The 144,179-nt window shown below is 41.9% G+C and overlaps 2 protein-coding genes across 4 annotated transcripts in view; both read left to right on the top strand.

The window, feature by feature from the left end:
- Window positions 1-31,471: 31,471 nt before the first annotated feature.
- On the top strand, window positions 31,472-98,412 carry LOC126088596 (pro-resilin-like). Of its 3 annotated transcripts, XM_049906801.1 has the most exons (4): window positions 31,472-31,504; window positions 40,166-40,428; window positions 66,050-66,296; window positions 97,919-98,412. In XM_049906801.1, the coding sequence occupies exons 1-4, from the start codon at window positions 31,499-31,501 to the stop codon at window positions 98,204-98,206; spliced, it is 804 nt and encodes a 267-aa protein (XP_049762758.1). In that variant the 5' UTR covers window positions 31,472-31,498; the 3' UTR covers window positions 98,207-98,412. The 3 variants fall into 3 exon arrangements, with proteins under 3 accessions (XP_049762758.1, XP_049762759.1, XP_049762757.1); XM_049906802.1 differs by lacking the exons at window positions 31,472-31,504; window positions 40,166-40,428; window positions 97,919-98,412 and adding exons at window positions 61,131-61,155; window positions 67,599-68,097 and having other exon boundaries at window positions 65,787-66,296; XM_049906800.1 differs by lacking the exons at window positions 31,472-31,504; window positions 40,166-40,428; window positions 66,050-66,296 and adding exons at window positions 91,511-91,549; window positions 96,217-96,726.
- A 42,915-nt stretch (window positions 98,413-141,327) lies between these two features.
- Window positions 141,328-144,179, top strand: part of LOC126088594 (pro-resilin-like) — a 6,259-nt gene continuing 3,407 nt past the window's right edge. Inside the window, exon 1 of the mRNA XM_049906797.1 lies at window positions 141,328-141,411. Within this exon, the coding sequence (XP_049762754.1) occupies window positions 141,406-141,411 (6 nt within the window). The 5' untranslated portion in view covers window positions 141,328-141,405. The remainder of the gene's footprint in view (window positions 141,412-144,179) is intronic.

Here is a 144,179-nt window from a genome sequence, read left to right on the forward strand (position 1 = left end):
CAAGGAATCCAAAGGATTCACCAGCAGTTTTCCTGACCTGTCGAAAATACTTGTCATTTCCTTCTTACCTCCCTTTCGAAAACTGCTAATTACACTCCAGAATGGTTTTCCAGCAGCTTGACCCAAAGTCTCCAACCTGTTTCCAAAGTCTTCCCTAGATTTCTTCTTGGATGCTGCAATTATCTGTTTGCCTTTGTTTCTTTCTTCAACATAACTTTCTTTGTGTACCTGAGTTCTAGTATGTAGCCTATTTTGATACGCCTTCTTTTTCCTTTTACAGGCTGCCGTGACTGTATCATTCCACCAAGCTGTTTGCTTCATCCTACCTTTACACACTACTGTTCCAAGACATTCTTTAGCCACTTCTAGTACTGTGTCCCTGTACCTTGTCCATTCCTTTTCCAATGACTGTAATTGACTACATTCAACTAACTGGTACCTTTCTGAGATCACTGTTATGTACTTGTGCATGATTTCCTTATCCTGAAGTTTCTCCACTCTTATCCTCCTACATATGGACCTGACCTCCTGCGCTTTCGGCCTCACAATCCCAATTTCACTGCAGATTAAATAATGATCAGCGTCATCAAAGAATCCCCTAAATACACGTGTGTCCCTCACAGCCTTCCAGAATTCCTGATCTGTTATTATATAGTCAATGACATATCTGGTTCCCCTGCCATCCCAAGTATACTGGTGAATGTTCTTATGTTTAAAAAAGGAGTTTGTGATTACTAAGCCCATACTGTCACAGAAATCCAAGAGTTGTTTCCCATTCCTGTTGGCCTCCATATCCTCTCCAAATTTACCCATAACCTTTTCATACCCTTCTGTTCGATTTCCAATCCTGGCATTAAAATCACCCATGAGCAGAACACTGTCCTTGTCCTTTACTCTAACAACTACATCAATGAGTGCCTCATAAAAACTATCCATCTTATTTTGATCTGTCCCTTCACAATGCGAATATACTGACACAATCCTAATTTTCTAGCTAGACACTGTCAAATCTATCCACATCAGTCGTTCGTTTACATACTTTATTGCAACTACGCTGGGTTCCATTTCTTTCCTGATGTAAAGCCCTACACCCCATTGTGCTATTCCTGCTTTGACTCCTGACAGGTAGACCTTGTATTCTCCCACTTCCTCTTCTTTCTCACCCCTTACCCGAATGTCACTAACAGCTAAAACATCCAGCCCCATCTTACTTGCAGCCTCTGCCAGCTCTGCCTTCTTCCCAGAGTAGCCCCCATTGATATTAATAGCTCCCCATCTCATTACCATTTGTTTGCCAAGTCGTATCTTAGGAGTCCCTGGTTTGTCAGTTAGAGGTGGGACTCCGTCACCTCCAAAGGTCCGAGGCATTTTGCTCTGATTGTTGCCAGCATCATATTTAAAGTACCAGGGAAGCAGGTTGCTAGCCTTACTTGCCCCGAGTCCCATTGGGTTTTACCCCTAACGGCTGAGGGACTAATTGGTGGATTCGGTAGTCTTTGCTGTATGAGCACAAAGGTGACCACGACTCAGAATACGTCCGAGATGCCCAGCCTTATTCCAAAGTAACTGGTATCCCGGCTGTCAGGACCACTTACTTGGCCACTCATACGTTGCCCGTGGTTCATGAACTAGGACATGACTACAGGAACCCATACCATGAACCATCATATTTGATTTAATGAAATAACCTTCAGCTTTGGCTACCAAAATGGCTGAGTCAGAGCCTACATTTTGTGCCTTTTTCGTGTCTGGGGTACACCCTCCTCCATTTACTTTAACAAGCCAGTAATCGCTCCTGCCGTTCTAAAAGATCATTACCCGCGTTAAAAGATCAGCGATATGATCTGGTCCATCAGGAAGCTTCTGTGCCCCCAACATGCTATCTATTAACGGATTCTTATTTAATCGTTGTCATTTTGTTTGACAGAGGTGCTTGCGACAACTTCCTAGTTTAGCACATGAGGAACAAAGAGCATCCTTCCTCCACGATTCTATTTGTTGTTTTTGCTTATAGCGTCGTATCCAAAGACACGGCAGTTTCGTCTATAGCATGTTTCGTGAGCCGTCCTGATAGACGTTGCTCGGGCAGGTAAACTCATCGTCGCCTTGGGACAGTTACAAACATGAAAGCGGCCACCGTTATCATACCACTTCCTGGAGCAGTCCACGTAACAGAACGCAATCTCCTCTCTTGCAAAAATGTTGAAACATCGAAAACGCAAAATATTACCGTTTCTAATACGCTGTAGGAAACCCGTCGGGGTTCAAAACAACTTTCAGTCGTCTCCGAATGGATAAATACATATTATGCATGACTTTGAGGGGAATTTTATGCCATTCCCCCTGCAAAACAGTGACAATTTCAGATAACGATGATGTATGTGGATAGCCATCACACACCCTTCTCTCCGGAATAGACAATAAAGACTTTGTTGTTTGGAGATCTGGTGATTGTGGTGGCCAGGGTAGATAAGACAATTTATCCTCGAGTTCACAAAACCAGTCCTGGACGATGCTGACAGCGTGAACAGGGACTATGTCACCATGGGACACAGTATCACCATTGGGAACAAACATTGTACCATGGCAAGTATTTGATCAGCCACAATAGTCGCATAATCCTTAGCAGTAATGCGTTCTTGCAGAATTACCATAGGGCCCATAGAGGACCACGATATGGCTGCCTAAGTCGTAACCGAACCCGCAAATAGTTTCACTCTTGAGACGTAAACTTGATCAGGAGTGGAGAACAATGTGGAATAAGATTCATCCGACGAGATGACACTCTACCATTGCAACACAGTCCAGGTTTTATGGCTTCGTCACCACGTTTTTCTGTTACTGGAATTTGCATCACTGATGTGTGGTCTCGTGATTCCAGCTCGACCTGCAGTTCCCTGCTTGTGGAGCTCCCTTCGTGTTGGTTTGGTGCTGACCGGGCTCGCTTTACGAAGCTGCAAATCGTCCTTCACAGAGCCGAGTAAAGATACAATCTTCGTGGGGGGCCGGAAGATCACCTTAACACATTGTTTCTCAAGAATACGGCCTATCTTCAAGGAAAGAGCATCCACATAAGGCAAAAACGCACTAGATCTGAAGGAATTACTGTCTTCTTCCCCATCACGTACCTACATTCTGTGCGTTTGCTTTTTCCCCGAAGATAGGCCGTATTCTTGAGAAACACTGTGTTAAGGTGATCTTGCGACCCCTCTCCCCCCCCCCCCCCCCCCGCCATGAAGATTGCAGCTTTATTCGGCTCTGTGAAGGACGATTTACAGCTTGGTAGAGCGGGTGTGTCTATTAGATTCCTTGCGGAAATTGTGAGAAGTCGTACATAGGTCAAACAACACGCACCATTCATGAGAGATGTGTGGAGCATCAAAGATACACACCCTTATCACAGCCAGACAAGTCAGCTGTGGCCGAACATCGTATTGATACAGGGCATTCCATCAATTACAGTGATGTGAAGATTTTAACATCCACCTCTTCCTTTTGGGAACCTGTCTTCAAGGAAGCTATAGAGATTAGATGAGCTAATAATTTAATAAATAGCACTCCGTCGTCAGGACACAAGTGGCCCATCAGGACCATCCGACCGCCGTGCCATCCTCAGTTGAGGATGCGGATGGGAGGAGCATGTGGTCAGCACACCGCTCTCCAATTTAATAAATAGAGATAATGGTTTTAATTTGGAGAAAGCATGGAATCCGGCTGTTGGGGTAATTAAACTCCAGAGAAGTCGTCATGGTGTCACCGCCGCCGATCATACATCGATAAGCAAATCGAATGTATTATAAAAGAAATAAAATTATTGCTTGGCTGAAGGCCACACAACTTCAAATTACAAACGGCCGAAGGCCTGAATTAGAAGTCAGAAGAAAAATTCCAAATAGCGTACATTTCAACAAATACTTTGCTTTTAAAACAAGTTTGTTTTAAGAAAAACTTACTGTAACACGGCTGAAGACCTTATTATAAGAGAAGTGAAATTATTGCTCGGCTGAAGGCCACATACTACTTCAAATGACAAACGGCTGAAGGTTAAAATTAGAAAATTACAAATATCCTTAAAACTAAAATCAGAATATAAGGAATCAAGAGAAGCGGTTTTTAGCAAGTGTTCCAAGGGTCGGCCTGGGAAGGTAACTCAAACATAAGGTAAGGTGAGACAGCCGGCCGAAGTGGCCGTGCGGTTAAAGGCGCTGCAGTCTGGAACCGCAAGACCGCTACGGTCGCAGGTTCGAATCCTGCCTCGGGCATGGATGTTTGTGATGTCCTTAGGTTAGTTAGGTTTAACTAGTTCTAAGTTCTAGGGGACTAATGACCTCAGCAGTTGAGTCCCATAGCGCTCAGAGCCATTTGAACCATTAAGGTGAGACAGGCAGCCAAGAGTTGTACTCACGTAACAGGATGGCAATTCAAACTAGGGGCAGCTTAGCGCCGACCGACCGACTAACCATTCCGCCTAACGTCCGATCACCGGTACAACGATGGCACATGTTTAGGCGAATTCGAAGAGACAGACAGCATTACGTTTTCAGAAAACACCCATGGCCGAAGGAAACACTAGAACCAAGGTAGACCTCCCGAAAAATATGCACCGTACAATACAGAAGGCTGTAGAACTAAACGCCGTGTGGGACAGCTTCAACACGACGAGGAAAGGTACACTGCTCGAAAAGTACGCTAACCTCCAGGGCAGGTAACTGGGGCGTTAGCGGCCACAAGGCAGAAAATACCGCTGGTCGCTGGTTGCACTTCAGTAATAAGAATAATTCTAAATTGAATGACGAATAACAAATAGAGAAAGACGGATGCAATATTTCACCGCCTCGAAACACTTCACTCGTTCCTGCCAGGCTCAGCGGCCCTGGGAGCAACAACCCGCCGACCAAAGGCGAGATCTCAGAATAGTCGAGGTTGCATTAGCAGTTAACTCTTCACTCAGCTTAAACGCCCAGGGTTCAGTGTACAATGAAGTCGTCGCTCTCGCAGCCACCCCTCCTCGGTCCGGCAGTGGCAGCACGCCGCCAGCGACCCCGGCTTGCCCTCGCACTGCACGGACCTGCTCGCTGCTGCGCCCCAACCGAACTGATGTCTGTTCGCAACTCCTCACCAAATCCAGTACGCAGACAGCATTAAAATAACTGCTTATTTAAAACCACAAGATACACACGGACCTGGGAAAACAATTCCACCAACAACTCACAATACTAAAACCAGTCACTGTGAAACAGCACGGACGAATTATAAGTCGGCACAAACACAGAGAAGCCAGAAGCGGTCGCAAGACCAAATGCACGTCGTCCGCTGCGACGACCGTCCGAACGACCAACCGACGGTCGTCCCCACTCAAGTCAGGCACGGGGAAGATCCCAGTATATACCGTCGACTGACAAGTTATTGCCATGAGGGCACTTCGACGGGCGGACACACACACACACACACACACACACACACACACACACACACACACAAGTGAAAGTTGCACTACTCGAATATCGCGGTCCATTCAACTAAAACTCGCTGAATGCGGTCCTTGACGTGGTCGTGCACTCTCGCGACCACATCCTTCTGCCAGACAGTGCATGTGTGTCGCCAGCGGTCGGGCGGGTACTGGTTGCCCGTACCTCACTGCTGCTCCGTCCAAACTCACCGAGCCCGACATACGACGACCCGGAAATACTAGAGGCCGGTCCAAAGATCGTACCACAATACGCGCTGTCGATAAGCGCTGCTGCTGCCGCTCACGGATAGACAAGGGGAGCAAACGTAGTGGCGCCAGTGAACACACTAAGAAAACGAGACGCCACTATCGCCATTACAAGGTGGCATGCTATGAACGGCATCAACGCGAGCCGCACGCGGCTCACCCCGGTACGTCACACCTGGCACATCAAATCTACGGGCGACTGAGGAAAAGTGATCGAGGGAGAAGCCACAGACGGCCTTGGATGATTTATAGGAAAATGCTGTTTGCTGATTACAATCGAATTAACAGCTTGTGCCACTTGGAGTAGATATTTTAAAGGCAGTAGATCTTCATTTCATGTTGAAAGACAAAGGGTTTAGTCATTACATTCTGAAATGAGTTGGCCTGATTGAAAGGACGAGTTATGAGTAATAAGTATGAAGTGGCAGCTGGGACGAGTGGACAGGAGTACCGTAATGAGGAGGCAGCTAGATTTAACTAGGAGGAGGAGCTATTATTACAGCTGCAGCATTTTGTAGAAATTCAGTAGGTGGATCAGAGACGTAACAGGAGTGATTTCCCAAGATTGTGAATGACGAGTGGTGATGCAGACAGCTCCAGCCAACTGTGTGAACAAAGCGATACACCATACAATACCAAGAGGATAAACATTAGCTTAAAAAATAGCTTAGAGGAATCCGAGCACATGTAAATGGTCTCACAGAGACAACGGAAATTAACTACACCACAATATCATGACGAAATATCAGTTATGTACCCATAAGCATAGAACCACAAACAATCGTTGAAATTTTCGTGAACCTACATACATACACAGTTACATTTTTGTCACAGTGGCGGACATTCAACATTCAGTACGGCTTGCAGTGTTTCTCACTAAATAATTCAGGATTCATTGAGCTACACAGGATTTAATTATGTCCATTCTGGTAAAACACTGTTAATAGTTATCACTCTTGAATGGAGGATGAGAAGGGGTCATGTTATTCATTACCAAAAGATATTCTTAATCAACTTCCATTAATAATTACTTATATAGTTTGACTGTGCCCACAAGCAATATGATTCCACAATACTTTAATTAAGCCAGATCTTGACGTATAGTGTTATACTTCACAGCCCTTCGCTCAGCACTAAAGAGTTCCACACAAGCCACTGATGGACATTGAGATACTTTACTGAAAACCACAGAAGACGGACAACATGTATGGTTCAATAGAAGTGTTTGCTTCGCTCTGGCTGTCACCTGACAGAACACGTGACACACTTGAGCGGGTGTTTAAAGAAGACCATCCTTTTATGAACGAACAGGATTGTTGTTAAGATGCAGCGTTATGAACAGCTCAAGAACACAGAGAAATGATGGAAGATGTCATAACGAGATATGGCGTGAGAGCAGCCTCTGGAGTTGCACCTGTTACACGCTAGCCATTGCCAATGGAATTTGTGAAGGAAAATCCTGAAGACTGGCATGGATAGCTACGCAGCATCCATCGTTCATTGGATGACACTGCAGACTGAACTGACCGATCACAAAGACTATGTGATGGGTTAATCAGATCCCTGAATGACAGAATTGGATGGATTGGAAGGGGTGAGGATGGATGGAGAGGGGGAAAGGGGCGGGGGAATGAACGGAACTGGGCAGCCTTGAGATCAGTCTGGGGCTCTTTAGGATGATGTCAATAGGAGGATACTAAAATTTGTTGGATATCGCCGGAAGATCATTGAGAGTTCCTATTCGAACACTGCGGACGTTCTAGTTCACGCTTTGGGACTCTTATCCAGAGATGATTCGAAGATCATTCTTAGACCTTTGAGAGTTCTTTCTGAAGTGACTCTAGAATCACACAGAATATCCTTTCACGAGATTATAGCGTGCCATGCTAAGTGATTCACATGCTGTTTCACATTAAGCATTATGAATTTGCCTTTTCGATGCATGTCAGCCTAATTTCTACTCCGCCTTCAGTCTTCGAGACTGATCCCTGTATTAACTCCGATGTCTGTTGTCACGTTGTCACGTCCTCGTTTTCCACTCTGTGCTAGATGGCCTTTTATGGTGTCCGATGCTTGAATCTTTTCACGTCTGTGTTCACCTGGTTTGCCCTCAAATGTAACGCTGATAGAGTATATGCAGTACAATTACTGCAGACAGCAGATGTCGTGAGCTTTTTGGGAGACAGTGTGTGTCCGTGCCTGGCGAGGACGGTAGACCTGCGTCTGCCGCTGGCTGGCTTTTTACCTGGAGAATGATCAAGCAAGACGTGTGGCACGAGGAATGGGTTAAGCAGCCCTCAGGGTTTCTTCCAAAGCCATAGCGCCTCAAGATGAGAACTGCCAGTTGTCAACTGATAACTACGTGAAGCCACGGGAGATTCAGTGAGAGATCGACACGTCGCACTGCTATCACACGACGCCCATCTTTGCATGTAACGCCGATTTCATCAAGTGTTGAGATAAAGTGGTTAGTCTCCCTGCACATGGCGAATTACCAAGTCAATTTAGACCTAATTATTTTGGTATTGATGAGTTTTACATAACTGCAGAAAAATTAAACTTTTGCCTGATATATCAGTTTTCTGTTCGCTACATTTTGGCGTCCAGTATGGCCAAGTCATTATTAATAAAAATTCACTACAGTATAATACACAGGGTGTACATAAAGTCCGGGAACGCTTTCAGTTATTTATTGCACAAGAATCAAACATTGTACAGATATAATACATATGTCATTTTGAAGAGAAACCATGAAAGTTTTTTTTTTTTCATGAAGACCGCCACAGCGTCGTTTGGTAATTTGCCGATAGTCAGCGCCAGTCGCGAACATGGCGAGTTCAGGGGCGGAGCGAGCTTTCTGTGTGTTGGAGTTCGACTAAAACAAGTGTGCTACAGCTCTTCAACGGATGTTTCGAACCGAGTACAGTAAGAAGCCACCAACAAGGAAGGCCATTTGCCACCGGCACAACAAATTCGTTACAACGGGTTGCCTGTGCCCGGCAAAGAGAAGCGGACGTCCCAGTGTGAGTGAAGTTGTAAGTAGGCTGTTTAGGTTCTTATATTGGTAACGCCGCCGCCACGTAGCGCTCTCTGTATGAAAATCACTGGCTGTGCTGTGTGCAGTCTGTGGCTAGTTTGCATTGTTGTCTGCCATTGTAGTGTTGGGCAGCTGGACGTGAACAGCGCGTAGCGTTGCGCAGTTGGAGGTGAGCCGCCAGCAGTGGTGGATGTGGGGAGAGAAATGGCGGGGTTTTGAAATTTGTAAGACTGGATGTCATGAACTGCTATATATATTATGACTTTAGAACACTAGTGAAGTAAATATATTGTTTGTTCTCTATCAAAATCTTTCATTTGCTAACTATGCTTATTAGTAGTTAGTGCCTTCAGTAGTTTGAATCTTTTATTTAGCTGGCAGTAGTGGCGCTCGCTGTATTGCAGTAGTTCGAGTAACGAAGATTTTTGGTGAGGTAAGTGATTTTTGAAAGGTACAGGTTAATGTTAATCAGGGCCATTCCTTTGTAGGGATTTCTGAAAGTCAGATTGCGTTGCGCTAAAAAATATTGTGTGTCAGTTTAAGCACAGCTGTGTATAATTGTTGAAAGGGGACGTTTCATAAAGTGAATGTGGAGCGCGTATGAGAGACATTCATAAGGAGTGTAAGGAAATCGGTGCGTCGTGCATCCCTTGAAATCTAAATGGCTCCAATGACAGCGTGGGAAGTCCTGTGGTTCCATTCAAATTGGAGCTAGTGCAGAAGCTCAATGACGACGACAAAGTCAAGCGATTTGAGTTTTTTTCGCAATTGCAACAGTTGAATGAGGATGAGGGTGGCATTGTTGATCGCTTAATTTTTAGCGACGAAGTCACTTTTCTCACTAATGGGAAAGTGAACAGGCATAGTTGTCGAATCTGGGGTACAGCCCATTCACACGAATGCATTGAATTTGAGCGTGATTGCCCAAAGGTAAATGTTTTTTGTGCCTTGTCACGTCGAAAACTGTATGGGCCAGACGCCGAGAGCATTGTCACTGGATATTCCTACTTGGACATGTTGCAGCAGTGGCTGATGCCTCGAATGCAATCGGACTCTCCGTTCATCTTTCAGCAAGATGGGCCTCCACCCCATTTACACCGTGAAATTCGTGGGTTGCTGAAGACGGACCTGCCGCATCAATGGATCGGCCTTGCTACAGAAGAGGACTGCTGCTTCATGAAATGGCCTCCCCAATCACCAGAGCTCATGCCGTGTGACTTTTTTCCGTGGGGACACATTAAAGATCTGGTGTGTGTACTGCCTCTACCACGTGATGTAGCAGAGCTCCGGGAGAGAATACGGGAAGCGACTGTCACAGTCGACGATGCCATGCTGGGACACGTCGATTACTGTATTGACGTCTGCCGGGTCACTCATGGTTCGCATATCGAATGTTAGTAAAAAAAAAGAAAAAAGCGTTCAGAGTTTCCGTTCAAAATGCAATGCGTATGACATCTGTACAATATTTAGTTCTTGCACAATAAATAATTGAAAGTTTTACCAGATTTTATGTACACCCTGTACATACACTAACAGTGAACAGCATGTGGTAATACTACACACCCTGTACCTTCCTTACCATCCAAATGTTAGATCTAGGAAAAGCTGACTTTTTATAAAATAGAAATCAATTAAAGTAACTGTAATTTAAGACTGCCGAGTGCATTACTAAGAAGCGCCACTGGAAAGAGAGGGGAGAGCTGTATGAAATTGAGATCTCATATTTAATTGTATGATGTTTTGTATTAAAAACAGGGTTTTCGAGTTTAACATCTTACACATGGTCTATGTTTACAGTTTTCCGTCATCCACTAAAATATTGTCAAAAATTTCTCATTATGTTTGATCTCCAAGCGATCAGCGTGATAATATGTATCTGTACAAGAAGATTATAATCACAATTGTAATACCTGAATGATGGACATTAAAAGGATTGGAACTCTCTTTGAAGTTAAAAGCGGCGGCACCAACAATTAAATATCCACTGGCTAATGCACATTACGATAAACAGTTTCTGGTGGCTTACAAGATGGAATCTGCGTCGGGCACGTGTAGCATTCGGACTTGGTTTCTTGGTAGCGATGCAGCTGCGCGTTCTCGGGATTTCGCAAAATTCGTGGGTAGTCCTTGCGGTGCTTGGACTTTTACTGGCTCTAATGCATGTTTGAGTTTTTCTCATTTATTGGCATTTCAAGCTACGCGTCGACATCAGAATATTTTATAGGAATTTGTCGAGTTTTGTGGGCTCGTTTACTGCTGTTTGTTTAATTAGTCATTCAGCCAACAGATGCCAAACACTTCTGACCGGTATCACTCCTATGCCACCTTTATAAAGTTACTGGTAACATTTTCGGATGCAGGGATCTTGTTATATATATGAAATGGCTCTGTGCACTATGGGACTTAACTTCTGACGTCATCAGTCCCCTAGAACTTAGAACTAGTTAAACCTAACTAACCTAAGGACATCACACACATCCATGCCCGAGGCAGGATTCGAACCTGCTGCCGTAGCGGTCTCGCGGTTCCAGACTGCAGCCGGCTGTTACCTATATGAAATAGGTGAGAAAAGAGACTAGGTCGGGATGGAACTTCATTAAAAAGACCGTTTGCGGCCTATATTTAGGTCATTATCAGACAGCACAATCAGCTGAATATGACGATGCCCACGACAGCCAGTTGACCTCATTCGCTAAAATTGCTCCCAGATTCAGCGACTGACGTCAACTGGCTGCTGTATGCATCGTCATCTTCAGCTGATGTTGCTGTCTGAAGATGGCGTAAGTATATGCCGCAACCCGTCATTTTAATAAAGTACCGTCATGGTCTAGACTCTTTTTTCGTTGATTTTACATCTTAGTCTTAGAGAGAATGATTCTCAATCGAATCTCACACCATGTCTCCCAAACACTGATTAGGGAACAATAGGGTTTTCCTGCAGGGAGGTCATGTTATGGATAGATCTTGAATCTGACATATATGTAGAAGATGGATATGAGCGCGGGCAGATCACCGGTGTTGCCATTGTTGATTTTACTGCCGCATACGAAACCGTCAATCACAGGAAATTATTAACAATGATCTACGCCATGACAAAAGACTTCCATTTCACACGTTTTATGAAATGTCCGCTTCCAAACAAACGCTTCTTCGCTACCCTACAAAACAAAAGTAGCCGTTGGGGGATACAGAGGAATGATAACCCCCAAGGAAGTGTATTAGCCCCGTTGTTTATAATATCTATACTAATAACCAGCCAATTAGAAATACAAGAAGATTTGCAGTTTGTTTACCGGCATGGTATTTTTTCAGTGATGTATTAACGTTCTCGTCAGCGAGTATGGAGGCGACGTGGAGAGAGGCACTGAGGTGTTACACCTTGTGTCATGGTGTGGGGAGCCATCGGCTATGACTTCAAGTCAAGGCTGATAATGATTGAGGGAACTGTGACGTCACGGGTGATCTGCGTGCGCGTGTTTTACCTATTATGTGAAAATGTCATGGCGTCATTTTTCAATAGGCCAATGCCCATCGACACGTGGTACGTGTCTCTATGAAATTTCTGCTTGGTGTTAGCGTTCTCTGTCGCCAGCAAGATGCACATGTATGTCCCCTATAGAACACGTGAGGAACTAGTTAAGGGGCCAACTCCGTCCCAGTGTCAGTATGCAGGATATCAAGGACCAGCTACAACAGTTGTGGGCCATATTGCTTCATGGGCGGATACGATGGCTGCATGACACCCTTCCCAATATAATCCATGCACATATTCAGGACAGTGGTGGTGCAACTCCGTAGTGATAGGTGCGCCCATACTGATAAATTTTTTATAAATTAGACACGAATCTGTAATCACTAAAATAACATAGCACATCTTCTCCACCCGCGAAACTTCATCACGTTTCTCCTCCCTTCTGGATGCTTTATTTTTATTGTCAGATGGTTTATTATCAAGGTCGAGCATGAGCAGGGAGATGACGGTAGTAGATTGAGAACTTCTAGCGTGATCCTACTTCGAGGCTTCTGTTTCGTGGGTACACTGTTCCAGGAACCAAAATTGGTTAGTATGTGAGTTATGTGTTATGATGTAACGAGACTACATCGGTTTTTTCCTCTAATCTACATCTACATCTACATGAACATCCATACTTCACAAGCCACCTGACGGTTTGTGGCGGAGGGTACCTTGAGTACCTGTATCGGTTCTCCTTTCTATTCCAGTCTCGTATTGTTCGTGGAAAGGATTGTCGGTATGCCCCTGTGTGGGCTCTATCTCTCTGATTTTATCCTCATGGTCTCTTCACGAGATATACATAGGAGGGAGCCATATACTGCTTGACTCCTCGGTGAAGGTACGTTCTCGAAACTTCAACAAAAGCCCATACCGAGCTACTGAACTTCTCTCCTGCAGAGTCTTCCACTGGAGTTTCTCTATCATCTCCGTAACGCTTTCGCGATTACTAAATGATCCTGTAACGAAGCGCGCTGCTCTCCGTTGGATCTTCTCTATCTCCTATATCAACCACACCTGATACGGATCCCACACTGGTGAGCAATATTCATGCAGTAGGCGAACAAGCGTACTGTAACCTACTTCCTTTGTTTTCGGACTGCATTTCCTTAGGATTCTTCCAATAAATCTCAGTCTGGCATCTGCTTTACGGACGATCAACTTTATATGATCATTCCATTTTAAATCACTCCTAATGCTTACTCCCAGATAATTTATGGTATTAACTGCTTCCAGTTGCTGACCTGCTATATTGTAGCTAAATGATAAGGGATCTTTCTTTCTATGTATTCGCAGCACATTAGACTTGTCTACATTGATATTCAATTGCCATTCGCTGCACCATGCGTCAATTCGCTGCAGGTCCTCCTGCATTTCAGTACAATTTTCCATTGTTACAACCTCTCGATATACCACAGCATCATCCGCAAAAAGCCCCAGTGAACTTCCGATGTCATCCACAAGGTCATTTATGTATATTGTGAATAGCAACGGTCCTACGTCACTCCCCTGCGGCACACGTGAAATCACTCTTACTACGGAAGACTTCTCTCCATTGAGAATGGCATGCTGCGTTTTTCGGTGTGACATATCAGAATCGTCCTTGATTTGTTTCTCAATAATGCAAATATACATCAGCCGTCGCAGGATTTAATCCGAGAATAATGAAATAGGTTCATGGTGTGGGTTCCTGTAGTCATGTCCTAGTTCATGAATCACGGGCAACGTATGAGTGGCCAAGTAAGTGGTCCCGACAGTCGGGACACCAGTTACTTTGGAATAAGGCTGGGCATCTCGGACGTATTCTGAGTCGTGGTCACCTTTGTGCTCATACGGCAAAGACTACCAAATCCACCGGTTAGTCCCTCAGCCGTTAGGGGTAAAACCCAGTGGGACTCGGGGCAAGTAAGGCTAGCAACCTGCTTCCCTGGTACTTTAAATATGATGCTGGCAACCATCAGAGCAAAATGCCTCGGACCTTTGGAGGTGACGGAGTCCCACCTCTAACTGACAAACCAGGGACTCCTAAGATACGACTTGGCAAACAAATGGTAATGAGATGGGGGGCTATTAATATCAATGGGGGCTACTCTGGGAAGAAGGTAGAGGTGGCAGAGGCTGCAAGTAAGATGGGGCTGGACGTTTTAGCTGTTAGTGACATTCGGGTAAGGGGTGAGAAAGAAGAGGAAGTGGGAGAATACAAGGTCTACCTGTCAAGAGTCAAAGCAGGAATAGCACAATGGGGTGTAGGGCTTTACATCAGGAAAGAAATGGAACCCAGCGTAGTTGCAATAAGGTATGTAAACGAACGACTGATGTGGATAGATTTGACAGTGTCTAGCAAGAAAATTAGGATTGTATCAGTATATTCGCATTGTGAAGGGACAGATCAAGATAAGATGGATAGTTTTTATGAGGCACTCAGTGATGTAGTTGTTAGAGTAAAGGACAAGAACAGTGTTCTTCTCATGGGTGATTTTAACGCCAGGATTGGAAATCGAACAGAAGGGTATGAAAAGGTTATGGGTAAATTTGGAGAGGATATGGAGGCCAACAAGAACGGGAAACAACTCTTGGCTTTCTGTGCCAGTATGGGATTAGTAATCACAAACTCCTTTTTTAAACATAAGAACATTCACCGGTATACCTGGGAAGGCAGGGGAACCAGATCTGTCATTGACTATATAATAACAGATCAGGAATTTACGAAGGCTGTGAGGGACACAAGTGTATTCAGGGGATTCTTTGGTGACACTGATCATTATTTAATCTGCAGTGAAATTGGGATTGTGAGGCCGAGAGTGCAGGAGGTCAGGTCCATATGTAGGAGGATAAGAGTGGAGAAACTTCAGGATAAGGAAATCAGGCACAAGTACATAACAGCGATCTCAGAAAGGTACCAGTTAGTTGAATGTAGTCAATTACAGTCATTGGAAAAGGAATGGACAAGGTACAGGGACACAGTACTAGAAGTGGCTAAAGAATGTCTTGGAACAGTAGTGTGTAAAAGTAGGATGAAGCAAACAGCTTGGTGGAATGATACAGTCAAGGCAGTCTGTAAAAGGAAAAAGAAGGCGTATCAAAAATGGCTACATACCAGAACCCAGGTAGACAGAGAAAGTTATGTTGAAGAAAGAAACAAAGCCAAACCGATAATTGCAGCATCCAAGAAGAAATCATGGGAAGACTTCGGAAACAGGTTGGAGACTATGGGTCAAGCTGCTGGAAAACCATTCTGGAGTGTAATTAGCAGTCTTCGAAAGGGAGGTAAGAAGGAAATGACAAGTATTTTGGACAGGTCAGGAAAACTGCTGGTGAATCCTGTGGATGCCTTGGGGAGATGGAGGGAATATTTTGAAGAGTTGCTCAATGTAGGAGAAAATGCGATCAGTAATGTTTCAGATTTCGAGGTAGAATGGGATAGGAATGATGATGGTAATAGGATCACATTTGAGGAAGTGGAGAAAATGGTCAATAGATTGCAGTGCAATAAAGCGGCTGGGGTGGATGAAATTAAGTCGGAACTCATCAAATACAGTGGAATGTCAGGTCTTAAATGGCTACACAGGATAATTGAAATGGCCTGGGAGTCGGGACAGGTTCCATCAGACTGGACAAAAGCAGTAATCACACCAATCTTTAAACATGGAAACAGAAAAGATTGTAACAACTACAGAGGTATCTCTTTAATCAGCGTTGTGGGTAAAATCTTCTCAGGTATTGTTGAAAGGAAAGTGCGAGTATTAGTTGAGGACCAATTGGATGAAAATCAGTGTGGGTTTAGGCCTCTTAGAGGTTGTCAGGACCAGATCTTTAGCTTACGGCAAATAATGGAGAAGTGTTATGAGTGGAACAGGGAATTGTATCTATGCTTTATAGATCTAGAAAAGGCATATGACCGGGTTCCTAGGAGGAAGTTATTGTCTGTTCTACAAGATTATGGAATAGGAGGCAAACTTTTGCAAGCAATTAAAGGTCTTTACATGGATAGTCAGGCAGCAGTTAGAGTTGACGGTGAGTCGAGTTCATGGTTCAGAGTAGTTTCAGGGGTAAGACAAGCCTGCAACCTGTCTGCACTGTTGTTCATATTATTTATGGATCATATGTTGAAAACAATAGACTGGCTGGGTGACATTAAGATATGTGAACACAAAATAAGCAGTCTTGCATATGCGGATGACTTAGTTGTGATGGCAGATTCGATTGAAAGTTTGCAAAGTAATATTTCAGAGCTAGATCAGAAATGTAAGGACTATGGTATGAAGATTAGCATCTCCAAAACGAAAGTAATGTCAGTGGGAAAGAAATATAAACGGATTGAGTGCCAAATAGGAGGAACAAAGTTAGAACAGGTGGACGGTTTCAAGTACTTAGGATGCATATTCTCACAGGATGGCAACATAGTGAAAGAACTGGAAGCGAGGTGTAGCAAAGCTGATGCAGTGAGCGCTCAGCTACGATCTACTCTCTTCTGCAAGAAGGAAGTCAGTACCAAGACTAAGTTATCTGTGCACCGTTCAATCTTTCGACCAACTTTGTTGTATGGGAGCGAAAGCTGGGTGGACTCAGGTTACCTTATCAACAAGGTTGAGGTCACGGATATGAAAGTAGCTAGGATGATTGCAGGTACTAGTAGATGGGAACAATGGCAGGAGGGTGTCCACAATGAGGAAATCAAAGAAAAACTGGGAATGAACTCTATAGATGTAGCAGTCAGGGCGAACAGGCTTAGATGGTGGGGTCATGTTACACGCATGGGAGAAGCAAGGTTACCCAAGAGGCTCATGGATTCAGCAGTATAGGGTAGGAGGAGTCGGGGCAGACAGAGGAGAAGGTACCTGGATTCGGTTAAGAATGATTTTGAAGTAATAGGTTTAACATCAGAAGAGGCACCAATGTTGGCACTGAATAGGGGATCATGGAGGAACTGTATAAGGGGGGCTATGCTCCAGACTGAACGCTGAAAGGCATAATCAGTCTTAAATGATGATGATGATGATGATGATGATGATGAAACTGAGGAAACATACTTGACCTTTTCGAATATCGTCTGATGTCCGATACAGATACAACGTTCGACAAATGGAGATTTATTGTGTTCAACTAAGCGTTGTGTGACGTTGGGGTTCATCGCACTATACAACAGTTCTGATCAACGTGCGACACTCCACACAGTCATGGTATCCTGTACAGACTTCGTTTTATAGAGTCAAGCTTGTCAGTACCTTGTATGCTTATCATTCATGTAAGTCAGAGGAACATGCATTTCTTGTTCCTGTTTAACATTCTTCCGATTCTTGAGAAATCACCGCCAATTCTAGCACGCATATCTGAGACCTGGTGGTCAAAGAAAGCCAGGATTCGGTTACGATTGTGGATGGGGCTGTAATCAGTTACTATTGGTTGCCCTTTACAGTTACACACATTTATTTTTAAGACAGTAATTCCAGACTCAACAATAAATTTAAAAAATGCCATACATAATTAATGAAGGAATAAACAACTGTGTAAATAATAGGGTTTTCAGTGCGTTAGAATTTAGCAATCGCCATAAAATACAGATACAGATAATGTTTAAAAAAACAAGCCACTGGGATGACGGCTGAATGCCTTACACACAAAGACGGCAATAAATTAAGAATTGTTTAAAATTCGCTGCAACTTACAAATTACAGGTATTGAAATATTAAAGGCAAGTCATTACGAACACAGCAGACGGCATCAGACGCCAGGAATGGCAGTAAATAATGTTTTTTAAAGCAATTGACCACAATCACGGCTGAAGGCCTTACACGCAAGGAACGGCAACAATATACAAAATTTTGAAACCTACTGTAAAACAGCATATGCAATAGCAAAAATTAATTAAGAAAACGAGTAACTGATGCAGACGGTGCTCCAGGAATCGACCTCTGAGAAGGTTCGGCAACAAACACTTTCACGAGCGATGAGATAGGCAACCAAGAGTTGCATTCACTTCACAAGATGGTAACTCAGACTAGTGGCAGTCTAACTAATGACTAATGATAATCTTTCTGAGGCTACCTGACGTCCGATAAACCAAATGCAACGATGGAACAATACGCCAAAGCCGGAATCGGTGGTCTACACTACGTCCCCAGAATACTGTGTTTAGAGCGCCCGGAACGAGAAAGCAACCACTACCAGATTTCCGTCCGATTCCACAAACCCGAAAATATGAACAAACAAGTCACAATACAGAACACCAGACAAACTAACAGTAACTAAAAACCCACTCGATTTGCGTGCGAGGCAAAACCGAAATGTAACCGCCCAGAATCAGCAACCACACGTCATTGTGGAAACAATCGCAAAGCGAGCCAAAACCAAGTACCAAAAGAGTGACATAAAATTCGTTAGACTCACAAACGCACACTGAACTTACTGGCACAACTCTGACGACGATTGACAGAATGAAAGAAATCTCTTCACTGCTTTATTAATTCATAGTTGAGTAGCCACACTGTCTAATCACTGAGCCAAGTGATCTTAACACAGTAGGGTCTTCAAGTACTAAGCGGCACACAGATCTACCAAACTGTACACGACAGCGCGATGATAATCTGTCACAACATCACATACAAACCACGGGGCCCACACGGGTGACTGACTCCACTCTACTTGGATTGAAATGGAGTCATCTTGCTGGATCCGGTTAACGACGAGGTTATGCACCCTCGTGACCACAGCACTTCCATCTTGCAGTCCATGCATACTGCCAGCAGCCGGCCGCGGTCGCCGTGCGGTTCTAGGCGCTTCAGTCCGGAACCGCGAGACTGCTACGGTCGCAGGTTCGAATCCTGCCTCGGGCATGGATGTGTGTGATGTCCTTAGGTTAGTTAGGTTTAAGTAGTTCTAAGTTCTAGGGGACTGATGACCTCAGATGTTAAGTCCCATAGTGCTCAGAGCCATTTGAACCATACTGCCAGCAGTCCCAGCGTGTTTTCGCACTGCGCGGACCTGGCTCCTCCTGAGTCCCCAACCGAACTGCAACACTCACACGACACGGAAAAACAACGACGTCGCCCCAAAGATAGGGCAACAGTTACTACATATCAATAACCGCCGCTGCTGCCACTAGCGGACAAGCATCGCTTGCGAAAGGAGTGGCGCCAATCAAGACGAGAAGAAGACAAACAACAGCAACCATGCCAACTAAAGTGTACGGTCTGGCCACCAACAGAGGGCGGAAACATACAAACATCACCAACGCGAGCTGCAGCACCTCTTAAGAACGTAACATCATATGCTTTGTTTGATTTAAGACGTTTTTTTAGAGACGACTGTGGGATGGATTTGTCTCTGTGAACAGCCTTTCTGTTCCAATACGATCAGAAGTTTGTGAAGCCTACTCAGCAGATGCTCAGAATCGGAAACGATGCGAGTACTCCGATACAAAATATGCTATGTAAATAGATAGACTAAAACGTTATGAGCGCAACGTTGAACGCAGACTTGTGGTATTTAGGACACGTGAGGCGGTACAGAAAGCGTACGTAGCTGAGAAATACGGGTAATTATTTTATCGACGACATGGACCGCAAATGGGGAAATCCACTGACAGAAAGAACTTTCAGAAAGAGCACTTTTGCTACATTTCGGCGACAATAAGGCGGCCAGGCTGGTCAGTTGCTCGCTTGCTACTGTGATGAGCGTCCACGCAAAGTGGTTGAAGAGCGGTCAGACCACGAGTAGGTGACACCGTGTTCAGCGTCCACGCCTCATCACAAAACTTTGAGGTCGAAGTCCTGCCCACTATATAATGCCGGAAAGGCAGCTACGTGTGGCTGGTGAACCACGCAGTACAACGCTGGTGGTGGCTCAAGTGTTTCGAGGCGCACCGTTCCCTGCATACTGTTGAACATGGGGTTCCGCAACTGTCAACCCGTATGTGTTCCCACGTTTAGAAACCGACATCATCAATTACAATTCCAGTTGAGTTGGCAAGGAGTGACTGACTCACGTTCATCGTTGCATCATGCCGAAGGTCATGGCCGGATACGCTTTCATCTAGGCAAACAACTGCTAACAGAGCGCAACAGACGAATGTAGATTGGCACAATATTATCCTATCAGGGCCTCATTGGGACTTTTGATAGTACCTGAAGGCCCGTGATATCTCTGGACAGCTTGAAGATTATTGCGGACCACCTACATTCCTTCATGCTTGATACCTTCCCCAGCAGCATCAGCCAGCATGATAAGTGCTCATGTCACAAGGCCAGAAATGTGCTATTTTGTGTTAGCAGAAGAGCCAACACCGTGTTACGAGTGGAGGCCGAAATGCACACGTTTTAGATCACGCAGGATGGCGTGAGGAGGGAAGAACCATACTGACGTGAGGTCTGCAACATGACAAGGGATGAGAATTCAGAAAGCGGAATTAGTTTCATACTTAACTTTAATCCATTAATGATGAACGTCGCTCTTGACGGTACATGATTCACAATATTATCTGTTCAGAATACATTCTTTGCCGGCCGCAGTGGCCGTGCGGTTCTAGGCGCTATAGTCTGGAACCGAGCGACCGCTGCGGTCGCAGGTTCGAAATCTGCCTCGGGCATGGATGTGTGTCATGTCCTTAGGTTAGTTAGGTTTAAGTAGTTCTAAGTTCTAAGCGACTGTTGACCTCAGAAGTTAAGTCGCATAGTGCTCAGAGCCATTTGAACCAATACATTCTTGAAGTAATTATAATAACTGAATATGGCGCCTTGCTAGGTCGTAGCAAATGACGTAGCTGAAGGCTATGCTAAACTCTCGTGTATGTAGATAGTGAACCATCGCTAGCAAAGTCAGCTGTACAAGTGGGGCGAGTGCTAGGGAGTCTCTCTAGACTAGACCTGCCGTGTGGCGGCGCTCGGTCTGCAATCACTGATAGTGGCGACACTCGGGTCCCACGTATACTAACGGACCGCGGCCGATTTAAAGGCTACCACCTAGCAAGTGTGGTGTCTGGCGGTGACACCACATGCTACACTGGTTTGTTGAGATGCTATACGGCGACAGTTTCGCACCTACAAGCCACCGATCTGTAGTTTACTGGAATTGTGGAACTTGTCTGTAGATGTCTGGTGACACACATCTCCGGAAACCTATAAAAGACCTGATAAATCCTTGCAACACGGAATCGCTGCTCGACTGCGTTTCAAAGAAGGTGGTTATAATATTTTGGTCCTTCACTGATCCATCGTAACGGTATAGCGATAACATATTGGCTACTCGATCGGGGAGAGCATAAGGGCGGTACCCGTAGTTTGCTAGTGTTGTGTCTATTTTTCTTTGTACTAAAATCTTCACGCTGTGAATATTTAGTTAGAGCAAATTCAATTACAGGCATGCCATCAAAAATAGGAGCGTTTTTAGGCTCCTACCAACCTTTTTCCATGTTATTTCATTGCCTCTCCAGTTAAGGCGAATATGGGACGGAAGTGATACATTGCCGCTCTTCACCCCAGAGCATTAATAAGAAATACAAACACATACGAACCATGCCGGTTGTTAGTTTCTTGTGGACGTTTCGCTGGATGGTTTGTAGGAGCTCTTTCCGCGTTCATTTACTTTCGCAGGTTAGTCGGAGGTATTTTTGTGCGTTAGTTAATCGGATAAGACAGTTGTGAAGCTGTATTGCTTTGCCTTTAAAGTTATCGTCTTAAAACCACTGTGGAGAGGCATCTTCAGGTTCCATTGTTACGAAGTATCTCCGTTTACAAGAATTCCGCGCAGTGCTCTTCGAAGGTTGTCGGGAACAAGTCTGAGGTGAACAATATCTTTACTTCAAGATAATTTTCTCTCGACGAAAATTTCCTTAAGTATCCTCTGGAAGCTCAAAATCGGGAGGTAAGATGGCGATATCCATGTTTACGCTCAGATCTCGGAGAGCCGTTCGGCCTGGTGTGATTATGACTGATTTACTACAGTGCTATTACATCACTATGGAACTTCGATTTCGACATTTCTGCTTTGCTAATAACATCTGGGATGGAAGCAGTCCCCGTCAGGGGTTCCAAGCTCAGCTTCTCATCCAGCATCGAGACCGCTGCCTTGTCACTAAACTCTTCCGGGAGTTAAAAACGGTGCTATGGTGCATTATGATCCGGTGTAACTTGGTATTCATGACGAATTGTTGCTAAATGTTTGACTCATGCAGCTAGCATGAAAGTAGCTCTACCCAACCAATTTCTACATCTGCATCAACGTTTATATCCACACACGTCTACTGGAAACCACTGTGAAAGGTATATTACAAGTACAGTGTGTGCCACTTCCTCTAGCTAACGATTGACCCTATTGCATACCCCCACAATCTGTCACACACAAGTATTTTTATGAGTTAAACAGACAGTTTTGCATTTATAAACGTTTAAAGCAAGATGACAATACTGAAATCAGTTTGAAAACTTTTCAATATGTGACTCGGTATTCGTGCAGCTTTTTTCATATATTACTTCATTACAGAGAGCTGCATAATTTGCTAAAGACGTGAGGGTACTGTCGATATTGTCTGGGAGACAAATAACATCCAAACAAAAAAAAAAAAAGAGACCCAACACACTTCACCTGGGTACATCTGAAGTTGTCTGTACATTATTCCTGGGTTCTCCATCCAGAACATATGCGTACTCCCTACCAAGGTATCGTCAATTTAGCCTCAAATTTCATTCGATACAAAATATAATCGTTCTTTCGTTAAAATTGTCGGTGTGGTACTGAGTCATGTGCGTTTCATTCCGAATCTCTCTAGCCTACTGCCAAATGATTTTTTATACCTGTTACACAATAACACCTGATACTAAAATGTAGACTTTCACGGCCGGAAATATCATGTCCATTATAATTATCCGGGCTGTTATGCCGTGTCGGTTAATGAATTCTGTGTCGATTCCCACCGTTTCGTCTCCGACTGCGGGAGACATCTTCAAGGGGGTCCGTAGCTCAATGGAAGGTCCAACACACCCACTGGCCCGCTACTGACTGCCGCTAAATTCCGTGTCCGCACGCTCCCACGCCGCGGCGTGACGTCACGTGTTTTGAAAACGTCAGTGCAATTGGCCGCTGTCCGTCGCCGTCGATCGCCGTTGCCATCACCCGGTAGTGGGCGGGTGGTACACATCTTCTTTAACACCGGCATCCATATGCCGTTTAATTTCACACCCCCCTCCTTACGGTTGAAATTATTTGGGTGTTTAGCGATTTCGATTGCCTCCCTGTAGAGCCTTTCGTAATATCCGCTTGTGGCCGCTAGTACTCGCGTCTCCTCGAAACGAATATTGTGGTTCCCTGGCTGGAAAGCATGCTCGGCAACAGCTGATCGTTCCGTTTCTCCTCTTCTGCAATTCCCCTTATGCTCTTCCAAACGTTTAGAAACAGTTCCCTTAGTAGTACCCACATAAACCTCACCACAGCTGCATGGGATCCTATACACTCCAGCTTTTTCCAGTGGTTTGCGAGCGTCCTTGGCAGGCTTAAGGTATTGCTGTATCTTCCTGGTGGGCTTGTAAATTACGGTAATATTCCGCTTCGTCAAGATCCTCCCTATTCTTTCCGTTACATTTTTAACAAACGGCAGGAAAACCTTAGATTTTGCAGTAGCCTGTACGTCAGCATGATTTCTGCGTGCCTGTCTCAACGCACGTTTTATTTCGGCGGACGAATATCCGTTCTTCATTAGTGCATTGTGGAGATGTTCCACCTCAGCGTCGAGCAACTCAGGTTCACAAATATTAGCGGACAGAGCTAGAAATATGGCAATGGGTAGACTGGCAATGGGTAGGAAAGCGTTTCTGAAGAAGAGAAATTCGTTAATATCGAATATAGATTTAAGTGTCAGGAAGTGGTTTCTGAAAGTATTTGTATGGAGTGTAGCCATGTATAGAAGTGAAACATGGACGATAAATAGTTTAGACAAGAAGAGAATAGAAGCTTTCGAAATGTGGTGCTACAGAAGAATGCTGAAGATTAGATGGGTAGAGCATATAACTAATGAGGAGGTATTGAATAGGATTGGGGAGAAGAGAAGTTTGTGGCACATATTGACTAGAAGAAGGGATCGGTTGGTAGGACATGTTCTGAGGCATCAAGGGATCATCAATTTGGTATTGGAGGGCAGCGTGGAGGGTAAAAATGTAGAGGGAGACCAAGAGATGTATACACTGAACAGATACAGAAGGATGTAGGTTGCAGTACGTACTGGGAGATGAAGAATCTTGCACAGGATAGAGTAGCATGGAGAGCTGCATCAAACCAGTCACAGGACTGAAGACCGCAACAACAACAACAACAATAACACCTGTTTCGTTTAGAGACTATTTGTGTGTACGAATTCATACACATTGGTGAGGAGACGTTGTCTACAGAGTGGCGTGGCAGCTGTCAAGTCGGGCAGAAGCAGACATGTTTAGGAACAAGTAGCATAGAAAACAGAAGATTTACGTAATTTGTATTTCTCCAAATGCACGAAGACCCATTAGACACTATCCAACAAGAAATAAGAGTCCAGTTATCGATATCAACAAGGAAGAATTTCGGCTTCCTAAGGACGAACGAAGGCGTTGTAGGGCAGTAGTTCCAAGAGAAAGTCGGCTGAGCTGCTCCCACCGGCCGTCCTACGTCGCGGCGGCAGAGGGCGCTCAAGGTACGGAGTACCTGATGATGTGGCTCAGCAGACATACACCAATGGGTCAGCCAGATCACAAGCGACCACTATCGGCCTCAGACGGAAACTTGATATGCTGTGGGGTAGTATCGATAGATGAGGCCACACTATCCCATGAGAAATGTTATATTAGAGATATATCTACCCAGTGCTTAGCTAACTACTCTTGTAATCTGGAATCACAGTTCCTCTATGTGCTTATGCCCGAAGCTAAATATTTGAAGTTCTTCCTGAAATACGACACAACTGCCTCAGTTAAAGGTTTACTAAACAATTAGGTCCACCAGTTTTAAACATGGATTATGCAAGAAACCATAAAAAAATTAAAATATGTAAATTTTACAGCCAACCAGTTGCTTAAGTTCAATGTAAAAACTTTATCCTGGAGGACACCACTAAGGATATCGTCCTTAGAACGAAGTCACGCATATCTCTTTTCTGCAGTGATAGTTCCTCGCCCCCCCCCCCCTCCCGGTCCCCATGCGCCATATGGGCAGGGGGTGGTCTGCAAGCAGATACAATTTTCCGCTCTTCAGACATGTTGTTGTGGTGGTCTTCAGTCCTGAGACTGGTTTGATGCAGCTCTCCATGCTACTCTATCCTGTGCAAGCTTCTTCATCTCCCAGTATCTACTGCAACCTACATCCTTCTGAATCTGCTTAGTGTATTCGTCTCTTGGTCTCCCTCTACGATTTTTACCCTCCACACTGCCCTCAAATGCTAAATTTGTGATCCCTTGATGCATCAAAACATGTCCTACCAACTGATCCCTTCTTCTAGTCAAGTTGTGCCACAAACTTCTCTTCTCCCCAATCCTATTCAATACCTCCTCATTAGTTACGTGATCTACCCACCTTATCTTCAGCATTCTTCTGTAGCACCACATTTCGAAAGCTTCTATTCTCTTCTTGTCCAAACTAGTTATCGTCCATGTTTCACTTCCATACATGGCTACACTCCATACAAATACTTTCAGAAACGACTTCCTGACACTTAAATCTATACTCGATGTTAACAAATTCCTCTTCTTGAGAAACGCTTTCCTTGCCATTGCCAGTCTACATTTTACATCCTCTCTACTTCGACCATCATCGGTTATTTTACTCCCTAAATAGCAAAACTCCTTTACTACTTTAAGTGTCTCATTTCCTAATCTAATTCCCTCAGCATCACCCGACTTAATTTGACTACATTCCATTATCCTCGTTTTGCTTTTGTTGATGTTCATCTTATATCCTCATTTCAAGACACTGTCCATTCCGTTCAACTGCTCTTCCAAGTCCTTTGCTGTCTCTGACAGAATTACAATGTCATCGGCGAACCTCAAAGTTTTTACTTCTTCTCCATGAATTTTAATACCTACTCCGAATTTTTCTTTTGTTTCCTTTACTGCTTGCTCAATATACAGATTGAATAACATCGGGGAGAGGCTACAACCCTGTCTTACTCCTTTCCCAACCACTGCTTCCCTTTCATGCCCCTCGACTCTTATAACTGCCATCTGGTTTCTGTACAAACTGTAAATAGCCTTTCGCTCCCTGTATTTTACCTCTGTCACCTTCAGAATTTGAAAGAGAGTATTCCAGTTAACATTGTCAAAAGCTTTCTCTAAGTCTACAAATGCTAGAAACGTAGGTTTGCCTTTTCTTAATCTTTCTTCTAAGATAAGTCGTAAGGTCAGTATTGCCTCACGTGTTCCAACATTTCTACGGAATCCAAACTGATCTTCCCCGAGGTCGGCTTCTACCAGTTTTTCCATTCGTCTGTAAAGAATTCGCGTTAGTATTTTGCAGCTGTGACTTATTAAACTGATAGTTCGGTAATTTTCACATCTGTCAACACCTGCTTTCTTTGGGATTGGAATTATTATATTCTTTTTGAAGTCTGAGGGTATTTCGCCTGTCTCATACATCGTGCTCACCAGATGGTAGAGTTTTGTCATGACTGGCTCTCCCGAGGCCATCAGTAGTTCAGACATATGAGAGAAAATTTAAAAAAAATGATATAAAATTGAACATGGCGTTTAACAAAAAGTGAATGAGTTTTACTATGAAAAGGCAGATTGTTAGTTGCATAAGTTAAAACATAAAAGGTTGCGTCAGTGTTTCATTAAAATATAGACTATGATGAACGGAAAATGAGTGTTGCACACAGAGAGATAAAAACAGATATTTGCTAAAGTAAAATGGAGTGGTCTATGTCTAACTTATTAAAAGAGAAACATGGATCAGCGAAGAGATGAGAAAGGAAATAGACTGCCAGGGACCAGGGTATTAGTGGAATAATGTAGCATTTAAAGGTGGTGAGTAGTAGAGGGTTTGTAGGTGGATGTTTGGTTAAGGGATAGGGGAGGAATGGGGAGAGATGTGAGTCTTGAGGAGACCACCAAACGTCTCATTCGCTGTCCTTGCATATTTCGCCGATTGCTCTTTCCTTCTTGCAAGGTTGAACAGTCTTCTTAACAGCCTCCATTGCAATTTCAGCCTATTGCTTCATCGAGGTATGTTACCGTTCGTGCACTTCTTGGTGATTTGACAGTTATTTAAATACAAGATCACAATGGCTGACGTCATTTTGTCTGAAGTTTCTCCGAGATCTACTCGATTCCTAACCGTAGTTTTGTATTGAGATAGGCATGAGTTGAGGTCTTTCCTATATGAGTCCCAGTCTGTTTTCCAAGGATTCCTACAGGTCATGGTCTGTATAATACCTATTTCAACCTCAGCCATGAAGTACATGTGGTTAGATAAGAATGGCTCCAACGCCACATACCATTTTTTGACAAAGGTACCCATTACAATGGACATTCGTCGGATATACTGCAACGTACCTCAGCTGCAGAGGCAGTGGGAGGAGCAAGCGGCACCTGAGGTGTACCATCCGACGCTCCATATTCTCCGCCACTGCTAAAACGCCGATGCAGCATCCTGCGGAGTGCTAACAGTGGCCAGAAGCCTCTTCAGATTTCACGAATTGCCGTTAGCTACTCAATCCATCATAGCACTAATAACTTGCGAAATAAATGTAAAAGCACGCACTGAAAGCTACACCAAGGCTGTTGATACCTTACTGAGCTGTGGAGTTAACTTTTCAAAACAAATGACAACCGTGCTACATGCTGCGCAAAATTACTAAAACACGAAATTAATCTCTTAAGTAGAAAAACACGTGCGGAATTTAAGAATTAAAATACGGAAAAAACACAGATCTCTGCGGAGGATCTCTTCGTGATTTATCAGTCCACTCAATCTTTTGTAACGTCTGTAACTCCACATCGCGTGCACTTCGACACTCTTGTTTTCACCGTTCCCACAGTCCATGAACTACTTCGATACTGTCCTTTGCTTCATATGCATACTTTAAGAAAAATTTTCAACAAATTAAGGTACATGTTCGATACTAATAAACTAGCACCGACTTTTAATCGCACTGCTGAATCTTTCTTGTATTTCTATGAGTGTTTCTTCGGTGTACAGACTGGGGGGAGAGAGCGCATCCTTGTCTGGGAACGTTTCAAACGGGAGCGCTTTGTTCTTGGTCTGCCATTCTGTTTCCTTCTCCGTTCTTGTGCGTGTTACCCGTCTTTCCCTACAGATTCAAATTACGTATCTCAGAATTTAGAACATCTTGCAGTCGTATACTTTATCGACCGCTTTTTCAAGATCAAATAATGCAATGAAAGTGTATTCTCAAATCTTATTTCCATTATCAAGCCTAAGATGAGAAGCACCTCCCCCGGACATTTATCTTTCCCCAAAGCCAAACTGACCGTAAGAGTTTTTAAATTGTCTTTCCCATTCTTCCGTATATTGTTGATTCCGGAAACTCTCATGCATTAGGTTTTAAGAGGATTGCGTGTTAACACCGTCAAGTCTTTATACACTCCTGGAAATGGAAAAAAGAACACATTGACACCGGTGTGTCAGACCCACCATACTTGCTCCGGACACTGCGAGAGGGCTGTACAAGCAATGATCACACGCACGGCACAGCGGACACACCAGGAACCGCGGTGTTGGCCGTCGAATGGCGCTAGCTGCGCAGCATTTGTGCTCCGCCGCCGTCAGTGTCAGCCAGTTTGCCGTGGCATACGGAGCTCCATCGCAGTCTTTAACACTGGTAGCATGCCGCGACAGCGTGGACGTGAACCGTATGTGCAGTTGACGGACTTTGAGCGAGGGCGTATAGTGGGCATGCGGGAGGCCGGGTGGACGTACCGCCGAATTTCTCAACACGTGGGGCGTGAGGTCTCCACAGTACATCGATGTTGTCGCCAGTGGTCGGCGGAAGGTGCACGTGCCCGTCGACCTGGGACCGGACCGCAGCGACGCACGGATGCACGCCAAGACCGCAGGATCCTACGCAGTGCCGTAGGGGACCGCACCGCCACTTCCCAGCAAATTAGGGACACTGTTGCTCCTGGGGTATCGGCGAGGACCATTCGCAACCGTCTCCATGAAGCTGGGCTACTGTCCCGCACACCGTTAGGCCGTCTTCCGCTCACGCCCCAACATCGTGCAGCCCGCCTCCAGTGGTGTCGCGACAGGCGTGAATGGAGGGACGAATGGAGACGTGTCGTCTTCAGCGATGAGATTCGCTTCTGCCTTGGTGCCAATGATGGTCGTATGCGTGTTTGGCGCCGTGCAGGTGAGCGCCACAATCAGGACTGCATACGACCGAGGCACACAGGGCCAACACCCGGCATCATGGTGTGGGGAGCGATCTCCTACACTGGCCGTACACCACTGGTGATCGTCGAGGGGACACTGAATAGTGCACGGTACATCCAAACCGTCATCGAACCCATCGTTCTACCATTCCTAGACCGGCAAGGGAACTTGCTGTTCCAACAGGACAATGCACGTCCGCATGTATCCCGTGCCACCCAACGTGCTCTAGAAGGTGTAAGTCAACTACCCTGGCCAGCAAGATCTCCGAATCTGTCCCCCATTGAGCATGTTTGGGACTGGATGAAGCGTCGTCTCACGCGGTCTGCACGTCCAGCACGAACGCTGGTCCAACTGAGGCGCCAGGTGGAAATGGCATGGCAAGCCGTTCCACAGGACTACATCCAGCATCTCTACGATCGTCTCCATGGGAGAATAGCAGCCTGCATTGCTGCGAAAGGTGGATATACACTGAACTAGTGCCGACATTGTGCATGCTCTGTTGCCTGTGTCTATGTGCCTGTGGTTCTGTCAGTGTGATCATGTGATGTATCTGACCCCAGGAATGTGTCAATAAAGTTTCCTCTTCCTGGGACAATGAATTCACGGTGTTCTTATTTCAATTTCCAGGAGTGTAGATGTGTTTTCCAGAAAATTTGACAGTATGTCGCAAATCTCAGTCTTTACACGCCGATTGAATAGTCGTTTACTTGCACTTACCCTAACAATTTTGATAATTCAGCATGTTCATTTCCATGGGAATTATTGTGCGCCACGACCGTTATATAAAAAAAAATGTTCAAATGTGTGTGAATTCTTATGGGACTTAACTGCTAAGGTCATCAGTTCCTAAGCTTACACACTACTTAACCTAAATTATCCAAAGGACAAACACACACACCCATGCCCGAGGGAGGACTCGAACCTCCGCCGGAACCAGCCGCAGAACCATGACTGCAGCGCCCTAAACCACTCGGCTAATCCCGCGTGGCGACCGTGATGTAATCCAGGACAGAATGAATGTCTGTATCGGTCTTAATGACATCTGCCCTTTTTATTGCATTGCAGAGTGCAGTGATGATAGTTACTCTTTAAATTAAATTCTAGGTCTGCAAAAAAGAGAGATGATGTTGCGACGCTGCCGATCTTTCTGTCCTAGATTTTAATAATTTCGACGGAATGTTATCTCCCTTTATGCCTTATTTTCAAAAGTTCGTCAAACTCTGACTGTAATCTTGGAACTCTGACTGTAATGTTGGATCCCTTTTTCATCCGCACCGACGCCCATTATTTCTTCCATAGAGTCCATACAGCTCATTCCCCTTACACTCTCTTCTCTGCGTTTAACAGAGGAATTCCTTTGCCACTCATTCATCTCCGAAACTTTTAATCACATCTTTGTCCGCTCACTCACTTGTACGTCACCCAGCGCGATGCGTCCTCTACATTTTCCTATCACAAGGAGAGTTCTGTGCATTTGCAGAGAACTCTTGTGCAAATGTGGCCGATGATGGCTCTTAATGGTCTTCCTTTTTACGTCATGTAGACAAGGTCTTCGGAAAATTGCTGCATAAAACGTCAAATTAGACCTAATGGACATTCGAAACACTATAGGGAGGAAGAGAGAAGAGGAAATCACGAGTTTTCCAGTCAGAAGCAATATGCTGCCGTAGGTAGCTTTTGGAATGAGACAGACCCATAGGGGCGCTTCAGATTAGCTAACAAGGTCGGGCAGGGTGCTGACGTAACGGCGGAGACTCCGACACTCCTCTCAAACTGGAGCAGCTGGTCCCAGCCCCTGGAGAAGGCCGGCGCGTCCGTGGAGCTTGCGTATAAATACCGGACGGCGAACTGGAGGGCTCACTCGCAGTGCAGCGTCTGTCTCCTACGCAACATGAAGGTAAGACAGCCGCGCAGAGTCAGTTGCACATATACTGATCGTTATGTGCTTCTCCCACTGTCAGGACCTGAGGAGGATTCGTAGGGCAAATGACCGAAATTTTAATACAGATCACACACAGTTTACGTTTTCAAATTTTGAAGGCTACATACAGAACTACGTCTTAACCGGTAGGCTAAACATGCTAGGGAATTTCATATTCTTCTGAATCCTGTGTAATTTATAGTCCAATATAAATAGAAGGGGAAATAATTCACTTATTATGTTGCTAAGACACTTAGAAATAAATATAAGCGGCGATCAAAAAGTTTCCGTGCGGGAACCGAGTAGTCCAGAATCTGTATGCCAATCACGCAATATCGCCGTCAGATCTGAGCCAATCATCCCACCAACTTAACAGGTCGAAGATACCCGTTAGGTAAAATACCGTGTCCTGCTGCGTGAGGAAGTCTGTAACTGCTTGACGCACGTCCTCAGCCGACGGGAGTCATCGCCCCTCCAAAGCCTTTTTTTTAGGGACAGAAGGTTTGATAATCACGTCGGGAGAGATCAGGGCTATACATTGGGTGCTGGAGTTCTTGTTGAGGTAACTACTGCTTTACGATGTTTTCGCTATGGAAACGTGCGTTATTTGGTAACAACCTCTCCATAGTTCACATCTTCCCATTTACCACACGCACGTCGGAAACATGCAAAAGGCACCCTAACCCGTTGCCTACTTGTTGTTGCTTTTATACCCGGATCGGGCACGCACTACGTTGCATATACGCTACAGCAATGCGCTCAAACTGATAAGAGGGTGGTCAGAAACAGTTTAAAAGGCTTGTAAAGGCGTTCCAGGTGACGTTGTGCAGAGACACAATACTTCAGAAAAAAAATTCGACACGTTGCGCAGTTTACGAATTACTTAGCACAGAAGTTAGCACATCAGACTGCTGCGCGTGCGAATTTAAGTACTTGCACTTGCTAAAATACGACAATGCACAGACTTCAGTGCGTCTGAGGGTTACCACTTGTTCAGATGCTCATTACCAGTCAGAAACTGCCTTTCTCGGCAGCGATAAATTTAACCTAGGTGAGGAACAGCTACGTTTGTTCGGTTTGAGGAAATCGAACAAAGAACACTATTGCTGACACTGTCTCGGCTATCTACTTGAATTTGCGTGGGTGACGACTTGATTGGCTACCTTCGATGCTAAATAAATCGGAAACTACGGAACGAATTGAAATTTTTTCTGAGCTATTAGTTCTCCGCATTACCGTTACAAGCTTTTAACACTGATTTTGCCACCGTATTTAACGTGAATCGTGGGAAAAATGTAACAGATAAAAGCAGTATTTATATTAGTTCACGATACTAACAAAGACAAAATACAGCCTGGTAGATTTAAACTGAGCTCACCGACGGCAATAGAGGTAAGAGAAGATCGGGATATGGAGATGAAGTGAAATAAGGAAGAGAAGGACGAAAGAATGTGCCGTGACTCACTGAGAACTCAAAAGAGGAAGAACTCGAACAGGCAGGAGATGGATTTGCTTTACAGTTTGATATACAGTAAGTGACAGTAACTGCTATTTTTTAGGTATAAGTTAGGAGCCTGACGGAAGGAAGTGCTTCAGCAATTTCTTAAATGGAATGGGGCACTGAATTTGACATGCAGGGCACGACAGTAACAACAGAGATGACTTTGCGAAGTTTTTCTTTTGTGGGCAGGCAGAACTACGATGTGTAATAAGTGATAAATTCTTTTGTGATTATAGTGCGATATTTGTTTAGCTTTTCTGGCAGCAACCTTGCTAACTGCGCATGTGTAGGGCTGATATGGACAAACAGAGGGATTTTGTAGATTTTATCGATAGAAGTTTTGATGGTTTACGACATGTTTCATCGTGGCTGTGTCAAGCATTCAGGCATTTCACCGACACTCCAGAATGAGTTGCCCTATATCTTAATCTATATTTTATGGCTTTGTTCATAATTACAGCTCCAGTCTCTCTGTAATTCAGTTATTCAGTTAACACTCCCTCCCTCCATCTCTCTCTCTGTATGTGTAAATGTGTGTGAGTGTTTGTATTCCCGTCTAGCCCGTTTACATGGTGTCCCCCCCCCCCCCCAAAAAAAAAACCCGACTAACTTGAGGGACAGGTCCTTCTACAGAAATAAGCAAAAAATATCTAGTAAACCTAGGCTCTAAAATGTATACCTTAGGAGTTATGAGCTCTTGTTCATCTACGATGTTGTGAAACACATGCCTTCTACTGAACATGTGCTCATAACTTTTAAGGTATGTATTTAAGAGCACATGTTTACTGGGCTTCTTTCTTGTTTTCGTCCAGACTATCTCGTCCCAAAATATGCAAACCAAAGAGCCTACAGTAGAACAGATGTATTTCACAGTATCGAAGATGAAAAAATGCTCATATCTCTTAAGGCATGGGCTCTAGATCCCTTGTTTACTAACCTTGTTTCTCGTTTTGATGTTAGGGACATGTCCCTAAAGTTCGACGGTGTTCTTTTTTGGGACTCCCTATGTATGCTAGCGAGTGTAGTTATTTTGAAAGACAATGAATACTGGTCCGTAGAAGATTGTGCACGGAAGTCTAAACTCAAAACTAACTTAAATCCCGTAATACAGCATATGTGGAGTTTTAGCTTTATACAGACTGAGAGACTCAGTCAACTACAAAGTAAGACTCTCTGTTACTGTTTGATATACCAACAGAGAATCTGCAGCTGATTGAGTCTATTAGTCTGTATAAAGTTACCTTTACCGTAAATCACAGAGAGATATGTTTAGTGCTTCAACAGAATGTCCGTGAAACTGAGTGCATTCCAGTTTGTGTCGGTAGATTTTTTATGAAACATTAATCTTAAGTCTTCAATTTTTCAGTATTATTATCATGTACAAATTGTTGGAAGCACCATTCAGTTATGTTACACTGTAAACGATAGTCTGCTGTAACTCTATAACGTACTTTTTAAGTAAACCACCGTTTGGTTAATGCCTTTTTTTACAATGATTTAATTAATGGAGCTACATGGCAAGAGACGTTTCTCTAAGTTTATCGATGCAATGAGAAGTTAATAGAAACACTGAGAAGGTTAGAACTTTCTGTCACTACAACATATTTTATGACCTACTTGAATAGTGATAACAATGGTAAGAGTACTGACGGTATTTTAAGTAGCCTAGTACAGAAACCCCCATGAACCATGGACCTTGCCGTTGGTGGGGAGGCTTGCGTGCCTCAGCGATACAGATAGCCGTACCGTAGGTACGACCACAACGGAGGGGTATCTGTTGAGAGGCCAGACAAACGTGTGGTTCCTGAAGAGGGGCAGCAGCCTTTTCAATAGTTGCAGGGGCATCAGTCTGCATGATTGACTGATCCAGCCTTGTAACACTAACCAAAACGGCCTTGCTGTGCTGGTACTGCGAACGGCTGAAAGCAAGGGGAAACTACAGCCGTAATTTTTCCCGACGTTATGCAGCTTTACTGTATGGTTAAATGATGATGGCGTCCTCTTGGGTAAAATATTCCGGAGGTAAAATAGTCCCCCATTCGGATCTCTGGGAGGGGACAACTCAGGAGGACGTCGTTATCAGGAGAAATAAAACTGGCGTTCTATGGATCGGAGCATGGAATGTCAGATCCCTTAATCGGGTAGGTAGGTTAGAAAATTTAAAAAGGGAAATGGATAGGTTGAAGTTAGATATATTGGGAATTAGTGAAGTTCGCTGGCAGGAGGAACAAGACTTTTGTTCAGGTGAATACAGGGTTATAAATACAAAATCAAATAGGGGTAATGCAGGAGTAGGTTTAATAATGAATAAAAAAATAGGAGTGCGGGTAAGCTACTACCAACAGCATAGTGAACGCATTATTGTGGCCAAGATAGACACGAAGCCGATGCCTACTACAGTAGTAAAAGTTTATATGCCAACTAGCTCTGCAGATGATGAAGAAATTGATGAAATGTATGATGAGATAAAAGAAATTATTCAGGTAGTCAAGGGAGACGAAAATTTAATAGGCATGGGTGACTGGAATTCGAGAGTAGGAAAAGGGAGAGAAGGAAACATAGTGGGTGAATATGGATTGGGGGAGAGAAATGACAGAGGAAGCCGTCTGGTTGAATTTTGCACAGAACATAACTTAATCATAGCTAACACTTGGTTCAAGAATCATAAAAGAAGGTTGTATACGTGAAAGAATCCTGGAGATACTAGCAGGTATCAGATAAATTATATAGTGGTAAGACAGAGATTTAGGAACCAGGTTTTAAATTGTAAGACATTTCCAGGGGCAGACGTGGACTCCGACCACAATCTATTGCAAAAAGGTGGAAATTTAAGGAGATGGGACCTGGATAAGCTGACTAAACCAGAGGTTGTACGGAGTTTCAGGGAGAGCATAAGGTAACAATTGACAGGAATGAGGGAAAGAAATACAGTAGAAGAAGAATGGGTAGCTCTGAGGGATGAAGTAGTGAAGGCAGCAGAGGATTAAGTAGGTAAAAAGACGAGGGCTGCTAGAAACCCTTGGATAACAGAAGAAATATTGCATTTAATTGATGAAAGGAGAAAATATAAAAACGTTGTAAATGAAGCAGGCAAAAGGGAATACAAACGTCTCAAAAATGAGATCGACAGGAAGTGCAAAATGGCTAAGCAGTCATGGCTAGAGGACAAATGTAAGGATGTAGAGGCTTCTCACTAGGGGTAAGATAGATACTGCCTACAAGAAAATGAAAGAGACCTTTGGAGAAATGACAGCCACTTGTATGAATATCAAGAGCTCAGATGGAAACCTGGTTCTAAGCAATGAAGGGAAAGCAGAAAGGAGGAAGGAGTAAATAGAGGGTCTATACAAGGGCGATGTACTTGAGGACAATATTATGGAAATGGAAGAGGATGTAGATGAAGATGAAATAGGAGATACGATACTGCGTGAAGAGTTTGACAGAGTACTGAAACACCTGAGTCGAAACAAGGCCCCTGGAGTAGACAACATTCCATTGGAACTACTGACGGCCTTGGGAGAGCCAGTACTGACATAACTCTACCATCTAGAGCGCAAGATGTATGAGACAGGCGAAATACCCTCAGACTTCAAGAAGAATATAATAATTCCAATCCCAAAGAAAGCAGGTGTTGACAGATGTGAAAATTACCGAACTATCAGTTTAATAAGCCACAGCTGCAAAATACTAACGCGTATTCTTTACAGACGAATGGAAAAACTGGTAGAAGACGACCTCGGCGATGATCAATTTGGATTCCGCAGAAATGTTGGAACACGTGAGGCAATACTGACCCTACGACTTATCTTAGAAAATAGATTAAGGAAAGGCAAACCTACATTTCTAGCATTTGTAGACTTAGAGAAAGCTTTTGACAATGTTGACTGGAATACTCTCTTTCAAATTCTGAAGGTTGCAGGTTTAAAATACAGGGAGCGAAAGGCTATTTACAATTTGTACAGAAACCAGATGGCAGTAATAAGAGTCGAGGGGCATGAGAGGGAAGCAGTGGTTGGGAAGGGAGTGAGACAGGGCTGCACTCTCTCCCCGATGTTATTCAATCTGTATATTGAGCAAGCAGTGAAGGAAACAAAAGAAAAATTCGGATTAGGTATTAAAGTCCATGGAGAAGAAATAAAAACTTTGAGGTTCGCCGATGACATTGCAATTCTGTCAGAGACAGCAAAGGACTTGGAAGAGCAGATGAACGGAATGGAGAGTGTCCTGAAAGGAGGATATAAGATGAACATCAACAAAAGCAAAACGAGGATAATGGAATGTAGGCAAATTAAGTCGTGTGATGCTGAAGGAATTAGATTAGGAAAAGGAGTTTTGCTATTTGGGGAGCAAAATAACTGATGATGGTCGAAGTAGAGAGGATATAAAATGTAGACTGGCAATGGCAAGGAAAGCGTTTCTGAAGAAGAGAAATTTGTTAACATCGAGTATAGATTTAAGTTTGAGGAAGGCGTTTCTGAAAGTATTTGTATGGAGTGTAGCCATGTATGGAAGTGAAACATGGACGATAAATAGTTTGGACAAGAAGAGAATAGAAGCTTTTGAAATGTAGTGCTACAGAAGAGTGCAGAAAATTAGATGTGTAGATCACATAACTAATGAGGAGATATTGAACAGAATTGGGGAGAAGAGGAGATTGTGGCGCAACTTGACTATAAGAAGGGATCGGTTGTTAGGACATGTTCTGAAGCATCAAGGGATCACAAATTTAGCATTGGAGGGTAGAGTGGAGGGTAAAAATCGTAGAGGGAGACCAAGAGATGAATACAGTAAGCAGATTCAGAAGGATGTAGGTTGCAGTAAGTACTGGGAGATGAAGAAGCTTGCACAGGATAGAGTAGCATGGAGAGCTGCATCAAACCAGTCTCAGGACTGATGACAACAACAACAACAACAACAACAACAGTACAGAAAGGGAGAAAGACAATAAATAATCTCTTACATTTTGGGTTTTGTAATACCAAAGCACTCTTCCACTCTCTATCGACTTTCACTGTTTATTTTCTCATACTAGTTTCAAGTCGCTCACAGACAACTACACTAAGACTATGTTTCTTTACAGACGTAATTCAGGAAATTTTTTCTCGTTGTAGTTCTGTAATTTACCAGAAGTGAAAACCATAGTGGACCCTAAATGGGTAATTGACTTTTAAGAGAAGTAAGTACAAGATTTCATAAACAGAACACTCAGTTTGAAGTGAAAATTACCCGGACCAAGCAGCAATCGGTATTGTAATTGTAAACTGCCGAAGCTGCGTTGGTAAAGTACCGGAACGTCATTTTTCGAATTTTCTCTGATCCATGTGTCCCTCTCATTAGATTGAACATTCTACTGCTGGTTAAAAAGACTAACGCTAGAAAATAATTATCTTCTTAACTCTAGAGAATGTATTACTTTCGGACGGCAAGCAACTTATAAACGGGGAAAGTTGTCATATGGTTCTCAAACATCACAACAGTCCCAAATTAGTAATGCAGGTAATGCACTGGTTACCGTTGCGGGCTGTTTGCTGCAAACCCCCCTCACGTAATCTTCTTAAGTAAATCTCACAATGAAGCTCTGAACTAATGATCTACATGTTAATAGAACGATGTTAGTTTACTGTCAATTGGCCAAATTAGTTGTCAACTTCCGACATAAGCATTTATGTTATTACTATGCAATTCACAATTTAGTGTCAGACAAAAGGTTTACTGAACGACCTTCAGGCTAGTTCTCCACCGATCTATCCCAAAGAGCGTGCTGGAAAAACAAACACCAATTTTACTGTGCAAGCTTATATTCTTGTGATGATCATGTCTTTCTGTGTAGGTGAGGACCAACAAAATATCTTCATACCCTGGGGAGAAAGTTGGTGATAGAAATTTAATGAAAAGATACTGGCTTAACGAAAACCGGTTATATTTTAAGGATTGCCACCCCTGTATTAATACCAAAATGATAATTGTTGACAGGACTGACTGCGGATCTTTGGTACAGAGCCGAGTGGAGGGTCTGAATCAGAGGCTGAGACGGTTCCGCCACCGTGTGGGCTGCAGATTCCTCGACTTGCGCCGTAGGGTGGTGAGGTTTCGGGTTCCGATGGATAGGTGAGGAGTCCATTACACACAGCAGGCGGCTACACGGGTAGCAGGGGTTGTGTGGCGTGGGTTGGGTGGTTTCTTACGTGTTTTGGCCCCGGGCAAGTACAGAAAGGGTAACAGCCTCAAAGGGTGCGTGGCAAAGTCAGGACATGCGGGGACCAAGCAGCAATCGGTATTGTAATTGTAAACTGCCGAAGCTGCGTTGGTAAAGTACCGGAACGTCAAGCGCTGATAGACAGCACCGAAGCTGAAATCGTTATAGGTACGGATAGCTGGCTGAAGCCAGAGATAAATTCTGCCGAAATTTTTACAAAGCCACAGACGGTGTTTAGAAATGATAGATTGATGCAACCGGTGGTGGTGTGTTTGTCGCTGCTAGTAATAGTTTATCCTGTAGTGAAATATAAGTGGATAGTTCCTGTGAATTACTATGGGTGGAGGTTATACTCAAAAACCGAGCTAGGTTAATAATTGGCTCCTTTTACCGACCTCCCGATTCAGCAGCATTAGTGGCAGAACAAAGACTAGGATACTCATAAGTTTAGGACAGGTGGTAGGGACAGAGCATCAAGTGACATTATACTGAGTGCATTATCCGAAAATTACCTCGAGTAATTATACAGAGAACCGACTCGAGGAGATAACATCTTGGACCTACTGATAACAGACAGACCCGAACATTTCGACTCTGTAAGCGCAGAACAGGGAATCAGTGATCGTAAGGCCGTTGCAGCATCTCTGAATATGGAAGTCGTTCTTCCCGCGAACCATACGTGACTGGAACAGGAAATGGAAGTAATGACAGTGGCACGTAAAGTGCCCTCCGCCACACACCGTTGGGTGGCTTGTGCAGTATAAATGTGGATGTAGATGTAGACATGAACTTATACCATGTAAATCACTATTAATACACAGGCTCCCTTTAACAGAACATGTTTCCTGCGCTTCATTTTTTGTATAAAATTCTAACATTACAGTTGCAGTAGACGGTTGTAACGACATATGACATACAAACCAATTTTGTCTTTTAACAGGTGTACGTCGTCCTGTCAGTGCTCGCTCTGTGCGTCGTCGCCGAGCCGCCAGTCGACCGGTCGTACCTGCCTCCCAGCTCAGAGTACGGACCTCCATCGACCTCCCCTCTCAGCTCTCAGTATGGCGCTCCAGCAGCCAACGGCCTCAGCTCGCAGTACGGAGCTCCTGCGCTGACAGGCGCCGCTTTCGGTCGCTCAGGCGCTTCCAGCCAGGCTCCAGCAGCTCGCGTCTCCTCCAGCTTTGGAAGCGCCTCCTCCAGGAGGTTTGGAACAAGCAGGAGGATCGGCGGTGGTCTCTCCACTCGCTATGGCGCTCCTTCGGCGGCTGGCCGTGCCGCTGGCTTCGGTGGACTCGGTCTGTCCACACAGTACGGCGCCCCTTCTTACTCTGGTGACGCGCTCTCCACTCAGTACGGTGCGCCCTCTGGTAACGCTGGTGGCCTTTCTCCAGTGTACGGAGTGCCCGGATATGGCTACGGTCGCGCTGGAGCCCAGGAAGACCCACTTGCCGTAAGATTCTCCTATATTTGCCATAAAGTCTCCAATTTGTAAATGTTCCTATGTCTCGTATGTTGATAGAAGTTATATGCTGAACGGGAAGAAAGTTACGATGACATTTTAAATTTGCGTAACTACAATGTCAATAAGTAGCTAGTAATGTAATACATGACATTCATTTTTATCATCAACTGATTAAACAGTTATTTAATCAGTTGATGATAAAAATTAATGGTATGTATTACATTACTAGCTACTCATTGACATTGTAGTTACGTAAATGTAACATTTCTTCTTAACTTTCTTCCTGTTTAGCATAAAACTTCTATCAACATATCAATCATCGGAAATTGTTGTGGTCACCTCCAAGTCTCTTCAAAGCTGGGTCTCTATATCACATAATAACTCTTTACAAAAACTCTCAATGTGTTATTGGAAAGAGATTCTAGCTTCAGTATAAAACCATTCATATAGCTTTGTTTCACATTCATAAATATAACCTCACTGATCTTCAATGAAACAATGACCTCCTAAACATTTCAGTATAAAATCATTCGTTTTGCTATGTTTCACATTCACAAATATACCATCATTGATCTTCAATAAAACGTTCATTTTCTATATATTCACTTCCTAAAAATTCACTTTTTCACATTCAAATTCAATGAAAATATTCACTTTCTAATGAAGACAACACTTAAAAAGGGAAAAACTTGGTCAGTGGAATATGCACTGTATAGTGCATCTTTGTGGATAGAAATCCTAGCCACATATCCTGTGTTTTAAACGATTTCTTTTGATTATTTAAAAAAAATTCACCTGTCTTTCAAATTTGCATCTACACAATAAACAGAACAAAACTGGGTTATGTTCAGGTGCATCAACGATGTAAAAGTTTAAGAATTAAAGATGCTGTTCTAAGATCGACACCTAGAGTGGCGTAAACATATATTCAGTACCATACGTACTTAGAATAAATATTTGTCAATTTGTGGACATATATAATTCCCTTTGTTGCAGTTAGTAATCGATTTGCTCTTCCTTTCAACGAAAATTTATTTTAGGCTTCAGTCGATTGTAGAAAATGCTGCTGAAATGATGATTACTTTAAATTTATTTAAAAGCCGTTTGGATACGTTAATAATTGTGGTAGCCATGTTAGAATACCTGCCTTTCAAACGCAAAACAATTCAATTAATTAAAACAAATATACTTGCTAATCAGATGTTAAGGTCTAAAAGCGCCAAAGCAAAACTATTTCTTCCCACCAGGAGCCAGCCAACTACGAGTTCAGCTACTCGGTGCAGGACGGCGAGACGCTGAGTGACTTTGGACAAGAGGAGTCCAGGCAGGGGGAGAGCGCCCAAGGCCAGTACCGCGTGCTGCTGCCTGACGGCCGCAAGCAGATCGTCTCCTACCAGGCGGACGAGGGCGGCTACAGGCCCACCGTAGAGTACCAGGACACCGGACTCACTGCCTACTCCGCCGGCAAATATGGCTATGCCAGGGGGCGCGCCGGAGCTCGAGCTGGAAATGGTGGATACCACTACTGACCAACTACTGAACTGTTCAGAATGATGAAACTAAACGATGCTGCCACCTAATGTACAATGCACAAAACTGATACTAGAGACATATACATATACTATTTATAAAGGATGGATGTTAAATTTCAAATCATAGAATGGATGTGTGATGTGTGTCTTTCCATTAGAGCTCAGTACGTTTTCTATTTTGTGTATGAAAATGAATAAATTGTTCTAAAAGCCACTTATTCTGATCTCAGCTTTCTCTGCACCTTGTACGCCATCATATGCTTTTAATATCTGCACTTACATTCACGGAATATATATTTTATAGCAATAAGTAACAGCACAAAAATGAAAAACAGTTCATGCAGAAAGTTTTCATTTGGCCTTTGATATACTCCCTTAGACATTAAGGCTTCACGCATGTGTACTAAAGATTTCGGACGTTGGTTTGTCTTCACCGGAAAAAAAATTCTGGAAAATTTCATGGGAAATATTTGTAACTATTATGGAAATCCAAGAACGAGGATTTGATACAATACAGTCATGCAGATGACAGTATGTTAGAAATTTCTTTATCTCATATAGTAACATAAATGAAATGACATTATCTATTTTCTAAGTTCAATGCACTTTCCTTTACAATCAGTTGGTGCTGATTTCTGTTGAAGCTGGCTAGCTTAATGATCGCTTCCACATTTTTTCAGTTCTTGCTGTCAGTATTGCACAAACTCACGACGACAAAATACAGCGTGAAAGGTCCCCTTAGAAAAATTATGTATTACTGTGCTGGTAAGCCTCCTACGTTATTTGATTTACAAACAGCGGAGCAAAACTCAACGTACTCAGACAGTTTTCTCTTTACTTATTTTGATCATCACTAAAGTGACAAACAATATTTCAACGCAATGCAATCTGAGTTTCAATAACCCCTACAAAAGAATAGCCCTGGTTAACAATAACATTTGCCTTTCATGAATCGCTTACCTCACAGAAATCATCCTGACTCGAACTACTGCAGTACAGCGAGCGCCAATACTGCCAGCTAAATAAAAGATTCTAACAACGAAAGGCACTAACTACTGATAGGCATAGTCAGCAAATGAAAGATTTTGATAGAGAACAATCAATGTATTTACCTTAATAATGTTCAAAAGTCAACATGTATATATATATATATATATATATATATATATATATATATATATATATATATATATATATATCAGTTCATGATATCCAGTATTACAAATTTACCCTTTCTGCTGGACACATGTCCAGATCGTCCGCTCTCAAAATTCTGCCATCTCTCTCCCCACATCCAGCACTGCTGGCGGCTCACCTCCAACTGCTCAATGCTAGGTGCTGTTCACATCCAACTGCCCATCAGTACATAAGCGCACATTCCAACAATGAGTCCAACCAGCCACACACTGCACACAGCACAGTCAGTGATTTTCCTACAGAGCGCTACGTGGCATTACCAACATAAAAACCTAAACAGCCAACTTACAAGTGTACATTGTCAATAACAGTTCTTTGTTAGCCAGGTTTTGCAACTGGCGATGAATTGCTTTCTTTAACGGGTAGCTGAGGTCACGAATGTCTGTAAAATGACTGGAGTCGTCAGAAAGCGAAAAAAAAACATTTTTCTATAATCATGTCACATATGTTGATGAAGAGCTGGTTGAGTGTAACATTTCGAATTTAATTCAGTACATCAAACTGTTTGAATAGAAGATAATACAGTCTACGATATTCCTGAGTTGTTCAGAAACAATAACCAAGATTTGGCCATGCGAAATCAATCGTTGAAACTACCATCATGCTTCGTAAAATTAGAAAGAACTTCTTCTTCCAATGTAGGGACCTCAGTGAGCCAATATTGTATGCAAGAAATCGTATTTTTAATTGCTTCTTCTGTGTTTCTATTAAAGATATCACAGCTTTCATCATGTTTTGCACATATGTTTCATTTAAAGATTTTAAAGCATTATTCAGAACCATTGCACAGTCCTTGGACGTAAGTTCTAGAACCTTTTATTTAACAAATGTAGAGTCATGATGGTATATTACGCACATTGCAATATTTCATTGATATGGAATGCAATTTTGCTAGTGAAATTGTGCATTTATGAGTGATTTCGGTATTATTTCCGGTTTTTAATATTGACTTCGCTCTCATACTCCTGAAAGTAAGAAACCAAAAGAGCACAGCGATCAGGCAGAACATTACGACCACCTACATAATAGCCAGTATTTCCACCTTTGCCACGGATAAAAGGGACGACGCACCTTAGCGTGGGAGCAATGAAGTCATGGTAGGCTTCTGGAGGAAGCTGGCACCACATCTGCACACGCAAGTCACTTAATTACTGAAAATTCTTATGAGTGGGGCGATGAGCTCTGAAGCCACGCTCAGTCACATCCCAGATGTATTCGACCGGGTTCACATCTGGCAAGGCGGTGGACCAGCACATCAACTGAAACTCGCCCTGTGTTCCTCAAACCACTCAGTCACACTTCTGGTCATGTGACATGGGATATTATCTTGTTGAAAAATGCCACTGCCACATTATCGTCATAAAGGGGTGACCGAGGTCTCCAACCGGTACACGATACTCCCTGACTTATGGTGCACTGCACGAGCTCCACTGGAGCCATGGATTTCCACGCGAATGTTTCCCAGAGCTTAATGGAGCCACCGCCAGCTTGTCTCCGCCCAGGTATACAGGTGTCAAGAAGCTGTTTCCCTGGATGACGATGGTCGCGACCTCCCATCGTCATGATGTTGAAGGTATCGGGATTCATCAGAGCACGCAACATTCTACCTCTGCGCCCACGTTTAGTGCCGATAGGCACGCCCGCATTTCAGTCGTAGTTGTCGATGTCGTGGTGTTAACATTGGCACCTGCATGGGTCGTCAGCTGCGGAGGCCCGTCGTTAAGAGTATTCTGTGCAGTGAGTGTTCACACACACTTGCACTCCGCCTAGGGTTAACGTCTGATGTTAGTTCCTCCACAGTTCGCCGCCTGCCCTGTTTTAATAGTATACCCAGCCTACAACGACCGATATTTAATGACGGGTGGCCACCCAACCCCTCGACGTCTAGACTTGGTTTCACCTTGGTTTTGCCACGTGTTGAAGACACACACAATAGCATTCCTCGAACACCCGACAAGTCAAGCTGGGCCGTCATGATCCGCCCTCGCCACGCAGGAGTAGCCGAGCGGTCTCAGGGCCCTTGTCACGGTCCGCGCGGCTTCCCCCGTTGGAGGTTCGAGTCCTCCCTCGGGCATGGGTGTGTGTGTCGTCCTCAGCGTAAGTTAGTTTAAGTTAGATTAAGTGGTGCGTAAGCTTAGGGGCCGATGATCTCAGCAGTTTGGTCCCATAAGACCTTAGCACAAATTTCTGCCCTCAGTCACACTCAGACTGATAGCGATATTTTCCCACTCTATACACGAAGAGCACGCTCACTGATACTACATAAATCGTTCGTGTCTGACTAGCAGTCGTTCCTAGCCAACTGACGCTGCTACTGTCTGGACTTGTTTATATCGATAGCAGGTCAACGGTCATAATTTTCTGGCTGATCAGTGTATATTTACAACTAGTTCTGTGTTGCAATGAGTAGAGATGTTAATAAAATTCTGACTATTCTGAACAGAAACAACTGCCAAGGTAGTGCTAACAAGAATGCTGAAGTTAAGAATAAAACGCGAAGCGTAATCCTGAAGATTTAATAAACTGAAAGTGACGATCGTATAAATTCCTTTGTACCTAGGCCCCTACCTGGTGATGTGAAATGAATGGGTTGAATAAATACAGATATTTTAGTGCGCTGCTTTATGCAGTGTGATCTAAAAGTATAAAACGATTGTTGAGAACCAGTAAAAACGAACGAATACTGAAAGTATTTGTCTAACTCCGATAATACTACAAATTTTTACCTCAACCAAGGGCTTAATTTCGAAATTATGTTGCTGTTTGTAAAATTCATTAAAACATTTATGTTTTCCTAGACATTTTGCTGCAGCTGTCAAATGGCTTTAAAGTTCTTTGTGGAAAGTTAGATATCACTCCTTTTAATCAAACCAACTGAAGGCATATTCCAAGCCACTGTGTGCAATATGAGACTGTATTTCCGCGTTCCCCAACCTTCACGTAATTTTATGAAGCACAGAATCTCCATTTTTTAAAAGAAAAAGTCACTGGGTTATGAAAGTAATTTTTAATCTGAAAATCTCACAGTGAAATTTCTTTTGAATGCTCCACATAATCTGTCACTCGTATATTTTCAATAATTTTTACGTTGCAGTTATCCTGACATGAATGACAGCATACTGTAAAGAAAGAAATTTTTCCAGTAGTTATTTATTGTCAGTAATCTACAAAGGAAAGGAATTGGTGTGTAAAATGCAGTATTAGTAATATGAATGAAAAGAAATTAAGTATTAATTGGTGTAACGAACTTTTATGGTTAAGAAAATTAAACGTCAGCTGTCTGCGTGAACCTAACAACTTTACTAGCCACCATCTGTACGCAATATGAACACGCAGTGACAGTTCGTCACGATGGAGGTTGAGATAAGGCATCCAGCTACAGGTTGCGATGTTGTTGACTGTCCATTATCAGGGCGACCGGTTCATGGAGCCAAGTGGACGTTGACAATAATTGATAGTAATGGCAATTACATAGATTCATATATTTCGGGTGAAGGACACGATAGTCGTTGTGTTGACAGGTTGTGGTCGGCACACTGAGACGCAGTCTGGTGTCAATCAGGGAAACGTGATCACCTCAGCACCCCTACATAAATAGTGTAGACCATATCGCGGCTAATGCGAAAGGAATGGGCAATTTGGAAAAGGAAACGGACCGACATGGCTCAGCCTCCCCCACCAAACTAGGAAAGTGACGGGCCGCACAGTGCCCCCTTTTTCTGATAGAACTAATTAAGTTGACTTGACGTAAACCCACAACAACTTGCTTGTGCAGATATTCTGTAAAAGAAGCTTACCAGGACTATGTTTCTGCTCGATCTCACGGCGGCAAAGAGCCGCAGAGCCAATTTACTAGTGTAGCCTGCTCCTCCCCCTCCCTTTTAGGGCAACCGTGGGGCTGCCCACAAAATTCGACCCCTTGCTTTACCTTTTAGGTCCTTATGACCTTTCAAACATATGATGGTCGTGCTTGATACTGGTCTCCCCTTCCTCCAAATCCGACGAATAATTTCTGGACTAACTTGCTCTGGAAGAAGATCATTAATAGACCGTAAGTTAACATAAGGGGAATTAACCTGATAACCAAATATAAGAGAGTCTTGGAAGGCTTTAAGAGACTAATGGTGGAACGTCTCGCACGTGAAATTGAGCCGGTAAATCGAAAGATCACACTTCCTTTAAGATCAGTGCTGCCTTCAGATTATGATTTACTCACTCCGCAAATGATGGTTGCGGATAGGATGGAGTTTGGAAGTGAAAGCAGAAGTCGTAGGTGGTGCGAAGGTAGAAGAAATATTTAGAAAATGGTGAATGGTTGAAGGAGGTATAGCCCCGCAGCTGGGAATCAACCAGCAGATGTGGGAAGAGGCATCCAAAACCTCCAGGAAGTATAATCAATAGAAAGTATCTCCGTAGGACAATCCTCCCTGATCGACTGCAAAAGCCTCTTTCGTGAGTTAGAATTGGGCTTAGTCCTTTTGCAGCTTTCACACCCGCCACACATATCGCAATATCCTTATGAATGGTGGTCCAAGTAACAAGTTCATTTGCCTTAGCAAATGTTACATGAAAACCGAAGTGGCCACCCACCACGGTATCGTGAAAGCAACAGGAATACGGGATCGACAGTTTCCATGGGCACACAAATTTTAGGTTCACGCTCGTCATGTTGCCTATAACAAAGTAGGGCATTGTGCAGGCTATACACAAAGACCTGTTCCCTTGGAATAACCTCTGTTTAATCCCGGCAGTTCTAGGGTCAAGAACTTGCTTCCCCTTCAGATTAGTAAAGAGTTCAGGGACCTCTGTCAAAAACCATGCTGTCCAGTCCACAGAAGAAACCCCCCACCCCCCTTGCCACCACGCTGCTGGTGACCCAGGACCTCGGCTTCGAACATAAGGCTTAAGGCATTCGCCACCTGATTATCAGGGCCCCTAATATGCCTGACCTTAAAACGAAGGGTGGAAATCTGCCCAGCGCACTATTCGCCCAGTATTCAGGGGACATGTCAGAAGTAACTCAGGGCCTAGTTACCTGTTTCTAGAAAAAATTCGCAGTGCGGAAGAAAAAACGCAAATTTCTCAAGGGTAAAGACAACTAGCAATTCTTCCCATTCACAAACGGAACAATAAATTTCAGGGGGTTACATCTTCCTGAAAGCGTAACCTATGGGATATCGCTCAGCGTTCTTCTGCAGAAGAACAGTCACTGTGAAACAAGTGGAAGTATGCATTTGGACAACAAACAGGCGCTGAATATCGGGAGTAGACAAAATGGGGGGGATTACTAAGGGCCTCTGTAACAGTATCCAACGATATTTGATGACTCTCGTCCCAGTGGAAATCAACTCTATTCTTACAGTGGTCATTAAGGGGCCGAGATGACAAAGTAAAATTTGGAACAAACTTACGATAAAACTTGCCACACCAATAAATCTAGCAACAGCCTTCTTATTTCTGGATGTAGGGAATCTATCCAAGTACCAAGTGCGATCTTGATAGATCCTGATACCCTCGGCAGAAACTAAATGGGCTAAAGCTGATATCTGTGGACATGCCAAACGTAACTCTGGATCCTGCCTCCCTAAAACGCTCCAGAAAACGCCTCCAGGTCTTTAAAATGATCAGCGAAGGTGGCACTATAAACCTTCAAATCGTTGAGGTAGTTATATACACATTTAAATGTCAGATCCCCCATGACACAGTCTAAAAGGTGTGGCAAAACACTCGCACCAGTGTTCATGCCAAAAGGAACCCTGTTGAACTCATAAGAACTGTACAGAACTCGGCCCCAGCGAACCACATAAAACAAATGTTTAAATGAGACAAAAGTACAGAATTTCCAACAACCTTTTGGTTAACTAATTTGTCGTCAGCCACTGGACGGAACTCCCCACTCTTGGCTTTAGGTACTAGACATACGAACGATGCATAGGGCGCTATAGAGGGTCTGAGAACTCCACACCATAATCAAGGATCGTAAGCTCTTCTTTTTTGGGGGTAATTATACTGAGCCTGTCTGACACTTCTTCAATAAGGATGATCTTATACTGAATCATATTCACTATGCAAAGTTTATCAGTTTAGACCTCTGAGAAATGACGAAAAACCTGCAACAATTAATGAGTCTCGTCTGAACCTAAGTGGTTGACCTCAAATTTCCCAAAGGGGCACAATAACACGGCAAACATCCAAAGAACTATGACCGGAACACAAGGCAAACTTCTCAACAAGACGAAACTTGAAATAGATAACCCTCTCCCCAAAAATCCAATATTGACCCAGCATTCTGCATAAAACGGCCTCCAAAAATGAAATTGAAATAACTCTGAGAGGAAGGGCGAAGTCAAAGTAATTTACTGATAGCCTTGTATTACAAATATCCCTGGTAGTCAAAAAGCGCCCTGATCTAGGTCTAGAACCTTTGATAAGTAATAAAAACATCTTCGTTCCTGGATGAAAAATCCACCACTGCTTAAATTTTGATTAATATCATTACTGACCGACGACTACTAGCGTAAGAATTCACAGTCATTCTGCCAACAGTCTTGTCAGAGAGGGCGGAGGAGCGGACAGAGGTTTTGGGCACTCTTGTCCTAGGGATGGGGAACTCGCCCTAAAGGTGGGAGAATCGGCAGTGATCAACGGCATGAGGATGCAGAAGGCCATGGAAATTACGCATTAAAGACACATAACGTGCGGCTTTTAACTGAAAAGGTGTCATGATCATCTCTCCATTGGCAAAAGATTCCGGAATAGTTTCCCATTCAGATATCCGGGAGGGGAGTAGTGCCAAGGTGGAGGTGACCATGAGAAAAAGAAACCAACGAAAGGATAACGTTCTACGATTCGGGGCATCGAATGTCAGAAACTTGAACGTAGTAGGGAAGCTAGAAAATCTGAAAAGGGAAATGCAGAGACTCAGTATAGGTGTAGTAGGGTTCAGTGAAGTGTAATGGAAATAACATAAAGATTTCTGGTCAGATGAGTATAAGGTAATATCAACAGCAGCAGAAGATGTTATAAAGGGAGTAGGATTCGTTATGAATAGGAAGATAGAGCAGAGTGTGTGTTACTGTGAACAGTTCAGTGATAGAGTTGTTCCCATCAGAATCGACAACAAACCAGCACAGACAGCGATAGTTGAGGTACACATGCCGACGTATCAAGATTAAGATGAAGAGACAGATGAAGTGTATGAGGATATTTAAAGGGTAATACACTACGTAAAGATAGTCATGGGAGACTGGAATGCAGTTGTAGGGGAAAGAGTAGAAGAAAAGGTTACAGTGTAATATAGGTTTGGGAAAAGGAATGAGAGAGGAAAAAGACTGAGTTCTGTAATAAATTTCAGCTACTAGTAGACAATACACTGTTCAAAAATCACAAGAGGAGGAGGTATACTTGGAAAACGCCGAGTGATACGAGAAGATTTCAATTATATTACATCATGGTCCGCCAGAGATTCCGAAATGAGATACTGACTTGTAAGGCGTACCCAGAAGCAGATATAGACTCAGATCACAACGTAGAAGTGATGAAGAGTAGGCTGAAGTTTAAGAGATTAGTTAGGAAGAAAAAATACGCTAAGAAGTGTAATACAGAAGTACTAACAAATGGTTCAAATGACTCTGAGCCAGTGAACTTAGAACTACTTAAATCTAACTAACCTAAGGACATCACACACGCGGTCGCTCGGTTCCGGATTGTAGCGCCTAGAACTGCTCGGCCACCTCGGCCGGCCAGAAGCACTAACGAATGACGAGATACACTTGAATTTCTCTAACGCTGTAGGTACAGTACCAAGTAATAGCTCGGAGTAACAAGTATATTTAAGAGGAACTGATATCTCTAAAATGGGCAATCACAGAAGCTGGAATCAAAAACATGAGTACAAAGAAGGTTACTGCGAAGAAACTATGGGTAACAGGAGAAATACTTCAACTGATCGATGAAAGACGGAAGTACAAAAACGTTCAGTGAAATTCAGGAATACAGAAGTACAGGTCGTTGAGGAATGAAATAAAAAGGAAGTGCGGGGAAGCTAAGACGAAATGGCTGAAGGAAAAATTTGAAGAAATCGAAAAAGAAATGATTGTTGGAAGGACTGACTCATCATATAGGAAACTCATTCGCTGAAATTAAGAACAAGGGTTGTAACATTAAGAGTACAACAGGAATTCCATTGCTAAATGCTGAGAAGAGAGTGGACAGGTGGAAAGAGTACTTTGAATTACTCTGTGAGGGGACAATTTGGTCTGGTGTGAAATAAGAAGAAAGAGGGGTCGATCTAGGGGAGATAGGGGATCCAGTGCTCGAATCAGAATTTAAGAGAGCAATGGGGGACTGAAGACCAAATAAGGCAGATGGGACAGATAACATTCCATCAGAATTTCTAAAATCATTGGAGGGGAATGGCAACATAATGACTACTCCCGTTGTTCTGTAGACTGTATGAGCCTGGCGACATAGCATCTGACTTTCGGAAAAATATCATCCACACAGTCCCGAAGAGTGCAAGGGCTGAAAAGTGCGAGAATTATCGCACAATCAGCTTAACTGCTCATTCATCGAATTACTTACAAGAATAACATACAGATGAATGGAAAAGAAAACAAAAAACCACGTTCATAGGATTTGTCGACCTGGAAAAAGCGTTCGACAATGCAAATTGTTGCAAGATGTTCGAAATCCTGACATAATTAGGGGTCAGCTATAGGGGAAGACGAATAATATGCATTATTTACACCGCGCCAAGTGGGAACAATTAGAGTGGACAACCAAGAACGAAGTGTGCGGAATAAAAAGGTGTAAGACAGAGATGTAGTCCTTTCCCACTACTGCCTAATCTGGATATCGACGAAGTGATGATGGAAATAAAAGGAAGGTAAATGTGTGGAATTGGAATTCAAGGTGAAAGGATATCAATGATAAGATTCGCTGATGACATTGCTATACTGAGTGAAAGTGAAAAAGAATTGCGTGACCTGCTGATTGGAATGAACAGTCGAATGAGTACAGAATATGAACTGAGAGTAAATCGAAGAAAGACGAAGGTAATGAGAAGTAATAGGAATGAGAACAGCGAGAAATTTAACATCAGGGTTGATGGTCACGAAGTAGATGAAGTTAAGGAATTCTCCTACCTGGACGGCAAAATAACCAATGACGGACGGAGGAAGGAGTACATCAAAAGCAGAATAGCACTGGCAAAAAAGGGCATTCCTAGGCAAGAGAAGTCTAATAGTATCAAATATAGGCCTTAATTTGAGGAAGAAATTTCTGAGACTGTACGTTTGGAGCACCGCATTGTACGGTAGTGAAACACTGACTGTGGGAAAAACGGAGCAGAAGAGACGCAAAGCATCTGTAGCACCAGAAGCAATGGGGAGGTTCTGCGCAGCATCGGAGAGGTAAGGAATATGTGGAAAACACTAACAAGAAGAATGGAAGGGACGATAGGACATCTGTTAGGTGCAAATCCCCGTGTCGGCTGTTAGCAGTTTTAGTAATTTCAGTCTATTGTGGCCTTTCTGTTGAAATGTTAGTAGATGAGGGGAAATCATCTATAATATCTGAACATATTATAAAATAAACGATTAGAATACTTATTACTTGAACACACTGAAAAGGAGAACGTGAAATAAAGCTGGTACTTACGTGACTTTAAAAAAGTATATATACATTTTGGCTTACGGAGCTAAAGTCCAACAGTATAAAATGTGGAATAAAGCCCTCCATGGTAACAGTAAAAATGGTTGCAGCAAGTACAGTTTGTTAATTAGCAGACATTAGACTGAACGTTTTGCAACTAGAACTAGTTACGATGGCAGGTAAACAAGGTGTTGGGTGTGCCACTTACTCGTCGTGAGTAGCGTGATAAACACTCAACTATATTAAAGAAACTTTTGGTTTGTAACTGTAGCTGTTCGTTTAGGATCAGATCAACATTACCGACCGTAAGTCTACAGATCTCGATTTCTTTTAAGACCTCAAGTTTACACTCTTTCTTTTCTCTAAGTAGAATTGGTATTTTGTCTACTGTTTTTGGATTGTGTCCCGATATTAATAAATGTTTAGCAAAAGCACAATTATGAACATAAGCACCATTCTTCCTTGAAAGTATTCCTTTTATGCTAAAAGCCCTACCGGTTTGTCCCATATAAAACACCTGGCAGCTATCGCAAGTTAGTCTGTAATATCTTGAGGTACGTAAAGGGTCATTTGTTGTGTCTAAATTACGGATTAAATTTTTTGTAAACTGTTATTAATATAGAAAACAACCTTGCAGCCATATTTTTAACTAACAGACACTGAATCGTGTATGATATGTTACCTAAGTAAGGTAGCGAAATACATTTTTCATTATCAGTATCCTCATTCGTAACATTACCTAGAGTATACATTCTCTCATTTGTTTTCACTTTGAAAATTTTTCCCGCTAACGAGGGTTCATCTCCATTGTTAAAGGCCAAAGTTTTAACTAAATTAATTTATTTCTTTTGTTTAAACGATGATAGTGGTGTGACTACAGCACGACGAATAGATGAATGAAAGAGAGCTGCCTTATGGCACTGAGGATGAGTTGTATCCGAAGGCACAATCTGATCAGTATTTATTTTATCATCTATAAAGACAAATTTAGGTACAAGTAATTCAGCTCTCGTTTTGTATTTTGTAAATCGCAAGTGAAAGTAATTTTTCATGAAGATAATTAAACATAGCAAAGAGTTTGTTAACCCCTTCATTAATTCCATTGTTCGTAATAAAAATATAATTTACGTACCAGGTATACGATTGAATGCCTACTCCTGTAGCAGCAAATTTTTCTTCTAGTGAATCTATAAGTTTCGTGATATGATGCTTTGTTATATCTTTCTTGAAGGCACACAGGCTTGCCTCCACGATTTCTGTAGTTGTTACAACTGGTACATTAATGTACAAATCAGTAATAAGGAATGATATTAATTTTGTCTCTCGGCCAGATTTCAAGTTTTTAGTTTTATTCAACAAGATATGACTATTTTGTGCTAAACAATTATTTTGGAAGACATATGATTTTTTAAATCTTTCCTTGAAGAATCCTAGCTAATTCATAGTAACCACTGCTAATCTTGTTGACAATCGGACCAATCGCGTGATAACTTTCATGGACCTTGAACTAAGAACATAGCGTAGGAAAGTATGGGTTCATGTTACTGAAGTGTTTCTTCTGAAAAGGTTTTAACAGATATTTGGCTTCTATTTGTGAGGTGGAAGTGGGATTCTCTTCCAGTTTGGAAAGATTATTTTCCTCAGAATGTTCTATAGTTTTAGAAACATATTCATTTTTACTGTCAATAATTATAGTTTACCTTTGCCAGATTTTATTTCAAAGGTTTCATTTTGCTTTCGTTTAGAACCAATATTTTTTATTATTCTTAGATCTTCATTTTGTGGAGACTGACCGTTAGAGTCATTTCTACTGAAAATGTTAGAGATATCATTGGCTATTCTAATCTGCTATGATTTTTTTTTATTTTTGTACTATAGAGAGCAGTCTTAAGATCTACAGTGAGGTTTACTACTATATTTGGATCTGTAACATTAGGCATTACATACATTTTCTTAAACCTTCTCTTTTGTAAATTTTATTTGTGTCTTATTTGACACTTGACATAAAACAAAGAAAATAAAAAATTTGAAATGTAACCAAGACACAAAATTAATATTGTTCGATATTATTAATTTGTACACTAATGTACCAGTCCAAACAACTGTAGAAATCGTGAAGCAAAACCTGTGTGTCTAAAGAAAGATATAACAAAGGAATAAATTACGGATCTTGTACACTTACTGAAAGTGGTTGCTACATACAACTATTCTGAATTTAAGCAAAAACTATTTCAGCAACCAGATGTGCTTGCAATTGATATTCCGTTGGCGGACTTGCTAGCAGACAGTTTTACAAATTCAGTGGAAGAAAAATTTGCTGCTACAAGACTAGGCATTCAATCGTACACTTGGTATGTAGATTATATTTTTATTACGATCAATGGAAGTAATGAAGGGGTTAACAAACTCTTTGATATATTTAATTATCTTCATGAGAAAATTACTTTCACTTGAGAGTTTCGAAATGAAAAACGAGAACTGAAATACATAAATTTCGTTCTGTAGATGAGAAAGTAAATGCTGATCAGATCGTGCCTTCGGATTCAACGCATCCTCAGTCCCATAAGAAAGATTTCTTTCATTCAGCTATTCATCATGCTATAGTCACATCACCATCATCGTTTAAACTAATGAAATTAATTAATTTAATTAAAACTGTGGCCTTTAATAATGGTAATGAACCTTCATCAGTGGAAAAAGTTTTCAAGGCAAAAATAAATAAGAGAATCAATACTCTAGGTAACCTTACGAATGAGGATACTGATAAAGGAAAATGTATTTCGCTACCTTACTTAGGTAAAATATCATACAGGATTCATCGTCTTCAGTTAAAAATATGGGTGCAATGTTGTTTAATCTGCAACTTTAACAACCTGTACGTGCGGCATCAGTTTTTGTTGTTCGCATGGAGGCTTCTTGTTCCATATTTTCTGCTCTTTGAGTCCAGCTGTTAGCTCTTCATGTATATTTACAGTTTTAAAGTCGTGTAGTTTATGTAAGTACCAGTCTTATTCCACGTTCTCCTTTTCCCTATTGTCAATTTTTAAAGTCTTTTTGATGTTTATTTTATGATACGTTTAATCTACATGGGTCTTGGGGGACTTCATTACCAACAAAGGAAAAAATTGTAGGTGTGAATATTATAGGTGAATTCCTTCTGAAGAAGGTGTCCTTGTTGGCATCGAACTTGATTAACGCTTTTCCAATAAACTTATGCAACCGGTTGGCTGTAAACTTTATCTATTGAAAACTTATATCTACTTGTTTAAGTTGTCTTTTGAACTTCAGTGATCATAGTTGCTAAAACTGAGTCATGCTCACTGATACCACTTCCAGTATCGACGTCCTCCAAATATGTAATATATATATATATATATATATATATATATATATATATATATATATATATGTATATGTTTCAATAGTGGGTTTGAAAATTAAGTAGTTTTCTAAGAAGAGTTATTGTATTGTTTCGCTGAATATCGTATCAGTCCACCACCTGCAAAATAGTAACAGCCCTTCTCGAGGTCTGGATGATGAAACAGTCCTCTAAAATGGGAAACAAGTGTACTAGTGATCCAAGGTCCTGCATAAAGTTTTCGTTTACATATAGTGGGTTAGTGGCCAAAAGAAGGACGCAGTTCCAGGTCTTAAGTATCCTTGAAACTGTGTCCTGCCCAAACGTTCTTGCATGAGGTCGAATTCCTAACTAGGTGGCTTTGAGTTTCTTGTCTACATCGAAACACAGAACGGCCATTCCATGTTACCGTATTCTTTCAATATACACTGAAGTGACAGAAACAATGGGATAGCGATATGCATAGATACAAATGGCGGCAGTATTGCGTACCTAAGGTCGTCGTTACAACGTGGCATCATTCACGTTCAAGAGAGACTGTATTTTAGCTGTGTTATAAAATCTTCGTACAAGTTTTGATATCCATCAGTACCAGGTGTACCGGTATGAAATGAGCGTTAAGATACAAATGTGTCGATAGGGAACATTTGATGTGAACGAGCCTCAATTTTTTTGTTTGGTTGGTATGACATCTGTCAAAGATATTTAGTATACATCAAGTCATGGAACAAACAACATCATATGTTTTCATCGTGTTAACAATGTCAAATTTTGTACCAGAAGGTGATGATTTGCGGAAAGATTTATTTTTTGTTTTCATTTCAAAAAAAGTGCTGCAGAGTCGTATCGAATGCTTGTCGAGGCATATGGTGATCATGCTCTATCAGAAGCAACATGCAAAAGATGGTTTCAATGGTTCAGAAATAATGATTTTGATGTAAGAAATGAAGAATATGGAAGACCACCAAAAAAGTTCGAAGACGCCGAATTGCAAGCAATATTGGATTTGAGTCAGAAGCAAATGGCAGCAATGCTAAATGTTGCACCACAAACAATTTCTGCCCGTTTGGAAGCTATGGGAAAGATCCAAAAGTGTGGAAAATGTGTGCCACATGAATTAAACGAAAGACAGATGGAAAACCGAAAAACGATTTGTCAAATTTTGCTTCAAAGACATGAAAGAAAATCAATTTTGCATCGAATTGTTACTAGCGATGAAAAACGGATATATTTAAAGAATCCTAAACGGGAAAAATCATGGGTTAATCCGGGATAACCATCAACATCAACTGCAAAACCAGATCGATTCGGCACGAAGACAATGCTCTGTGTTTGGTGGGATCAGAAATGTGTGGTGTATCATGAGCTTCTAAAACCCGGTGAAACTGTGAATACTAATCGCTACAGACAACAAATGATCAATTTGAACTATGCATTGATCGAAAAAAGACCAGAATGGGCCAGAAGACATGGCAAAGTAATATTTTTACACGACATTGCATCTGCACACAAAGCAAAACTGATTCAGGATACAATCAACACACTTGTCTGGGAGCTGCTACTCCACTCGCCGTATTCACCAGACTTGTCCCCTACCGACTACCATTTGTTTTCATCAATCGGACACGCATTGGCTGAGGAACACTTCGATTCTTACGAAGAAGTCGAAAATTGGGTGTCTGGTTTGCTTCAAAAGACGAACATTTCTATTGGCGTGCTGTCCACAAATTGCCAGAAAGGTGGTCAAAATGTATATAAAGCAATGGTCAGTACTTTGAATATAATGTTTTTACTTTTCAATTCAAAATTAGTGTTTCATTTTTACAAAAAAAAAAAAAAAACGCTCATTTCATACCGGTACACCTGGTACTTTCATTTACGTGTATTTTACTGATCCTCATTTATTGTCACTTTTTTGTGTAAAAATCATCAGTATCGTGCACCTATGTATGTTTTAGAAAATCATCTCTACACGTTTCATCCTTTCTTAAATACACTTTCTGTAACCTTTGGCTGAAGAGCGGTTTTGTCTGCTGCCAACCCACTCTCGTTGTCTGAAACCGAAATAACAATAGAGAAGAAAGAAAAACAGAGCTGTCGTTCACGTGGATCACGTGAAAAGGCTTCGGACGTGATTATGACCGCACGACGGGAATTAACAGACTTTGAACGCGAATACTAGTTGGAGCTAGACGAGTAGGGCATTTCACTTCGGAAATCGTTAGGGAATTCAATATTCCGTGATCCACAGTGTCAAGGACGGTCGAGAGTACCAAATTTCATGCATTACCTCATCAGGAACAATGCAGTGGCCGACGACCTTTACTTAACGAGCCAAAGTAGCGGCGTTTTCGTAGAGTTGCCAGTGCTAGCAGACAAGCAACAGTGCGTGAAAAACCACAGAAATCAATGTGGGATGTACGAAAAATGTATCTGTTAGGACAGTGTGGTGAAATATGACGTTATGGGCTATGACAGCAGACGATTAATGCGAGTGCCTTTCCTAAGAGCACGACATCGCCTGCAGCGCCTGTCCTGGGATCGTGAGCGTATAGGTGGGACCCTAGAACACTTTAAACCTGGTACCCGGTCAGATGAGTCCAAATTACAGTTGGTAAAAGCTGATAGGAGGGTTCGAGTGTGATGCAGAACCCATGGAGCCGTGGTCTGAAGTTGTCAACATGGCGCTGTGCAAGCTCCTTGATGGTATTCGCTGAGTTTACATGGAATGGTCTGGCTCCTCCAGTCAAATTGAACCGACAGATGAGTGGAACTGGTTATTTTCAGTTACTTGGAGACTATTTGCAGCCATTCATGAAATTCGTGTTCCCAAACAGCGATGGAATTTTTATGGACTAAGATGCACAATGTGACATGGCGACAGTTGTTCGCGACTTGTTTGACGAACATTCTAGACAATTCGAAGGAATGATTTGGCCTTCCAGATCCCCCGACATGAATCCCATAGAAAATTAATGGCATATAATCGAGAGGTCAGTCTGTGTACAAGATCATGAACTGGCAACACTTTCGCAGTTAAGGACTGCTTTAGAGGCAGCATGGTTCAGTATTTCTGGAGGGAACTACCAACGACTAGTTGACTCCATGCCAGGCCGAGCTGCTGCACTACGTCGCTAAAAAGAAGATCTGACGTAATATTAGGAGGTGCCCCGTAACATTTGTCACCTAAGCGATAAAAATAAATTTGTGGCTTATACCAAATTATAAGCGGCAATACTTAGGCCATGAACTACTTCGACACTATCCTTTGCTTCGCATGCAAGCTTTAAGAAACATTTTCGGCAAATTAAGGTCCATGTTCGATACTAGTAAACTAGCACTGACTTTTAATCCCACTCCTGAATATTTCTTGTATTCCTGTGAGTGCTTCTTCCGTGTACAAATTGAAAGGTTTCCCTGTCTGGAAGCGTTTTCAACGCGAGTGCTTTGTTCTTGGTCTGGAAGTTCTCGGTTTTCTTTATCGATGTGTTTTCCTAAAAAATTGACGGTATGTCGCAAGTCTCAGGCTTTATACGCCCATTGAATAGTCGTTTACTTGCCACTTACCCTAACAATTTTGATAATTCATCATGTTCATTTCCATGGGAATGATTGTGCCCCACGACCGTGATGTAATCCAGGACATAATGAATGCATTTTTTATTGCATTGCATTGCATTGTCAGTGCAGTGATGATAGCTGCACTTTAAATTGATTTCTAGGTCAGCGAAAATAAGAGATGATATTGCGACGCTGCCAAACTCCCTGTCTTGGTTTTTAATAATTTCGAAGGAATGTTGTTTCCGTTTAAATCTTATTTTCTAAAGTCGGTCAAACTCTGAGTGTAATTTTGAAACTCTGGCCGGCCGGAGTGGCCGAGTGGTTCTAAGCGCTTCAGTCTGGAACCGCACAACCACTACGGTCGCAGGTTAGAATCCTGCCTCGGGCATGGATGTCTGTAATGTCCTTAGGTTAGTTAGATTTAAGTAGTTCTAAGTTCTAGGGGACTGATGACCTCAGACGTTAAGTCCCATAGTGTTCAGAGCCATTTGAACCATTTTTTTGAAACTTTGACTGTAATGTTGGATCCCTTTTTCTTCCGCACCGACACCCATTATTTCTTCCATAGAGTCCATACGGCTCGTTCCCCTTATACTCTCTTCTCAGCGCTTAACAGTGGAATTCCTTTGGAACCCATTCATCTCCGCGACTTTTAATCACATCATTATCCGCGCACTCAATTCTACATCACACAACGCGAAGCGTCCTCTACATTTTCCTATGACAAGCAGAGTTCTGCGCATTTACAGAGAACTATTGTGCAAATGTGGCAGATGATAGCTTTTACTGGTCTTCCTTTTTTACGTCATGTAGACAAGTATTCGGAAGATTGCTGCATAAAACGTCAAATTAGGCCTGATGGACATTCGAAACACGACAGGGAGGAAGAGAGATGTGGAAATCACGAGTTTTCCAGTCAGAAGCAATATGCTGCCGTAGGTAGCTTTTAGAATGAGACAGACCCATAGGGGCGCTTCAGATTAGCTAACAAGGTCGGGCAGGGTGCTGACGTAACGGCGGAGACTCCGACACTCCTCTCAAACTGGAGCAGCTGGTCCCAGCCCCTGGAGAAGGCCGGCGCGTCCATGGAGCTTGCGTATAAATACCGGACGGCGAACTGGAGGGCTCACTCGCAGTGCAGCGTCTGTCTCCTACGCAACATGAAGGTAAGACAGCCGCGCAGAGTCCGTCGCACATATACTGATCGTTATATGCTTCTCCCACTGTCAGGACCTGAGGAGGATTCGTAGGGCAAATGACCAAAATTTTAATACAGATCACACACAGTTTACATTTTCATATTTTGAAGGCTACATACAGAACTACGTCTTAACCGGTAGGCTAAACATGCTAGGGAATTTCATATTCTTCTGAATCCTGTGTAATTTGTAGTCCAATATAAATAGAGGGGGAAATAATTCACTTACTCATTATGTTACTAAGACACTTAGAAATAAATATAAGCGACGATCAAAAAGTTTCCGTGCGGGAACCGAGTAGTCCAGATTCTGTATGCCAATCGCGCAATATCGCCGTGAGATCTCAGCCAATCATCCCACCAACTTAACAGGTCGAAGATACCCGTTAGGTAAAATACCGTGTCTTGCTGCGTGAAGAAGTCTGTACCTGCTTGACGCACTTCCTCAGCCGACAGAAATCATAGCCCCTCCAAAGCCTTTTTTTAAGGGATCGAAGGTTTGATAATCACATAGGGAGAGATCAGATCTATAGAGAGGGTGCTCGACGCCACAGTTCACATTTCCGCATTTACAACACTGACTCAGGCAGTCTACTTGCGTTTGCGCGCGCGAAGACCTACTTTGCTAACTTCAATGCTAAATAAATCGGATATTGCGGAATGTATTGAAATTTTTTCTGAACAATTATTTCCCCGCATTACCTTTACAAGCTTTTAACACTGTTTTCTCCACCCTGTTTAACGTGAATCGTGGGAGAATGATAACATATAAAAGCAGTATTTATGTTAGTTCACGATAGTAACGAAGACAGATTACAGCCAGGAAGATTTAAACTGTGGTCACCGACAGCAATAGAGGTCAGAGAAGGTGCGGAATATGGAGATAAAGTGAAATAATGAAGAGAAGGACGAAAGAAAGTGACGTCACTCACGGAGAACTCAAAAGATAAAGAAGTAGAACTGGCAGGAGACGGATTTGCTTTGCAGTTTGATACACATTAATACAGTAACTCCTATTTTTTACGCAAAAGTTAAGTGCTTGACGGAAGAAAGTGCTTCAGCAAATTGTTAAATAGAATGGGCCACTGAATTTGACATGCATGGCACGACAGCTTCTTCCAGGTGGAACTACGATACTAGATAAGTGAGAAATTCTTTCGTGATTATGGTGCGATATTTGTTTACCTTGTCTGCCCGCAAACATGCTAACGGAGCATGTGTAGGTGTGATATGGTCGAATAGAGGGATTTTGCAGATTTTACGGACAAAACTTGTGATGGTTTATGACATCTTTCATCGTGACTGTGTCAAGCCTTGAGGCACTTCACCGACACACCAGAATGTGTTGCCCAATCGATTCATCAATAGATTATGGCTTTGATCATAATTACAGCTCCAGTCTTTCTGTAATTCAGTTAACACTCCCTCTCCTTCTCTCTCTGTATCTGTAAATGTGTGTAAGTGTGTGTATTCCCGCCTAGCCCGTCTACAGAGTGTCAAAAAAAAAATTATCTAGTAAACCTAAGCTCTAAAATCCATACCTTAGGAGGTATGAGCTCTTGTTCATCTAGGCTACAGAGAAACACATGTCTTCTACTGAACAAGTGATCACAGCTTTTAAGGTATGCATTTTGGTGTACTTGTTTACTGGGCTTTTTTTCTTGTTTTGGTCGAGACTACCTCCTCCCAAAATATGATAAACCAAAGAGCCTACAGTAGAAGAGATATATTTTATAGGATCGAAGACGAACAAATGCTCATATCTCTTAAAGTTTGGACTCTAGAGCCCTTGCTTACTAGCCTTGGTTCGTTTTTGGGACATCCTATATATAATAGTAAGTGTGTAGTTATTTTGGAAGACAATGAATAGTGGTCCGTAGAAGATTCTGCACGGAAGTCTAAAATCAAAGCTAACGCAAATCCCATAGCATTGCATATGTGGAGTTTTAGCATTATACAGACTGACAGACTCAGTCAACTGCGAAGTGAGAATCTCTGTTATTATTTGATATACTAACAGAGATTTTGTAGTTGATTGAGTCTGTTAGTCTGTATAAAGTTACCTTTACCGTAAAGCACAGAGATATGTGTTTAGTGCTGCCGCAGAATTTCCGTGAAACTGAGTACATTCCAATTTGTGCCGTTGGATTTTTTATGAAACATTAATCTTAAGTCCTCAATTTTTCTATTTTATTATCATGTACAAATTGTTGGAAGCACCATTCAGTTGTATAAAACCTTAAACGATGGTCTTCCATTACTCTATAACTTACTTTTTATGTAAAGCAACGTTTGGTTAACACCTTTTATATACAATAATTCAATTAATAGAGCTGCAACATATTTTATGACTTACTTGAATACTGATAACGATGGAAAGAGTACTGATGGTGTTTTAATAGCCTAGTAGAGAAAGGAAGAAAGACATTAAATAACCTCTTACAATATGGGTTTGTAATGATATAGCATTCTTCCACTCTATATCGGCATTTCCTCTTTATTTTCTCATGCTAGTTTCAAGTCGATAACAGACAACTGCAGTAAGACTCTGTTTCTTTACAGACAAAACATCAGAAAATTTTTTCTCGTTCTCGTTCTGTAATTTACCAGAAGTCAAAACCTCAGTGGTCACAAAATGAGTAATTGAATTTTAAGAGAAGTAAATTCAAGATTTTGTAAACACAACATTCAGTTTGAAGTGAAAATGATCCGCCAATGATTGCTATTACTTTACTAACGTATACCCTTCCTAATGTTGTAAACCAGTCACTTAAGTGAAGCTCATTTTTCGAATTTTCTTTGATCCATGCGTCCCTCTCATTACATTGAACATTCTACCGCTGGTTAAAAAGACTAAGGCTTGAAAATATTTGTCTTCTTAACTCTAGGGAACCTATTAATTTCAGACTGCAAGCACCTTATAAACAGGAAACGTTGTCATGCGGTTCTCAAACAACACAATGCAAGTAATGCACTGGTTGCCGTTGTGTGCTATTTGGTACAACCCCCCCCCCCTTTCATGTAATCTTCTGAAGTACATTTGACAATGAAACTGTGAACTAATGATGTACCTGTTAATAGAATGGTGTTAGTTTATCGTTTCCTAGGCAAATAAGTTCTGTACCTTTGACATATACATTTACATTATTACTCTGCAATTCACAATTTAGTGCCAGACAGAAGGTTCACTGAACGACCTTCAGGCTAGTTCTCTACCGTTCTATCCCAAAGAGTGTACTGGAAAAACAAACAAAAATTTTTATTCTTGTGATGATCATGTCTTTCTGTGTAGGTGAGGACCAACAAAATATCTTCATACCCTGGGGAGAAAGTTGGTGATAGAAATTTAATGAAAAGATACTGGCTTAACGAAAACCGGTTATATTTTAAGGATTGCCACCCCTATATTAATACTAAAATGATAATTGTCGACAGGACTGACTGCGTATCTTTGGTACAGAGCCGAGTGGAGGGTCTGAATCAGAGGCTGAGACGGTTCCGCCACCGTGTGGGCTGCAGATTCCTCGACTTGTGCCATAGGATGGTGGGGTTTCGGGTTCCGCTGGATAGGTGAGGAGTCCATTACACACAGCAGGCGGCTACACGGGTAGCAGGGGTTGTGTGGCGTCGACTGGGTGGTTTATTACGTGTTATGGATTCGGGCAAGTACAGAAAGGGTAACAGCCTCGAAGCGTGCAGGGCAAAGTCAGGACATGCGGGGACCAAGCAGCAATCGGTATTGTAATTCTAAACTGTCGAACCTGGTTTGGTAAAGTACCGGAACGTACAACGCTGATAGAAAGCACGGAAACGGATATCGTTGTAGGTACGGAAAGCTGGGTGAACCCGGAGATAAATTCTGCACAAATTTTTACAAATGCACAGACGGTGTTTAGAAAGGATAGATTGCATCCAACCGGTGGTGGTGTGTTTGTCGCTGATAGTAACAGTTTATCCTGTAGTGAAATAGAAGTGGATAGTTCCTGTGAATTATTATGGGTGGAGGTTATACTAAAAAACCGAGCTAGGTTAATAATTGGCTCCCTTTACCATCTTCCCGACTCAGCAGCATTAGTGGCAGAACAAAGACTGGGACACTCAGAAGTTTAGGACAGGTGGTAGGGACAAAGCATCAAGTGACATTACACTGAGTGCATTATCCGAAAATTACCTCGAGCAATTTCACAGAGAACCGACTCGAAGAGATAACATCTTGGACCTACTGATAACAGACAGACCCGAACATTTCGACTCTGTAAGCGCAGAACAGGGAATCAGTGATCGTAAGGCCGTTGCAGCAACCCGGAATATGGAAGTCGTTCTTCCCGCGAACCATACGCGACTGGAATAGGAAATGGAAGCAATGACAGTGGCACGTAAAGTGCCCTCCTCCACACACCGTTGGGTGGCTTGTGCAGTATAAATATGGATGTAGATGTAGACATGAACATATACCATGTAAATCACTATTAATTCATAGGCTCCCTTTAACAGAACATGTTTCCTGCGCTTCATTTTTTGCATAAAATTCTAACATTACAGTTGCAGTAGACGGTTGTAACGACATATGACATACAAACCAATTTTGTCTTTTGACAGGTGTACGTCGTCCTGTCAGCGCTTGCTCTGTGCGTCGTCGCTGAACCGCCATTCAGCCGCTCGTACCTGCCTCCCAGCTCTGAGTACGGACCTCCCTCGGCCTCCTCTCTCAGCTCTCAGTACGGCGCCCCAGCAGCCAACGGCCTCAGCTCGCAGTACGGAGCTCCTGCGCTGACAGGCGCCGCTTTCGGTCGCTCAGGCGCTTTCAGCCAGGGTCCAGCAGCTCGCGTCTCCTCCAGCTTTGGAAGCGCCTCCTCCAGGAGGTTTGGAACAGGCAGGAGGATCGGCGGTGGTCTCTCCACTCGCTATGGCGCTCCTTCGGCGGCTGGCCGTGCCGCTGGCTTCGGCGGACTCGGCCTGTCTACACAGTACGGTGCCCCTTCTTACTCTGGTGACGCGCTCTCCACTCAGTACGGTGCGCCCTCTGGTAACGCTGGTGGCCTTTCTCCAGTCTATGGAGTGCCCGGATATGGCTACGGTCGCGCTGGAGCCCAGGAAGATCCACTTGCCGTAAGATTCTCCTCTATTTGCCATATAGTCTCCAATTTGTAAATGTTCCTATGTGCCATATATTGATAGAAGTTATATTCTGAACAGGAAGAAAGTTACGATTAAATTTTAAATTTACGTAACTACAATGTCAATAAGTAGCTAGTAATGTAATACATGACATTCATTTTTATCATCAACTGATTAAACAGTTATTTAATCAGTTGATGATAAAAATGAATGATATGTATTACATTACTAGCTACTTATTGACATTGTAGTTAGGTAAATTTAAAATTTCTTCGTAACTTTCTTCCTGTTTAGCATAAAACTTCTATCAGCATATGAGTCATAGGAAATTGTTGTGGTCACCTCCAAGTCTCTTCAAAGCAGCTGCTGTATCTCACATAATAACTCTTTACAAAACCTCTCGATGTGTTATTGGAGAGTAAAAACATAAAACTTATTGCCTGAGGGATTTCTTGTTAATATTTCAGTATAAAACGATTTATATCACTTTGTTTCACATTCATAAATATAACCTCACTGATCATCAATGAAACACAGACTTCCTAAACATTTCAGTATGAAACAATTTGCTTTGCAATCTTTCACATTCATATATATATATATCCTCAAGGATCTTCAATGAAACGTTCATTTTCTAAATATTCACTTCCTAAACATTCACTTCTTCACATTCACATTCAATGAAAATATTCACTTTCTAATAAAGCCAATACTTAAAAAGGGAAGATTTTGCAGTCAGTCGAATACCCAATGTATAATGCACCTTTGTGAATAGAAATCCTAACCACATATCATGTATTTTAAACGATTTTTTGACTATTTAAAAAAAAAGATATTTTACCTCTCTATCAAATTTGCATCTACACAATAAACAGAACAAAACTGGGTTATGTTCAGGTGCATCAACGATGTAAAAGTTTAAAAATTAAAGATACTGTACTAAGATCGACACCTAGAGTGGCGTAAACATATTTTCAGCACCATACGTACTTAGAATAAATATTTGTCCATTTGTGGTCATGTATAATTCCCTTTGTTGCAGTTAGTAATCGATTTGCTCTTCCTTTCAACGAAAATTTATTTTAGGTTTCTGTCGATTGTAGGAAATGCTGCAGAAATGATGATTACTTTAAATTTATTGAAAAGCCGTTTGGATACGTTATTAATGGTGGTAGCCATGTTAGAATACCTGCCTTCCAAACGCTAAACAATTCAATTATTTAAAACAAATATACTTGCTAATCAGATGTTAAGGTGTAAAAGCGCCAAAGCAAAACTATTTCTTCCCACCAGGAGCCTGCCAACTACGAGTTCAGCTACTCGGTGCAGGACGGCGAGACGCTGAGTGACTTTGGACAAGAGGAGTCCAGGCAGGGGGAGAGCGCCCAGGGCCAGTACCGCGTGCTGCTGCCTGACGGCCGCAAGCAGATCGTCTCCTACCAGGCGGACGAGGGCGGCTACAGGCCCACCGTAGAGTACCAGGACACCGGACTCACTGCCTACTCCGCCGGCGGATACGGCTACGCCAGGGGGCGCGCCGGAGCTGGAGCTGGAAACGGTGGATACCACTACTGACCAACTACTGAACTGTTCAGAATGATGAAACTAAACGATGCTGCCACCTAATGTACAATGCACAAAACTGTTACTAGAGACATATACATATACTATTTATAAAGGATGGATGTTAAATTTCAAATCATAGAATGGATGTGTGATGTGTGTCTTTCCATTAGAGCTCAGTACGTTTTCTATTTTGTGTATGAAAATGAATAAATTGTTCTAAAAGCCACTTATTCTGATCTCAGCTTTCTCTGCACCTTGTACGCCATCATATGCTTTTAATATCTGCACTTACATTCACGGAATATATATTTTATAGCAATAAGTAACAGCACAAAAATGAAAAACAGTTAATGCAGAAAGTTTTCATTTGCCCTTTGATATACTACCTTAGATATGAAGGCATCTTGCATGTGTACTAAAGATTTCGGACGTCGGTTGGTCTTCACTGAAAAAAAAATTCTGGAAATATCATGGGAAATATTTGTAACTATTATGGAAATCCAAGAACGAGGATTTGATACAATACAGCCATGCAGATGACAGTATGTTAGAAATGTGTTTATCTCATATAATAACATAAATGAAATGACATCATCTATTTTGTAAGTTCAATGCACTTTCCTTTACAATCAGTTGGTGCTGATTTCTGTTGAAGATGGCTAGCGTAATGATCGCTTCCACACTTTTTCAGCTCTTGCTGTCAGTATTGCACTTACAATACAGCCATGCAGATGACAGTATGTTAGAAATGTGTTTATCTCATATAATAACATAAATGAAATGACATCATCTATTTTCTAAGTTCAATGCACTTTCCTTTACAATCAGTTGCTGCTGATTTCTGTTGAAGATGGTTAGCGTAATGATCGCTTCCACATTTTTTCAGTTCTTGCTGTCAGTATTGCACAAACTCACGACGACGAAATACAGCGTGAAACGTCCCCTTGGAAAAATTATGAATTACTGTGCTGGTAAGCCTCCTACGTTATTTGATTTACAAACAGCGAAGCAAAACTAAACGTGCTCAGACAGTCTTCTCTTTACTTATTCTGATCATCACTAAACTGACACACAATATTTCAGCGCAATGCAATCTGAGTTTCAATAATCCCTACAAAAGAATGGCCCTGGCTAACAATAACATTTGCCTTTCATGAATCGCTTACCTCGCAAAAATCATCCTTACTCGAACTACTGCAGCACAGCGAGCGCCAATACTGCCAGCTAAATAAAAGATTCTGACTACGAAAGGCACTAACTACTGATACGCATAGTCAGCAAATGAAAGATTTTGATAGAGAACAAACAATGTATTTAACTTAATAATGTTCAAGTCAATATATATATATGTATATATATATATATATATATATATATATATATATATATATATATATATATATATCAGTTCATGATATCCAGTATTACAAATTTACCATTTCTGATGGACACACGTCCAGATGGTCCGCTCTCAAAATTCTGCCATCTCTCTCCCCACATCCAGCACTGCTGGCGGCTCACCTCCAACTGCCCAACGCTAGGTGCTGTTCACATGCAACTGCCCAACAATACACAAGCGAATACTCCAACAATGAGACCAACCAGCCACACACTGTATACAGCATAGTCAGTGCTTTTCATACAGAGCGCTACGTGGCATTACCAACATAAAAACCTAAACAGCATACTTTCAAGTGTACACTGTCAATAACAGTTCTTTGTTAGCCAGGTTTTGCAACTGGCGATGAATTGCTTTCTTTAATGAGTATCTGAGGTTACGAATGTCTGTAAAATGACTGGAGTCGTCAGAAAGCGAAAATAAACATTTTTCTATAATCACGTCACGTATGTTGATGAAGTAGAGGTGGTTGAGTGTAACATTTCGCCTTTAATTCAGTACATCAAACTGTTTGAATACAAGATGGTACAGTCTCCGATATTCCTGAGTTGTTCAGAAACAATGTCTAACATTTGGAGCTGCGAAAACAATCGTTTAAATTACCATGATGCTTCGTAAAATTTGAATGAACTTCTTCTTCCAATGTAGGGTCCTCAGTGAGCCAATATAGTATGCAAGAAATCATATTTTTTATTGCTTCCTCTGCGTTCCTGTTAAAGACATCACAGCTTTCACAATGTCTTGCACATATTCTTGATTTAAAGATTTTAATAGAACATTCAGAACCATTACACAGTTCTTGGACGTAAGTTCTAGAACCTTTTATTTACCAAATTTAGGGTTATGACGAAATATTATGCACATTTGCACTATTTTATTGAATGGAATGCAATTTTGCTAAGGAAATTGTGCAGTTTTGAATTATTTTGGTATTATTTCTGGTTTTTAATATTCAATTCGCTTTCATACTCCTGAAACTAAGAAAACAAAAGAACACAGCTATCAGGTAGAACATTACGACGACCTACCTAATAGCTAGTAGACTACTGGCCACTAAAATTGCTACACCACGAAGATGACTTGCTACAGACTCGAAATTTAACCGACAGGAAGAAGATGCTGTGATAGGCAAATGATTAGCTTGTCAGAGCATTCACACAAGGTTGGCGCCGGTGGCAACACCTACAACGTGCTGACATGTGGAAAGTTTCCAACCTATTTCTCATACACAAACAGCAGTTGACCGGCGTTGCCTGGTGAAACGTTGTTGTGATGCCTCGTGTAAGGAGGAGAAACGTGTACCATCACGGTTCCGACTTTGATAAAGGTCGTATTCTAGCTTATCGCGATTGCGGTTTATCGTATCGCGACATTGCTGATCTCGTTGGTCGAGATACAATGACTGTTAGCAGAATATGGAATCGGTGGGTTCAGAAGGGTAATACGGAACGCCGAGCTGGATCCAAACGGCCTCTTATCACTAGCAGTCGAGATGACAGGCATCTTATCCACATGGCTGTAACGGATCGTGCAGCAACGTCTCGATCCCTGAGTCAACAGATGGGGAGGTTTGCAAGACAACAACCATCTGCACGAACAGTTCGACGACGTTTGCAGCAGCATGGACTGTCAGTTCGGAGACCACGGCTGCGGCTACCCTTAAGGACGCTGCATCACAGACAGGAGCGACTGCGATGGTGTACTCAATGACGAATCTGGGTGCACGAATGGCAAAACGTCGTTTTTTCGGATTAATCCAGGTTCTGTTTACAGCATCATGATGGTCGCATCCGTGTTTGGCGACATCGCGGTGATCGCACATTGGAAGCGTGTATTTGTCATCGCCATACTAGCGTATCACCCAACGTGATGGTATGGGGTGCCATTGGTTACATGTCTCGGTCACCTCTTGTTCGCACTGAAGGCACTTTGAATAGTGGGCGTTACATTTCAGATATGCTACGACCCGTGGCTCTACCCTTCATTCGATTCCTGCGGAACCCTACATTTCAGCAGGATATTGCACATCCGCATGTTGCTCATCCTATGCGGGCCTTTCTGGAAACAGAAGATGTTCGACTGCTACCCTAGGCAGAACATTCTCCAGATCTCTCATCAAATGAAAACGTCTGGTCAATGGTGGCCGAGCAACTGGCTCGCCACAATACGCCAGTCACTACTCTTGATGAACCGTGGTATCATGTTGAAGCTGCATGGGCAGCTGTGCCTGTACACGCCATCCAAGCTCTGTTTGACTCAATGCCCAGGCGTATCAAGGCTGTTATTACCGCTAGAGGTGGCTGTTCTGGGTACTGATTTCTCAGGATCTATGCACCCAAATCGCGTGTAAATGTAATCACATGTCAGTTCTAGTATAATATATTTGTCCAATGAATACCCGTTTATCATCTGCGCTTCTTCGTGGTGTAGCAATTTTAATGGGCGGTAGTATATTTCCACCTTTACCACGGATAACAGGGTCGACGCGCCGTAGCATGAGAGCAATGAGGTCTTGGTAGGCTGCAGGAGGGATCTGGCACCACATATGCACACACAAGTCACTTAATTACTGAAAATTTCCGTAAATTATTGGGAGGGGGCGATGAGTCCGACGCCACACTCAGTCACATCGCAGTTGTGTTCGATCGTTTTCACATCTGGCGGGACGGTGGACCAGCACATCAATTGAAACTCGCCCCTGTGTTCCTCAAACCACTCAATCACACTCCTGGTCATGTGACATGTTACATTATATTGCTGAAAAATGCCACTACCGACCGGAAACATGATCGTCATAGCCGGCCGAAGTGGCCGTGCGGTTCTACGCGCAACAGTCTGGAACCGCGCGACAGCTAGGGTCGCCGAGGTCTCCAACCTGTATACGATACCCCATCAGTGTTAAGGTGCACTCCACAAGCTCCACTGGAGCCATTGGATTCCCACGTGAATGTCTTCCAGAGGATGGTGGAGCCACGCAACCTTGTCTCCGCCTAGGAACACAGGTGTCAAGAAGCTGTTTCCCTGGATGACGATGGATTCGCGACCTCCCATCGTCATGATGTTGAAGGTAACGGGATTATTCAGGTCATGCACTGCGCCTACTTTTAGTGCCGATAGGCACGCCCGCATTTCAGTCGTAGTTATCGATGCCGTGGTGTTAACATTGTCACCTTCATGCGTCGTTGGCTGCGGAGGCCCATCATTAAGAGTATTCCGTGCAGTGAGTGTTCCCACACACTTGAACATCGCCCAGCATTAACGTCTGATGTTAGTTCCTCCACAGTTCGCCGCCTGCCCTGCTTTAACAGTCTACTCAGCCTACAACGACCGATAATTGAAATGACTTGTGGCCACCCAACCCCAAGACGTCTAGACGTGGTTTCACCTTGGTTTCACCACGTGTTGAAGACACACAAGTTATCACTCTTCAAAGACCCGACAAGTCAAGCTGGGCCGTCATGTTCCACCCTCGCCACGCAGGAGTAGCCGAGCGGTCTCAGGCCCCTTGTCACGGTCCGCGCAGTTTCTTTCGTCGGAGGTTCGAGTTCTCCCTCAGGCATGGGTGTGTCCATAGCGTTAGATAGTTTAAGTTAGCTTAAGTAGTGTGTAAGCTTTGCGACCTATGACCTCAGCAATTTGGTCCCATAAGACCTAACCACAAAGTTCGAAATTTCGATCTGCCCTCAGTCAAGCTCAGGTAGACCGTGCAATTTCCCCATTCTATACACGAACAGCACGCTCACTGATACTACATAAATCGTTCGTGTCTGACCAGCAGTCATTCCTCGCCAGATGACGCTGCTATTTTATGGACAGGTTTATATCGATAGCTGATCAGTGTACATTTACAACTAGTTCTGTGTTGCAATGAGAAAATATGTTAATAAAACTCTGACTATTCTGAACAGAAACAACCGCCAAGGTAGTGCTAACAACAATGCTGAAGTTAAGAAAAAAACGCGAAGCGTAATCCTGAAGATTTATTAAACTGAAAGTGACGATCATATAAATTCCTTTGTACATAGGCCCCTACCTGGTGATATGAAATGAATGGCTTGAACAAATACAGGACATTTTAGTACGCTGCTTTATTCAGTATGATCTAAAAATGAAAGACAATTCATCAGAATCAGTAAAAACGAACGAAAATTGAAAGTATTTATGTAACATCAACAATACTACAGAGTTTTACGTCAGCCAGGGGCTTAATTTCGCGATTGTGTTGCTGATTGCAAAATTTATTAGAACATTTATGTTTTCATAGACTTCTTGCAGCAGCTGTCAAGTGGTTTTCTTCTTTGTGGAAAGTAAGATATTACTCCTTTTAATCAAATCAATTGAACGCATATTCCAAACCACAGTGTTGAATATGAGTCTGTATTTCCGCGTTCCTCCACCTATCCGTAATTTCATGAAGCAGACGATGTCCATTTTTTAAAAACGAAGAGTCACTGTGTTATGAAAGTAGTTTTTAATCTGAAAATATCACTGTGAAGTTTATTTTTAGTGCTCCTCATATTCTGTCACTCTTATATTTTCTATAATTTTTACGTGACAGTTATTCTGAAACAAATGAAAGCATATTGCAAAGAAAGAGAATATTCCATTACTTATTTATTGGCAGTAATGTACAGAGGAAAAGAATTGGCGTGTAAAAATGTAGTACCAGTAATATGAATGAAAAGAAATTGAGTATTAATCAGTGTAAAGAACTTTTGTGGTTTAAGAAATAAGAAGTCAGGTATCTGCGTGAAACTAACAATTAAACGAGCTTATTAGTCACCATCTGTACACAATATGAAGACACTGTTACAGTTCGTCACGATGGAGGGTGAGATAAGGTACCCAGTTACAGGTTGCGATGTTGTTGACTGTCGATTAGCAGGGTGACAGGTTCATGGAGCCAAGTGGACGTCTTATAGTAATTGATAGCAATGGCAATTACGTAGATTCATATATTTCGGGTGAAAGATACAATAGTCGTTGTGTTGCCAGGCCGTGGCGGCACCATGAGACGCAGGCTGGTCTCAATCGGGGAAACGTGGTACCCTCAGCAAGTTCCTCGACAGCTACACCACCACTTCACCCCCTACATAAAGTGTGTTCCATATCGCGGCTAATGCGAACGGAATGGGCAATTTGGAAAAGGAAACGGAGCCTACATGGCTCAGCCTACCCCACCAAACTAGAAAATGTGCGGTCCGCCCTCTGCCTGCAACACCCCTTTTTTATTTTTTGATACAACTGATTACCTTGACTTGACGTAAACTCACAACAATTTACTTGTGCAGCTATTATGCAAAAGAAGCTTAACAGAACTAATTTTCTGCTTGATCTCACAGGGACCAAAGAACCGCAGAGCCAATTTACTAGTGTAGCCTGTGCCTCCCCCTCCCTTTTAAGGTAACGCTGGGGCTGCCCAGAAAACGTCAGCAGCTTACTTTACTTTTAAGGTCCTTATGACCTTTCGAACTCATGATGGACGTGCTTTATACTGCGTCTCGCCCTCCTCCAATTGCGACGAATAATTTCTGGACTAACCTGCTCTGGAAGACGATCATTAATATATGTTAACTAAAGGGGAATTAACCTGATAAGCAAATACGAGTCTTGGAAAGCTTTAAGAGACTCATGGTGAGACGTTTCTCACGTGAAATTGAGCCGGGAAATCGAAAAATCAGACTTCCTTTGAGATCAGTGCTGCCTTCAGATATGATTTACTCACTTCGCAAAGGATGGTCGCGGATAGTACAAACTGAGGGTGAAATGGTTGATAGTATACCCCCCCCCCCCCAAAAAAAAAAAAAATTAAACAGTTTGGAAGTGAAAGCAGGAGTCGTAGGTGCTGCGAGTGTAGAACAAATATTTAGAAGATGGCGAACGGTCGAAGGAGCTGTAACCCCGCTGCTGGGAATCAACCAGCAAAAATGGGAAGTGGCGTCCAAAACCACCAAGAGGTATAGTCAATAAAAAGTTTCTCCGTAGGAAAATCCTCCCTGGTTGACTGCAAAAGCCTCTTTCGTGAGTTGGAATTGGGCTTAGTCCTCTTGCAGCTTTCATACTCGCCCACACATATCGGAAAATTCTTATGACTGGTGGGCCAAGTAACAAGTTCATTTACCTTAGCAACTGTAATGTGAAAACCAAAGTGGCCCTGTACCACGGTGTCGTGAAAGCAACAGAATACTGGATCAACGAGTTCCATGGGCACACAAATTATAGGTTCACGCTCGTCATGACTATAACAAAATAGGTCTCTGTGCAGACTATATACAGAGACCTGTTCCGCTTGTAATAACCTCTGTTTAATCCCGGCACTTCTAGGATCAAGATCTTGCTTCCCCTTCAGATTAGTTAAGAGTTCAGGGACCTCTGTCAACAACCCTGTTGTCCAGTCCTCAGAAGAACCCCCCCCCCCCCCCTCCACCGCAACCCTGCTGCTGGTGACATAAGGCGTAAGGCATCCGCCATCTGCTTATCTGGGCCCCTAATATGCCTGACGTTCAAACGAAAGGTGGAAATCCGCCCAGCGCAGTATTCGCCCAGTCTACAGGGGACATGTCAGAACGTAAATCAGGGCCCAGCTACCAGTTTCTAGAAGAAATTCCCTGTGCTGAAGATAAAAAGGAAATTTCTCAAGCCGGCCGGAGTGGCCGTGCGGTTCTGGGCGCTACAGTCTGGAACCGAGCGACCGCTATGGTTGAAGGTTCGAATCCTGCCCCGGGCATGGATGTGTGTGATGTCCTTAGGTTAGTTAGGTTTAATTAGTTCTAAGTTCTAGGCGACTGATGACCTCAGAAGTTAAGTCGCATAGTGCTCAGCGCCATTTGAACCAAATTTCTCAAGGGCAAAGAGAACCAGCAATTCCTCCCATTCATAAACGGAACATTAAATTTCAGCGGATAACACCGTCATGGACGTGTAAGCTTTGGGATACCGCTCCACGTTTTGTTCTTGGAGAAGAACGGCCACTATCAAACAAGTGGAAGTATCCATTTGGACAACAAACAGGAGCTGGAAACGGGAGTAGCCAAAACTGGGGGATTACTAAGGGCCTCTTTAACTGTATACAAGGATACCTGTGACTCTCGTCCCACTGGAAATCAACTCTATTCTTACAGTGGTCATTAAGGGGCCGAGATGAGAAAGTAAAATTTGGAACAAACTTACGACAAAACTTGCCATACCAATAAACCTAGCTACAGCCTTCTTATTTCTGGGTGCAGGGAATCTATCCAAATACCAAGTGCGCTCCTGATTGAGCCTGATACCCTCCGCAGAAACTAAATGGCCTAAAACCGATATCTGCGGACATGCCCACGTAACTCTGGATGGTTTGACGGTGAACCCTGCCTCCCTAAGACGCCCCTGAAACGCCTCCAGGTGTTTCAAATGATCAGTGAAGGTGGCACTATAAACCATAAAATCGTTGGGGGAGTTATATACACATTTAAACTTCAGATCCCCCATGACACAGTCTAAAAGGTGTGACAAAATAGCCGCAGCAATCTGCAAGCCAAAAGGAACACTGTTGAAGTCATATAAATTGCAGTCTGTATAGAAGGCGCTAACATGTTTATAATCCTCAGATAAATTAATTTCATAATATGACTGATTAAGATCAAGAACCGTAGAGGACTTGGCCCCAGTGAACCACACAAAGCAAATGTTTAAATGAGACAAAAGTACAGAATTTCCAACAACATTTGGTTCACTAATTTGTCGTCAACCACCGGACGGACCTGCCCACTCTTGGCTCTAGGTACTAGAGATATGGACAATGCATAGGGCGATGTAGAGGGTCTGATCACTCCATGACATAATCAAGGATCGTAAGGTATTCAATTTCGGATGGGGTAGGCTATACGGAGCCTGTATAACTGGCACTTCATCAGTAAGGGCGATCTACTGAATCATATTATTATGCCCAGCTTATCATCTAGGACATCTGAAAAATGACTAAAACCCTGCAACAATTAATGGGTCTCGTCTGGACTCAAGCGGTTGACCTCACATTTCCCAAAGGGGCGCAATACACTGCAAACTTCCAAAGATCTATGACCGGAACACAAGGCAAACCTCTCAACAAGAGGAACTTGAAATAAACAACCCTCTCCCGAAAACCCAATATTAACCCAGAATTCTGTGTAAAATAGCCACCGAAAAATTAAATTGACAAAGTTCTTCACTACTAATAAATCGATCGGCCTTCAAAAGATACAAATGCTTCCCTTGTTTAGCAGTTCCCCAACCAGAGACAGCACATTCACATTCACAGCGCGATAACTCCGAGAGGAAGGGCATGTCAAACTAATTTAGAGATAGCCTTGTATTCCAAATGATGATTATGATGATGATGTTTGGTTTGCGGGGCGCTCAACTGCGTGGTTATCAGCGCCCGTACAATTACCCAATCTTTGCTCAGTCCAATTTCGCCACTTTCCTGGATGATGATGAAATGATGAGGACAACACAAACACCCAGTATTCCAAATACCCCTGGTAGTCAAGAAGCGCCCTTGGCCTAGGTCTAGAATCTTTGATAAGTAATAAAAGACTTCTAGCATAAGAATTCACCATCATTCTGCCAACAGCCTTGTCAGAGAGGGCGGAGGAGTGAAGAGAGGTTTAGGGCACTCTTGTCCTAGGGATGTGGAACTGGCCCCAGAGGCCATGGCAATGGCAATGGAAACCACTGCATTAATGTCACATAATGTGTATCCACAGGACATGTGGCCTGTAACTGAAAAAGTGTCATGATAATCTCTCCATCGGCAAAAGATTCCGGAATAGTCCCCCATCCGGTTCTCTTGGAGGGGACTGCCAAGAGGGAGGTGACCATGAAAAAAAAGTTAAATAATCAACGAAAGCGTAACATCCTACGAGTCGGGATGTGGAATGTCAGGAGCTTGAACATCGCAGGGAAGCTAGGAAATCTGAAAAGGGAAATGCAAAGGCTCATTATAGATATTGTAGGGGTCAGTGAAGTGAAATGGAAAGAAGACAAGGATTTATAATCAGATGAGTATAGGGTAATATCAACAGCAACAGAAAGTGGTATAACGGGAGTAGGATTCATTATGAATAGGAATGTAGGGCAAAGAGTGTGTTACTGTGAATCGTTCAGTGACAGTGCTGTTCTTATCAGACAACGATAGTTGAGGTATACATGCCCACGTCACAAGCCGAATATGAAGAGATAGAGAAAGTATACGAGGAGATTTAAAGGATAATACAGTACGTGAAGAAAGATGAAAATTTAACAGGTATGGAGGACTGGAATGCAGATAGAGGGGAAAGAGTAGAAGAAAATGTTACTGGATAATATAGGCTTAGGACAAGGAACTGCAAAGGAGAAAGACTAATAGAATCCTGTAATAAATTTCAGTTAGTAATAGCGAATAATAGCGAATACTCTGTTCAAGATTCAGAATAGGAGGAGATATACTTGGCAAAGGTCGGATCATACATCATAGTCAGGCAGAGATTCCGAAATCAGATACTGGATTATAAGGCTTACCCAGAGGCAGATATACATTGAGATCACAAGGTAATGAAGAGTAGGCTGAAGTTTAAAAGATTAGTAGACAAGAATCAATACGCAAAGAAGTGGGACACGGGAGCTCTAAGTGATCACGAGATACACTTGAAGTTCTCTAAGGCTATATAAACAGCAATAATGAGTTGCTCAATAGGCAGTACAGTTGAAGAGGAATGGACATTTCAAAAACAGAAGTTGGAAAGAAAAACATATGTACAAATGGACATTTCAAAAAAGAGAAATCACAGAAGTTCGAAAGAAAAACATATGTACAAAGAAGGTAAATGTGAAGAAACCGTGCGAAGAAATGCTTCAGATGGACGAAGGAAGAAGGAAGTACAAAACTGTCAGGGAAATTCAGGAATACAGAAAAACAAGTCGCTGAGGAATGAGATAAATCGGAATGCAGAGAAGCTAAGACTAAATGGCTGTACGAAAATGTGAAGAAATCGAAAAATAAATGATTGTCGAAGGACTGACTCCACACACAGGAAAGTCAAAACATTCTTCCGTGGCATTAAAAGCAAGGGTGGTAACATTAAGCGTGCAACGGGAATTCCACTGTAAAATGCAGAGGAGAGAGCAGATAGGTGGAAAGAGTACATTGAAAGCCTCTATGAGTGGACAGATTTGTCTGATGCGATAGGAGAAACAGTAGTCGATTTAGAAGAGATAGTGGATCCAGTATTACAATCAGAATTTAAGAGAGCTTTGGTGGACTTAAGATCAAATAAGGCAGAAGGGATGGATGACATTCTATCAGAATTTCTAAAATAATTTGCAGGAGTGGCAACAAAACGAATATTGACGTTGGTATGTAGAATGTATGATTCTGGTGACATACCATCTGACCTTCGGTAAAATATCATCCACATAATTCCGAAGACTGCAAAAGCTGACCAGTGTGAGAATTATCTCACAGTCATCTTAACAGTTCATGCATCCAAGTTACTGAGAAGAATAATATCGAGAAGAATGGAAAAGAAAACTGAGGATGTATTAGACGACGATCACTTTGACTTTAGTAAAGGTAAAGAAGGCACGAGGGAGGGAATTCTGAGGTTGCAGTTGAGAATGGAGTCAAGACTAAAGAAAAATCAAGACACGTTCATAGGATTTGTCGACTTGGAAAAAGCCTTCGACACTGTAAAACGGTGCAAGATGTTCGAAATCCTGAGAAAAGTAGGAGTAAGATGTAGGGAAAGACGGGCAATATACAACATGTACGAGACCTAAGAGGGAATAATAAGAGTGGACGACCAAGAAAGAAGTGCTAGGATTAAAAAGAGTGTAAGACAGGTATGTAGTCTTTCGCTCCTATTGTTCAATCTGTACATCGAGGAAGCAATGACGGAAATAAAAGAAAGGTTCAGGAGTGGAATTAAAATTCAAGGTCAAAGGATATCCATGACGTGATTGTCAACTAGATAAAAAAAGATAGTTGACAATCATGCTATACTTTTATATTCTAGTTTTTATTCCTATGACATTTCTGTTTGACGAGAGCACTTTTGCTCAGACGTTTTTAACCATAGTGTGATTACATGTTTTCCATGTAACTTTTTATTCTGATGAGCATTGCCCTAGTGCAATCGAAACCATGGTAAACTGACCAAAATGTTGTGCAAACGAAGTGGCTTTATGTCCGTCCTGTAATTATATAGTGTAGGGTTGTTGGTTCACAACCAATCAAAATGTTTAAAATTTGAATACTTGCTAATACTTCAGCGAATATGGGAGAAATAATTGCAACAGTGAATTGCAATAACAAATACAATAAAAACAGTAATGATTAAAAATAATAAAGTAGGAACTGGTGAATGATGCAATAGGGAAAGTTTTCTATCTTGATTCAGGAAAACACGTTCTGCTACCATTGAATCTATTGTCTTTGAAGGATGTGGATTAACCAAAATCAAACACATGATATTACTGCGACAGGGATTTAAGTATACTAAGAGAAACAACTTTGTCCTTATGTTCCTCGGAAAGGTAGAGCTGTTGTGGTGCTTTCATCTCTGCATCACAATCAGAAAATTAGTACTCAACAGAAAAAAACCTGAAATGATCATTGATTACAGTGCCACAAAAGGAGGAGTGGACGCACTGGACCAAATGTGCGCCAACTATTCGTTATTACGGCGAACACGCAGATGGCCATTCTAAACATAGTAGGAGTGAATGCTGCTGTCTTGCTTCAGTGCACCAAACAACTTGATGAAACAAATGATTTAAAAAGAAGAGAATTGCTACAAAAGCTTGGAATGGATTTAGTAAAGCCCCATATACAACGTCGAGATGTCCGACCCCTTTGTCGTGAACTGAGAGACGTTGTTGTTAAACTTGGTGGTACTCCGCTTACCTCAACATCTTCAGAGCCAGAACCCATGAGGAAAGAAAGGTGCTACATGTGCGCAAGAAATGTGGACAAGAAAACCAAAATAGTGTGTGAAAAATGCTCAAAACATGTTTGCCCCAACCACAGATTTTCAGTGTGCCAAAATTGTTTGTAATCATATCTCAAATATGTAAAAAAGTTTGGAATATTCAGTGATAAAAGTGCAATTCAAAATAAAATTTCCTTAAATTACAGTTTCGTTTTTCTTATTGGGGTACTCAGAGACCCCACTAGAGTCTAAGTGTATGATCATTTCACTACAGTACTTAAGGGTTAAACAGCAGTTAAAAGAGAACAACAGTTTAAATACTACAAGAGTTATAAAATGAAAGATGGCCTTTTATCATATTGTACCTCTTTACAGACAACCCCATAAATTGCAAACCTTTAACGTCAAATTATGACAAAACGTTATTACCATCTAAGACACAGCCGGTATATACTTTAACACAGGGCACAGCTTTAGATAATACACTCCTGGAAATTGAAATAAGAACACCGTGAATTCATTGTCCCAGGAAGGGGAAACTTTATTGACACATTCCTGGGGTCAGATACATCACATGATCACACTGACAGAACCACAGGCACATAGACACAGGCAACAGAGCATGCACAATGTCGGCACTAGTACAGTGTATATCCACCTTTCGCAGCAATGCAGGCTGCTATTCTCCCATGGAGACGATCGTAGAGATGCTGGATGTAGTCCTGTGGAACGGCTTGCCATGCCATTTCCACCTGGCGCCTCAGTTGGACCAGCGTTCGTGCTGGACGTGCAGACCGCGTGAGACGACGCTTCATCCAGTCCCAAACATGCTCAATGGGGGACAGATCCGGAGATCTTGCTGGCCAGGGTAGTTGACTTACACCTTCTAGAGCACGTTGGGTGGCACGGGATACATGCGGACGTGCATTGTCCTGTTGGAACAGCAAGTTCCCTTGCCGGTCTAGGAATGGTAGAACGATGGGTTCGATGACGGTTTGGATGTACCGTGCACTATTCAGTGTCCCCTCGACGATCACCAGTGGTGTACGGCCAGTGTAGGAGATCGCTCCCCACACCATGATGCCGGGTGTTGGCCCTGTGTGCCTCGGTCGTATGCAGTCCTGATTGTGGCGCTCACCTGCACGGCGCCAAACACGCATACGACCATCATTGGCACCAAGGCAGAAGCGACTCTCATCGCTGAAGACGACACGTCTCCATTCGTCCCTCCATTCACGCCTGTCGCGACACCACTGGAGGCGGGCTGCACGGTGTTGGGGCGTGAGCGGAAGACGGCCTAACGGTGTGCGGGACCGTAGCCCAGCTTCATGGAGACGGTTGCGAATGGTCCTCGCCGATACCCCAGGAGCAACAGTGTCCCTAATTTGCTGGGAAGTGGCGGTGCGGTCCCCTACGGCACTGCGTAGGATCCTACGGTCTTGGCGTGCATCCGTGCGTCGCTGCGGTCCGGTCCCAGGTCGACGGGCACGTGCACCTTCCGCCGACCACTGGCGACAACATCGACGTACTGTGGAGACCTCACGCCCCACGTGTTGAGCAATTCGGCGGTACGTCCACCCGGCCTCCCGCATGCCCACTATACGCCCTCGCTCAAAGTCCGTCAACTGCACATACGGTTCACGTCCACGCTGTCGCGGCATGCTACCAGTGTTAAAGACTGCGATGGAGCTCCGTATGCCACGGCAAACTGGCTGACACTGACGGCAGCGGTGCACAAATGCTGCGCAGCTAGCGCCATTCGACGGCCAACACCGCGGTTCCTGGTGTGTCCGCTGTGCCGTGCGTGTGATCATTGCTTGTACAGCCCTCTCGCAGTGTCCGGAGCAAGTATGGTGGGTCTGACACACCGGTGTCAATGTGTTCTTTTTTCCATTTCCAGGAGTGTAGTAATGAGCACGAATAAGTTAAATACTTCTGACAAGATAATTACAAACTTGCCCCAGTGGGCTGACTCAACATTTAAACAACCATGAAACTAAGGAGCCACGGCCTAAATTTTAGAATAAAATAAAAATAACAATTATGAAATGTGAGGCATAGGCGCTGTAGCCAGTACTAGAATTCAATGAGAGAAGTAACAAATTTTATAATTGGCGCTGCAGCCTTTTCTTTTCCCACAGTTATTAACGGGCAGCCAGAACATTCAGTAGCGATAGATTCCTAAAGCATGAAGTTCAATCCATGGAATGCAAATTATATGACTTTCCTCTTGCAAGATGTGACTGGTAAAACCGAACACAATAAGTAGTACCGAAAAGGGCGATGAGCTGACAAAATAAGAATAACTAAAAAGAATATGTTTGCATCTAGGCACCGCACCTACGAAATACAGACGACAGCGGCCGAAACTAGGACGAGATCTCCAAACCCAGTGCCATTACAGCACCAGACATTAAAAAAGGGGGAGGGGCCACCACATTAAATACACTACTAAACCAACAGAATGAGCAGTTTCAAGGAGTGTGTCAGAACCGTCCATCACATTTAAATCAATATAGCCAACTTAGCGCTATTCTTTTCGTTGTATAAGCACTCTAATATCGATAGTAACAATCTGAGGGCGAAACATGGGAGCACGATTCTAAGCATTGTTGTGAGACGAGGTCTGTCTGCGACAGTGGAAGTAGTAGTGTCGATCGAGAGCTCGGAGACAGAAGACGTGTCATGCTGTCCTCACATCGGTGATGGCAGAACTTACCACACTTAAGGCCTGATTTCATTTATGTAGCCAGGAGAGATTTAGATGGCTTAACAACGCTTTAAGATAGAATAAAAGGTAAAATTCAAAAACATAGAGCAAAAGCAATTGCAGGGTTAGGCTCGTGATTGTTATTTCGAGTTTACAATAATCCCATGTTTTGCTTGTCAGATAAAGAAGCCTCTTTATCCTCCAAATAATGATAATTATTCTCCACATCTAACTAATAAATAGATGTTGTGGTTATTAGATGCTAATCTAACTTTGAAATTGAAATAATTTGTCGATCTCGCACTCAGTCGTTATTGATACTTATACGGTCATTGTAAGACATTTAGCAATTATTAATACTTGGTCATGATAATTTTGAAGTTTTAAATAGACTTAATTTAAGAAATCCCTTCTCACAAGTTATTTAGTAATTAACATGACCCAAGCAAACTCCTTTGTGTTACATTCATTCTTAGTAACAATAAGTTTTAGCTGCTGCTGCTGCATGCTGCTGTAAACCACATGGAAAAACTTATGGGCGAAACAGAGTCACTAGCACACCACAGCATGTCATGTTCTCCAATCTAGTGAATTCCGTTGCACAAGTCAGATTCTGTATCACTTGTAAATTCTTGTTCAAAAACGCAGCCAGATACCTTAGATATTCATTGTTACAGCTTTATTAGTTCCTGTAGTTTCTCATATTCAAATACACAGTGAGATAGCTTACCCAAATGTTAGCTTTAAATTTTTCATGCAACAGCGTTGACGCAGTGGATACACCGGTTCCCGTGAGATCACCGAAGTTAAGCGCTGTCGATCGTGGTCGGCACTGGGATGGGTGACCATCCAGGCCGCCATGCGCTGTTGCCATTTTTCGGGGTGCACTCAGCCTCGTGATGCCAATTGACGAGCTACTCGAGCGAATAGTAGCGGCTTCGGTCACGAATACCATCTTACGACCGGGAGAGCGATGTGCTGACCTCACGCCTCTTCTATCCGCATCCTCCACCGAGGATGACACGGCGGTCGGATGGTCCCGGTAGGCCACTCGTGGCCTGAGGAGGGAGTGCTTTTTTATGTAACGATATGTTAAGGGCTTATGACAGTGAAACTGACACACATACAAGATGCACGAGCATAGGCATAATTTGTTGTAGGTGCGTTACACAGTTTACAACAAGAATAGCTTCCCGTAGTCATTAAAAGAAACTTGGCCGATTTAAAAAGATGTTACATTGTTAAAACAAGGGATGCTAAACTGTAATAGAATAACTGTTCGCTTAGGTAATCAGAATGGGAAAAGAAGCAGTTACATAAAAGAATTACTATATTGCAATTACCTACACTGACAGCTTAGGGCTTTAGAATGAGAAAAACAACAGTTAAATGAAACAGCTAACAGACTAGAATTACATAACTTGGTGAGCGGTAATTTCCTACACGAAGATGTTGCAGTCTGGCGTGGAGTGTAGCACAGCCGCAAAGCTCCAAAGCGGCCTACCAAGCTGACTTTGACGCTGAGACAGACTAAAGGCACGTCTAGGTGTGGGTCACCATTAACGCTCAACAATGCTGCAGCTATAGTGCTCAGCGAGAAGGCTAAATTTGAGAACTTTATAGTACATTCGAACTGTGAGTATCACAAAAGATGGTAGAATAGAAAAATAATTCGAAAAGTACTGTCGAGTATGGACTAAGAAACCTAAACTTCCAGAAATTTGCAATTTAACTCAGTTCATCACCAGTTCACATAGGCAGCGGTAGTAGGACAGGCAGGACAGTGAGACTCTTACCTGCCCAGAAGAATCACGCTTACTTGTAAAAGTTCGATCTACCCTTCAGACAAGATGTGGGTTTCTCGGGGCCTAAATTACCACTAGGCGACCAAGCGACCAGGGGGATTAATAGCGCTGCCAAGAATCAGCTGCCATGAGCAACTATATTACCATACAGCAAATTAAACTCTTCCAGAAGACTCGAGTGAGCTCTACACTAAGAAAGCCGTTGTACATACACAAACTTTCCAATGGCCAAGGTTAGCCTCCCTCGGCACAAATTCGAGCTACGTGACCCCCTTGACACAAAGATAGGAGGAAGTCGCCGTCCAAACATCATGGGTCCCAGTTCCCTGCCCTCGGTGGCAACGCCTTGCTTCCCCCGATCGCGTCACCACCACCACCACCATAGATGAGCAGCGCACTCTATACCGCGGCGGCGAACTCATGCGGACGAGGCGGGCGGTTTGTAAAAGGAAGGGGAGCCGATACTGCTCAGTGTCGACGATCAGGGTGTTGGATACTTCGCTGAACTGTGATTTGAATAAAATCGATGTGATAGTGCAAGCTACTTGTTTGTTTCATAACTTCATATGGATTCATGACTGTGTTTAAGACATTTGTGCGGTACAAAGCAGGCAAGCCTAATGAAAACTCACATTAAAAGCCGAAGACCGACATCGGCCTACAAACACCACAGCACTGAGTAAGCAACTTCGAAATTCTTTTGTATCTCACGTGGAATACTGTCTTTGTAGAACAGAGTGTGCAAGTAGCTCTATACCGAAAGAATATAATAACATTAAATCCAGCAAAAAAGTAAAATGATTTGCAGTCATGTTTTACAGAAAACCAACGTGCTTGATTCTGTTTAGTTCTGTGTTTCCATTCTCTTCCACAAATAAAGTAAATGAATTCGAATTAATGTGTTGTCCATAGTATTTCACTAGCGATCTTTCCCAAGCTTCATTTTGAGCATGAACTTCTAAACATAGATACATTTAGAAAGAATGTGTTTTTGTTTCCATAGTTAAACAAAATTACTGATTACTGATCGAATAACGAAATGTCCGAAAAATCGACTGTTAAATCAGGCACATAATTTTCATGGATCTGCTGGTCTGGCATTCAAAATTCGACACCAGCTACTCGATCAGTGTATCAGCTACTTCCTAGGAGATTTCTTTATTTCTTCAAACAAAATTTTCGCATATTAAAAGCTGAATCTAATGTAACAAAATGGACTTTCGATTATAGCATGAAACTGCTTAAATTCCTTTTCTCTGTTCATATGTTTACTTTTTGTTTCCTGTTAATAAACTGTCCCTAACGTTGAAAACAGTCCCTGAAAGTTAGAACCACCTTTCCTTCACACTGAGGTACTACATTGTTTGGGCACTATTTTTTTGAGTTTATCACATAAAGCCCGATATAACAAAATCTAATCACATACATCTATACAATTTTCACAAACTGCATAATCAAACAATTTAGCTAACTAGCATCGAACCATGAGGTCGAAATACCTCGAGTCTGAGAGCAACCGCCGGCCGCGGTGGTCTCGCGGTTCTAGGCGCGCAGTCCGGAGCCGTGCGACTGCTACGGTCGCCGGTTCGAATCCTGCCTCGGGCATGAATGTGTGTGATGTCCTTAGGTTAGTTAGGTTTGAATAGTTCTAAGTTCTAGGGGACTGATGACTCTTAAGTCTCATAGTGCTCAGAGCCATTTGAACCATTTGAACCAGACAGCAACTGTCTCACACAAGACGATATTTTAATTAACATGGATACTGTAAAATATCAATCAAGAATCATTAATTAGTTTCCTGTCACGTTTTCTACACAAAATTTGACTGTAGATTCATCATCCACATCAATTATCGATTGTTGCATGCAACAATGACAGCTCACCATTTTTGTAATGATTGTCTGAATTATACAGAAAATTGGCGTTCATCCTTAACTGTCAATATACAAAATATGAACTGAATTTACAGTAACGTCGTCATTGCGAGGTATAGATCGTCTGACAGTGTAATAGCGATCCACTTTTTTAAAAAATGCTCCTGCCTGAACAGAAAAGCGGTAAGGTGGGACAGAAAACGGCGATAAGTGTCAAGGATAAGTAGAGAGGCAATGTGTGCCAGCCATGTTACGCTAGGCGCAAACTGAGACGCGTATAGCGCGTGTGCCGCGGCCCAGCACAGCGAGCTTTCTTGTAACTTCACAGGTTCAAATGGGACCGCCCAAATTGCGACGCGACGCGACTGGGACGCGACACGCGCCTGCGTTGTGGTTGTGGCAGAGTTTCTCGCGCGAACACTGTGGGAGGAGTGAGGCGAGGAGCGGGAAGGCAGTCCTTCCATATGCTCACTTCGGCATGGCGCATAAGGGCAGTGAAAATATCGTCCCTCCGTAAAATACCGCCTTACAGTATGCTGAATTTTATTGTCACTGAGTAAGTGTTTCGTTTTTCGCCGTTTAAGCGCTCCATCTCTATTTCGTTAGTACATAATAGTTTTCAGTTACATATGCATGTATAATTTTTTGTTTGTTCATTCTTTTGTCAAGAACAATGCACAGTTCAGTAACTGGTGAGCCATAGCCGCTGGGAATATATCTTCTGCCTCCACAATGTTTTCAGGTCGTAAGAAAGTACAGATGATTCGTGGTAGGGTACTGAATAAGAAAGTAAGGAATATTATAAAATCAGGTGATCTAGAAGCAAGGCAGGAAAGTAAAATAAGGTTATCTACTTGCTGCCTGTTATGCTGACGAATCTCTACGATCTGTTACAAGAAGTAAAAAAGGCCTAATTTCCACACGTGTGATCCCTTTGTGCTCCTGGCAAAAAGCGTCCAAGGTATGAAGTACTTAAGTTTTACTATCATTACTTGGATATGGATGTAATAAGACATATTATACTACGTACATGGGGACATCACATTTTCACTGCAAGCTAGAAACAATCGAGAAGCCCTCACGAATAAAAATGTTTTAGTCGGCTCGTCGAGACGTGAAAAATCATTTCATTGGTTGTATACACACTATCAGTGTTAATAAACTAATTATACAACAGGGTACACAATGAAGTACTGGTCAGTATTATTCAGAAAGTATCATTATCCTGAAACAGTATGGTGATGTGATATATTTAATTTGTTGAAGTGTATTTGCTACTTTCACGACAATGTTTTACGAGCTATGTGAACTCTGCCTCTCACAAAGCACACTTCAACATTTCTCTCGTGCGGATTATTCTCGGCTGCTGGCCATTGTGCTGTGCAACGTATCAGTATTTTACTTTTCGCAATAACAACTATTTTATTCGCGAATCACACATTTTGTCAGTTTGGCAATCCGTAGGTGAGTAACCAGCATCTGGTATGTGTGTGTCATTCCACCTGAAGGGTACGCTTGTCATTATTTTAATACAGCTCAAATGAAGAAAAGTAATATCGGTTGGTAAGTTTCCATTCCAGTCTTTCAGTGTTAAAAATACGAGGGGTTATTGGGATTCAACCAGAATCCAACAGAACTGGCGATTTATTTTTGTGTAAATTGTTAGCCTTTTCTCATTCGAGGAAGCATCATCATTTATGAGTAACGGCCAAATTTCTCTTGTTAACGGGTTTAACTGTACTTCTTTTGCCAAAACACAGTATTATCTGCACAAACTCATTTTTACAGCAGCTATGTGACAAAATTCTGAAACAGTGTATCCTATTCAAGCAATTGGCGACCAGAGAACATAATAGATTACAAAAAACCACATTGTGTAAGTTTGAGGTAGCATAAAAGAAGAAATTTCATGTTTATTTTCGTACTATGAAACTATTGTTTCACTAGCTGTCGATAAATCTAAAAAAATTGCAGTCACTGGAGTAAAAAATAAAATAAAATAGAATGTACAATTTCTGATATATCGCCATAGGTAAGACAGTTCAGTGTGCTGACGAAGCGGCAAAACACTCTCTTCCTTGAGTGCCATCAGTCGCAAACATCTCGTTTCAATGTCTCGAGCGGTTTAGGAGATATGAGGGATGTTGTTAATATTTCATTCTCGCCGGCGTGAGATCGGGAGCGAAAGCTCTACACAGTATCCATTTTCTCGATATCGGAGGCAGACAGAGACTCCTTCCCAGTCTAAAGAAAAATTCAATATGTTAGCTAAATTTCATGTGCAGCAACATATAATGTAATACACACCAAACGCCAAATCATAGCAACATCTATTTTTCATTGCAAACTTTGTGTCTTACTAAAATATGTATATTACAATAGGTATGACATTCAGCTAGATGATGAGCACTTCGCCACTAAGCTGATACGTAAAGCTACAAGTCAGGCAAAAATCTAGTATTTATACTGAATAGTTCCTCTGAAATCGTTTGAGAAATGATTCAGGGTGCGCGCTCTTCGATTCTGTTAGCGCATATTGTCGCCAATCAGCGCGTGCGAAGTATATGTACGCGTCTCAATTATCGCAGGACCCGTGCGACATGTGCGCAAAGTGCGCGTCGCACTGTACTGTCGTATCACGTCACATGTGCTATACGCGCCTCAATTTGCTCTTAGCCTTACGTCAGCACTTATTTTTGACGTAGTTTTACCGGTGACGGTCTTGATAACAGCTATTTTGAATTTCGCCCGTTATATGTGATAGCGTCTTTTGACAGCAAATGACAAATAAAACTAGAAAAAAAGCACATTGCGCTATGTTTTTCTTTTACGTTATTTATTGGCAGCACAATGACTGGAAAACCTGAGGAAGATCCATAGACTTACAGAATAAACCACGAGCACAAATGTCGAAAACATAACCATGCTCGAAAACTGCGTATTTTCCTATCTCCTTATTTAGGTTTTCTACATCGAAATAATCAGCAAACAGTTGAATAAAAGAAATTTAGTGCCCATCTTCAGAACGTTATACCTATAGCATCATTTGCGAGTGTCGGTGTGATGAATATAACCTTGTGAAGAAGTGCACTAAGTGCCCGAAATGGGTTAAGAAATTAAACTTATTTATGCAACTGGTTGCTGATTATTTCGATATACGCAACTAAAGGTTGCCGACTATGAGTGAAATACTATACTTACGTTTTCATGAGGACTAGTTCAAAAATGGTTCGAATGGCTCTGAGCACTATGGGACTTAACATCTATGGTCAACAGTCCCCTTGAACTTAGAACTACTTAAACCTAACTAACCTAAGGACACCCAGCCATCACGAGGCAGAGAAAATCCCTGACCCCGCCGGGAATCAAACCCGGGAACCCGGGCGTGGGAAGCGAGAACGCTACCGCACGACCACGAGATGCGGGCACCAGGACTAGTTCACGTGTCAGTGAAACTTCAGACCGATCCAAGTTACTCAAGTGGTTCATAGGAAGCCCGCATTGCGAAAAACGGTCCTATTACCGTTGTCTGCAACAATCTTCATTATCTGGGTCTATGGGAATAGCAATGTATGTTGTCTAATTTCATCTTATCAAAAGAACAAGCGCCTCTAGCGGGACAAGTCCTTGGGAACTGCAGCGATGCCTTTACGATGAATGAAAGAGGCAGGAGATTGCAGGCTATTATGAGAAGAGTGCCGTGGGGAGCAAGATGACTGGCTGCCCTGGAAAGACGGCAAGGCAGCCGGGAGGGTGCGGCCGTGAAGGGTCTTCCGAGGCGCCACCAAGGCCTCTAACGGTGACGTAACTGCCTGCCTGCCCATCAGCCCGCTAACTGGAGCGGCCGGGCCGAATCTCGCGCAGCGGCGACCCGCCCAGGAGTGCAGCTCCGGTATATATACTGGACAGCTGGTTGGGCAGACTCACTCTGCTCCAGCCATCCACCACCTGCACAACATGAAGGTAAGGCAGCCACCGAGGGAGGCGGCGGCAGAGGAAACTGGTGTGCCTAACACGCTGCTACACTTAGATCCTGACAAACTAATAAACAAACATATCAGTAACAATAGTGATAAAAATGATACATTCTAAACGTAGCGTGTTTAACTTTATACGTCCTTGTTATTAAATTCATTTAGTAACCTAGGGCATTAATGAAACTGCTTTCTCTAATTGCTTATAGCTCAAGCCCAATGTTTGTGTGGTAACTTCATAATCTTGAAACATGCTAAAGCTATTCGTGCATGTAATAGAATGCAACCAGAAACTGCCCACCCCTGATTCCTTAAAGAATCAAATTCCCATGTATAAAACAGCATGAAATGATCGATTACTCTGCAAATGAGTTAACGTGTTTTATGTGACGCTAATTTTTCTGGCATCTCAATGTTTATGATGCAGTATCTTATGAAAAAAGAATGTCTCTGAGCACTAGAACTTACAACTACTTAAACCTAACTAACCTAACAACATCACACACATCCATGCCCAAAGCAGGATTCGAACCTGCGACTGTAGCGGTGGCGCGGTTCCAGACTGTAGCGCCTAGAACCGCTATGCCACGCCGGCCGCCGTGTCTTCTGAATTATGTATCATCTGATGTTATTATTTTGTAGAGATATTCAACGGTAAATCGCCGGAAAAATATGTTGCTAACACAGTTAGTAGTAGGGAAGTAATAAATTAAAACGTCATACCCGATGCTGAAATTTTACCGTTTGAACAGCGAAAGTGCCGTAAGCTGTAAACTTTTCCACACTTACTATCTTGTGGTGGTGTCAGCCAGAAAATGTTCGAAAAGACTTGAAATTGTATGTAAAGTTTGTTGGAAGTCACGAAGCGCTCGTATCTTCGGATACTACATAAACACAGGGTAATTTCCGTGCTCTGAGTTACACAGCTTCTTCAAGAGCTATACACATATTCTAACTTCAATGTTTGAGTTCTTGTGTTAAACAACAGTGGTAATATTGGTTACCGTCAGATCACCTCAGTTGTGCTTTGTCCGGCTTGTCTAGCACTTGGATGGGTGACCTTTCAGGTATGCAGACAACTGTTGGCAAGCTGGCTGCACTTACCCCTTGTAAGGCCAATTGAGAAGCTATTTGAATGAGAAGTATAGGTTTCGGTCACGAAAAATGACAACGACCGCATGTTCTTTCACATCCACATCCAGAGACATCTTCGGCTGAGGATGAGATAAAAGAAATTATTCAGGCAGTGAAGGGAGACGAAAATTTAATAGTCATGGGTGATTGGAATTCAAAGTAGGAAAAGGGAGAGAAGGAAACATACTAGGTGAATATGGATTGGGGCTAAGAAATGAAAGAGGAAGCCGTCTGTAAGAATTTTGCACAGAGCATAACTTAATCATAGCTAACACTTGGTTCAAGAATCATAAAAGAAGGTTGTATACATGGAAGAATCCTGGAGATACTAAAAGGTATCAGATAGATTATATAATGGTAAGACAGAGATTTAGGAACCAGGTTTTAAATTGTAGGACATTTCCAGGGGCAGATGTGGACTCTGACCGCAATCTATTGGTTATGAACTGTAGATTAAAACTGAAGAAATTGCAAAAAGGTGGGAATTTAAGGAGATGGGACCTGGATAAATTGACTAAACCAGAGGTTGTACAGAGTTTCAGGGACAGCATAAGGGAACAATTGACAGTAATGGGGGAAAGAAATACAGTAGAAGAAGAATGGGTAGCTCTGAGGGATGAAGTAGTGAAGGCAGCAGAGGATCAAGTAGGTAAAAAGACGAGGCCTAATAGAAATCCTTGGGTAACAGAAGAAATATTGAATTTAATTGATGAAAGGAGAAAATATAAAAATGCAGTAAATGAAGCAGGCAAAAGGGAATACAAACGTCTCAAAAATGAGATCGACAGGAAGTGCAAAATGGCTAAGCAGGCATGGCTAGAGGACAAATGTAAGGATGTAGAGGCTTATCTCACTAGGGGTAAGATAGATACTGCCTACAGGAAAATTAAAGAGACCTTTGGTGAAAACAGAGCCACTTGTATGAATATCAAGAGCTCAGATGGAAATCCAGTTCTAAGCAAAGTGGAGAAAGCAGAAAGGTGGAAGGAGTATATAGAGGATCTATACAAGGACGATGTACTTGAGGACAATATTATGGAAATAGAAGAGGATGTAGATGAAGATGAAATGGGAGATACGATACTGCGTGAAGGGTTTGACAGAACACTGAAAGACCTGAGTCGAAACAAGGCCCCGGGAGTAGACAACATTCCATTAGAACTACTGATGGCCTTGGGAGAGCCAGTCCTGACAAAACTCTACCATCAGGTGAGCGAGATGTACGAGACAGGCGAAATACCCTCAGACTTCAAGAAAAATATAATAATTCCAATCCCAAAGAAAGCAGGTGTTGACAGATGTGAAAATTACCGAACTATCAGTTTAATAAGTCACTGCTGCAAAATACTAACGCGAATTATTTACAGACGAATGGGAAAACTGGTAGAAGCCGACCTCGGGGAAGATCAGTTTGGATTCCGTAGAAATGTTGGAACACGTGAGGCAATACTGACCTTACGACTTATCTTAGAAGAAAGATTAACGAAAGGCAAACCTACGTTTCTAGCATTTGTAGACTTAGAGAAAGCTTTTGACAATGTTGACTGGTATACTCTCTTTCAAATTCTAAAAGTGGCAAGGGTAAAATACAGGGAGTGAAAGGCTATTTACAATTTGTACAGAAACCAGATGGCAGTTATAAGAGTCGAGGGACATGAAAGGGAAGCATTGGTTGGGAAGGGAGTGAGACAGGGTTGTAGCCTCTCCCCGATGTTATTCAATCTGTATATTGAGTAAGCAGTAAAGGAAACAAAAGAAAAATTTGGAGTAGGTATTAAAATCCAGGGAGAAGAAATAAAAACTTTGAGGTTCGCCGATGACATTGTAATTCTGTCAGAGACAGCAAAGGACTTGGAAGAGCAGTTGACCGGAATGGACAGTGTCTTGAAAGGGGGGTATAAGATGAACATCAACAAAAGCAAAACGAGGATAATGGAATGTAGTCGAATTAAGTCGGGTGATGCTGAGGGAATTAGATTAGGAAATGAGACACTTAAAGTAGTAAAGGAGTTTAGCTATTTGGGGAGCAAAATAACTGATGCTGCTGGAAGTAGAGAGTATATAAAATGCAGACTGGCAATGGCAAGGAAAGCATTTCTGAAGAAGAGAAATTAGTTAACATCGAGTATAGATTTAAGTGTCAGGAAGTCGTTCCTGAAAGTATTTGTATGGAGTGTAGCCATGTATGGAAGTGAAACATGGACGATAAATAGTTTGGACAAGAAGAGAATAGAAGCTTTCGAAATGTGGTGCTACAGAAGAATGTTGAAGATAAGGTGGGTAGATCACCTAACTAATGAGGAGGTATTGAATAGGATTGGGGAGAAGAGAAGTTTGTGGCACAATTTGACAAGAAGAATGGACCGGTTGGTAGGACATGTTCTGAGGCATCAAGGGATCATCAATTTAGTATTGGAGGGCAGCGTGGAGGGTAAAAATCGTAGAGGGAGACCAAGAGATGAATACACTAAGCAGATTCAGAAGGATGTAGGTTGCAGTATATACTGGGAGATGAAGGAGCTTGCAGAGGATAGATTAGCATGGAGAGCTGCATCAAACCAGTCTCAGGCCTGAAGACCACAACAACAAACACATGCAGAGAGTGCATTGTAACTGATAATTGATATGTAGATTATAGGCTTTTAAAGTCTGTAACATCCGTTCTATGGAGATGATTGTGGGAGCTTCCACGTTGGAAACACATCCTTAGCTTTCTTGTGAGCTGCGCCTGAGTCATCTGCAATCTCTGCACGAATGTCTCCTAGGTGTAAGGGTGCAGCGCAGATTGTACATTATAGCACTAGTGGTCTCCCATAGCATTTTTTTCAAGGATTCTTACCGTGTGATGCAGGAACATATTTTAAAACTAGGGGTGTGATCAGATGCAATGGATTCAATTATCGGTGAGTGCCCACTGTGAATTGCGTCCCTTCCGAGGAGGTCCAAGTTCTCATTATGTTGGAGGCTTTGGCGCGACGGAATTCAATTTAAAAAAAGGAATCTTCTATGGAAGTGCAATGTGCACAATAAGATGTTCCGACTAGAAGAGAATAGAAGCTTTTGAAATGTGATGCTAAATAAGAATATTGTGGATTAGAGGAGATGATACAAACCCGAATTATGCAAGAAGAAATTTATGACGCAGTCTGACTAAAAGGAGAATTTGGTTGATGCGACACATCCTATGGAATATTCCGTTTGGTAGGGGATGAAGGTTGTGAGGGATAACCACTGCATGGAGAGAATGCAGTAAGCAGGGTGAAATGGTTATAGTCTGCATTAGTTACTAGGAGATCAAGAAGTTTATTAGCATAGACTAGTGCAGAGCGCTTCATCAAGTCAGTCTTTGGAATGAAGATCACATCAGCACATAAGCTTATTGTTGTGCCATACGACACTGCCATTTCTAGCTGTGTAGTATAGGATGCCAGATCCAGTGTTCTTAGTAGATTTCTGTGTTAATGTTTCAGACTCCTTCGAGATAAGATTTCTGAACTCATTCATGTATTTCTCTTTCAACAGGTTTATGTCCTCCTGAGTACGTTTGTATTGTCGGTCGTCGCTGAAGCGCCGATCGACCGGTCGTACCTGCCTCCCAGCTCTGAGTACGGACCTCCCTCGGCCTCCTCCCTCAGCTCTCAGTACGGCGCCCCAGCAGCCAACGGCCTCAGCACTCAGTACGGAGCTCCTGCGCTGACAGGCGCTGCTTTTGGCCGCTCAGGCGCTTCCAGCCAGGGTCCAGCGGCTCGTGTCTCCTCCAGCTTTGGAAGGGCTTCCTCCAAGAGGTTCGGAGCTGGTAGGGGAATCGGCGGTGGACTCTCCACTCGCTATGGCGCCCCTTCAGCAGCTGGTCGCGCCACTGGCTTTGGAGGACTGGGTCTGTCCACACAGTACGGGGCCCCGTCCTACTCTGGTGACGCGCTCTCCAGTCAGTACGGTGCGCCCTCTGGTAACGCTGGTGGCCTTTCTCCAGTGTATGGAGTGCCTGGATATGGCTACGGTCGTGCTGGAGCCCAGGAGGATCCACTTGCCGTAAGATCTTAGATTAACTTCCCTTGCTTTTCAGATATTTGTATGATACCTCGTTGCACTGCATGTGCTAAAAATATTTTTCATTCGCTTAAAATGTATATTGTGGTGCTCTCAATCTGGCCTCAAAACTGGGTATGTGCTAGTAGCTTAATGAGTAGTCCTGTCTGTTTTTCATTTGTCACTAAGCATTTTCGGCATAATTACTCTGACTATAGTGAAATTACTTTTTTCAATGTTAAAAGTCAATAATATCAAAATCGAATGAATTTAGTTTTCATAAGATGTAAAACAAACGCAAATGCTCTACAAGATACTAATGTGGTAAGCGACATTCCTTACAAAGCATATCTCTCACTCTCCACCATTATATAGTGTTATTATAATACCACTGCTCTTGGTTCTAAGATGTTTATTGGCAGTGATCGTTTTGGCCATCCCTCTCTCTGAGGGTATAGTGCTTTGACCCAATGCATAAGAAGTGTGTCAGATATAACATTTCTTTTTAAAGCCTTTGAGCGTAATTGTGTTGCACAAAGTCAATTACCTGTGAAAGCTGTTATTTCTAATCAATAGCATTTGTTGAGATAGACTCAGTGCTCACTATTTTGAATCCTTAGATATGTAGGAGTACTGTGCACATCACATACCAGTTAGGAAATCTGAATAAAGAACTCTTAATGTTCGTTACATGTGCTTAATAAAGAGAACCATAAAATTAATTTTACAGATTAGTTTTATATTTTTTAACAATTAACTGAAGAGCGATGCATGTAAATAATACAAATAGGGGTAAATGAGAATTTTCACATTAAGGAAATAGGTTATGGTGACTCATAATTATAATATTAGAGGATTATGTGATAACACTGGAGTGTGATTCCAGGTATAGAACTGACCAGTTAGCTCAAATCGAATCGGGACTGAATAGCATGATATTATCCAGATCTGATTCGAATTGATCCAACTGAGCACCATGTTTCCACAAGTAGTTATAAGTTTTGATTAACCTTAATTTGTTGTACATAGCTTATGATTCACTTTGAAATAGGCAATTAAATTTTCAAGACTGATTGCACATACAAAATGCTGTTTTAGCATAGTTTCTTTGACAGATTCAGATATTTATGCATAATTTCAGTTTCATCAAAATGCTCCAATCAACAGTTAGGGTATTTATACATGTCTGTTCCAGGAGCCGGCCAACTACGAGTTCAGCTACTCGGTGCAGGACGGCGAGACGCTGAGTGACTTTGGACAAGAGGAGTCGAGGCAGGGGGAGAGCGCCCAGGGCCAGTACCGCGTGCTGTTGCCTGACGGCCGCAAGCAGATCGTCAGCTACCAGGCCGACGAGGACGGCTACAGGTCCACCATAGAGTACGAGGACACTGGACTCACCGCCTATTCCGCTGGAGGATACGGCTACGGCAGGGGACGCACTGGAGCTGGAACTAGAGCTGGAAATGGGGGATACCACTACTGAGGATGCTTTTACACTTTACAACCGTGACGAATCTAATTTTCTATGAACAGGTACATCTATTGTATATGCTACAGTATGTATCTCTATGAGTAATGTCTAATACTTTTTTATATATCTGAAGAAATACCTATGTGAGAGTGATGTAAATACATATATATTTTTGTACATAGTGATTTGAATAAACAGATAATTAGTTATACATCTTACATTGTATATCTCTTATTTCCTTCCGTGTTTTCCAAATGTACCCCACATCATGTATGTTGACAAAAGTAACTATTATTTTCATGAAATTCCACTTTTAGTCACATAGCTTGGCAAAGGTATACTTGTGTTAACGAATTTACAGAGTTTATACATAGGGCGTAACAGAGAAACATTGACAGCGATCGTATATTGTGTAGGTTGCAACGTGTTCACTTCTTAAGAACAAACCTCTGTCCAGAACTGAATAGTATCGGCGATCTGGGAATCAACACCTGAGAACAGTGTCATCAGTGTATCATCAGACTGTTTTTGTCTCCTGATCAGTGATGCAAACCACTAGCCATTACTGTAAAATGATCGCATTACTATGACTGTCGAAAGCTTAGTACAGTGAGCAGGTCTTATAACTGATAATTTTTCAAGACTGAATAAATGTCCAGAAATTCGTGACTTCGGCGCTGTTTATGAACCCAAAAGGAGCTCACAAAACTTCATTGGACTGTTTTTCCTCATCTATCCTACAGCACCTTCCCACTTTCGTCTGTTTGGTCCAATGAAGGATAAACTCAGTGGGTAGCCTTTCGTGGTTTATGAGGATGTTACTGCTGCAGCAAAACGTTGGGTCTGGCGTCGATCACTACAGTTGTACGATGCTGTCGTACAGGCCCTCCCAGTAAGATAGCGTAAGGCCGTCGCATTGACCGGAGATGATGTTCCAAAATAGGGTTTTATAGCCAAAAGAGTGCCGAATAATATGGCGTATTGGAATGCGACATAAAACCAATCAGTTTTCATTACAAAAAGGTTATACATTACTTATTGAACGCCCATCGTATTCTTGGGACAATGTCGTATTGTCCCAGACACAAGTCTAAATCATTATTGTGGTATGTGTGTATGTACGTGAGTGTGTTTCAGTATGTGCGTGTGTGTGTGTGTGTGTGTGTGTGTGTGTGTGAGAGAGAGAGAGAGTGGGGGGGGGGAGGGAGAAACAGAGATCGCAGGGAAGTTTATCGATACGTTACTGATCCAGAAACACGTGTTTCACTAGAAAAGTATGTCTGTTGTGATTGGTACATAAATATTGACTTGAATGATGTTAGAAATTTTTAGAGGACGTTTTTCAGCGTGGGAAATAATGTATGTGAGACTAAGGAATTAACAAATCACATCTATGAAATAAAATTTCCAGCATGATCTAACAAATGAACAAAGTAAGTAACAGCTACAAGAAAAATAAATCATTAGTTAAATGACATGAAGATAAGATTACGTATCTGATTAGCTCGTAATCAAATGCATTTAGGCCACGTGGTGAATGCTACAACGAAACTATACACTAATGTATGTAGTAGTATATGTGATGTGTGCATAACAAAGCAATGAGAATCTTAAAAAACTACATGATAGATATAGGATCAGAAATGCAATTAACATACACATCCAGACCATAAATAAATAATTAAGCCCACTAGCGGTAAATGAAAGGCTAAAAAATATTTTAACATTAATTAAGTAAAAAAGTGTCTGGTTAATGAATTTCGTCAAGTATGTTTATCGAGTAAGAGGATCAACAACATCTGCCAATGATAAAATAACGAACAGTTATATGTACCATATTGAAAAGTATACATAGTGTAAATTAATCAAAGTTTTGTAAGAAAATATGGTATTGAACCACAGATGGTCAAATGGTAGCGTCGCTATTCAACAGCCATCGTTCAATCAAGGTGTTATAGGTAATGTGTTGGAGTAACTTTAGAGCGAGTGATGTATGGAGGACTCTCAAGTGTAAAGACGTGATGTATCTGCTGTGTGCTGGACATATACTTACTCGCTATAGATAGTAATGATTTTTTTTTATTTGCAAGATACTATAATGTTTGCCAACTGTAAAAAAAAGTGTCAACTGACATTGGAAAAAGTTAAGGTAAATAAAGTTGTTTTATTATTAATGCAATGTGCGTGTTCATAAGAGATGACTCAGACAATGTATAGCACTCACACACAATGATTTTGTAGTGCTAATTGTTAATGTGTAATCAGTTTATTGAGTGTGTTAACTATGAGCATTATTAATTTTCAGACAGTCAGAATACAAGATTAAGAGTTAGTGCCGTAGTGTTACTTACCCCAAATTAATACTAGTTCCAAGATCCGTGTCATTTTTGATTAACTATTTCTCTCAAGAAGTTATTGTCTGAGTCATATTCGATTTAACTAAAATGTATGCGAAGCAACAGTCGCACACAATAGCTATTTGCCACTGTACAATTTAAAGTGCTAACAGAGAGCAGTGCGAAGAGCGTTACCTTTGCTCAGATGAAGGTAAGAATTTTTATTGTTTCAGCGAAAGCATTCGTTAAACACAGGGAAAATTATTTTGAAATTGATCAAATTTTGCTTTATTGCCTGGGCCAGTTTCAAATCAACAGTGTTGCACCAAATTCAGTTTTTGTGTTACGTAAATTCATGCGGTTTTGGTTTAGTTTAAAGTTATTGACAGTTTACATTCTCGCACCTAAATTAAAATTCCATTCTCGCAGTCAGAGAAGTTCAGTACAGAGCAAAGCGCATAAGCGACGAGAGAAAATAGACAATCACTTGCCATTCCCCTTCTAACGGTTGTGTTCAGGTTACTGTCAGTTAAGTAATTAAAATAATTTTTCAAACTTACATGTTTCATTTGGCAACAACAATCTGCAGATGGAAATTCTTTTTGGAATCTTTTGAAATAATACAGCCAGGTATACGCTCTGTTCTTTGTTAATTAGTAAGTGTAGTTAGCAATTTTGCATTCGCATTTACTAATCTGTTGTAATTCAATTTAATTTAATTTGTATGCCCTTTGATAGCTTTCAATAAAGTGACGTCAAAACAAAAGAGAAATTACTCTAATAAAACTATGAAGAGTGTAATGAAATTTCATTTAGCCCGACGTGGATTAGCAATGAGCAAACTAGCTCAGTACTCAGGGTGGTTACGGGATTATAAAGAATTAATTGTCTCTCTCTTGAATCATCACAGATATTCCTCAACAGATATGAAAAGTATAGTTAAAACTCATGTGCTTATAGCACCAGATAATATTTCGTTGGTCAGTTTAATGTGAAGTAAAAAAAAAAAAAAAAAAAAAAAACGTTACTTTAGATCGTGGTTTCGTCTCGAATACCAATTTAAGATAACAATCATAATCTTTTGGTGGTGAAATCTTATACTAGAACTAGAATCTTGTGACCAGGCCTTTCTGTGTGGGATGTTATCTCGAAATATTGAGAAAATCTGAAAGCGAAATATATTAAATTATTCGTTGCGGCCACATAGCTCATCTCGTGGAATCTGAAAGAAAGTTCGCTGTCCTAGCCGGCACCACGTTTCCAAGATGAGCTGAAAGAAAATTACTAATTATTTTCTAGTATGGTGCCTAACAATGGTCAATGTTCCATTAAGGTCACGTCTGCTCAGGACTAGCAAGGTTTAGGTTTACAAATCATTGCGTACCATACACAAATTTAAAGTCATGAACAACTATATTTTAGTTTCGTTTACAACTTATATACACTGTTACAGCGAGATTAACCTCAGACAATCGTTCTTTCCTCTTCCTGTCAAAGAACATAAGAACACAAGAAAAAAAATAAAAAATAAAGTTCAGTCACAAAATCTCTAATGTCCATGGAATATAGGGCAACACAATGCATTTGTCTTATCTTTGGCATAATCGCCAGCTATTCATACAATAATTATCACTACAAGGAATTTATAATTTTCAAATTCATGACCACTCCAAGAGATAGAGTACAATTGCTCCCTGGGGTGGCTGGGACAAAATTATTTATGCATACCAGTCAGACGACAGTACTGTTCGATTATAGTTTGAAATTTCACAATATTGTATGTGTTTGTTTCTTAGATGACTTTCCCAAATATAGGTTGCACACAATAGCAATTAACATATGTGCTTAGCCTAATTCTAAGAAAAGGTTGAAACGACATCAAATGCGTGTCTTGTAGCGCTAAATGTGCGTCTTGTTGTAAGATAATTCTGTGGAAGTGTCGTAATTATCGTCCTCTGTAAGCAAAGTTCTGCTGAAGTCAATGTACTTACCTCGTAATAAACGAATTGAATTGCTTTGCGTATAGATATCTTAGTTATTACGCTTATTGCCGTGATGAAGGAAGTACTGTGCTGTAACGTATTGTTGTGCTACGGAAAAGGCTGTCTCATTGTAGTTATATCACAAACGTTACTACTAAAACATGTTTTACTTTCCAGAATAATTCAGAAAAACTGTGCAGATATAAAACAGATACACCGCAAAAGCAACGTTGTAGATTGTCACTCATTAGTAGCGTCGTGATAAAATCGTGTAGTTGTCACATAAGCTAACCACTGTGTCATCTGGTATCTCACAGAAAGTACTTTAAATCCAGAATGTGTCTTCAAGTATACCAAAATGTTGCATTAAAATCTCATTAGCAGTACCAGTATATGTCCTAAGTATGTAAGCCTGATAGTCGTTACGTAATCGTGGAAATAACAAGCAAGAATGTACAAATACAACACTGTGTCGTCTGTTCACTATAACAATGCATTCGTAATTTATGTTTAAAAATGTTCCCTAGGTTCTAGACTGGATATTTAACTTCAAACATTGTTGCATGTTAACAATTTCTTAAGTCTGACAAAGCATACTATAAATGTGAAGTGAAAAGTTTTATGGCAAAGACAAAGTTAAAAAGCAGATTATCTTTCAATAAACGGTTTTACATGTGAAATATGGTGCAAGCCTTTACTCTTCCTAGTACGCAGAATTTCAACTTCAAAGTAATTATCATGTTATATATGTCGGTAAAGAATACTGGAATTTTTCTCAAGGTTAGCCTCTATGTTATTTTTCTCTGAGCCAGCCGGCACATGTGGCTGCCTGCGGTGCGAGTCATCGTCTGTTCCTTTGTTGGCGCGCGTTGTTATTGGGATTAGGAGACCTAGTTTCTACAAATTCACGTTGTTGTTTGTGCCCTGCTCTGTTTGAATCCCGCCAGTTCTGATGAAATTCAGGTCTGTCGTTATGATTATCTCGTCTGTCGTCATGTCGGTAGATTTCATAGTTTCTTTCTTGTCGGTCACGTGGTGGAGAATTTCTCCCTGAATCGTAACTGCGCGCTGGACCGTTGCGTCTAAAGTTATTCTGTCTCCCCTGATAATATTTATTTTAGTTCCCATATTGTCTGTTCCTCTGATTGTCTCTGTGATAGTCATTACCGCGGAGAGGTGATCTTTCCCTGTAATTATTACTACTCTGCCAACGGTTGTCATATGGGTGGTGTTTGTTTTGGTCAAGATTTGTGTTGTGAGAATAGCCTTGTCGTGTCCAGTTATTATTTCTTTCATCGTGGAATTGCGACGGATGTGACCTGTAATTGTTGTGTTCCTGTTTTCGCGTTCCGCGATTGTCAGTGTCAATTTCTAATTCTTGTAAGAGTCCCTGAAAAGCTTCAATGTCGTCTTTGCAACGTCCTGCCAAAATAATATGTCGTAAATGTTCAGGTAATTTGATTAAGCAAATGCGGATGAGTTCTGAGGGGCTGTATGGGTTTGACAGGTACTGATTCTTGTGCAAGATGTCTTCAAAATACTTCACAAGACTGGAAAATTCAGATTGTTCGAAATGTTTCATCATTATGATGCTATGTTTTACTCGGTCTTGTGTAGCTTGAGACCAATATGCTGAGAGGAAGGCATGGTAAAATTCTCCTTCACTGTGGCAATCGTGAATGAACGATCGCATTCTTACAGCTGGTTCATTCTCTAAATAGCCACACATAAATTCTAATCTGTGCTCTAATGACCAGTTGGGAGGAAAACAATGAGAGAATTGATGGAGCCACGCTTGAAGATGAATGTCGTTGCCAGAATTCTTAAATGTTTTAAATTTACTTGTAGTAATGAACAGCTTATAGTCAAAATCATCATGTCGGCGAGTCGCATATCGGTCATTGTTACGTCGTTTTGGCGGTTCCATTTCAAAATTCGGTGTGCCTTGCCAATTTCTTTCATAATTTCCGAAATGCGCTGTGTTATTATTTTATGGCTGTTCCGTATTTCTATGTCCCTCTTCCCGTATTGGAGCGCGAGTGTCCTCTGAAATACGTAATTCTTGTATTACCTGTGTCAGCTGATCTTGTACTTCCCGGACTTCTCTTTGGTGTTGCGTATTAATTTGATTCTGATTTTGTTTGAGTTTCCTAATTTGTTCGCACTCTTCTGTGTCATTAAAGACTACCGGTTTTGTGTCATTCAGATTATCATCTACCTTCGTAGATAAATTATTTAGCTGATCCGAAAGTTCAACTACTTTCTCTGATAATGAACTAATTTCCTCCATGTGTCTTTCTGACCCAATTTTCAGAGTATCTACTGTGTACTTTAAGTTTTCTTGAGTTTTTCCAAGTTGCGTAACCGAATCGGTAGATGCAACTGAGTCAATTTTAGCTTGCAGGGTCGCATGATTTTGATGAACAATAGTTTGCAGTTCTTTTATGGCTGCTTCGTGATTCTGTAATGCATTTTCATGCCGCGAAAAAATAGGTTGAAAATGCTCACAAATGTGTGTTTTTACGTCATTACAGACTTTTTGACATTTCGATACAATGTTATGTAACTCAGTAGTTAAATCTTCACGTGTTTGTTCAAGTGTGGTGTCTAACTTTTGAAGCTTTTGCTGTGTTTGTCTCTGATTTTGTTCCATTGTGTCTAACTTTTGAAGATTTTGTTCCATTGTGTCTAACTTTTGAAGCTTTTGTCCCATTTGTTGCATTAATTGTAACAACAATGCACTGGTGTCTGAAACATGTTCCTCAGTGCTATTCGGCAATGCATTTGAACCGGCAATATTCACAGTTTGAAAAGCAGAAAATGTGTCTTGACTTATTTGAGAAAAGGATGAGGACGCAAAACCTGAATCTACAGTATTTGCAAGATTGTGTCCTGTCATTTCGGATTCCTGAGGCAAGCTGTTGCCAACCGATCGATCGATAATGCTTCCCTGTTCACAAATTGTTTCACTGCCTACGCCATTGTTTGCCGCCCGCTCCATTTCCCTATGCACGATTACCAAATTACTATGTTGAACATTAGTTAATTCATTACACGGTGGCGCTAACACACTGCTTTCGTCTTCACTGTCATTTCTCAGTTTACTTTGGAGCCTAGTATTACGTTTTTCACACGCCATTATTGTCACAATATTTCACACGATAACACAGAAAAACACAATTTGAAGAGCAAAAATAGGGGAACACATTACCATAGCACTGAAAATAATATCTAGTTAATTGCAAGTGCAGCTGCGAAATACTTGGTGCAAATCTACATACATGCCACAACTGTTTTACTGTACAAGAATGAAAACTGCAACTACAAAGGAAATTCTCTCAATGATTACGCGCTAGCAATAAACAATAGCTACACTAATTACACAAACTACAAGAAAAAATCAGAAGATTCCAGTGAGGTATCCTCGGCTAAGGGTCGACATATGAATCGTCCCCTTAGAAAAATTATACACTCCTGGAAATGGAAAAAAGAACACATTGACAACGGTGTGTCAGACCCACCATACTTGCTCCGGACACTGCGAGAGGGCTGTACAAGCAATGATCACATGCACGGCACAGCGGACGCACCAGGAACCGCGGTGTTGGCCGTCGAATGGCGCTAGCTGCGCAGCATTTGTGCACCGCCGCCGTCAGTGTCAGCCAGTTTGCCGTGGCATACGGAGCTCCATCGCAGTCTTTAACACTGGTAGCATGCCGCGACAGCGTGGACGTGAACCGTATGTGCAGTTGACGGACTTTGAGCGAGGGCGTATAGTGGGCATGCGGGAGGCCGGGTGGACGTACCGCCGAATTGCTCAACACGTGGGGCGTGAGGTCTCCACAGTACACCGACGTTGTCGCCAGTGGTCAGCGGAAGGTGCACGTGCCCGTCGACCTGGGACCGGACCGCAGCGACGCACGGATGCACGCCAAGACCATAGGATCCTACGCAGTGCCGTAGGGGACCGCACCGCCACTTCCCAGCAAATTAGGGACACTGTTGCTCCTGGGGTATCGGCGAGGACCATTCGCAACCGTCTCCATGAAGCTGGGCTACGGTCCCGCACACCGTTAGGCCGTCTTCCGCTCACGCCCCAACATCATGCAGCCCGCCTCCAGTGGTGTCGTGACAGGCGTGAATGGAGGGACGAATGGAGACGTGTCGTCTTCAGCGATGAGAGTCGCTTCTGCCTTGGTGCCAATGATGGTCGTATGCGTGTTTGGCGCCGTGCAGGTGAGCGCCACAATCAGGACTGCATACGACCGAGGCACACAGGGCCAACACCCGGCATCATGGTGTGGGGAGCGATCTCCTACACTGGCCGTACACCACTGGTGATCGTCGAGGGGACACTGAATAGTGCACGGTACATCCAAACCGTCATCGAACCCATCGTTCTACCATTCCTAGACCGGCAAGGGAACTTGCTGTTCGAACAGGACAATGCACGTCCGCATGTATCCCGTGCCACCCAACGTGCTCTAGAAGGTGTAAGTCAACTACCCTGGCCAGCAAGATCTCCGGATCTGTCCCCCATTGAGCATGTTTGGGACTGGATGAAGCGTCGTCTCACGCGGTCTGCACGTCCAGCACGAACGCTGGTCCAACTGAGGCGCCAGGTGGAAATGGCATGGCAAGCCGTTCCACAGGACTACATCCAGCATCTCTACGATCGTCTCCATGGGAGAATAGCAGCCTGCATTGCTGCGAAAGGTGGATATACACTGTACTAGTGCCGACATTGTGCATGCTCTGTTGCCTGTGTCTATGTGCCTGTGGTTCTGTCAGTGTGATCATGTGATGTATCTGACCCCAGGAATGTGTCAATAAAGTTTCCCCTTCCTGGGACAATGAATTCACGGTGTTCTTATTTCAATTTCCAGGAGTGTACATGACTGTGCTTAAACTGACACACAATATTTTTAGCGCAACGCAATCTGACTTTCAAAAATCCCTACAAAAGAATGGCCCTGACTAACATTAACCTACACCTTTCACAAATCACTTACCTCACAAAAATCTTCATTACTCGAACTACTGCAATACAGTGAGCGCCACTACTGCCAGCTAAATAAAAGATTCAAACTACGGAAGGCACTAACTGCTGATAGGGATACTTAGCAAATGAAAGATTTTAATGGAGAACAAACAATGTATTTACCTTAATAGTCATAATATATATATAGCAGTTCATGACATACAGTCTTACAAATTTCAAAACTCCGCCATCTCTCTCCCCACATCCACCACTGCTGGCGGCTCACCTCCAACTGCGCAACGCCACGCGCCGTTCACATCCAGCTGCCCAACACTACAATGGCAGACAACAATGCAGACCAGCCACAGACTGCACACAGCACAGCCAGTAATTTTCATACAGAGCGCTACGTAACGTTGCCAATAAGAAAACATAAACAGCCTACTTACAAGGTAGCTACAATAATTCCCTCCCCTTGTGGCAAATGTTTCATTTCGCAAAGGTATTAACATATCTCACCGGAAAATGACTTGAGTTAACCCCCCCTATTTAGGCTCGCGGGCATGGGAAAACAGGGAATTAAAACCAGGCTACGGTCTTCGGATTGTATGGCGACATTATCTAGTGTCTCCGAAAATCCCAACTGACATTTTGCTTCTACTCAAGGACATTTTGATCGAACGTTCCCCCAGTGAACCACACCCAGGGATACAACATGGGAAAACAGTGAAATTATGATCACACAAATGGAAATAAAAAACAATCTTCTTGTAGATGATAAGCAGAGCATTTTTCACTTATAATGGAACACACACTTCAAATGATACTACTGAAGCTTGTTGCCATAACACACGTGCACTCATCACAAGTAATACACGTCTTCGATCTCCGATTTTCAGCCTTGGCGAAGACGGTGTGACGAAGACGGTGGTGTGACGATACTGCAATTGGCGGAGGTCCCAGCACCCCCGCCCCCCTCCTACACCACGCGGACCACATTGGTCAGCTGATTCGCCTCTGCTCTCACGCCATCTCATCATCGTGTCCGTTGCAGGCGCGTGAACATGAAGTAACGCACGCTAGCATTAATTTTAACTATTTACGTGACATATGTTAGTGGCTAGTGGGAAAAGAGAATTGTTTAGTGGTTAATTCATCCGATATTCGCACATGAATGTTCGTTTTATTGTTCTGTAATGTATTTAATTTTCCGAGCAACCTTTAGTCCAGTTTTCGGAACACGATGTACTCTCTGTTTAGTTCCTTTGAGAATTACACGGTCTATTGGTTCATGAATAGCAAAATTTCACACTCTTAGAGTGTACTGTAAACTCCTGTAGTCACTTTATGTATAATTCCAAGTCTGTACCGTTGTTCGCAACATGTGCTTACACAGTTGTATAAAATTCACCGATTTTATCTACCTGACACTATGGATGGTGTCAAAAGGTAGATTTACTTTTGTACAAACACACTACAATGTTCATAGTATCCGCTAGCTGTAACACATTTTAGAATCACATGATATTAATATTCATATTATTCCGTGAAGTCACCATTGCTGCACAGCGGTAATCTTAATACACTAAATATCAATTTCTTTTAAATGAATAAATCAAATTACTATTCCAACCTTTATACTCAGATTTCATAATCTTTTCCTCTTTAAACTTTTAAGTGGTAAAAGTGGACATTGACACAGTCTTTCACTGTCTTTATGCGGTTGCGAGACTTTTTTTCACTTTCGTAGCACACATTGACGCTTTTACAAATTAAATTGCTTTATCTATTGTTTTCATCGAAGCATTATTCACCGTATTGCTATATATATTGGCTTTCTCGTTGACATTACATCTTTCAGTTTTACAAGTGATGACATTAACAATTAGTCCCGATTAGGATTTGATGTTGTTTTCATAAATTTTATGTCATAGCCTTCCCTCAGCCTTTCGTGCCGAAAGTAGACCCTTGGCCATCTGGACTACCGATCCTCAGGCAATTACATGTGTGTTATCATCACTTTTCACAAATCCTTCCTTTTAACTATTTAAAATTTTAAATGAGGAACCGTTAGCCCGAAAACCAGGTCTCAATCGCATGTGCGCAATTCATGCTTCCGCTTGCATCATTCGTTACATATCGCGGTTCTGAACTTTACGCCACGCAGTTACTCTCTCTACTTGAGAACATATATTCTTTTAGTTTTCAATAGTGCCCTCCCCCCCCCCCCCCCAGGACGCATGCAATTACGTGGGTGAATGCCACTACTGGAGCAAACAAAACTGTTATTCAATTCTTAACTGCGAGAAATCAATCAACCGTCACGACTACGCATTGATACAGGGTATGCACTCCTATAAGTACTCGGTCATATTATTAAATCACACCATTCTCCTACTTACTAAAACTATTTAATCACAAAAAATGCAAAAGAAATTCTAATCCTACTATATCCACATAAAATTGAAATCTCTCTCTTAGTTATGTTTTCAATGCAATTATTTCTTGCTAATTCTACTTTGTTTCTGTGTTAGCGTCACCCTTACGACTGAAGGTCTTATTAATGCGATTCCCTATTATAAAACTACAAACTATCAATGATATTTAAAACATTAATATAAAACCTGATTACTCACTGAAGTGTTTTACTATTTACATTACATTTCAAGTACAAACATTACTTTTCTTAACTATTTAGCCTTACCTGTACGTACAGTGGGTAAAACCGTCGTGTTTTGCCTGATTCTGGACACCCCAGAATATAGCATCCTTCATTCGGAATCCTCATTATTCCAGATGGTGCTGTATAGACCATCTGCCATTTTCGATTTACTTTCTATAACGATGAAGCTTTCGGGTGCGCCTTTAACAACACGAGATCTCCTTCTCTGTATTGTTGTACTTTATTTAATTGTCGGTCATATCGTCGTTTTCTCAGGTTAGCCTGATGACTCAGTGCCAGCGGAGCCTCTTTCATTTTATCCTCGTGGCTTTCTATTCTAGGTAGACGAGGTAGGGCTTCAAGCCATTCATTTTTCTCAGGTCGATCATACATCAGTTCGTTTGCTGTAAAACCAGTGGCATCATGTCGCAAGTTGTTGTATATTTGTTCAAAAATGTAGAGGTATTCGCTCCATTTCGTATGCTTAGTTGCAGCATATGTCCTCATGAATCTATTAATTCACGAAAATTTCTTTCCCCTGGCCTTGCGTGTGGGTGCTTGATCTCCTGATCACTTAAGAACTACTTCCGTTTCGTACTCTTAAAACACGAATCATTATCCGATAAGATAGCCATAGGCTCGCCTACTTGTGGAACAAATTCCGTTACAATCCGCTTAATAATAGGGATAGAGGTTGTACGTTTTAAGGCATATAATTTCACATACTTCGTGAACAAGTCGTATATCGCTAGCACATACTTTACACCTCCTATGGCAGTGGGTGGAGGTCCCGTGACATCGACTGATATAAGACTTAGCGCTCTATTCGATATAATGGGGTGCAATTCACCTTTTGTACTTTTATTCGTGGTCTTGAGTTTTTGTCATATGGTACAGATGCGTATTAACTTCTGTACATGTTCTTGTAGGTTCGGATAGTTGCAATACGCAGCAATTTTTCTTGTACTCCACTTTTTTAAACCGACGTGTCCTAAAAAATGGTGTGTATACCAGATTAAATTTTCTAAACTTCTTTCTGGAATACAAACAAGCCATTGTTCGCACACAGATTTCCTTCGGTGGAACAAAACATTGCCCTCGATTTTATAATGCCTTTGTAATTCACTGTCCTCTCTACTGTTAAGCATTTCTCGCACTGTTCGCCATATCGGATCTGCTTCTTGCAGATTCGCTATGTTCTTACACATGGACAAATATTTTTGTCGTCGAGTTCCACCCTTTAACAACAGTACTTTATATTCTGATGATTGTTGCACTAGTTCAGCGAACTCACCTAAGCCCTGTGGTAGCCGCGAGAATGCATCGGCCACCACATTTTGAGTTCCCTTTGCATGTCTTATCTCAAATAAATATTCCTGTAATGACAAAATCCACTGAGTTAACCTAGCATGTAGCAACGTACATGACAGTACGAAACTAAGTGCCAGGTGGTCACTAAATTCTACACTCCTGGAAATGGAAAAAAGAACACATTGACACCGGTGTGTCAGACCCACCATACTTGCTCCGGACACTGCGAGAGGGTTGTACAAGCAATGATCACACGCACGGCACAGCGGACACACCAGGAACCGCGGTGTTGGCCGTCGAATGGCGCTAGCTGCGCAGCATTTGTGCACCGCCACCGTCAGTGTCAGCCAGTTTGCCGTGGCATACGGAGCTCCATCGCAGTCTTTAACACTGGTAGCATGCCGCGACAGCGTGGACGTGAACCGTATGTGCAGTTGACGGACTTTGAGCGAGGGCGTATAGTGGGCATGCGGGAGGCCGGGTGGACGTACCGCCGAATTGCTCAACACGTGGGGCGTGAGGTCTCCACAGTACATCGATGTTGTCGCCAGTGGTCGGCGGAAGGTGCACGTGCCCGTCGACCTGGGACCGGACCGCAGCGACGCACGGATGCACGCCAAGACCGTAGGATCCTACGCAGTGCCGTAGGGGACGGCACCGCCACTTCCCAGCAAATTAGGGACACTGTTGCTCCTGGGGTATCGGCGAGGACCATTCGCAACCGTCTCCATGAAGCTGGGCTACGGTCCCGCACACCGTTAGGCCGTCTTCCGCTCACGCCCCAACATCGTGCAGCCCGCCTCCAGTGGTGTCGCGACAGGCGTGAATGGAGGGACGAATGGAGACGTGTCGTCTTCAGCGATGAAAGTCGCTTCTGCCTTGGTGCCAATGATGGTCGTATGCGTGTTTGGCGCCGTGCAGGTGAGCGCCACAATCAGGACTGCATACGACCGAGGCACACAGGGCCAACACCCGGCATCATGGTGTTGGGAGCGATCTCCTACACTGGCCGTACACCACTGGTGATCGTCGAGGGGACACTGAATAGTGCACGGTACATCCAAACCGTCATCGAACCCATCGTTCTACCATTCCTAGACCGGCAAGGGAACTTGCTGTTCCAACAGGTCAATGCACGTCCGCATGTATCCCGTGCCACCCAACGTGCTCTAGAAGGTGTAAGTCAACTACCCTGGCCAGCAAGATCTCCGGATCTGTCCCCCATTGAGCATGTTTGGGACTGGATGAAGCGTCGTCTCACGCGGTCTGCAGGTCCAGCACGAACGCTGGTCCAACTGAGGCGCCAGGTGGAAATGGCATGGCAAGCCGTTCCACAGGACTACATCCAGCATCTCTACGATCGTCTCCATGGGAGAATAGCAGCCTGCATTGCTGCGAAAGGTGGATATACACTGTACTAGTGCCGACATTGTGCATGCTCTGTTGCCTGTGTCTATGTGCCTGTGGTTCTGTCAGTGTGATCATGTGATGTATCTGACCCCAGGAATGTGTCAATAAAGTTTCCCCTTCCTGGGACAATGAATTCACGGTGTTCTTATTTCAATTTCCAGAAGTGTAGTATCTTTTTTCCTTACACATAGTAGTGATACCTACGAAAAGCCAAGACTACTGCCAGAGCTTCTAGCTCCGTGGCTGAGTATGCTCGATCACATAGTGACAGTACGCGACAAGCGAAACCAATAATCTTTATTTCGGTAGTCATTGAGGTGTCGTCCACTTGAAATGAACACGCCACCAGGGCCGTAGTAGAAGCATCCGTCGCAATACAAGAGCCTTCGACATATCTGGATGGGGAAGTACCATGGATTTCAACAAACCTTCTCTAGTTTGATCAAAGTCGTGCTTGCATTGATTAGTAAACACCCACTGAGTATTTTTTCTCAATAAGGATAGAAAGGCTGTACTGTTCATCAGCTGTGCTGGTATAAACCGTCGAAAAAGGAAGCTAAACCCAGATATGTCTTCAGCTGTTTACCGTTTGTAGGGTACGGCATACACCTTATTGCTTCTGATTTCCATGGTTCTGCAGAAATACCCATCGGTGATATTATATGCCCCAGGTACTTTCACTAGTGTCAACCAAATTTTGATTTCTTTAAATTAATTGTAACGCGAGCCTGTGAGAATTTATCCAAAACTCGCTTCATTAGAGACAAATGTTACTTCCAGGTATTTGTGGCTATCAACAAATCGTCCACATAGAGCGTTACTAGATCTAACAACTCTGGGCCTAGCACGGTGTGTAATGCTGAGATAAATACACTCGCGCTAGCATTCAAGCCGAAGGGAAGCACACGAAATTGGTACGTCCTTTCACCAAAAATAAAGGCAGTATATTTCCGGCTCTGTTCCGTTAAGGGAACCTGCAAATATGACATTCTCAGATTGACGCTTGAGAGAAATTTCACGTCGTGAAATCTTTGTATTTGTTCATCGAGGTTTTCTGGCCTTGTTCTTATCGATATTATAATTTTATTGATGCCTCTTGCATCAAGTACAAATCTGATATTCCCATCCGCTTTTCTCACAGCTAGTAAAGCACTACTATAGGGAGAAAGGGACGGTTCAGTTATTCCCCAATCCAGCATTTTCTTTATTTCCTTCAACACAGCTTCGTGTTTACTTCATGGCATGGAATAGGAAGCATGACAGAACGTCTGGTGCTGATATACCTGCATATCATACACATATCCTTGAATTATTCCGGGTTTTTAAAAAAAAATGTGCCTGCATTGTTAATAATCAAGAAAGCTCATGCTGCTGTTCGCTAGTTAAATATTCTGAGTCCCTGACTTTTAATTGAATTTCTTGTTGTATTTTAACGATTTTTTCATCATACTGTTCTTTGATTTCAGGATACTCCCTTCATGGTACATTATCCTGTATATTAAGTACGAAGGGTTCCACTTCTACACGTTCGAACCACCGACAGTACCTATTATGATTGCCATTGTTTTGATCAATGGTAATTGCAAATTCGTCGTAAGCGTTCGTAGAAAGCACAAGCCCTGAGGGATGTCGATCATAGCGCTTCTATCCCTCAGTATGTCCAATCGCAGGATGCAAGTTGCAGTTAAATTCTTAACAATGAGGAACGTGCACAATATCGCATCATTTCCTATTTCTATTCCTGCCTGCACCTGAGCTTTGGCATTTTGCGGCTTCCCCAGACAGTCTCTTACTTTCGTCGATGACATTAAAGAAATTTTCAGACATCACCGACACTGCCGCTCCTTGTCAATTAAAACCGTTGCGAATACTCCATCTACTTTTACATGGCCGGCCGCTGTGGCAGAGTGGTTCTAGGCGCTTCAGTCCGGAACCGCGCTGCTGCTAAGGTCGCAGGTTCGAATCCTGCCTCGGGCATGGCTGCGTGTGATGTCCAGGTTTAAGTAGTTCAAAGTCTATGGGATTGATGCCCTCGGATGTTAAGTCCCATTGTGCTTAGAGCCACTTTTACATGTACCGCAGCTTGCACGATCTCGGTTTGTTGGTCAAAACATTTACGCTGTTCTGGGACTACTTCCTCCCGCAAATCCTGGACGTCATAGAACGCAGCATAGCAATCTGATTATTATTATTTTATAGTTGGCCTTCGCTTACATTCTTATTGGCCGAGTGCCGAATGCTTACATCCACCCCCTGTAGTTTGTTGGCTGCTTATCTTCTGTAACTTCAACTATTTCCACACTGTGCTGTCTATTTGTATTATTCTGTCTAGTACTCGGGTTATTAAGCCATGTCGACGTCGAAGTATCTGCCGGCATGGGAATGGCTTCGACATTATTGATCGAGACTTCCTGTTCCTGTCTATTTGACGGTGCCGAACAGTTAGCAACCATATTGTGCCGCCACTGGCCAGCTCCTTGTTTCATACTTTTGGGCTGAAAATGACTCTCCTTCTTCCTCCTTTTCCGATCCATCATATCGCTTCTGTTCTTATTGGGAGAGCAGTTAACGCTTGACATACCACGTACTCTTTTTTTGCATTCCCTCTTTTTTGTCGGTTCGATCTCTCATAACTGTTGCCAACACATTCGTATCCCTAGTTATTATTGAGGTTTTAGTTTCTGTAACCGTTATTCCTATGTTTGTGGTTATTAATTGTTCCGTCACCGGTATTATTTTGTTGTTGTGCATGCTCTTGTATCAGAACCAATGAATCCACGACCGACACGAATGTCTCTAAATCATTGTCAGGTAGATGTACCAATTCTCTCCGTATTGGGATAGGCAACTTGAATTTCTAAGAAATGAGACACTTAAAGTAGTAAAGGAGTTTTTCTATTTAGGGACAAAATAACTCATGATGGTCGAAGTAGAGAAGATATAAAATGTAGACTGGCAATGGCTAGGAAAGCGTTTCTGAAGAAGAGAAATTTGTTAACATCGAGTATAGATACAAGTGTCAGGAAGTCGTTTCTGAAAGTAATTGTATGGAGTGTAGCCATGAATGGAAGTGAAACATGGACGATAAATAGTTTGGACAAGAACAGAATAGAAGCTTTCGAAATGTGGTGTTACAGAAGAATGCTGAAGATTAGATGGATAGATCACATAGCTAATGAGGAGGTATTGAATAGGATTGGGGAGAAGAGGAGTTTGTGGCACAACTTGACCAGAAGAAGGGATCGGTTGGTAGGACATGTTCTGCGACATCGAGGGATCACCAGTATAGTATTGGAGGGCAGCGTGAAGGGTAAAATATCGTAGATGGAGACCAAGAGGTGAATACACTAAGCAGATTAGGAAGGATGTAGGCTGCAGTAGGTACTGGGAGATGCAGCAGCTTGCACAGGATTGAGTAGCATGCAGAGCTGCATCAAACCAGTCTCAGTACTGAAGACCACGACAACAACAACAAGCACGTCGCGTGTGGCGATCGCCTCTGGCCAGTACCTCCTTTTGTTGGTGTACTTCTCAAAATATTTTCTGAGCGTTCCTAGCTTGAAACTGTACATCTCAAAGTTATATACCCATTTCCGTAGTCTTTCTTGTACACTAACTGACCAAAACCTGGCCAAAAAGTTGTTGCTCGAGCGCGCTAAAAGAATGACAATTCTCCGCCACCTCTAATGCCCATAATGCGGCATCTCCGGTAATATATGAACTAACGAAATGTATCTTTTGCCTTTCCTGCCAAAATACAGGTAACACATTCTTAGAACTCGTTATGAATATTACCGGATGAACAGATTTCAAAAAATGGTTCAAATGGCTCTCAACACTATGAGACTTAACTTCTGAGGTCATCAGTCCTCTAGAACTTAGAACTACTTAAACCTAACTAAACTAAGGACATCACACAAATCCATGCCCGAGGCAGGATTCGAATCTGCGACGTAGCGGTCGCGCGGTTCCACACTGTAACGCCTAGAACCTCCTGGCCACCCCGACCGGCATCAACAGATTTCTTTTTTTCGGAAAACACCTGAAATTGTCTGTGTTTTAACAATGACTCTTCGTGTTTCAGTGTAGCAAGAGTTGGTACATCATTGCCCCATATATCGGATTACTTCTACATTCATTCACTGTGTATGGACTAAGTCACATTATTTTCTGGCGAATTTCCGTACGTGTCCCGATTTGACACATTATTTCCACCCTGCTGTACATTAAATGAACTACTGCAACTTGGACTAGGAGCGGCACAGTCATGATTCCATGATCACTGTCACCCAATGGTTTTCCGATAATCTCGGGTCTTAAAGGTTCGTAGTTTATACTTCTACCTTCATGACTCTTATATCCAACATGGTCAAGCATTACTAACTTCACTTCAGCTTCTACCTTTCGTTCTATGTTCAAAGAAATCTCCTCGATGCCTATGGTTAGTTGTTTGACTTTGGCATCGGGAGGTTGTTGTACCTCTTTGACGTCGGATACTTCTCCTGCCAAATTATTTACTTTGCCTGGTGAATCTTTCAAACTCTTTTCAATTTCAGGCACATCTGATTCTACCTTTTCTATTTCGTTATTAACTGTTCTAATATACGTTGATCCCTGCCATCTAGAGCACGATTGAGCTTCTGTACTAACGCTTGTTCGCGTTTGAGTAACATCTCGTCCACTTTAGCGATAATGTTAGTCTCAATCTTTTCGAAAAACTCTTTTTGCCATTGGATATCATCCTCGTGCTCTGTTTTTCTCTTCTGTTGCATTATTTACAATTTCTGGAACAGTAATGCCAGCATATCGCTTGGATTTGCTAGCTTTGCTTGTGTTCGTTCACATTCGTCTGCTCTCTCGCAGCTGACTTCGCCCGTGCGTCCGACAGTCCCTAGTTCCCCCAGCGATTGTAAACTCCGTTGACAAAATATTCGTCTGCGATTGTACACTGTCAGAAAGGCTCGTAGTTCGTTCAGTTTAACTAACTACAGTTCCTCCTGCCAACGATCCAGGAATATTGTCCACCTGGTCGTCGGATTCATAATTTTCGAGTTCCATACAGTTACATCTTGTACTTGGTCTAACCATGGTGCTAAATGATGTAAATAGCGTCACACGCAAAACCAATCAATAAATAAACAACACTTTCTACTCTATTGGTTACAATCGAAATGCTAGGAGGCAACTTCGTGGAAAGTCTTTTTATTAACTGCATACGCCCAGGTACTACTGACTAGCTCCAATTAGAGACCTCGTCGTGTGCATTCGATTCCTTGCCTCACAGTCTATCTTGGATGTAAGGAAAGCGTTGGTCTGCGATAACTCATCCAGGTTCTCAGTCAGCTGGTCGTCTTTCCCGTGCGTGTAATACGTGTAACGGAAACGTTTTATTGATTTATTATGATTCACTATAGCTTTAATACATACATTTAATCAATGACAACAGTGAAATTAGGTCTCAGGATTTTAGGTTTGATTTCGGCCCTAAGAGTAAATGTTCAGTGCAATCAGCTGTTAGTGTATATGAACCGAGCTGTTTAAACGCAAGCATAAACTCTGTAGCCATAAGGATTATCTTTGAAAATTCAGTTACACACACTGCAGAACACTTACTACCGGCAACAGTATAATGTAATTTAATTTAACTTATATGTGCTTTGATAGCTTTTAATAAAGTGACATAAAAACAAAAGAGAAATAACTCTAATAATACTATGAACAGTGTAATGTAATTTAATTTAGCCGGGCACGGATCAGCAATCAGCAGACTTGCTCAGTATTCAGGGTGGTTACGGGATTATAAATAATTAATTGTCTCTCTCTTGAATCATCACAGATATTCCTCAACATATATCGCAAGTATAGTTAAAACTCATGAACTTGTAGCACTAGATAATATTTCGAAGGTCAGTTCAATGTGAAGTAATAAAACCCGTAACGTCAGATCGTGGTTTCGTCTCGAATATAAATTTAAGATAACAAGCATAATCTTTTGCTGATGAAATCTTATACTAGAATTAGAATCCTGTGACCAGGCCTGTCTGCCTGAAAGTGAAATATATGAAATTATTTGTAGCGGCCGCATAGTTCGTAGAATCTAAAAGAAAGTTTAGTGTCCTAGCCGGCGGCACGTCTCGAAGATGAGCTGAAAGAAAATCACTAAATTTTTGTAGTATGGCGCCTAACAATGGTCAATGTTTCGTTAAGGCCACGTCTACTCAGGACAAGCACTGTTTAGGTTTCCAAATCATAGCGTACCGTATACAAATTTAAAGTCATGAAGTACTATATTTTACTTTCGCTTACAACTTACGTAGACTGTTACAGCAAGATGAACCTCAGACAATCGTTCTTTCTTCTTCCAGTCCAAGAGCAGTAGATATGAACAACTAGAACTTGATATTGATTCTGCCGTAGTCATATCTGACACATGTAAACTTAACAAGTGCACATAGAAACTGCAGAAACAGATCGACGAAAATGACACCAACAGTACTGCTCAAATTTCATCACTTACAGAAAAATTCGAACAGTAAAAATTTTAGAAAGTAATACCGATACTAAATCTGAAGACACAATACCTTCTCCTTTCATCCAGTTTCAATTTAGGAAATGTGCTATTAATGAGCTGAAATGACGTAGCAAAGCACAGAATCGTAAAGTTAACAGCTCGCACCGTGAAACTTCCACGTTAAAAGGTCAGACATCGTGCAGACAAGTTCATAGCAACGTCCAATGTTATCAGGCACAACAATTTGACACTACACCGCTAGAGCACAATCTTTGTAGATTACGACGTGTGAGAGTATTAGACGCTGAACAAGGTCGACAAAACACAGTTTTTAACAGTAATGACCCTACACAAAATTTCTGACATGTTTGTTTCGATTAAAAGCATTTCTTATTACTACATAAGTTCAAAGTACTACGCAATAACAAAACAGATCTCCATCCCTTGGACTGGGTACAACAGTTTTCATTCTCGTTACCACATAGCTGGCCTACTAACTATAAATTGGAATTCATTTGCAGCTTTTTCGAGGGCGAGACCGCCACCAGAATGCGCCCCATTGCAAGACAATGCTACTCATAAGAAGAATTTAAAAATGCCTTTTTGTCAGCTTACTGGTCAGAAACTACACAATGAGGAAATAAAGATCAGTTAATCTGTTTACCGTCCATTGAATATTCTAACCTCACAACCATTATGCAACAATGTTCAACAATGTGTGCACCTTAAAGAGCCATATAGTCAATCAGCATTAATACAGATATGCTTCTTTAAATTCTCACGATCATTACGAGTCTCCTTGTAAACGGGGCAACAAAAAGAAAGCGTTCCCGCATTGCGCGATCTTTTACAACTTCTGAGTATTCCTTTGGCAATAAAAAATTTTTCTCAGAAGACAGCAACATTAATAAGACGTTTGGAAAACAAAACTAATCAGGAAATTTTAATGGCGGACTGAATAAGAGGTTTAGGAATGGTAACAATTTTCAGATTAATTTTCACAAACGTCAAAATTTTAATAATTAGTATTCACAAAACCAACAACAGTACCAACAGTTTCGTAGCAACAACTAGAATTTTCAACAACAATTTCACCAACAAAACCAACAAGTTGGAATTTCTCAGGAAGGTCAACCCAAGTTAAACTTGAAACGTCCCCTTAGAAAAATTATGAATTACTGGGCTGGTAAACCTCTCCGTTATTTGATTTTCAAACAGCTGAAAAAACTGAACGTACTCTCTCTTTACTTATTCTGATTATCACTAAATTGACACACAATATTTTTAGCGCAACGCCGTCTGACTTTCAATAATCCCTACAAAAGAATGGCCCTGACTAACAATAACCTATACCTTTCATGAATCACTTACCTCACAAAAATCTTCGTTACTCGAACTGCTGCAATACAGCGATCGCAAATACTGCCAGCTAAATACAAGATTCTAACTACTGAAGGCACTAACTACTGATAGGCATATAGTTAGCAATATAGTTAGGAAATGAGAGATTCTGATAGAGAACAAACAATGTATTTGCCTTAATAGTGTTCAAAAGTCAATATATATATATATATATATATATATATATATATATATATATATATATATATATATATATATAATTTGTGACATCCAGTTTGACAAATTTCCTTTTTCTGACGGACACGGGTCCAGATCGTTCGCTCATATTAACATCTCTAAACTCTGGATTCTCTCTCCCCACATCCACCACTGATGGCGGCTCACCTCCAACTACGCAACGCTACGTGCTGTTCACATCCAACTGCCCAACACCACAATAGCAAATATTCCAACAATGCAAACCAGCCACAGACTGCACACTGCATAGTCAGTGATTTTCATACAGAGCGCTACGTGGCGTTACTAATATAAAAACGTAAACAGCCTACTTACAAATTGTTCGCCTCAATCTATCGTGAACACGCAACAGCATAGCAATAATACTACACCACAAGGTAATAATTTCGTGTATAGAAACCAGACATCGCATTTTAATCGAAATGTTCCGTATCAGACTGATTACAGCAACAGACGAAGAGGTTATAATCAGAATTTTCAGCATAATAATGGCAATAACAATTTATCCCAGAATCAAGGGCTGTTTAAACAACAACCTCTGAATGAAAGTGATGTACATCTACCCCACCCCAAGTCCCCAATGACAATAATAGCAGAACTGTGCAAATTATTGAGATGCCACAACAAACTTCGACAAGTAATGAAATTCCGAATACTAGATTACTAGAGGACAACCCCGTTCCTGTAGCCTGCAACGAAGATCAACAATTAGACCCACACAAAATAGTAACTGAAAATGTAATCTCTTTCAACGACATTACGCAGCGTCACACCCCATTGCTTAAATACAAATACGTAGACATAAATTTACTGCTGTGATAGATTTAGGTTCCCCTGTTACTGTGATAAGTGATTCTGTATTTAAGAAGTTTAACCACGACAGTTCCTGTCCGACTTTTCCACTGAGCAAAACAGAAGTATGTGGCGCAGTTTCTAGCAAAGGCATCGACGTAAAACTTCAAACACATTTACATTTCTCTGTACCTTGTCTCAAATTTTATTTTTGGATTGTTCCCTTACTCGCCCCCAACATAATGTGAGTTGTAATGTGAGTTGTGGATTTAAAGATCGAACGTAAAGCTGTTTTGTATTTCAAAAATTCGTACCTCATGGTAAAAGAAACTGACAACCTGGATGCTTTGGAATTTCACCAAAATTTATCATCTGAGGAACAAAACGTCAGTAGAATTGAATTTATTTCTATTACCAAAAATACGCATTTGCATGCATCTTTTTACACTTTCATTCCAATAATTTACCAGACTATAGGGCATATGACGTTCAAGAAGCATTTATCATCAAGGCAAATGAAAGTCAAAGAACAACTGATGACGAACGGGGACAATTTCTTGAGATTTAACTACAGTATTCACTAGTCTTTGATAACATTCCAGGTACTATAACAGGTTTCTTATATGAATTTCAAATCAAACGTCACCATTCTTTCAAATTCAAACATTATTCCACACCTCTTATTTATAAAGAACAGGTTTAAATGGAACTTCGAGTCACGTTCGACGAAAGAATCGTAGAACCAGCACTTAGTTAGTACGTAAGTCCGCTACACATTATTCTTAAGAAGAACGGATGATAATGCCTTGTTCTCGATTCACGCTAGATCAACGACGTATTAGTAATGGAAAATGACCGACTACATACTACGAATTTTTGCAGAGATTTCGTTGCACGTCCGTTTATTCAACACTAGATCTAAACTAGGGTTTTTGGCAGACTGAACTTAATCCTAACTGTAGAAAATACGCGGCATTTTTCTGTTTTGGCAGTTGCTATCAGTTCTATAAACTACTAACTGGTTTGACGATAATTTCTGCTGCATTCACACGCGGTATGAACACAGTAATACTGGCTGAACTGAAAGTCCGAATAACCACAACCGTTGATGACATTTTAACTGCGGCACCTTCTTGGTCTGACCAGAACAATAGTCTTCAAGTTTTACTTCAGACATTTCTTCGGCAAGACCTCAGAATTAATCTGAGTAAATCCCACTTTGGTGAAGCGTCTATTAAATTTCCAGGCCATGTCATTTCTGTCGATGGAATAGCGCCTGATCTAGAAAAACTTCAAGCAGTTCGAGATAGTACGATTCTTACTTCAAAAGAGCAACTTCGTAGCTTCCTAGGACTGATCAACGTTTTTCGTCGACTCATTCATTATTCTACGCTGCGTACCATGAGATTATGTCAATTAACGGGAAAACATACTATCTGGACATGGGATGAACAAGCTCTTTCTGAATTCTTGAACCTTAAGCCTGCACTCTGGAAAGCACCGACACTATCACTACCTGATCCCACTAAAAACTTTTCGATCACCACAGACAGTTCCAAAACAGCCGTCGCCATATACATTTTCCCAGAGATAGAAGAAGATGGTATCATTGTTAATAAAAGCATTAGCTTTGCAAGCTGGATTCTGTCTGCTGCAGATCGCAACTATTCGATTACAGAGTTGGAAACCATACTGTCGTTTGAGCGTTTACTGAATTTAGACACATTTTGTCTGGAAGACATACCACTTTTTATACTGACCACTGTGCTATTCAGTTTCCGGTTTCCGAAAAATTTTCTCACGACGGCCTTGGACGATAGAAGTTGTATTTACAATAATTCGACTATACTGTAATTCATATTCCCGGTTCTCAAAATGTTGTGATGGTTTATCCCGTTCTCTGACTATCAGACAACAATACATTACCATATATTTTTGCCAAACTAATAACAGTATTTTGTACATACAGCAAGTAGCGTTCGAAAGCTTCATTTCTTCATCTCTTAAAGACATTTCCAAAGAACAGGATAAGAACAGTATCTGGAAAAATTTATTAAGAAACTTTTGCATGACGAGCAATTCGACAGTCAGACATCACTACTTAGGACATAATAATATTCTCTTTCGACGTACACACCACACAGCAACAATTTCATCTTATGTATACCTGAAGATTCTGTCAAAAAATTCATTTGATAAACACACTTATGTACATTCTGGTTTACGAGTGTTACCTCATTCTCAGACAGATTTGTTACATTGCAAATATGGAAAAACGATACGACATGTATTCTATTTTATGGAACTGGGGACGTAGAAACCACAGAGAGGCTTCGTCCCCGCCAGAGCCCGCAGTGGTACACAACCCCATAACAGGCCACAGCAGTCCACTCACTCCACCGCCGTCCCACTCCGAACCCAGTGTTATTGTCCGGTTCGGCCCCGAATGGACTCCCCCGGAAACGTCTCACACCAAACGAATGTAACCCCAATTTTGGGGTGGTAGAGTAGTTACGGTGTACGCGTACGTGGAGAAAGTGTTTGTACAGCAATCGCTGACATAATGTAACTGAGGCGGAATAAGGGGAACGATCCCGCATTAGCCGAGGCAGATGGAAAACCGCCTTAAAAACCATCCACAGACAGGCCGGCACGACGGACCTCGACACTAAACCGCCGGGCGGATTCGTGCCAGGGACCGGCACGCCTTCCCGCCCGGAAAGCAGTGAGTTAGATCGCACGGCTAATCGGGCGGGCTGTACGACATGCACCAGAAACATGAAAACTTTGCCAACAAGCGATATCACCGACGGCTTCTCATCTCGCACCATCATATCCCAGAAGCAAAACAGGATTTTCTTACATTTTCGTAGCAATAGAACTAACTTCTAAATTCGTAACATTCACACTATTACGTAATGCTACACCCAAAATTGTTTCAGCATCTGTTACAAAATATTTCTTACCGATTGTTGGTCATGTACAAAAAATTATTTTTGATGAGGGAACACAATTCAAATCAGCTGTATTGACAGATACTATGAAAGCTAGGAAGATTACGCCCGTATATGATCCAGTTACCATCCTTCATCAAATCCATCCGGACGCATTATGAAAGAGATTGGTAAGCTTTTTCGTCCATACCGTCATAAGAAACACACCGATTGGGATAAATACATCTACACATTTTAAGAAATTATTAAATCCATTCCAAATTAATACATTTTTGTCTACGTACATGGTAATAAAGAACGTTGAACTGCGGAACAACATTACGGAATTAGTTGCATTTTCTGCTTCAAGACGACTACGTCACCATGAAGTCATCGACATTGCAGCCAACAATATTAAGTGTGCAGCTGAACGAAGAAAGAAACAACAGAAACAGGTAAGTCATCTCCGCGAATTTAAAATCGGTCAAAAAGCATTAGTACGTAGTCACCATCTTTCCAACAGCGCCAAAAATAGGTGCAACAAGTTCAAGATGCTGGGGACTAGTCCGTATAGAGTAATACGTATTCAGCATCCAAATTCTGTCCACGTAGAAACTTTGTGTACGAAGAAGTCATGAGCGAACAATCATATCAGTAACGTAAAACGTTTTATTGACAGAAAACATTTTTTCTCTGTTTGAGATAATATTTGATACTACACTGTCACAGCATGACATAATTCCTTTTCGATTTCTCTCTAATTTTAGAACTTTTATTTCCACTATGTACTATGGATTTGTTATGTGTCTAGCAACTTAGTACGATTTTATGCACTGCTTGGGGAGCAAAATAACTGATGATGGTCGAAGTAGAGAGGATGTAAAATATAGACTGGCAGTGGCAAGGAAGCGAGAAATTTGTTAACATCGAATATAGATTTAAATGTCAGGAAGTCGTTTCTGAAAGTATTTGTATGGAGTGTAGCCATGTATGGAAGTGAAACGCGGACAATAAATAGTTTATACAAGAAGAGAACAGAAGCTTTTGAAATCTGGTGCTACAGAAGAATGCTGAAGATTAGATACGTAGATCACATAACTAATGAGGAGGTACTGAATACGATTGGGGAGAAGAGATGTTTGTGGCGCAACTTGACCAGAAGAAGGGATCGGTTGGTAGGACATGTTCTGAGGCATCAAGGGATCACCAATTTAGTATTGGAGGCCACGTCGAGGGTAAAAATCGTAGAGGGAGATCAAGAGATGAATACACTAAGCAGATTCAGAAGGATGTAGGTTGCAGTAGTTACTGGGAGATGAAGAAGCTTGCACAGGAGAGAGTAGGATGGGGAGCTGCATCAAACCAGTCTCAAGACTGAAGACCACAACAACAACAACATATTTCTATAGATAGCCACCTTTTAGGTAGACACTAGATTTCACAGTTTTATTCTATATTGTCATGACTATTTACTCATCATGCTCATATACTGTTTCAGAACATGTTGTTGCCATGTAAGGTAAAATAAAAAGAAGTGAACATATATACTTTTTGAAGCTTCAAGGATATGCAACACGTTAATCGAAAATGAACGTAACAAATGCAACAAAGATCATCCTTCATCATATACCAACTAATTTCTCCTCTTGCAGGTTTTACAGGAAACAACGAAGTATACTCGTAGACTTAACGGTAACATCTATATATTACAAACTAATCAATCCTTTTTCAGTGTGCTACATGAGTATTGTAGCAATAGCAAGAATGATATGTGCTAACGATTTTTCTATGTGTGCTGGATATAAGTTTCAATTTGATTATGGTAATACTTTATGAAGTGATAAATATGAAGAGACAATGATGTTCTACTAATGATAATAATGATTATATGTGAACGATAAGGTCAAGAAAAATGATGAAACAGATGTCACACTGTTATAATGAGAAATGTTTTATGGTCATTTGAAGTCAATGAAAACGCAACAATGGATTATTGGAGGTATTTTTTTAACTTTGTAGAAGTACATGACATTACTTGATACACCCATGTGTTATTCCTCTTATTACAAAGAAAACATTTGCTTTTGAATGGTAGAGTAGTCACCATATTCTGCTTGATATACCGCATTTTTCTGAATCAATGATTCTTTTATATGATATGTAAACTAACATTAAGCACCTGCTGAAATTACTTTTGTTCACATAAATATGCCATTAACATTCCAGCATAAAAATTTCCTCTTGCTTTACAGGTTCAACGAGCTATTTCTCATCACCCATTTTTTTCTTTTGTATGCTTTGCAGTCTATGTTTATACTATATGCTTCTAGTTGTTAACTCATTTCTTTAACATTTTAATATCTAAGCTTAGAATAGTCTTGTGATCACACATTTTAATCTTGCTTTATTTTGACTGACCAATTTGACGAGTATGGACGATAATGATTTTCTTTTGCTGTGAAAGTGCAATTTCCTTTGCCTTATTCCCACTTATCCAAGTAGTTATGCACATTCCTTACACCTGCCAGTATTATTTTATTTTCACTTCTCTGTATGAGATATAATACTTATATGTAGTCAATATCTGCAACAAGTACCATCTTCAAAATGATGTACCATAGAGAAATTCTACTATACTGACTTTCTTATGAGCTCTAGCAGCGTATAGACTGATTAATTATGAACTACATATTTGTCGCTTATTACAGTCAATCTTCATGTACTATTCTCTAGAATTATTGCCAGTATACATTAAGTTTTCCAGTCTACTTACTGGCACAGTCACTGTCATTCTATATGTAACAACTACTGTTCTGCGGATAGTCATTACCAGTAAATTTATTTATTACTAGATTATTACTATAATAGCTTAACTATGAGTGTAAAACATACTCTATGTACCATCTTGTTAGGTAATGAACTACAAACATAATTTCTCACTTATATATTGCTGGCATTGCCATAAATATTGCAGTTTTACCTGGATGACGTTAAGATTTTGTATGAATATTCACTACTGTGATATTTGCATTCTTAAAAGCATTTAATGCCTCTTTTAGTCCCATTTTCTCTACGTGCTATTGTCCTTCCCTACCTTATCTACTGAGATGGTTGTGAAACACACAATTGTTTAATTGTCTGCAACAATTTAAATATGTGCAAGGTTACTGACGTGGAAGATAATTCACTACAAATGAGAGAGCTGTAATGACACCATTCATTGCACTCACAACTGTACTAGGCAGCACTTAACATGTAATTGACTGACTTCTCATTGCGTACCATATCTACTGCTGCCACCAATGAGTCTGATCAGTGCCAAATCTCACTACTTAGTCATATATACTAATGTTAAAAACTGTTCAGGATTGCATGACTAAAAAATACAATCCTGTGATGAAGAAATATGAACCAGTGTCTACGGATCCTCGATTTGCAGACTATCCAGACTGTAACTTTACCTCAACCATGATTTTATCCTTGCCTTTTTCATTCTTTATATTTTATACTCAAATTATAGCTACAGAATGCTTTATATAACAATGCTTATGATCAGTAATAACTATAGAAATGAGCGTTATTAAAGGACCCTTGATCTCACATACTAGTGCACAAAGACACTAGTTTTAATTCCCATGTACTTTGTAAAGAGCGAGTTGCTCATACTATCGTGTTTTTCTGAGATATTATGTTACATGTTAATGTTTCATAGTGCACATGCCTATTTGTACATTCATGATTCCTAGCCACAGATGTTAGATGGTTAAAGAAAATGCTTCTCAAATTAACTCTGATACTTATATGCTATTCAAAGGCCAAATGCTCATAGAGCTATCTATTTCTTTATTAACTACTTCATTTATCCTATGTTCCTGAACTTTTGTCAGTCTATACTTACGTAATGTTAAGTATTTTTTCTATTATTATTGCCAATTGCCAAAACAACCCTGTCAAATTCTTCAAAAGGATGTAGCAGAGTTATGAAAGGTATATTCACACGGCAAATTAATTCAAGTTTTGTAAGAAAATATTATATTTAACCAGAGATGGTCAAATGTAGTATCGATTGTGTAGTAGCGTCGCTGCTCAACAGCGATACCTCATGCAAGGTGTTGTAGGTAATGTGTTGGAGTAAATTTAGATCGAGTGATGTATGGAGGACCCTCAAGTGTAAAGATACATTGTATCTGATGCATGCTGTATATATACTTACTCGCTACAGGCAGTAATGATTTTCTTGTTTGGAATATACTATGATGTTTGCTACCTGACAAAGCAATATCAGCAGAAGTTCAGAATAATTAGTGTAAAGAAAGTCGTTTTGTTACTAATACAGTGCCTGTATTCACAAGTGATGTCTGAGACAATGTATAGCACTCACAACCAATGATTTTGTAATGCTAATTGTTAACGTATAATCAGTTTATTAAGTGTGTTAATTATGAGTATTATTAATAAGCAGAGAGTCAAAAGACAAATTACTTACCCCAGGTCAATGTCATTTCCCAGATACATGTCATTTTTAATTAACTATTTTTCTCAAGAAGTTATTGTCTCAGTCATATTCAATTTAATTAAAATGTATGCTAAGCAACAGCCATGTACAATACTGTTTGCCAACTATAGAATTTAAAGTACTAACAGAGAGCAGTGCGAACAGTGTTACCATTGTGCACATAAAGGTACGAAATTTTATTATTTCAGAGACAGCATTCATTAAGCACAGGGGCAATTATTTTCAGAAGTATTATTTTATTACCAGGGCCAATTTCGAATCAACAGTGTTGCGTCAGATTCAGTTTTTGTGTTACGTAATATCATGCAATTCTGGTTCGGTTTAAAGTTATTGACACATTTTACATTCTCTCAGCTAAATTAAATTTTCATTCTCGCAGTCAGAGAAGTTCAGTACAGAGCAAAGCGCATAAGCGACGAGATAAAATACACGTTCACATGCCATATCTATTTTAACAGTTGTGTTTCAGACTAGTGTTAGTTATGTAGCTACAATCATATTTCAAACGTACTCGTTTCAATATATTTTCACCATAAACTTCAACAGCCACGTAAAACTCATCTACATAAAAACTAGCTGTGGAAAATTCTGAAATATCTGACTCTGATGTCTTTAAATACTTTGTCGTGAAACTGTCAGCACCAAAAATACGTTCACAGCCGAAAATTCATAAGCTTCATCGTCCTATATGTCCTATAGTTAACTCAAGACATATTCCAAGGTGTTTTATCAGCAAGAAGTTCAAATATATTGTCCGCAATTATTCTACTTAAGAAAAGAATTTCTCAGTTAAGAATAGCTGTGATGTTATAGGAGACATCAAAGCTATACTATTACCAGCGGGTGCCGAATTTGCTTGAGTGGTCTTAATAAACCTTTACACCGACATACCTATTTATGACAGAATCCAGGTAATTGAAAACAATGTACTAAAACACAGAAAGCCAAGGAGGAGATATGTGAACGCACTGAACTACTAGAACTAATCCTCTCATATAATTAATTCTCTTTTACCAACAATATTTAGAAGCAAACGGGGTCTTTGAATAGGCACCTTTGGCATGAATCCTTGCAGATATTTACATTAAGCACACAGGAAATCAACTCTTAAGGTCAGAATGTTTGATTGCTTTATTACGAAAGTGATGTTGGTGATACCATTATCCTGTGCAGCAATACAGCTGAGAAGATTGAAGAACTTGCAGATACTCTCAGTAGCATGACAGTGCTGTTCCATAACCGTGTAAGAATTTCATTTTCATAATGTGTAATGCGTGCTATGTTTCTGTATGTGTAACATCTTTGAACTTCTTAGTTCTTAAAACTAACATTTATTATGATGTAGAATGCACAACTAATGTGTAAAAAGGAGAGATTTTTGTGTAAGAAATGTAATGAATTAATGTGGAAACAACTGGATACTCCACCTGTGTAGGTACTACAGTACTTTACAATACATGTCGTTTAGTAGCTTCCAATTGTTTCAGCTGGATCTATTTAGTCATCAACACATTATTTGTTTTCTTTTTAACTGTGATTTCCAACATTGTGTACTGAAACATGTAACCGGATGTAAAACAACCTGAAGATGAGCACAAGCCCAAAACCAGTCGAACATTAAATAAAATCAGCTTCTACTATGAACTGTAGCGGCTATATTTTAAAAATTATAATACTTAAACTCCAGCTTTACGTTGCAACTGTATATTTCGGACAACTGATCCAGTTTTCGACGTTCATATCTCTTTTCTAATTTATTTTTTCTTTACCTTCCTTGAACCAGACAACCTCTTCATCAGCCCTAACTTTTTTTGTTTGTTTTTTGCTGCAGCCGTATGTTTCTGTTGGTGTGTCGTTGCTCCCATTTGACAGGACATTTACGTTACAAGGAAGTTACTTGAAGTGGTATTAGTATCAGCGATGTAACTTTAAGAGCATTCATGGCTTATTACTACTTTCAACTGTTGCTATGATTGTTATTACTACAGTTAATATACCAAATGTGATAACTGTGTTTGCTTCCAAATTTTATCACTACATGGATATTTCAAAAGTTTGTAGAACTGTGAGATGTATAGGTGGATAACTGGTGCAGATCTCAGTAAAGTGGTTTTTCTTGTAGCTGGCAGATGAATATTTATCAGTGTTAATGGTTTTTAAATGTCAACTGGTATCTTTTTGGACTGGTGCCAATAGCCACCGATTTGTATCACATTTGCTGAAATTTAGATTTTGAGTCCTAGTATCCAATATCTCTTTCATTGTTTCTCGTTGTTTCGGTTATCACCCGGAATGTCAGTGTCAGTGATTTACAATTCATTTGCATTTGTTGGGTTTGACGTATTGGTGTTCCACTATTCGATATGTCTGAAGTCGAAAGTGCCTTAGTGATTTGGGATTTTTCGTTAACATTTTCTGGGTTGTGGTCTCACCAGTTCTTTGCAACTTGCAGATAGTTGTGTCTGTCCTCGTAGTCACACTGAACGGTCTTTTCGCAACAATTAAAGATTTGATCGTTTGTTTCCTCAGTTTTCTTGCAGAGTTTTTGCACATCGAGTCTTCTGCTGATATCTCGATACTGGCTCAGATGCCATTAATTCCGATGGTTTCTTTCTGTGCACCAAATTAGTCCTTTCGTTTTCCTCTTTAGTAATGGGTCAGCTAAGTCCTGGTCTTTCTTTATATCATTTCTTTCGATCTTCTCCAGAAATTGCTCTCGCAATACTTTACTGAACGCGCTTTCAGTCCAGCTCTGAAGTGCAGCTTTCGGTACTTTGAGAAGTTTTCTGTTGCTGTCTGCATTTGGAGCAGATTCTTGGTTATATATCACTTCGCGTAGTCTGCCAATGCATGCTTTCCTTCTTCCAGTGTCCATTTCATCTGCAAGAGTCCTCTAACAACAGTTTTCCTGCCCAAGTACAGCCTGTCAAAGTTAATGTGAGGATGAGTTCACGTTGAAGTGTCATGAGTTGTCACGTATTCCTGTCCAGGTTATCCATCTCTACTTGTATCCAGCTGTTGATACCTGCAGTTTTATGAATCAGTTATTGATTGCCTTGATGAGGTTTCCGACATAGAGGCTGCTTCCAGAATGAGATTTTAACTCTACAGCGGAGTCTGGGCTGATATGAAACTTCCTGGCAGATTAAGACTGTGTGCCGGACCGAGACTCGAACTCGGGACCTTTGCCTTTCGCGGGCAAGTGCTCTACCAACTGAACCACCCAAGCACGGCTCACGCTCCGTCCTCACAGCTTTACTGCTGCCAGTACCTCGTCTCCTACCTTCCAACCTTTACAGAGGCTCTCCTGCACAGGAGTAAAGCTGTGAGGACGGGGCGTGAGTCTTGCTTGGGTAGATCAGTTGCTAGAGCACTTGCCCGCGAAAGGCAAAGGTCCCGAGTTCGAGTCTCGGGCCGGCACACAGTTGTAATCTGCCAGGAAGTTTTATAGAGGCTGCTTTTTAAAAATCTTGTAGCCCTTTGATGTATCCTTTGGCAATGGCTTTGCCGCAGTGGTAACACCGGTTCTCGTAAGATCAGCGAAGTTAAACACTGCCGTGCTAGGCTAGCAGCTGGACGTATGACCGTCTGCATCTATAGAGCACCGTTGGCAAGTGAGTTACATCCAGGCCTTGGGAGGCCAACTGAGGAGCTTCTTGATTAAGAACTGGCGGCTCCAGTCAAGAAAACTGACAATGACTGGGAAAGTGGTGTGCTGACGACATGCCCCTCCATTTCAGTATCCAGTGACGCGCTGCAGTGAGGATGACACGGCGGTCGGTCGGTACCCTTGGTCCTTTCTAGGCCTGTTAGGACGGTCAGAGCAAAGTACCAAGCTTTTTACTTACGTCACTTAATGGCTTGTCCATTTGACATTTCGATCCCTTCACTTTTCGAAATTTGGCCCTTTTTTAGTGACAGTGTGGTGCCCTGGTCTAAACCCAATCACTTGCTTATGTCATTGTTGAAGATTCGGATTGTATTCTTTAGAGACTGGATTTCAGTTTGATTATCTACCGTGCTTCAGAACATCCATGTCCAGGATGGAAAAGTACTCGCAACCCCCAGGTTTGTTTCCTGTAACATGGTTGATAGTGCGATCAGGGTAATGATGAACGGCAGCAGGGACCACGAGTCCCCTTGGACTCTCATTTCTGACAAATAGTTCTGTTATCAAGTCCACCATCACATTTTCTGTGAATTTCACGTGGTTCAAATGGCTCTAATCACTATGTGACTGGGGTCATCAGTCCCCTAGACTTAGAACTACTGAAACCTAACTAACCTAAGGACATCACACACATCCATCCCCGAGGCAGGACTCGAACCTGCGACCTTAGCAGCAGCGCGGTTCCGGACTTAGGCGCCTAGAACCGCACGGCCACAACGGCCGGCCTGTGAATTTCCTCATGTTTTTGTTGACCCCAATGGCTTGCAGATAGTCTATGAGCAAAATATGTTACAATGAGTCGAAGGCTATTTTTGTATTCAGTGTAGGTCTTGTGCAGATTTATTTCTGCCTTTTGCAGTTCTCTAACCTTATTTAGTCGATCAGGGGTGGTCCGTTATGCCTCCGTTCCTCCACTTTATCACTTTCTTGTTTTACTGGTGCAACGTCATTTTCATCCAGTAAGTCCTGAACTATGTACGCTATAATATCTGTCAACAACTTGAACATGGTGGGTACACATGTTATTGGCGTGTACTTACAGAATATAGTTCCATTAGTTGCGTCCTTCTGTCATGAATACATTATCATTATTGTTGTATGTACTGATCATGTAGATAGCATGGCAAACAATCTGAGGATCTGTGGTTATGTGTAAGAGAGGCTTTGAAGCCCTAACCTAGTCTCAGCAAATAAATTCATAAATAAATAAAAATAAGGGAACACTTTTGTTAATAAATTTCAGAATCAACGCAATAAACACGTTTTCACGTGTGAATAAGTCTCAGTGAGTCGAATATACATTTTCGGTTCTCACAGGAGCTCATATTCTTCATGGTACCATAATAGGAATTGATGGTTGGCACTTATGGTCGCTCAACGGCGAGCTTATCTGCAATAGGTATTGAGGGAACTGCTTCATAAAGCTGCGCTACCTCACATACGATGTGGCGATTTACATAGTTCATGTTGTATAATTATTGTTATGCCACAGTTCTCTTGAGACAGTGAAGTTACAGATCATGTCGTAATTTCTTGGTACGGACAACCAGATGAAAGAGAAGACTACATTTTAATTTACACTGAAATAATTAATATTTCTGTGAGTCTTACAGAGGATGCTATTGTAGGGCAAAAATATGTACCTGTGGCTGCATTTTATTTCGGCAACAGTGGTGAGGGCCTAAAGATGAAGTCATAAGGGAATTCGAAATCGATTACAAAAAAAATTATATATATATACAATAAACACAGCTAAGAAGAAAATACGTATTACAATAGCCTGTATTCTTGAAAACGGTGACAACATGCCTCATATGATACACCACATGGTATGGAGGCATATTTACGAAGATTCTCACACACTGAGGAGAGGGCACTGGCCATGGATTGTGACCAACATACAGGTCGACCTCCAGTGTTTCAACGTTGTCGTAACGGGATCATCGCCAATTCGACGCTGAAGAACCTGAAAGAGTGTCTACCGGTCCATGTTGACGGTTCGACTCAATTTTCTTTGTGTGGTAGATGACATCATATCTCCACATCTACTTTATCTACCGGTACATCGATATCGGCAAACAACCTGACGGTAAATGGCGGAGGTACTTCTGGTACCACTAACTGATCCCCCCCTTTCCGGTTCCACTCGCGAAAGGCGCATGGGAAGAATCATTGCTTATTAGCCTCTGTATTAGCTCTAATTTTTCGAATTTTATCGTCGTGGTAATTTCGAGAAAAGTATGTGAGAGAAAGCAATGTGTTGTCCGACTTTTCCCGGAATGACATGGAATGTATTCTCAGCTGCGAATACGAATAACTATCATCTGTATAAGGCAATGACAAGAATGAAACATCGTGCCAAACCGGGACTCGAACCCAGATTTCCCGCTTTACGAGAGTGGTCATGTTAGTCATTTTGGCTATCCGTGCACAACTCTGGAACAGACCTAAAATTCCATCTCTCGTCGTTCCTGCTTCATGAATTGCACTTCCACCCTCTTTATGTAATTCCCGTTCAATTTTAGAATTAAAAATATAACAAGTATGAAATGTCAGAACTAGGCACTGCATCTACACTCCTGGAAATTGAAATAAGAACACCGTGAATTCATTGTCCCAGGAAGGGGAAACTTTATTGACACATTCCTGGGGTCAGATACATCACATGATCACACTGACAGAACCACAGGCACATAGACACAGGCAACAGAGCATGCACAATGTCGGCACTAGTACAGTGTATATCCACCTTTCGCAGCAATGCTGGCTGCTATTCTCCCATGGAGACGATCGTAGAGATGCTGGATGTAGTCCTGTGGAACGGCTTGCCATGCCAGTTCCACCTGGCGCCTCAGTTGGACCAGCGTTCGTGCTGGACCTGCAGACCGCGTGAGACGACGCTTCATCCAGTCCCAAACATGCTCAATGGGGGACAGATCCGGAGATCTTCCTGGCCAGGGTAGTTGACTTACACCTTCTAGAGCACGTTGGGTGGCACGGGATACATGCGGACGTGCATTGTCCTGTTGGAACAGCACGTTCCCTTGCCGGTCTAGGAATGTTAGAACGATGGGTTCAATGACGGTTTGGATGTACTGTGCACTATTCAGTGTCCCCTCGACGATCACCAGTGGTGTATGGCCAGTGTAGGAGATCGCTCCCCACACCATGATGCCGGGTGTTGGCCCTGTGTGCCTCGGTCGTATGCAGTCCTGATTGTGGCGCTCACCTGCACGGCGCCAAACACGCATACGACCATCATTGGCACCAAGGCAGAAGCGACTCTCATCGCTGAAGACGACACGTCTCCATTCGTCCCTCCATTGACGCCTGTCGCGGCACCACTGGAGGCGGGCTGCACGATGTTGGGGCGTGAGCGGAAGACGGCCTAACGGTGTGCGGGACCGTAGCCCAGCTTCATGGAGACGGTTGCGAATGGTCCTCGCCGATACCCCAGGAGCAACAGTGTCCCTAATTTGCTGGGAAGTGGCGGTGCGGTCCCCTACGGCACTGCGTAGGATCCTACGGTCTTGGCGTGCATCCGTGCGTCGCTTCGGTCCGGTCCCAGGTCGACGGGCACGTGCACCTTCCGCCGACCACTGGCGACAACATCGATGTACTGTGGAGACCTCACGCCTCACGTGTTGAGCAATTCGGCGGTACGTCCACCCGGCCTCCCGCATGCCCACTATACGCCCTCGCTCAAAGTCCGTCAACTGCACATACGGTTCACGTCCACGCTGTCGCGGCATGCTACCAGTGTTAAAGACTGCGATGGAGCTCCGTATGCCACGGCAAACTGGCTGACACTGACGGCGGCGGTGCACAAATGCTGCGCAGCTAGCGCCATTCGACGGCCAACACCGCGGTTCCTGGTGTGTCCGCTGTGCCGTGCGTGTGATCATTGCTTGTACAGCCCTCTCGCAGTGTCCGGAGCAAGTATGGTGGGTCTGACACACCGGTGTCAACGTGTTCTTTTTTCCATTTCCAGGAGTGTATATCTCCAGCGGGATACAAATTCCGACGCCGTAGCTAACCTTACAATTCTAGAATTAAATTTGTTAAGAAACAAATTTAATACTTGGCGCTTTGGCCATTTTTCCCCGTTTTTTCTTCGGTACCAAGGAACTCTACTGCACACAAGACCTGTCCCAATTAACAACACGCGTTCAGAATGTTCGGCATGGGTAAATCAATCAAGCAGGAGGTTTAAGTCACGCAGTTGAAATTATACGATTTTCCTCGTATAAGATCTGACTGGTAACACTAAATACAATAAATAGAACCTAACAGGACGACGATCTGACAAAATAATGGTAACTAAAAGCGAGGGATACCAAACTGGAATAGAATAACTGTTCGCTTAGGCCCTCAAATGATAAAAGCAGCAGTTACATAAAAGAGTTGCTAAATTGTAATTACCATCACTGACCGCTAAGGCCTTTAGAATGAGGAAAACAGCAGATGCAAGAAACAGCTAAGAGATTACAATTATATAACTTGGAGGGTAGTGACCACAGTGAAGTTGGTGCTGGTCGGTGTAGAATAACAGCAACAAAGGTACTACGGTCCAAGAGTCCCATGTGGCGGCGTACAACGCTGACAATACTGTCCACGGCCCTGGAACGGACTAGAGGCGCGTCTATGTCTGGCAACCACTAAACAGTCAACACTGCCGCAGTTATACTGCTCAGCGAGTTGAGTAACGTTATAGTACACACGCACTGTGGGTATCACAAAGGATGGTACAATTGAGAAATAATTCCAGAAATTGTGCCTGGACTAAGAAACCTACACATCCAGAAATTTACAACTAAACTCCTCTTATCCCCAATTTACAGAGGAACTGGGAACGAAGCAGGCGCGGCAATGAGACTCTTACATGATCGGAACAATCACAATTACGCTCGCTTGTAAAAGTTTGATATATCCTTTCAGACAAGAAGTGGGTTTCTTGGAGCTAAAATTCACACTAGATGAATAAGGAACAAGGCGTCTTAATTGCGCGGCCATGAGTCAGCTACCACGCGTAGCTAGTTACGACACGCGCAAATTAATCAGTCCCAGAAGACCTGAGTGAACTCTACACTAAGAAATACGTTGTTTTGATGCAAACTTTTCAGTGCCCAAAGTCAGCTTGCCTTACCACAAATTCGAGCCACATGACCCCATTGACATCGATAGAGGAGAACGGCAATGCCCAAGAATCACCGGTCGCAGTTCATTATTCCCTGCGGCAACGCCTCCTTACCCAGATTGCGAAACCACCACCACAGCCCTACATAAACAGCGCACTCTGTACAGTGGCCGCCAACTCATGTGGTCGAGATGGGAAATTTGTAAAAGGAAATGGACGGCATGGTGCTGACGATCGGGGTATCGGATACTTCAATGAACTGTGGCATGAATAAAATCGATGTGACTGTTCAAGCAATTTGTTTCTTTAATAACTTCAGTTGGATTCATTATGGTGTATATTTTAAGACATTTGTGCATTAAAAAGTAGATCACTCTATCGACAACACACATTAAAATGCAGATAACCAACATCGACCTACAAACAACACTATAGAACTGAATACTCAACTTTATAATTTCTGTGGTGGCGTAAGCTGTGCCAGAACACAGGTCGACAAAGATGTAGCGCGAAGACCGATAGTAGGCGCTAGGTCCAGCTTGCCTATCACTAGAGAAGCCAGAGACACGCCGACAACCAACAGTGCGCCAACAACCTCTCGACAGCACGTGTTTATTCTGACGTCGCTGACTGCAGGGCCCCAGTCACTGGATCACTGACTCACTAACTCACCGACTTACTCAGGCTACGACAGTGCATAGCAGGTTAGAGGCTAAATTATGTATTAGTAAGATTACCGATTTTGCCTGCGAGAGGACTATCATGATGAGCTTGTACCACGAACATGGACTCTATTCAAGATAACTAAATGTGCCAGTTTATGTAAATGAAGAGACATATAAAGTCATGAGTGCATTTATGTTGTAAAAGGAGGATACCGGACTCCCATGACCACATACTCTCCCTGCTTCCTTACGATACAAGACTCTACAATTTCTTTTTAACCCAGGGTGAGTATTGTCTTTTTAGAACAGAGCATGTAGGTAGCTACGTACCGAAAGTATCTCATATCACGTTAAATCCAACAAAGAAATAAAAGAATTTGCAGACATGTTTACAGAAAGCCAACTTGCTTTATTCTATTTAGTACTATAGTCCTATTGTCTTCCACAAATAAATTAAATGATATCAAATTGATGTATCTCTCTATAGCATTTCACTAGCAATCTCCCAAGATTAATTTTGGGGATAAAATTCTAGACAAACACACATTTAGAAAGAATGTGTTAGAGTTTCCAGAGTTAAAAAAAAAAAGAAAACAAAATGCATGGCAAACAGTTGGCATAAGATCGGAAACGATAACTCACAGATCAAATGAAGAAATACCCGAGAAATCGAATATTAAATCAGACACATAATTTTCATGGATCTACCAGTCGTATTATTCAAAATTCGACGGCAAGTACGCAATCAGTGTATGGTCGACTACCTCTGAAGGGATCTGTTTATTTCTTCAAAATAATTTTCATATTTTAAAAGTTGAGTCTAATGTAACATAAACCGGAATTTTGGTTATAACATAAAACTGCTTAAATTTCTTGTCTCTACTCATCTTTACTTTTTGTTTCCTGTTAATAAACTGTGCGTATCGATGAAACAAAGAACCACACTTATCTGCAGTCAGGAACTATATTATTTGGGCGCTATTTAGTTGAGTTAATCACACATGCATATGAAAACATCTAATCACATGCGTTTAGACACTTCTCATAAACAGCATAATCAAACAATTGAGCTAACTGCATCGAACCATGAGGTCGAAATACGTCGATTTAGGGAGCTACTGTCTCATACGAGACGATATTTTAATTAGTTTGAATTCGGGAATCATTACTTACTTTCCCGTAGTCTTATCCATAGAAAATGGAACTATAGATTCATGTTTCACGTCAACTATAGATTGCTGATTATAACAAAGACAGCTCATTCAATTTTTATTTGAAATTACTGCTCTATATTTTTTAATGTTTTTATCATCCGGCTAAATTAATAAAATGTAAACTTAAGTTGCAGGAAAGAGGAATTGAGAATGTCTGAGGCATTACCATTTCTATAATGATGACCTAAGTTATACAGAATATTGACCTTCATCCTTAATGGCCAATACATAGAATATGTGTAGAATTCATGGTAACGTCGGCATTACGACTTATAGATGGTTTGACGGTGTAATAATTATATAACGATCCATCCATTTTGTTAAAAGACGCTGCCTGAACAGAAAAGGAGAGGCTGTGGCGGGGGGGGGGGGAGAGGAAGGAGGGAGGAGGACCAGAAAATTATTGTGAGTGACAAGAAGAGAGGCAGTGTGTGCCGGCCATGTTACGTCAGCCTTTGTTTTTGACGTAGCTTTATGGTAATGACATTGATTTCTGCTATCTTGAATTTCGGCCACTGTGTGTAACAGCGTACTTTTAGTCCGCAAATGGTAAATAAAGTAGGAGAAAAGCACAATACGCTGTATTTTTCTTTTATGTTATCAATGGTAGCACAAAAGCCGACAAACATGAAGAAAATCCTTGGCCTTACAGAATAAGCAACACGCACAATGGTCGGAATGATAAACATCCTCGAAAGTTGTAGATTATGAGATCTGCTTTTTTACGTTTTAAACATCGATGTACCAGCAGCCAGTTACGTAAAAGAAGTTTAATTTTTTAACCCTTTTCCGGCGCTTAGTGCCCGTCTGTAGAAGGTTATACCTATCGTATTATTAGCGAAAGTCAGTACTATGGATATAACCTTCTGAAGAAGGGCACTAAGTGCCCGAAACCAATAAGGAAACTAAATTTCTTTTAAGAAACTCATTGCTGATTATTTCGATATATACTGTACAACTAGAGTTGTTATGTTTACGTTTTAATGGCGGCTAGTTCACTTGTCAATTAAACTTAAGCCTGGTCCCAGTCATTGAGATTGTTCATAAGAAACCCGCAAAGAGAAAAATTGTCCTTTGACAGTTGTCCACAAGGAACTCCATGCTGTGGAATAGCAACGCATCTTGTATAATCTCACCTTATCTTTAGATCAAGCGCCTCTAGCGGGCAAATCCTTGCAAACTGCAGCGATGCCTTTACGATGAATGAAAGAGACGGGCGATTACAGGCTGTTATGCGAAGCGTGCCGTGGGGAGCAAGATGACTGGCTGTCTCGGAAAGACCGGGAGGGTGCGGCCGTGAAGGGTCTTCCGAGGCGCCACCAAGGCCTCCAACGGTGACGTAACTGCCTGCCTGCCCATCAGCCCGCTAACTGGAGCAGCCGGGCCGAATCCATCGCATCGGCGACCCGCCCAGGAGTGCAGCTCCGGTATATATACTGGACAGCTGGTTCGGCAGACTCACTCTGCTCTAACCGTCCATCTCCTGCACAACATGAAGGTAAGACAGCCTCCAAGGAAGGCCGTGGCGCACGAAACTAGTGTACCTAATACGCTGCTACACTTAGATCCGTGTACACGACGTCTGACTAACTGATTAACAAACTTAACAATAACAATAGTGGTAACAATGATAAGTACCAACCGTAGTGTCTGTTTAAAAGTACACGTCGTCATGAAATTCATTTTGTACCCTAGGGCATTAATGACACATCTTTCTCCTATTAGGTATGACTCAAGCCTGATGTCTATGAGTTAACTTCATAATCTTGAAACTTGCCAAAGCTTTAGTACACGTAATAGAACACAACCAGTACTCTACATCCCATATTCCTTAAGGAATCGAGCTCCCATGTATAAAACAGCATCACACGTCTGATTATTTTGACATGAGTTGACCTGTTTTATGTAACGCTAATTTGTCACGAATGTCAATGTTTATGATGTCATATCTTCTGAATGATGTGCGATGTTACAATTTTGCAAGTACATTCAATGGTTTACCGTCGGAAAAATGTGTTTCTAACATAGGAACAACGAAGTAATAATTTAAAACGCCATGCTTGATGCTGAAATTTTACCGCTTCAACAGCGAAAAAGTACTAAGCTATAAACTTTTTACTTCCATTATTTTCTGGGGGTGTTATTGAGAGCAAGTTTCGAAAAGATTTGAAATTATGTCTAAAGCTTCTTGGAAGTCACTACGTGTTCTTATTTTCGGATACTAGATGAGCAATGTTTGGGTTTGTGTTAATCCTCAACTGGGAGCGCCGATTTTCATATCACGAGCGAGCGCGATGAGTACTTTACACAGATGTAAAGGATAGCTATCTTTATGTTACCAAGATAAGCACATCTGAGCAATGTCACTGTTTAATTTTAGTTTAACTAAACAACGATAAAACAAACTTATATGACATGAGCAGAATCACTACTTAAGCAAACAATAATAAAATAAAGTTTCATTGTATCTGTTGTTGCGTTCAATCGTTACCGCACAGTAATGACCCACTCTGATCATTAAACAGCGCAATGCATCAAATCTACGCCCAACACTTACTCAATTTCTAATTATTTCGTAGGAAACTGCCAGATTAGGAAATTGTGCTGCTATCTCGGAATCTGCTTCCTTTTCTTGCACGGAAAGAAAATTTTTTCTCACCTGGCTCTCTGTTTATTTGCATTACTACTGTTCACTTACGTGTATAACAACACAGATTATCACTGTGTTAGCTGAAGCAGTAATGAAGGTACAGAAGCGGGCTGGCAATTATAGAACAACAAACGAAAGGTGTAAAACAATGTTATTTGTGGTTGGTGCACTTATACATAGGCGTGTTCGCTCTAGGGTTAAACTTTTAACGTACGTTTATACCTCTTTATGAGCAACGACCTTACCGCAATGGTAACATCGGTTCCTACCAGATCACGTCAGTTATGCTTGGCTAACACATGGATAGGTGACCGTTCAGGTCTGCCGAGCGCCGTTGGAAGGCGGTGTCCTCTCAGACCTTGTGACGCTAATTGAGGATCTACTTGACTGATAAGTAGGCGGCTATGGTCACAAAAGCTGACAGCGATCGCATGTCCTTCCACATCCGCATCGAGTTACGCCTAGGCTGAGGATGAAATGGCAGTTGGTCGATACCGCTAGGCCTTCCATGACTGTTTGAACAGAGTCAGTCATGCCCCTTAATAAGTAGATTATGCCACCATTTTAATTTTTTTAATTCCGACAGTAAATATATGAAATGCGAAATTCAAACTTTTGTTGCCCCTGTTAGTGATTAAATAAGCGCTTTCAAACTGAAATTTGGCGACCAGGAGACCACGTGACGTCTTTAAGCGTTTAGCAATACAGAAATCAAGCCACTTATTTGTTTATAAAACCTGACATCTTCACATGAAGGAGACGCAGCGTTGTGTATTATCTGTTATAAATGAGACACAATCCACTAACAACTATATGATAAACTGTTTCAGTTGACTAACAACTATCTTCAGATCTACAGAACAAACAGAATAATTACAGTTCAGTTTACGTCAAAACCCCCTAGAGGTTGTTAAAGGCATGAAATTTTATTACATATTAAATCGTTACAGTAAAGCAACTTACCAGACTTGTGCGTGTGTGGAAATGTAGTATGGTCTTATACTGTGTTTAGTACTTAATGTTTTAATAGTGAAATCATGTTTTTAATAAAGTTTGGAATGGTTTCACATATACGTAAAGGTACTTTTCCTGTTCATTCTGTAGGTATGAAAATGACTGTTAGTCAACCGAATGCTGTTGGCACCTATTTGTCATTGGATGGTATTGCGCTCAAGATTATGCAAATGTGAAACTATTTATTTATTTGTTATTTAATTTTTAATAATATTTGATGTTTATAGCATGCAGGCAGCAACATGTTAAGTGGTTCATCTGATGATTACAACGAATTTCTATGAGTACGTAGAGAGGGCATAATAACTGAAAATTTATATGTATGGTTACAGTCATTTAAAGCCTGTAACGTCAATTCTACGGAGATCATTGGGGGATCTTCCATGTTGGAAACACATCCTTAGCTTTCATGTTAGCTGCGCCTGACGCAACTGCAATTTGTGTACCACTGTCTCCTGGATGCCAGAGGGTGTACATTTTAGCACTTACGACTTCCTTCCATGGCCTTTTCTCTCAGGCTTCTTACAGTGTGATGCACGTACTTACCTTAAAATCAGGATTGTGGAGAGATGCGCTGTAATCGATGATCGGCAAGTTCCCAT

This window comes from Schistocerca cancellata, chromosome 6 (genome assembly GCF_023864275.1).
Source record: "Schistocerca cancellata isolate TAMUIC-IGC-003103 chromosome 6, iqSchCanc2.1, whole genome shotgun sequence".
Lineage (NCBI taxonomy): Eukaryota > Metazoa > Arthropoda > Insecta > Orthoptera > Acrididae > Schistocerca > Schistocerca cancellata.

What these genes read in the sequence shown, in the direction of transcription:
- LOC126088596 (XM_049906801.1), top strand. An exon ending in GGAAGCGCCTCCTCCAGGAG is followed by an intron (nt 40,429 to 66,049) that starts GTTTGGAACAAG and finishes CTCCTCCAGGAG; the next exon opens with GTTTGGAACAGGCAGGAGGA. An exon ending in CCCAGGAAGATCCACTTGCC is followed by an intron (nt 66,297 to 97,918) that starts GTAAGATTCTCC and finishes TGTCTGTTCCAG; the next exon opens with GAGCCGGCCAACTACGAGTT.